General features: G+C 43.7%; 2 protein-coding genes across 5 annotated transcripts; both read left to right on the top strand.

Annotated features, from left to right (window-relative positions):
• The first annotated feature begins 28,875 nt into the window (after nucleotides 1–28,875).
• On the top strand, nucleotides 28,876–51,488 carry TTF1 (transcription termination factor 1). The gene is given in 12 exon segments (XM_014556940.2): nucleotides 28,876–28,928; nucleotides 33,293–34,303; nucleotides 35,979–36,205; nucleotides 37,629–37,720; nucleotides 37,722–37,815; nucleotides 38,586–38,664; nucleotides 40,941–41,071; nucleotides 42,932–43,166; nucleotides 45,615–45,704; nucleotides 46,932–46,997; nucleotides 50,340–50,425; nucleotides 51,203–51,488. Coding segments are annotated over 11 exon segments (2,286 nt in total). The 5' UTR covers nucleotides 28,876–28,928; nucleotides 33,293–33,299; the 3' UTR covers nucleotides 51,385–51,488.
• A 16,515-nt stretch (nucleotides 51,489–68,003) lies between these two features.
• On the top strand, nucleotides 68,004–133,663 carry SETX (senataxin). 4 transcript variants are annotated; one of them, XM_032478725.1, is made up of 26 exons: nucleotides 68,004–68,080; nucleotides 69,055–69,171; nucleotides 74,774–74,957; nucleotides 75,998–76,205; nucleotides 78,133–78,242; nucleotides 81,644–81,863; nucleotides 82,613–82,732; nucleotides 86,704–86,875; nucleotides 87,004–87,091; nucleotides 87,560–91,690; nucleotides 96,195–96,294; nucleotides 102,989–103,162; nucleotides 105,197–105,429; nucleotides 106,500–106,667; nucleotides 107,208–107,358; nucleotides 112,190–112,291; nucleotides 112,508–112,623; nucleotides 114,378–114,449; nucleotides 116,217–116,366; nucleotides 117,495–117,602; nucleotides 120,502–120,689; nucleotides 121,358–121,450; nucleotides 123,089–123,253; nucleotides 126,523–126,621; nucleotides 127,236–127,323; nucleotides 130,523–133,663. In XM_032478725.1, exons 3-26 carry the CDS (start codon nucleotides 74,781–74,783, stop codon nucleotides 131,267–131,269), a joined length of 7,980 nt encoding a protein of 2,659 aa, XP_032334616.1. In that variant the 5' UTR covers nucleotides 68,004–68,080; nucleotides 69,055–69,171; nucleotides 74,774–74,780; the 3' UTR covers nucleotides 131,270–133,663. The 4 variants fall into 4 exon arrangements, with proteins under 4 accessions (XP_032334616.1, XP_032334615.1, XP_032334613.1 ...); XM_032478724.1 differs by having other exon boundaries at nucleotides 68,011–68,131; XM_032478722.1 differs by having other exon boundaries at nucleotides 68,018–68,163.
• The last annotated feature ends 10,516 nt before the right edge of the window (nucleotides 133,664–144,179 follow it).

Genomic DNA, 144,179 nt, shown 5'->3' with positions numbered 1-144,179 from the left:
TTCAGGCATGTCCAGGAGCCCCACACCTAGAGCCTGGAGTCCTATTTTCAAGGGAATGCTCTGATTTGAGCCTCACAGACCAATATAAGTGACAATAACTGACATTTTGGTAACATAATAATCCAAAATGAGCACTGTTGCCTCGTGACATGTATGTCTAGATGGTCTGTTTTACATCAAACAGACACAGGCCTACTTTACATTGAAAGATTTCTTTTCAGTGAGTATAAATGCCCATCAACAAGTGACTGGATAAAGAAGTTGCGGTACAAACACACCACAGAATAACTCTCAGCCCTGGAAAGGAGAGAAATACTGATACACGCTACAATGTAGATGAACCTTGAAAACATGATGCCAAGCAAAAGCAGCCAGACACAAAAGGTCACATGTCGTATGATTCTTTTTACACAAAATGCCCAGAATGGGCAAACCCACACAGACGGAAGACAGATGAGTGGTTACTAGGGGAAGAGGGGAGAGAGAACGGGTCTGGAGTGTTCTTCTGGGGTGATGGAGAAGTTTTGAAACCAGAGAGGTGGTGGTTGCACAGCACTGTGAGGGCACTAGATGCTGCTGGATTGTATCCTTTGTTTATTTTCTTAAGTATTTGATTTTATTTTTATCTGGGGGAGGTAATTAGGTTTACTTGTTTATTTTGACAGAGGCCCTGGGAATTGAACCCAGGACCTCGTGCCTGTGCAGCACGCGCTCTACCCCTGAGCTAGACGCCTCCCCCCGCCGAATCGCACCCTTTAAATGGTTCGTTGTATGTGGAGTTCACCTCAATGAAGAAAATCCAAGCAGACAATAACCTGTAAGTTAAGATTACGAGGTGTGCAAAATGATGCAGCACAAAGTATAACACAGATTTTTTTTTTCTCATTTGGATATACTTTGCCAGTTGCAATCACAAGATCCAAATGCCACGCTGTCCAGGTAAGAATGGTTTCCTAATTTCTCTCCCTTGTGATTTCTTGTTCCACGTCTGGCTTCCTGGCTGGCTTCCCAAGGGAGGAGGGGGAGCTTTTTCTGTCTTATTCTTTGTATTCCTAGCACCTAAATTGGCTCTTGGTATGTAGTAAATGTCAAATAAATGTGCATTGAATAAGTGAGTGACACCAGCATCTGAGCTTCACTTAGCCTGGGTGAGGGGTGGAGGGTATCATGGGCCAGCTCTTCTCAACCTGGAACCCATCATCGGGGACCTTGTCAAAATGCAGATTCTGATTCATAGGTCTAGGGTGGGAGCTGAGATTCTGCATTTCCAAAAGTGCCCAAGGATACGGATGCTACTGGTCCACCAGCTCCTGGAGGAGCAAGGGCCCAGGCATGCCGGACCCCAAGCCTTTTCATGGAAGATCTCACCCAGCCTCCCTGAACACTTCCTGGTTACCCTGGGGAAGATGATTAAAGCAACTGGCAATTTTTTCCCATGATTCCAATGTAGGCTGTCATTCCAAGGAAAATACGTCCACTTCAATTCAGAACGCTTGGTGCTCAATGTTTTCTTACGTGTGGCAGGGGAGGGGGAGGGAAAGTCTGTGGCCCCCTCCCCAAAAGAAACACGCTGTTCTTCTGCCTTTGTGTTTCCGAGCATGTACACGCAGTTGGAATCACAGCTAATAAACAGGTCATCTTGTACTTCCAAAACAAAAACGTGCCGTGTTTCAGTAGAATAGCAACTGTACATTAAAAAGCTGTCAACTTCACTACAATTTCCCTGAACCTTGCACTGCAGAAAGATACCTTGTCACTCAGAGTCGAGTGCAGTTTCACTGAAATATCTCCTTGTCTGCGTAAATAATGAGCAGAATTGCATGAGCGTATCTGGCCCCAGCCTCCTCTCCCCACTACTCCCGAAGAAACATGCAAATAGATTTATGGGGTGAGCTTCTCAACACTTCACTTTGAAAACAAAGGCAGGTGGTCCCACCGACCCCAGTGCTGTGTATTTAGGATACAGAGGAGGGAGCTGGGGGTCCCGGGGCAAGGAGGAAAGGGTGATGGTGATGAAAACAGTGGTCTTTGCAGCTTCCAGTCAAGGAAGCCAAACTGCTATTCAACTGTTGTTTTGAGAACACACACAGGTTGCATCAGAAAGTGCTGTAGATGGGAGATATTTGCCGAAGAAGAATGACCCAGACCCCAGAAAGTGTCAGCCCACACAGCCTGCAGATTTCAAGACTCAGTTTCAAGAACAGCTCTGCTACCACCTGCCATTGATAGGATCTTCAAGTCCCTTCAACCCTGTGAGCATCAAGTTCTTTGACTCTCAAAGAACAGTGATACTAGTGATGGCCTCACAAGGTGGAAGCAAATGAGGTGATGAATGCAAAAGTACTTTAAACCCTCAAGTATGATCCAGTTGCTAATCATTATTGTCAGGAGCTTGTCAGTGGAAATCAACGTATGAGCTTTGGCACCAGCCCAACTGAGGTTCCGATCTTGGCTCCATCCCTCACCAGCAGTGTAACTTCAGGCAAGTTTCTTTACCTCTCTGAGCCTCGGTTTCCTCATCTGTTTACAGATGGGGATAACAATGGTATTTACCCTTGTGGGGTGATTGTAAGGATTTGATGCAAGAGTGCACGTTGGAACTACTGCCTGGCTGATAGAAAGAACTCAGGAAATATGGTATTGCTGCGGCTGCTGCTGACAGTGACTCCCCACTGACGATAATGACAGTGATGACAAGGAGGGTGATGATAATGGTGATGAAGATACTGATGATGGTGATGATGGTGATGATGGTGATGTTGGTGATGATGGTGATGATGGTGATGATGGTGATGATGATGATGATGATGATGGTGATGATGGTGATGATGGTGATGACAGTGAGATCCCCCATTCCTGAGTGGAGATCTAGATCACTGCATCCTAGGCTCAAGGAACAAGAGAGATGCTGGCTCTGGACATGGAGATTAGGACATATTACCCAGAGTGAGAGTTGGAACTCTAACAAAGACTGATTTATATGAGGATGAATTGGGGAGACTGAGCCAGACCATAAGAGTGGAATCTTTCAGCCAAGAGCTCAGAGGTGGAGGGAGGAAGAAGATGCTTCAGCTGCCTGGCTTGGCTTCATCAGGGGGCTTCCCGGAGCAGGGAAGCCAGAGCCAGTGATTTAAGCAGGTGAAGAAACGGGGAAACTGGCCCTGCATCCTCGTGCCACAGAAGCCCTTTGCTGGCTTAGCAATCTCCACCTGCATCCCCCCGGGTCTTTGGGACCTAGGGCTGGACCCAGTGCAGAATAAAACATTATATTCAACTTCTTCCTAAGTATTTATTTAAGATTATTGACTGTATCACCTCCACCCCACAAAACGAAGGGGAACTCAGAGATCCTCTTTTCCCTGAGATTCTACTGCACAGTGATGATTACCATCGCCTGAAAATATACACATGAGAGACTCTAAAAACCAGTGGTGTACAGAGCCAGTTTGTTCCAGATCACCAGAGCTGACTGTTAAATATTCAGGAATTTTGCAAGCCATTTGTTAAACACAGCCATTATTAAAATTAAATTAAATAAGCTTACAATTGAATAAGTTATATTAAAAACAAAGGCAATAAGTACTTAAAATTCTTCACTCCCAGTCGTTTTCCTACATCTTACCATTACCTATACTCTTGAGGTTTATTTGCATCGACTACATCCGTGTGGTGAAAATACTATATGCTCATTTACCACGCTCAGAGTAATCTTTCTAAAATGCAAATGTGATCATATCCCCCTTAGTGGCTTCCCCCTGCCCTCAGACAAGGTCCAGACCCCTGCCATGGCTTCCTAGTCTCCTTCCTCCAGACCCATCTCTTGCCACTCCTGCCTTGAATTTCAACCTGCAAATGCTGACAGTCTTTCTGTTCCTGGAGTACACTATGCCATCCTCCTCCTTCGGGTCTTTAACCCACGCTGTTACCTACACTCGAGAGGCAAGGAGGGCATGAACCGTTGCAAAATGGTGTGATAAGCACGCAAGGAGTGTGTAACCAGCTCAGGGAGTGCTCAGAATGCAGGTCCAGTCCTTGGGAAGACATTGATCAGAGAAATTTTCAGGATAACAGGACTTTCCATCTTTTTATGTATTTTGTGTTTTGAAAAAGTATTACATGCGCATGACACAAAATTCAGATGATACAAAGCACGTGAAATGAAGAGTAAGTCTCTTTCCCCTTCCTGTCTCCCAAGAATCTCCCTCGCCCCTGAGAGGCCACCTCCACAGGTGGACCTCATTTTATTGTGCTACACGGATCGTGCGCTTTTTTCATTAATTGAAGGTTTGTGGCAACTGTGCATCAATCACGTCTATGGGCACCATTTTTCTAACAGCACTTGCTTACTTCATGAGCTCACTTCCGTATCACATGTCGGTAATTCCTGCGACACTGCAAGCTTTTCCATTATTATTGTATTTGCTATAGCAATCTGTGATCAGTAATCTTTGATGTTACTATTGCAAAATGATTATGACTTGCTGAAGGCTCAGATGACGCTTAGCATTTTTTGTAACAAAGTATTTTTAAATTAATGTATGCACATTGTTTTTTTAGACAAAATGCTATTGCATTAACAGGTAACAGTTAATAGGTGACAGCATAGCTTTTATACGTACTGGGAAACCAAAACCTTCATGTGACTCAATTTATTGCAATACTCCCCTTCCCATGGTCTGGGACCAAACCTGCAATGTCTCCAAGGTATGACTGTATTATAATTTTTTCGGATTATCCTCATAACAGGAATTTTAAAATAAGGGTGAGGGGAGCCATCTAGAATATCCATCCCCTATATACAATTGTTACTACTTTTCATTTTTCAAGAGTTCCCTTCCAGGCCCTGTTCATTCATGGGCAAGGATAATTTTTGCAAAACTGTAACCAAACCAGATGTACAATATTGTATTCTGCTTCTCCAACTCCGCACTCATCATTCTATCTTGAGCATGTTCCCTATTGCCTGAACTCTTCATAATTATTGCTTTTAATTCCTATAGCACCAAATCTCCAACTTTAAATGTGGACTGGTGGAACTGTCATGACCAATATCCTTAAAAAGTTGGATTCTTTTCTGAATGCTCTTTTCATAAAAATCACTGTGCATATATTTTCATGTCATGCAAAAAGAAGTGGAGGTACAAATTCTTTCCTTTTTTTTTTTTTAAATGGAGGTACTGGGAATTGAACCCAGGACTTCATGCATGCTAAGCATGTACTCTACCACTGAACTATACCCAGCCCCCTCCCTGCAAATTCTTTCTTGAAGCAAGAGTGGGGAATGCTCATTTAATTGACTTGGATCAACTGTCCAACTCAACTTTTTTTGGCCCAACCCTAGTGCATTGAACGGTGGCCCCCCAAAAAGATAATGTCCCCAGAACTTGCAAACATGACCTTGTTTGGAAAGTGGGTCTTTGCAGATGTAATTCTGTTAAGGCTTTTGAGATGAGCTCATTCTGGATTATCTGTGTGGGTCCTAAATCCAATGAAAAGTGTCCTTACAAGAAAGACCAGGACAGAGAAGTTAGAAAACACTTGTCCAGATGGGCAAACAAGACATATACACATGTAACCAGAGCCTCCCCAGGTCTCACCCTCTTACAGGTAACTCGTTACGTCAGCAACTCCAACTGAAAGTTCAGTGGGACTTCATCTGTTGACAGAGTCTTGGGTTCAAGGCCCTTATGAGGCTCAATCACTTTTGCTGACCTTGGATTTTCCCATTGAAGTTCGCCTTTCTAAGCACTAAAAAAAAAAGAATAAAAAAAAAAAAAAAGACCAGGAAAAGACACACATTGAGGAGAAGGTCATGTGACCACAGAAGCAGAGGCTGGAGTGATTTGGTCACAAGCCAGGGAACACCTGGAGCCACCAGGAGCTGGAAGACACCTGGCAGGATTCTCAAGGCAACACCTTAATTTCAGGCTTTTGGTCTCCAGAACTGTGAGAGAATCTGTTTCTGTTGTTTCAGGCCATCCAGTGTGTGGGGCAGCTTGTTACGGCGGCCAGAGGAAATGCAGACCCCCGCCAAAGCCACAGCCAGACTGTCCCTCCTCGTCCCCGGCTTCTCCCGGGAATGAGCATCTGTGCTGAGGGACGGGCACCCCACGCCTCATGGTCTGCCCGTTGTGAAAATGCCCTCTGGCAACAAAACCTCAGGTTCAACAGCACAGAAATCCCACCGGATATAATCTATATCAAGGTGAACCCTTTCTTTTTTTCACTAGTCTAATGGCCAGCGGGGACCGATGAAGTCATTAGCTGAAATCACCAAGCATTTAAGGGGTTGAAATGAAGGAGGAGGGCCCCGGGGTGCCCTCAAAGTATTGAAGGATCAGGTCATGCTGGGCTCCATTAAATACCGTATTAATTGAATTCTTGCCGCCTTGGCGGAACCAAATGCTTGATAGGATCAGCGTTAAGTCTGTTTGAGCGCAGTGAACTTGTCTCACTAAACACCACTCGGTGTCCTTGAGGCCCCTCCAACTGCACTGGCCACCCACCCCAGGGGGCCAAGGCTTTCCTAAGCAAACTGGCCTCTTGGATTTGGGGGCTAATATGCTGAAAAGAGGTTCAGATTCCTTTCATTGTTATTTGGTTCAAAGTGAACATGGGCAAAGCCCTCTTCCCAGGATCTTGTCATTATTGACAACTGGCGAGAGAATTTCAGGCCACTTAAGACACACTCTGTGGCAGCTCACATCCCACAGAGCAGGGAGGAATCAGAAAGGGTCCTCCGGTAAATATCTAAAAAATTTCTCTCCCTGAGAACCCCAAGATGAGAGTTACAGCATAAAGTTAATAAATAAAACAAGTGGGCAATCTTGTGGCGACATTTTCATTAGCCCATTCTCTTCCTGTCTCATTAGCCTTCGTGGGGAGAGGAAGGATTGTTTTAATTAGCAGGGCTGAGAAGTCTTACTTGGGTTGCCTCCCCTCCCGCTGTTCCCAGGACGACCCTGTCGGCTTATAAATACAATACGAATCATTACAGCCCGCGATGCCACCTCAGAAGGCGACAGGAGAAAGAGACTCCACCCCAGTCCGTGTTAAGCAGTCTTGGGACAATGTTCTTTCACTAACGCATCCAAGCATCATTCAAGCGTAGTATTGGGCTTTATCAAACAGCTCAATATCCTCTCATGGAAAAGCTCTTTCTAGTTTGGGACCAGCCATGTGTTACTCTTTTCTTCCCTTTTGTGCCCCAGGCTGCCCAGGCAGAGCGCACATCTGACAGGATGGCCACGGTCGATGCGATCACGGTTCCAAGGTCCCCGAATGGATTTACTTGCTAAGTGTGCAGCATCAAGAGGCCGACCAGAAACGACCCCCCAAGCCCCTGACGGGTCATATACGTGTTCCCACTGCTCTTAGGTACTTGGTGGCTGGATAACACACGTGTTGATATTAATGGGGCCTCAGTGATACAAAGTTCCGCACTGTTTTTCTCTTCCATGAGGCCAAATTGCAGATTCACAGCTTTCAGCCACCTGTGCACATTGCTGTGTCTTCCTTCACAGAGAACGCTCTGTCTTTAAATCTTAAAATGAAAGTTGTCTTAAGTTTGAATTGAAAAGTAAATCTAGGCGCTCACAGAAATGCCAAGGTGACTGTGCACTAGGAAACAGTCTCCCAGCTACTCATTACACCGTTTATTGATTCGCTCATGCGACAAACATTTATTGAGCACCTACTTTATGCCGAGCGCTGCAGGCGCTGGGGAGAAAAAGATGAATGAGATCTGATTCCTGCCCACAAGGAACGAACCCACCACAACAGACACTATAAATACATATGCTAACAGCAATGACAGGGATACACACAGAGTATTATGGCGGCAAGGTCGGGGGGAGCACATGAAACATCCCAGAATGGGGCTAGGTTCACAAACGGCCTCCAGGGTGGGGGGACTCAAAGCTGAGTTTTAAATGCCGAGTGAGGAGTGGCCACGTGAGAATGGAAGGCTGGGGGTGTGTGCAGAGAAGCAGCACCTCGGGCAGGGGCAACAGCCTCCGGCAGGCAACCGGTCACCCCACCGTGGGTGTCCATCCTCATGGAGGTGATGAGGCAGGGACCACGCACCAAAGTGAAACCTCAGCAACAGGAGGACAGGTGACCAGCTGTGTGGAGCTTGTGCGCATTATCCCTCTTTCCCTGTCATTTCCAAGATTTCAAATTTATTCCAAAGAGTGGTGTATTTTTTTTTAAGAAGAACTCACAACCACTTAACTTGAGCATCTATTATGTGCCAGGCTCTGTATAAGATTCTTGGAATAGAAAAATAAGGAATGCTCCCTGTCCCCAAGGATTACAATACATTAAGGTGATCGCCACCATGAAATTGCATACAAAGAACACAAAGGCAGTACTCGTGTGATCGAGGGAGTCAGGGAAAGTGGCACAGAAGAGGTTGTATTTGGACTAGGATTTGGGGGATGAGAACGTATTTTTTTCCAGCCCAAGAAAAGAGTGAGGAATTTGTTCCAGGAAGAGAGAACAGTCTGTGCAAAGGCCCGGAGGCAGGAGAGGCCAGGGTATAGGTGGGAAGCAGCAGAGAGCTCAATATTCTCAGAGCATGAAGGTGGAGAATAACTCATGAGTTAGGCAAAGACCAGACCATGAAAATTTTTGCCAGACAAGACTCTAGATTCTATTGCATAGGAGATAGAGGGTCATTAAAGATGACAGGCTAACGGTGGAGCGCCTCAAGGGAAAAACAAACAAACAAAAAAACAGGGCCACCAGCGTATGTAACTCTTGTTTATTGCAGCGCCTTCCACAGCTTATCACCAAAGAAACCTTTAAACTGCCAATACATTCATTCATTCTCTCTTTCATTCTTTACACTCACGATGAAATTCAGAAAAAGAGAGTAAAGAAAACAATCCCTTTTTAAATCGCATCCAAAACAGTAAAATACTTAGGAATAAATCTGACCGAGGAGGTGAAAGACACACAGAGAACAACAAAACATAGATTAAGGAGATTAAAGGTGACTTACAGAAATGGAAAGCTATCCCATGCTCTTGGACTGGAAGAATCAACCTTGTTAAAATGGCCAGACTGCCCGAGGCAATCTACAGGTGCAACGCGATCCCTATCAAATTACCCAGGACGTTTTTTCACAGAACTAGAACAAAGAATCCTAAAATTTACATGGAATCACTCTTTCTTTCATATGCTCACTCATTCATCTATTCAAGAGACATTATAGAGTGCCCATGATGTGCCAAATGCTTGCTAAAAAACTTGAAATAAAGGAACGAAAAAGACACAGTCCTTGCCCTAGAGACACGCACAAGTTCACTGCAGGGAGCGAGACAGAAAGGGGAGATTTCAAAAGAGTTTAACGTGAAGGAGGCACGGAAGGTACTGGCAGACCAGTGAGTGCCTTCCAGGACAAGCTTCTTAAACTAAACCTTAAAGAATGTGTAGGAACAAGGCAGCTACACAGTGAACAGGCCAAGGGGAGAAGTGTCTGGGGAAGGTGAGAGCGCACCCAGGTGGGGCCAGGCAGCAGCTGGAGGCAGGGCTGCAACCTAAGGGAAGTGCAGACGGTGTGCAGAAACTTATCAGATCACCAGACCCTCCGTAAAAGCCAGACATTTACCTGCAAGGAACATTCAGACCAATGGCCTTCCTCCCAAACTCTTTGCACCCCCTTCTCCCTCATCCCCAGGCACTCATACACCAGCACATCACCAGGTCCTGCCCAAGTCTACCCCCAAATTTGCTCCAATTTGCCCTTTTGTCTCCATCTCCTCCACCCTCATTCAAGGATTGCATTACTTCATTAAGTCCCCTAATGTTTGTCCCTGCGGCCACCCTCGTGCTCCACAGTCCGTTCCCTACTCTGTGAAGGAGGGCCTTTCCAATGCCAATCTGACATGTCCGTCTGCCTCCAGTCCCGACTCCTGCTTCACAGTCTTCACTGGCTCCCCATGACTCTTGGGCCTGAAGTCAAACTCCTCAACTGGCCTCCAACAAGGCCCTGCATGACCCAGTCCCAGGCAGACGCAGTTTTCTGCCTCCTACAACTCTCTCCCATTCCCAGGCTCCAGCTGCTCCAGACTTATTTCAGTGCCTCGAATCTCCAAACTCTCTCCCACCACAGGCTCTTTGCGCTTGCTTTTCCAAGTGTCTCAGATGCCTTTGTCTTTCCCTGCTGTCTCCCTGCCATGCACGTGCGCGCATGCGTGCCCCCCCCCCCACACACACAGAGTATGCATTCCTCCCCTGGCTAATTAAAATCTCAGCTCAATTTTCACTTCCTCCAAGAGGTCTTCCCTGACACCCCAGCCAAGTGAAGCCTCTCAATTAGCTGCACCATGAACATCTTCATTCTTATCACGGCTGCAATCCTACATTTATTTGTGATTCTTTGGTTAATGTTCATCTCCTGATTAGACTGTAAGGTTCCACAAGGCCGATGACCACGTCAAATTCTGCTCACCAACATCTCTCTGATGCCTAGTCCAGGGCCTGGCACACAGGGTGGAAATTCAGTAAAGTATCTGCTGACTAAAACAATGGGTGGATGGATGACTAGACGGATGGAGAGATGGACGGACAGCTGGGTGGATGGATGACTAGCTCTGTGGGAGACATAAAGAAGCATGTTGTAGAGTCTGCTTGTAAGGAGCATCTTACAGGTGGCTAGTGATCCAAGTCAGTCACGCTTCAGGATTAAACACCAAGAACAAGGCAAAAGTGCCACAGAAGCCACAGGGTCACATGTGATCGATCGTCCCATGAGTGATCCACGCCACACTGGGGACGTGAACATAGAGCTCCAGGTGCTTGCGTGCCCACAGCCCCCACCGAGACAGCATCCCCTCAAGTTCAACACAAAGGATGCCGCCCTGCAGATTGCCTTGTTATCCTGACCACAACTTACGGACCTGAGACTAGGACCCGAGTCTAAAGCAGTCGCATGTTGAAGTCCTAACCCCTAGGACCTCAGGATGTGACTTGATTTGACCCACCATGTCATTGCAAAGGTAATTTGTTAAGACAAGGTGATAAGGGACCTAGAGTGGGCCCCTAATCCAGTATGACTGATGTCCTTGTAAAAAGGGGATATTTGGACATAGACATACACACAGGGAGAACGCCATGTGGCCGTGGAGACGGCCTCTCCAAGCCAAAGAATCAGGCCTGTAACAGATCCTTCCCTCAGAAGGAACCAGCTCTGTTGACACCTTGATCTCGGACTTCCAGCCTCCAGAACCTCCAGGCAATCAATTTCTGCTTTTAAGCCACCCAGGTTGTGGTCACTTGTTACTCCATCATCCCCAGCCAACTAAAGCAGAGGGCACGACCACTAGACCCAAGAATGACCAGCAAAGTCCTGACGGGGCGGTGGCATTCAGGCTGGGTACCACAGGGAAGGGCAAAGGGGCAGAGTGTTCACACAGGGAAGGAAGCAGTGAGCAGGCTGGAAGGCGAATCTCATCTCATCTCAGGAAAGAAAAACATTTCGCACCCAGATGGAAGAATCAGGGCTCCTTAGGCTGCGGGAAAGTCTGTGCTGAGCTGTTCAAATCTGGGGGAGGTTGGCGCACATGTGTCTTAAAATGTACTCTCCCCAGCCTGGAAATAACTCCACTGCAGACCCATCGTGCTGATAAATTCCTCATATTACTAGGCAGCATCTTCTTTATATTTAGATTAATAACCACGTAATGATCACCTTGGCTGATTTAGAGGATGTCATTTTAACAAATTATGGTTTAGATCCGTCTTCTCTTTCCCTCTCCCTCTGCCCTCCCCATATTATTCCTGAGGAAGAAACCAATTAATAGCAGCTTGACTGTTGTAATGCAGCCTGCTGAACAATGTTGCACTGTCTAATGGAGTTTTAATTTCCCCACGGTGAGTCAATATTTGCTGTAAGAAAGAAAAATGTCACCATAAACCACCGCCCCCAGATGAATTTGGTAGCACACAGGGTGAGAGAGACTTCTTTTTTAGGCAAACGGTGATGGAAAACGGATCTGGGGGTGGAGGGACTTCACTCTCCACAGATAGGGTTGCTTGTGGTTTTTGCTTCCTCCTTCAGACAATGGTGGCTAGTAAGTATTTTGCTTTGCAAATGCAGGTAACTGTCAGAGACCACCCCCCACCCCAGTTTAAAGGGTCTGAAACAAAGTCATTACAATATAGAAAAGGGACAATTTATTCCGGCCTCTTAATAACTTGTGGGCAGCAGAGAGAGGGGAACATACAGTGGGCATCCCTGTCTGAAGGCATTATGGGGCTTTTCTCATTCCCCCCGACTAGGGTTGCAGGTGGAAACCAAATCCCACTTAAAAAAAAAAAAAAGAAGTGTTAGACTTCTCAGGATCGTGGGAGGAAATGAAGTTCTGCAATCCCCTCTCTCGTAATAAGTCTGTCCAAAAATGATGCTGCTCGTTCTGTTGAAAGATAGTTTCATTTCCTCCTCAAGATTGGTATGAAAAATTTGCCCTGCCAAATGAACATTGTGTACGGAGCTTGTCACATCCTTTCTCCTGACACAAATAAAAGGTAACATTGGGTGGCGGCGTGTAAAACAGCTCTGACAAGGCAGCAAAGGGAGACAAAGAAAGATACATATTTTGATTCTCTCTGGTTCAGAAGCTGGCGGGGCGGGCGGCGGGGCGGGCTGCCGCGGAGTGGCTGGCCAGCTCGCGGGCGCGTCAGGTAGCAATCGAACAAGTCACTTTCATGTAGATTTCCAACGGTATAATGACCCTGTTTCCAATTAGCCAAAACATGACAAAAATCCCAACTTTTAGAAGTGGCGCAAACAGCCAGGGAGAAGCCGGAATGAGTGACAAGGCGCCTCATTCAGAAGTTCACGGGTGCCCCGCGCAGCTGTAATTATGAGTTCCAACACGGTGGGAAATGATTCCTAGTGTGTTGAAAAATAAATAAGGTAAATGATCACCCTTTCATTAGATCCGTACTCATATCATATAAGTACCCTTTTTTTTCCTATTAAAATTGTTGATTGAAGGCCGTTAGCTGTTTATCAGCTCAAAATTACATTTCTGCTCTCTTAGGGGCTGCCGCTGTTAAAAATCACACTCCGAGCCTAGTTAGTAACAAGAAAAGACTCCTAAAACTGCATTTTCGGGGGGGGGGGAGAAAAAACACGAGCAAGAAACCCAGATTGCACCTTCCCATCCCCAAAGGCATCACGCTTCTTTGTTCTGCTAAGAAAAATTAACCTCAATCTCAGCTCCGGGTCCCTAGATTGATTATCATAGTCATTTAAATACTGTAATCTCATTTTCAGCATTGGGATAAGGACGGGGGTGGGGAGAGGGAGGGAGAAGCCCGGGGAGCGGGGAGTGGGGAGCCAGGCGGGAAGGAAAAGAGAAAACAGAATAAATTATCTGACAAAGGGAAGCAGGCCTTTCGGCTCACAGAGCCTATTTCGGATCCTTCCACTTGATTGGAAAAGTTGATGAAGTTTAAATGAAGCAGAATTAGAACCTCAGGCCACTGAGTATTGACGGGGCTGCGCGAGAACGTGCAATTCAATAGCCCCGGTTGCAGCAGAAAACAAGGGAAAGGCCTAAATGGCATAATCTTCAATCGCATCTAACATCCACGCTGACGAGGCAGGGTAATGAGTTAGGCCAGATCGGGCCTGTTGGTTAAAGAAATTAATCCCTCCTGCCGCCCGCGAGCCGGGCTTTGAAGCCCATTGTGCGGGCCGTCCCGGGCTATCTAAATGCTAACTAACCGTGGGGGTGAGCAGGACTGTGCTTTTCATTGCTGGCGCTAATCTGGTAACAATTTGCTCTCTCTGATTAGGGAGGCGGGAGGGGACACTGCATGAGTGGGAGATGGGGGGGCGCCTTCTCTTTGAAAGGGTGGGGCCACTCTGGTCAGGCTTGATGGATGTTCGCCCCCAGCCGGCCGGGCTCCCTGGCCGGCAGATGCACAACTTTAGAAAAACCTCAACTCCAGGCTTCTGTGGGAAACCAACTATCCACGCTCCTTTTCTCCTTACGCCTTGTCTCTTCCTAAAACTATGCGTGCTGACACCAGAAGTGCAGACTTCACCTGGAGCCACCCTAACCTGATGCCCACATCCTCCCTGCCTGCCTTCTGCGCATCACGCTCCCTCCAGACTTCTCCTCCAGATGTACCCAAGCTCGCGGCATCCAATTTCTCACCTTGCCTAGTCATTTTCTACGTCCACCATGACCTTCTTCCTCCTCTCAGCCTGGCTGAGCCCTGCTTGGTCTTCTAGCAACATCACTGGACCACTCCAGGCCACGGGGCCCTCCTCCTAACTGTTCTGTACGTCTCATATATCAGAGTCACGCTGGCCCTATTGGTTTCAGCCTCGTGCAGCAACTGCTAGGTCTGTCTGCGTGCGTGTGCGTGTGTGTGTGTGTGTGTGTGTGTGGTGTGTGGAGTATGTGCCAAACTAGATTGTGAGCTCCTTGGGAACAGAAAGCACACTTCTGGAGGAAGATGACCTTCTAGGTAGATGTAGATGTGGATGATGGAGCTGTAGATGGACTGGGTTCTTCTCTCCCAGCAGGACAAAGGCGTCTCTGGGATGACAGTGTGGCCCAACACATGAGGACCATGATAAACTGTGGAACTGCCAAAGAGTGGGAACTCCCACTCTGCCTTCTACCCTCTGCAGGACCTTGGGCATGTAACTGAGTCTTTCTGAGGTCAACACTCCAACCTTGCCAACCTGAGGTCATACGTATAAAAGTCAGGCGCTTGGCAGGTACCCAACAATGGGAACTGCTGCTGTCACGAAGTTCTTTCGATTTACACAGTGGTCATGACCTCAGGCTGTGGCGTCACAGACCTGGTTCAAAGCCTGGCTCCTCCACACACATGCTGGACGACAGTGGGCAACTTGTGTGACCTCTCTAAGCCTCAGCTTCCCCATCTGTACAATGGGAATGGTGGGAATCCGGTCTCTTAGGATTGTTGCAAAGGTTTAAGAGAGCCGGTGCCCAAGAAGGGGCGGCACAGTGCCTGGCACACAGTGGGCTCCACGAAGGGTGTCAGCTGGCCCAGTGGGTCAACAGCCAGGAGCTCCCTGGAAACCCAGACTCCTGGCCTCAGCCTCCTGGTCCCCTCCGCAAGCATCCTGTGAGGTGGTCCTTGGAGGATCCGCCGCTGGAAGCATGCAGCTGCCTAAGGAAAGACGGAGCTTGCAGAAGCACCAGACGCTTTCCCTTTAGAAAGGGAGTTTCTGGAAGACTTGCTTAAACCTCTGAATTTGTGCCCACTGGGTGCCTACGGAGAGAGCACAACCCTGAGTGACAGTTTACAAGGGTTTTGGAGGCAGCTGTGAAGCCCTGCACTCGGTCCTAGGGGATCCCTCGGAATCACCCCAGCAGGTTCCCTCAAACAACTTGGTAAAAACTCAGAGCATGGCAGACTGGAAGCTTGTTTAACCTGCAAAAAGTAAACAGACCGCGGTCGATAACCCTAAACAGTCGCATTGCTTGTCCCGCCCATGATGCTCTGAACACGCGGCCTGGGAGGGGTCAGGAGGCACTTAGCATGTCTGCTCCAGCAGAGCAGGGCCCTTGGCAATTCTTGGGTGAACCCTCAGCATCCTGCAGCCGGCAGACACCCCTCTGTTGGCTGCTGTCCCTGTTGGTGCGGGGAGGGAGGGAGGGGCTGGCACTGCAGACCTGCTGTTGATTTCTGGGCGTGTCTCCCCCCCTCTGATCTCTGTCTTGTTTATTCTACTTGTTCCGGTCCCTGCAGGTCTCATGGCCTCACTCCCTGCCCAGCTCCTCTCACTTGCCTTCCCTGGTGCTTCACTGCAGCTTCTGAAGTTCCAAGGTCCTCCTTGCCTTGGAGGCCCAACACCTCTTGTTTTGTCTGGAACACTCTCGCCCATGGCCCACCCAAACACGACACACACACTCGACCACCAGCACCACTTAACTGACCGGCTCTACTCATCTCAGAAGGTCGGGCTGAGATGTCACGTCCTCAGGGTAGGACATCCATGGCCTCCTGGTGGACGCCTCTTGGCACCTCCGCCACCTCCGTGGGGTTATCCTATGCCTTGGTAAGAGGTAGTTGCCTGATTGCCTGTCTTCTCCAGGGCCCTGAGCTCCCCACAGGCAGGAACTAAGTCTCTGCTGTCCACAGAAGGACCCCCAGGCCCAGAGCACTGCCTGGTACCTAACAGCCCCTCCATAAACGTTTTGCAAATGGTCAAATGAGCAAATGAAAGGTGGGCTCTGGGAGGTTCTCAGGGGAAAAGCCACTCAGATGTGCAGAAACCGAGGCTTCCAGACATCCCAGAGTTTCACAGGAGATTTCAGAGTTAACAGGAGTGTGCAGGAGACTGTGAGCTCAGGGCTGTGGTCCGTGGCCGGTGTGACTGGTTCAGGAGGAGTATGGAGTGCCAAATGAATGAATGACACGTAGCCTGGAGGGGAACTGAGCACCCTCAAGTCTGGCCATCCAGTGCATTTCCCCCCATCCACCTCCCCCAAACATGCCACCCCTTTTCCTGGAAAGCTTTCTCCCTTCCCTGGTCAATAGGTGATTTACCCCGAAGCTAACAGAAGGTAAGTCTCAGGGCCCTTCCTTGCACACGGCCCCCTCCAAGGCCCTGGACTTGATTTCTGATGTCATTTATCACTTGGTACTGTTTTTTCAAGAGAGATCCCCAAACTGCATATGCTTCAGGTCACCAAAAAATCTCCACCTCTGCCCCCACCTCTCCTTACTAATCTTTGTGTCAAGATTCAACTCAAATGATTGGATAAAGATGTGGTGTGTGTACATATATATACATACAAACATGCAGACATACATACACACACACACACACATACACATAATGGAATACTACTCAGACATAAGAAAGAATGAAATAATGCCATTTGCAGCAACGTGGATGGATTTGGAGATTATCCTACTAAGTGAATTAAGTCAGAGAAAGAAAGACAAATATCATGATATCACATATGTGGAATCTAAAAGAATGACACAAATGAACTTATTTATAAACCAGAAACAGACTCACAGACCTAGAAAACAAACTTATGGTTACCAAAGGGGAAAGGGGAGTGGGGAGGGATAAACTAAGTTTTTGGGATTAACAATACAAACTACTATATACAAAATAGATCCATAACAAGGTCTTAGCGCCCGTGCTTAGGGGTAGAGCACAGGGAACTATAGTCAATATCTTGTAATAACCCAAAATGAAAATGAGCATATGTACATGTAAAACTGAGTCACTACGCTGCACACCAGAAACTAATGCAACATTGTAAATCAACTACACTTCAAGAAGAAGGAAAAAAAAAAGATTCTGCTCGAGCCATCCAGTCCATGAGACCTCCCCTCACCTGCCCCCACCCAGGCATAGCTGCCCTCAAGCACGGAGTAGGAATCCTACCCAGACGGTTGCCCCTGCATCTGTCCCATTTTGATGTTTGTTTTTATGCCTGTTTCTGTCTCCTAGACTGTAGGCTCTTCAAGAGCAAAGCCTCTCCCAGATTGGCTCACCCCTGTATCCCTGGCACCCCGCTCTGCGCCTGGGACACAGCAGGTGATGGAAAGTGTCTGTTAATTCAAGCAGCGTGTGCGTGGCTCGTACTGCCACTGCTTTCCCTGTAGTGCTCACAGAATCCTTGAGTTGTCTGTTCTTGTCCGTTTCAGATCTTTGCTCAGGCCAGTCCCTCTCCAGGTGCCTCCTCTTCTCCTGCTCATCTGGTGGAATCCAACCCATCCTATGGCCCTGGCCTGGGGCACAAGCTCCCTGAGCTGCCCCGGATGCTCCAACGCTGCTCCCGCCTCCCCTCCCAAATATGCCTCCCGGTACCTCTCCTTCCTCCTTTAATAACTTTTATTATTGATTTTAATGTGCAAAACCTGGTTCTCCCTTGACCGGGCCATAAACTCCTTGGAAATGAATTCTTAAACCTCTTGTGTTCCCACCCGTATCTTGCACATTATAGGTGTGCGATAAACATTTGCTCATTGACGGATGGGTTCATTAACAATCTCAGACACATACTAAAAAAAAACTTTTTTCAGCCAATCTCTCTGTTCTTAAAGATCTCCGGGAGACGGTGGGAACATCTGAACGCAGTTCCACTAACAGGGATGTGAAGGCGGCATTGCAACGCGGCACTACGGCCAAACGCACGTGTCCAGCAAAGCTGACCCCAAAAGCTGCCAGCAAATTTTCAAATTCCCTCCACTGCAATGCTATGGCCATAAGGTCACCCCTCTTGAGGTCTTCTGGGGCGCCCCCCGCCTTATGGGAGGCGGCGGATGGCTGGGGCTCCCCTGATGCAGTGACGCAGCTTGGACGCCGTGCTACTGGTCCCAAACGGCCAACCACCTGGCAGTGGTGTGGCCTTTCACTAACTAACGATGGACTTTGAAATCAAAGCACTTCTGAAGATCCACTCTCGTTCCTCTGGACAAACACAAAAGATTCTGATCCACACGAAGGAATTTATCTTGTTCACTTCTGGGTTCATGGTTCCCCCGCAATGAGTATTGTCTGGTTCCTACAAAGGATCAGAAGCCCCTCTCTGGGGATCATTGTGCATTTTCTAAGATGCTCTTGGTGGGCCATTCTCCCCCCGCGTGCTCCTCGTGGTGACCTTTCTGTTCACTGAGCCACGCTGGTCAGTCTCTTGACCGAACCCTGACGTGCCTTTAAATGACTGGGTGGGAAAAGACAGCTGTTTTCTTTATAAAGCACATTTGTTCGCGTCCGTGAAAGGCTGTACTTAGTGCCGCATCGAAAGCGTAAGGGCGAGGCTGGTCCACCGCGAGTTTAATTCCTCATGCACCCAATCCGGTCTGTTTTCAATCCTAAGTGAGTTCATGCTGAGGAAAACCAAACCAAACCAGGCCCTGGGAAGGCGGTGCGCCAGGGAAACAGAGCTCGGCCAGAGATCGCTCAACAAACCAGCCCCGATGCGAATTAGTTTATCTGATGAATTACTGAATTGTCCGGATTGCTGGAAATGCTTCTTAATTTTTGAGACTACAACGTGGCTGAGGCTGGAGACAGACAAGCCCTGACAGAAACCACCAAACAGACGGAACCTGTAATTAAGGGAAAAGAAACAGCTTCGAAAGGGAGGGTTTAAAATGGTCATAAAATATATGGGGTTGCGGAGGGGTGGAGGCGGGGACAGACCCAAACAACGATTGGAGAAGCAATTAAAACGAAACCGGCTCATTGCTACAATCTCTGTATTAGGTCTTCAGGAGACCCTGGACCGTGGGGCAACATCGTGAATTCTCCACGTGTTAATGTTTCCTGGTTCAGGGTCTCTCAGCCTCAGCACTACTGACACGGGGAGAGGTGATTCCTTTATCAGAGGGGGCGTCCTGTGCATCGCAGGACACTAGGCAGCCTCACTGGCATCTGCCCACTGGATGCTGGTAGCAGCCCCTTCCCGGTTATGAGAACCAGAAACATCTCCGGACATGGCTGGACGTCCTCCGCAGAGCAAAACTGCTCCCCACCCCAACCGAGAACAACTGGCCTAACTCTAGGACATCATAATCTCTTTCATAAAAACAGTGTCTCCTTGAAATCAGTCTTCATTACATCCTGGGCAGGTGGACAAGGCAGGTTTTAGCACCCATTCTTTACAAATGAGGAAACTGAGGCTCAGACATTAAGCCACTTGAAACCTCCAGAGAGCTAGAAACCGAACTGCTTCCACCCTCAGCCAGGGTGCACCAGCCCGCTCCCGGGCACGTGGCAGCAGGAAGCATGAGATGGGGCGGGTGACAGAGTCTTTCAGCAAGAGCGCAAAGGGGACAAAGAGGAAGCCCTCATCGCCCACTTATAAGTTCGGATTTAGGACATTCACTCAACACTGACTGATGAGAACAAGGCTGTTGGGAGACTGAGCGTCAGAAGCAGGATGATGGGAAATAGCAGAAGTGCCCACTGGGCCCTCCTGGGCCTGGCACCCCTGTGTTGTCTTGCTGACGGCTTACAACTCCCACATAGCCAGGTGCCGACTCTATGGGCCCATTTTACAGAGGGGAAATTGAGGCTCAGAGTAAGTAACCTCACACGTGGCACAGCAAAGAAGTGGCTGAGACCGAGGCCCCCCTTGGATCTGCCTGGCCGCGTGGCCTGACGTCTACACCGTCGTGCTGGACTCTCTCCCCGGTGAGATGGTCGCAGTGTGACGTCTTCCCTGGGCAACCAACTTACTGCTGTAACGTTTGTGATTGCGTGAAAACGCTGGGGCAGCCTGGGACTGTTTTCACAGTCCTCATGTACACTGGGCCAGGCTGCTTGAAGGGAGGCCCAGGGAGCAATTTCATCTGAAGTTGAATTGTTATCGATGACCAACAAATGCTCAAATCTTTTTTTTTTTTTTTTTTTTTAGCAAATACAAAAGTCAGATAAGAAGCACCTGACACTTACAATATATGCTGAAACCAACCAAGACGCAGTACGACTGTGACAGTGCCTCCTCCAGCCAGGGGTCCTGAGCGGGGAGTGGCGGCCCTGCAGGCGGGCCTGAGGTTCAGCAGAGCCTGTGCCCGGGGCAGCGGCCAGCGCTCCAAATACCGGCCTCCAGGACTGGACGCGCCCAGCCTAGAAGTCCAGCCAGATCTGAACGTTGTCACAGTGCTCCCCGCCTGTGACCCAAACACAGAACCAGCACCCCAAAAACGCATCAGCTCAAACAACAGCTGACAAGCCAGGTAGTCTCCAGGGTTAGCACTTCATGCAGAATAACTTGATTGAGTTTCCTTCTTATTACAGTTTTTAAACAGTTAAAGATGTATTTTCTCAAAAAGCAGTCTGAATCAGACATTTTATGAGAACTCTGGATGCTTCTGGAGACTGGTGAACAACTGGAAAAGTGCTGTGCTGTGAAATTTCGTCTGCAGGGCCAGCTGTAAATCAAGAAAACTTTGACTTTTGAATAAAGGGGAAATGGCCTAAATTATACAACAAGCAGCACTTGATCCTGGAAGATTCTGGAAGGTGCTGGAAGTAGCTGCTGACTCTTCAGCCAGGAAGCCAGGACTCGAGAGTTCTTCCAGGAGGAAAGGCCTTCCCACGCACTGCTCTGTGGGGTCAAGCTGCCTTCAGAGATCTTATCTGCACTTACTTTCGAAGCCAAAGCCTTCCTTTTCCAGCGGACAAAGAGGAAAGCGGGCTCCTCACGCAGAGCTGCCCCCCGCTGGTGGGGAGGAGTTTGGGGTGGGCGGTGGTGAAAAGTCTGGGGGAAGCAGCTCCACTTCTGAACCGGCCACAAGGCTGGGCATCAGGGCGTCACTGCGGCCCCTGCTCGCTCCCCGAAGGATGGGCCTGGGCACCGGGAAGCAGGAGGCTTTGATTTAAAAAGAAGAAAAAGTAGAAAAGAAGGACCAAAAGAGAGAGGCAGTCGCAGGGACAGAGGAGCCCACGGCTTCCCCTGGAAACATGAAAGCCGCCCACCGGCCAGCAGAGACTGGGTTGTTAGGACGGGCAGCCCGGTGTCCAGCCCCCTTCCTCGTGTATTGTTTTCTCCTATTTCGTTGCAAATTGGACAGAAAAGGATCTCAGCACATTCTCTTCAACACACAAGCCAAATGTAACATTTTTGCATTTTACTCGAACATAGTAAAAATACTGACCCGCACTGATGTGTTTGTACACCCGTGCGTTTGTCCGCCCACCTTCTCTGCGTTTGTCTCTGACCTCGCGTTGACGTTCACCGGCATGGATATTTATCAGAGATGATAGGCTCTGAGTGGGCACGCCTAATTTTGTAGAGTATTCCAGTTTGAACCCTTGGCTCTAAATAAGAGCTTCCTTGTGATGGCAACTGAAAAAGGCGCCAGCAGTGGTGCCGAGTCTTGTGAACTAGAACTCGAGTTGGGGTGAAAATCTATGAACGCTCCCCATCTAAGGAGGGCAGAATCCTTCGGCCCCAGAGGGCTGAGTTTTTCCCAATCTCCACTCCTGATAGGAATCTGCCCTTTCACCCTTCCAGGTCCAGATCCAGGTCTGTTCCTTTATGAAAGTCTCCCGAGCCCCTGCTCAGGGTTTCCTCTCCCCAAATCTGAATGCTTCTGGGTGGTAGCAAAAACTTGAAATTGACAGGGGGTGACCCATGACACGGCTTGTCTTATCTGTGTGTGTGTGTGCGCGCGCACGCACGTGCATGCACAACAATAAGAACTAACATTTCCTGAGAGCTTTCTTTAAAGCAGGGGCTGTGCTAAGCAATATATATGCCATATGTATGTGCATGCAATATATATATGCATATATGGTATATATACACGTACATACATCCGTCTCCCTAGCTAAACAGTTAACTCTGTGGGCAAGAGCTGATTCCAAACTTGTTTCTATGTCCCCAAGAGAGCTTAGGATGGTGCTGAGAATTTAGTAAACATTCAAGAACTATTTCTTGGCTATCCAGAAATGAGTCAAGTTCACATCAGAGGGGAGGTTGAGTGAAACGATAATGGAATCAGATTCACTGGTGAACATCTTTTGATTGCCTGCCCGACAGATATAACCAGTCTGGGTTGTCATTAATTAACTAGTTGTACATTGTAGCCAAAAAAGCATGGGGCTGGAAGTCAGGTGACATGAATCTCAACCCACGTCTGTGACCAGGTCAGGGTAGCACCTTGAGCAAGTGTCTTCCCGTCTCTGGGCCTTAATATCCTCAAAAAAGGAATTGGACTAGACGTCTGTGAGCCTCCTTCCAGCCCCAAGTGATGTGATTCCATGACTGTCTTCCAAGTGCATGTACTTCTTATTTGTGACATGACCCCCCACCAGAAAAACAAAGTCAGTAATAAATTATGGAAAAAATCGGGTGCCATGATCATTTGCACTTTCCAAGGATGCTCAGTTCAATAAATTCCACCTCTGTACATAGCCTGCCTCTCCAGGGCGACAGAAGATTCAAGGCTGTCAGTGGAGCAAACCAAGCAGTCTCTCCCTATAATTGTATTGACAGGGTATCAGCTGAGTTTCGATGGCAGGAAGGGTTCACCCTGACAGGTTCTGTGAAGGAGCCTTGAAGGCTATTGTAGCAGGATTCTATGTTGAGTCACCGAGTTCTGGGGAAATGAGAATCAAGCAGGGAGAGGCTTGGTTCTTTCTCTATTTAATTTTATTCTTCCCAGAGAGTCACATTTGAAGGAAAACTGGCTAACTGCCCACCGCTTTATACAATAGAATAGAAGCCCTTTCTCACGGAAAATATTTACATCTTCTTGTGGCCACATAAAACACGGGGCTGATTCAAAGTCAGCCCCACTCAATAGCCAGTTGGCTTGGTTTTAAATGAGGCGAAGAGTGATTGAGCAGTTGTAGATAAAACATCTGCTTGGATGTCTGAGTTTTTCACTTTTCACTTGGTTACTGTGGCATCTTGCAGACATGTTCTTGAATAACTGATGTGTGTACGCCCTGGTAAATTCCATGGGTGTGAAACAGCAGTGTTGTGTTTGTTCAGGCAGTGTGTCTGCACTTTAAATGAAAAAAAAATCCTGATCCTATTCGCTGGAGAAAACAATGTCACAACAGCCCCTCCAGTACGGGGGGAATAAATGACTGTTTCTAAGGCGTTATATTCTTCCAATATAGATGCAACCTTCAGATTCAGACTGAGACAAAACCAGAATATACTTCAGCTACAATCAGCCACTGCAGGCATCCCAGGCAGAGGGCACTCCCACCTCCGCTGCACACAACAAGAAAGTGCACAGAAACACGGGGGTCTGAACACCTGCGTCTGTGAAACCGACATGCCACAGGGAAGCAACCCACAGGCCATGTCTCAACAGAAACTTCAGCAACGTATTATTTTAAAAAAGATTTTTTAAGGGCTCCACTATCTTGAATATATTTAATCTTCTCCTTTTCTTGAAAGCTGAAAACGTCAAAGTTTTTTTTCCATAATTTACATTTTCTTTAAAATACAGGAAAGCTGTTTGGGGTGAAACATAGCTTCTATCCCCAGCTCGGCCAGACCCTTGCACGAAGAGCCCACTGCAGACAGCCTCAGCATCCCCAGTGCAAGGCGGGGTCTGGAGAAGGTCACAGTCAAGGTTCTTTCTCCCTCTCAGTGTTTCTGCAACTTTTACGTAGGTCAGCTTTTGCTGGAGAATCTGGTAGCAGTCAATATTGAAATGTGGACATAACCTTAACTACCGTTAGTACCTTATGGCCCGTCAAGAACCAGAGGGAGGAAAGTAAGAAGGAAAGGCCTGCGGTGCTCCTGATGGGACACAGGCTGGGCACAACCACCAGGGCGCCCCCTGCCGTTCGGATCCAGTCACCGCGGGCGTGGCAGCCCGGCTCTGCGGTCTGAAGACAGAGCCCCCGTCGTGGGTCAGTCCTCTCCTGCACATTTTCCAGCCCAAAGTTCAGGTTCAGGAATTAGGACTGGATTCATCTGCAAGCTGTTCAGCTAGTGCCACCCAGAGGCCAAATATTGTGTTTCTTGATATGCAGTACATAAAGGATAAGGGGGCGGGGGGCGGTTTACCTATACATGCATATTATACATGTTATACACATGTATATTGTACATACGCACGAGTGTATTTGTGTGCACACATATGTGGAAAATGTATGTGTGTGTACAATATGTGTTTATCTATGCATATACATATATATATACTGGTGGGCATCACACGCTACTAATTCACCATGGAGAATAACTCCATTATGTGTCCATTCTGTATTTAAGTAGGAAGGAGTTGGTCCACCAGTAACTGCTTGAATAAAAGCAATGATCAGAGGCAGGGAAGTTGATTCTCCTCTTGACTCCAGAGCGGTGAACCCCCCCCCCCCACACACACACACACACACTCTGGGCCATCCGTCCTCCGACAGCGGCTCTTCTCACCTAGAAATAAGGGAAAGACTTTGTTCCACTTTGGGGAGCCTAGGGAGGGGAGTGTATTAGACGGAAGGGTGCCGATTGTGAGAAGCCAGCTTCTCCCAGCTGCTGGCCCAGGAGCATAGTTCCGGGAAGGCAAGAGAGTCAACGTTTTCATAGGAGCCAATTAACGCAGCTAATTCTACCACGATGTTAAGAAAGCCTAGGTTCCCTGTACCAAAAACAAACAAACAAACAAACAAACAAACAAAACAACTAACAGCAACCCAAACCTGTGGGCTCTAAGCAGCTCCTGGCGTTCAGGTAAATAATTGTTACTGAATTCCGCGGGAATCGGCGGAACTGCGCGCATTTTTAGGAGCACACTGCCCTCCAGTGGCGAAAGATAGAATTGCTCCATGACCCGCTTCCCAAGTGCCAAATCTCAACTAGACTTTTCGTGGGGCTCCAGGAAGGCGCGTGGTGGCCTCGCCAGAGTTGGATGATCACCAATCCCCGAAAGGTGACTAACATGAGGGAGGGTGCAAATAAAAGGGGGGGGGCAATTTAGTTGGAAACCGCGGCTCCCTCACTTGTTGGTGCCTGTAGGCCACCTAAGGCAAAGATTCGTGGGGAGTTTTTTCATCCTCTGAGGGTCGTAATTCCGGGTAAGAGTACGCTTGGGTGGAAATCAACGTGTGAAGTGATGCTTCCACGAGAGATGCAGAATGCCTGCAGCTTGGTAGCAGCCCAGGCTGCATGGGGAGGGGGAGAGGCGGCCTACACCCTGAGAGGGCTGGCAGGTGGTAAGGATGGAGTCTGGGTGCCTCTACCTGTCTGCCACCCCGCGGGTTCACCCTGGGCGAATACATATGGAAACAGCAGCAGCCAACACAGAAGGCTTACCGCGCGTCAGACACCGTGCCAGGGGTCCCGCAGGGACGACCTTATTCAATCTTCCCAATCACTCCCATTTGGAGGATGAGGAAACAGGCTCAGCGAGGCGGTGCGGCCTGTCCGTGACCCCACGGGGGTCCAGATCTGTCTGGACCAGAGCGGGAGCTTCCAGAACTGCACTAGGACCGGGGCTGGGGCAGGACGGCTAAAAACCCCTGGCCGCCTGGGTGCCCAGTGAGGCGCCGACCGCAAAAGGGTGGTGGGCGTGAGGACGGCTCACCTTGACGATAAGCGGGTTCTGAAACATGGAATCTCGCACGACCCCCAGCCTCTCGTTCTCCATGCCCGGCCGGATGTCGGCCACGGTCAGGGGCCGCCGTGGGGGCGGGCAGATCTGGTTGACTGTGCGGCGCACCGGCTGCTTCTTCTTCTTCCATCGCGTGAGGTCCTGGCAGGAGCTCCTGGCCTCTGGCATCCTAGGGGTCGTGGGGAGCCGGGCCACGGGCTGGATCAGGCACGCTTTCCAGCTGGGGGTTCGGCGCGGAGCTGGGAGGACCCCACTACCAGTCCCAGGGCGCACCACCCGAATCTCGGGGTGGACCCCGGACGCCGGTCTTCCTCCGGAGCGAAGCGCACCCACCTCGAGCTGACCCCCCACCCCCGCCCCGCGTTGCAAGGAGCCCTGAGGATTATATAAGCCCCTCTGTCTCCTGAAAGCGTCTGCCGGGTGCCGCGCTGCGGACTGGAAAAGGAGAGAAAATTAAGACCACCCCTTGAGGAAGAATGGAACTGTCCGTCTCCATGGCGACAGGACGCCAACGGCGCCGGAACGGTGCGGATCTTCCACTTTCAGGAAACTTACTGGTCGCCACCCAACTGGACCTGTTTGGAGTTTTCTTAAACAGACCTGAGGGAAAAACCCCAAGAATCACCACTGGGGTGTTCTAAAAGCCACATGGCCCTAGAGAGACATTTACAGTTGACGTCCAAGTCAGAGACACCTTCCCTCCACTCACCCGACTCCATGCACCGCCCCTTCTCACTTCTCCCCACGCCGCACACATACACACACCCGGGGTAGAGCGCCTGCAGTTTCAGGATGAAATAGAAATCCGCATTCCAGACCTGTTACTGCTCATCCACTGGGTGATCTCAAATTAGCTGCCCTCTTGTGTCCTCAGTTTTTCTTCTGTGAAATGGGTAGGGAGGAGAGTCTAGAGTTGAATGAAATCAGTGGTACCCAACTTGGCGCAGCGGAATGGAGGGAAGTTGAAAACTACAGATTCACTGAATGAGAATATCTGGAAATGGGATCTGAGAACCTACATTATAAAAAATCTCCCTCCCCTTTGGATTTTTTTGCTTATTTTGAAAAAGCTCAAAGCTATGGAAACTTTTAAGAGTACAATGAAAACCTGTATCTTCACCTAGATTCACTGGTCCTTAGTATTTGCCACACTTAATTTCTCTCTAAGTGTATGTGCACGTTCACATTGCTGTATCATTTTGAAAATATCTGCAGACAGTATGAGATTTGACCCTAAATACATGTATCTGCCAAGAACAGGGACATTCTCGCACAGAACTACAAAGATATTGTCATGTCTATGGATTTTAACAATAATAGTGCCTGATATGCAGTCCATATGCAAAGTTGAGAGCCTGCACTTTTAAACAGCTTCCCAAGTGATTGGTGCAGCATTTTTGGAACTACTAGCCTGGCTGATCCCTAGCCTGCCTTCTAGTTTCAGCCTTATGAGGTCGTTCACCCAGCATTATCATCTTCATTAAACATGCAAATATCCACAAAGCTCTAGGTAATGAATTTACCACAGAGCAAGTTGCACAGACAACAAAACTGCACTTCAAGACCTTACGTGCCAACAGTGGACAACACCTGCACTACATTTCCAGAGCAAACCAGATAGACTTCCACCTGCTCATCCAGGCCTGGAGCAGATTTTGATGATGATGATGATGATGATGATGATGATGATGATGATGATGATGTGTGTGTGTGTTGTACGCTTATGGTTCCTCCAGTCTACTTGACCTCCAGACTTTCACCGAAATATAGGTTGTGCATTTTTTAATCAAAGCTGCTTGGAAGCTTACACAGAGGAAGTCAGGTGGTGCAGCAAGGGGCAGGATACTGGAGCAGCGGCAAGACCACAGGTTTGAATCCTAGCTAGGAGGGGAAGGGGGGCATAAGTTCCCTGGGACAAGTCACATGAAGCCGTAGTTTTCTCATCCACAAGACAAGGCTGATAATACCTAATGAAGATTCCTACAACAGGGGTTGTTATAGGATTAAATTAGGAATCTTGCTGGGATGGTTATGTTCACTATCCAATAAGGCTAAAAGTTTGAGTGGCATGTACACTGGCCTCGACCTAATGGCCTGGTTAAAGCTTTACTTTTAATCATAGGTACATTTTTTCAGGACTCAGTGGAAATGGGAGAATTGGAATCGATCTTCAAGGCTTCTCCCAGCTCTAACCTTCACCTAAGTTTAATGTGCATCAGACTCTACATCAGCTGAGCCCTGCCCACCCGGACTTCTCCTATCACTCTCCCCATCACTCACTGTGCTGCCGCTGCCCTGGCCTTCTTTAAGTTCCTCCGGCCACCAGTTCAGGGCCTCTGTATTTGCTCCCAGCCTGGAACACCCTTCCGTCTAGATTTTTGTTCACCTTCTTCATTTAGAACTCAACTCAAATGTCACCCATCAAAGAGACTTCCGTACTATCCATCCTCGCACTCACTGCCCCCAGTCACTATCCATCACATCACCCCGTTCTGTTTTCCCCACAGGATAATCTGAAATGATCTTGGTTGATGTGTTTGCTGTCTTCCGCAGGTTAACCCTCACCGTCTTGTTCACTCCTTGGACCTCCGCAAAGAAACAGTTGAATAAGTGGAGTGCGTGCATGATTAGCAAGAAAACGGAAGCGCTCTGTCCCCCTTTCTCTGTTTTAGCATCACGCTCTTACCAACCCCACTCCCCATTCCCCACGACCCCAAGAGTGAAAGGCGCAGGCGACGCCGCCAGGGTCGCGGTCAGGCGTCCGGCGCTCTGCTCCCGCAGCGGGACGCGGGAGGGGCCGGGCCGGAAGCGACGCACGACTACTTCCGCTTCCACGACCTCGCACTTCCGGGTTGGAAGAAAGGTGGCGGCGCTCTGGCGCGGTAGGTGAGAGCGTTTTTCAGTTGTTCTGACTTTTTTCCAGCGCGCGCTTATAAACCGAGTGGCGGTTGTCTTCCTCGCGCGGGAGACCCGCCTTTGGCCCAGGTCGCCAGGGAGGGGGTGGCGCCTGCTTCCCCGCAGCCGCTCAGGCCCTTCCACACGGGAGCCCAGGCAGGCTCCCCGCGCGGACCTCTCGGTAGTTCCTCCCTCCCAGCCCGGGACGCCTACCCCGGAGCAGAGCAGAGCTGGGTCTCTCCGGCACCAAAGTGGGCAGAGGCTCCGGGACCAGGCTTGGGCGCTCCCTGCAGGCCGGGGAGTAGTACGTTCCGAATAAGTGGGGGTAAAAGCATACCTAACTGTATCGAACGCGCGGGAACCATTTGCGAGCCAGGCGGACCAAAAGCGCCGGCCCTTAGGAGGCCGGTTATGACACGACGGAGCGAAGTGCAGCAGGGAAGCGGCTGGATGGTTGAGAAACACTGTATAACAAGGAGGCTGGACCCAGTCAAGGGATTAAGGAAAGTGATTTGCAAACTTAACCCTCTTAGAGCGCAGGAAGGTAACGCTGAAGAAAAGCATTCTTGGGAGAATGAGATGCTTTTGAAAAGTCCCTGGGAACGAAAAGCATCATGGTGTATTCTAGGAACGGAAACAAGGCAGGATGTCTGCAACTCAGAAATGAGAGGTGGAAAGGTAGGCATGGACCAGACTAGATCTTGAGGGGTATGGTAGGTCTGTAAGGATTGAGGACTTTATCTTAAGAATGTGAGAGAAACCATAAAAACTTTTTAGTGAGAAGTGACAATGTACTTCAGAGGTTGTGCTGAGTTCAGGAGACCAGAAGGAGAAGCTTACAAAGTGTTTACAAAAAAGAAAGAAAGGGGGAAAAAAAGAAACTGATTACAAGGAATGATCTTCTCTGTTCATTGTTGTTAAGAGATCCTGAAAGATGGTCCAGAAAAGCGTCTATTGAATTATGGGGCTTGAAGATCACAGACACTCTTACCGGAGCAGTCTAGGGAGGGGGAGTGGGGGTGGAAGCTGCAAAGAAGTGGGTTAAGAAGTTGGAAGTCAAGGAAACAGAAAGAAGAATTTCTCTCTTTAGAAATTTTCCCGTGAAGGAGGGGAAACGGAACAGCTCGATGGGACTTTAGGGTTAGGGGTTGGTGGCATCTTTGGGGGTTTTGTTTGTATGTTTGTTTTAAGTTAGAAGAATCTAAAGATTATTGGAGCATCACTGAAGGGAGCCAGTGCAGAAAGGAGAAGCTGAAGGTGTAGGAGAGAGACAGGTTACCTTATGGAGCAGGTGGAGGAGGCTGGGACTCCCACACACATGTGGAGGCAGTGGCCTTTGACAGGTGCAGAGACACAAGAGGGAAAGAGAAGGGGGCAGATGCAGGCAAACATGCTGAATTGGGGGGGGGGGCATCTTTCTCGGCTAATGTGTGTGAGAGAGTGAGGTCATAAGGAAGTTTATCTGCCGCGAGTGAGAATGCAGGATGGACTTGAGACATTCGTTGAGAGTCGAGGAGATTTGAAATGATTATTTCAAGAAGAGGGGGCAAGTGAGCTATCTGGAGCAGTGCTGTCCCCCAAGCCTCACGTGTCATTTCAAATGTGCTAGTAGCCACATTAAAAAAGAAAAAAAAACAACATTAAAAGGAAAGAGAATTAGAAATTCATTTACTTAACAATATCCAAACGGTTACTTCAACATGAAAGCAATATACAGAAATGAGGATTGAGATCTTTCTCTTTGTTCTCAGTCTTTGGGATGCAGTGTGCATTTTACAGTTAGAGGTGCACAGCAGCCTCGTGTGGCTGGCAGCTTTTTGTCGGACAGCGCAGAGCTAGTGGGACATGGTGCCATCGCTGGCCAGTGCTCAGGTCCCAGCTGTAGTCAGCAAGCAAGTGTTCTTAACAGTTCAAGGGCAGCCAAAGAGCAGGCATTCATTCTCAAAAAAAAAAAATTTTATTGAGCTCCTCCTATGAGCTAGGCACGCTGCTAGATGCCACGGCCACAGCGGGGGAGAAGACGGACAAAGCCTGCTAGACCCTCTCTGAATAGGGCAGCGACTTGCAGCATCACTCTGCCTATGGCTGAGGCCTCAGAGAGGCCCTAGGTGGGTTGCGGCCAGTGCAACAATGGTTCCTGGAAACGGACAGGTGACGCAGCAGTTAAGAAAGACAGACACAAGAGTTAAATCAAAGATGGGACTGGGGGACTCAAGTCCTCATGAATCAAGAGCCCTGAATGCCCTGTCTGCATCGTGTTTATTATGATTCTCTAGCAGGAAATAATCTAAGAATAGTTGTGAGGATTACTGAAGCCTAATAGCAATCACCAGGCGCCTAGCGCTCTAGACTAGTCATTAAAAAATAGTCATCATCCTGTCTCCTCCTGGCTTCCTTCTTCCGACTTGTGAATAGATCAGGTCTGGTCACAGATAACCTTTTTGACCTCCCTTTAGCAAACGGCAGGGTGTATGTGCTGGCGCAGGTTTCTGCTCATGTGAGCTCAGTTTTCTGAGATTAGCATCGTTTGCCTCCAGGAAGCATCTGGTTTCTGTTTAACAGCCTTAACCTGTCACGAGGGAATTTTGTACGGTCCTTGTTCTTTAGGAGGCATCACGTTGTTCCGTATTCCCACAAGATGGGTTTCGGCGAGCTTCTGGGTGACATCAGGGAGGAAGGCCTCAACCAAAGCTCTGGGTGCCGTATTGCCGGCGAGATCCTGGGACTGGGGGTTTGGCTTACCGGCGTAGCCCCGCACGTTCGTTCATAATCCGCTTCCCTCCAGCCGCACAGGTCTTACACTTCTTTACTCCCAGGAGAGATGAGGGTCCTTCTGTAGAAGCTGTGCTGAGCATTCAGGCTCGAAAGGCCACTGATAAAGACAGATCTCCAGGATCTGTTAAGTGGAAATAGCGAAATACAGATCGGAGTACATAGATGCTACCAGCTCCGTAAGAAAGGAGAGGAAGTAAAGATAGATTATTTTGATGTATGAACCACCTAAATGTATCAACTAGTCGAAGAGAAATGAAATCTTGACAGTTGAAACCCAGAAGCAGTACAGAGCAAGGAGTTTTCAGACGTTTGTAAAACTGCATTTTGAACCGTGTCTCTGTGAAGTCCACTTCTATTTCTGTACTTAAACCCCCTCCAGAATGCACGTGCTCTGTGTGAGTGTTGACACTGGAGCCTTGTTAAACTTGTTTCCAGCTTATCGCAGAGCTCTGACTTTTTCTTAGACACCAACAGGCCCCATTCAGCCTCTTTCTCCAAGAGGCGATCTCCTGACTTGAGGCCAGCGAGGCGCGATGCTCCCGCTGTGAACCCAGCTGGGCTAAGCGCTGCCAAGGAGAAAGAGTAGTGTTTGAGGGAGGGGCCAAGCCCAAGGGGCCAGGGGAAGGCTTCTTTCTTTGTTTTTGTTTTTTGAAAATAAATACTTACAGTAGACATATCCTTTCTGTCGTTTGTTTTGTTTTGTTTTTGTTTTTTAGGGGAGGAGGTAATGAGGCCTATGTATGTACTTTCTGTCACTTGCTTTTAAACACAAATGAAAGCAGTCTGCACCCTTGTTCTGCCCCTTGTTTTTTCCCTCCCCTTAACAGAGGCACTGGGGATTGAACCCAGGACCTCATGCACGCCAAGCACGTGCTCTGTCCCCCACCCCCAGCCCCCTGTACTCACTACTCCGATTACGAAATGAAAGATTACAGATAGAAGAGAAACTGGCTCCATACCTGATCCTAATCCCTGAATTTGCCAAGTGTAACCCCCATGCTGTATTCATAGTTATACTACACACATATCCATGCAGAAAAGATACATAAATTGTTTTGTGTGTTTGAAATGTAATGTACATGATTGCCATAATGTCTGTGTCCTCCTCAAGTAGGGGAAGCTTTCTTAAAGTGATGTTTAAGCCAAGCTCGGAAGGATGAGGATGAAGGGAGGGGAGGGAGGCAGCAGAGTGCGTTCCAGAAAGAGGGAGCCGTGTGCTTTAAGCCCTTGAGCCGACAAAAGGGTTTTGGCGTCTTTGGGAACCACAAAAAGGCACATGGGTGGAGCACAGAGTTGGAAAGGAAGCGCAAAAGGTGAGACCAAGGGGGAACAGGGGCCTGACCAGGCAGAGCACTGTTCTCAGTCAGCTGATTTTTTCCTATATCATAAAGGCAGTGGAATGGGACGAGTGAATTACAGCGAGCCTCCTATGCGTTTAGAGTAATACACAACTTATAGTTGTGCTGCAGGCTCGTCATTTGTCCTGCAGTTTCATTCTGTGCTTTTTTTTTTCCTCCTGAGGCTAACATTTAAAATGCTTTGCAAAAATAAACCATGTTGTTAAGTTTCCATGTAGGAACAAAATGGAAGGAGAATCAAGCAGATTGGAAACTCACACTCCAGTCTTTGACAAGAAGAAGACAAAGTGTCGTGTATATAAGGAAAGACATCAGAGGCATTGCCATGAAAGTTTCAGAGACTCCCCCCTGGCAAATGGACAGTCTTACGTAACTAAGAGGAAAAAAAAGAGAAAGGACCACCGGCATCTTGTTTCTTCTCCTTTGAAAAGATCAGAATTCTGTGATGAGACTGAAAAGGCCCCTTCTATCCCCAGAAAGAATAAAAAGAGAAAAAAAAGTGCCATGGATGTAGACAAGGAAACCAGTGTTGCGTACGTTGTGGTGGATAAAGAAAATATTGAGAACAGACCAAAGAAGGTTAGAAGGGATGTGGATGTCGTTTACGTTGATATAAGCAAGGGACGAAAGTCAGTGAAAGAGCCTGGAGCAGATGAACCACATTCCGTTCCTAAACCACGTAAAACTGAGTCAGAAAGACTGCGTGATAAAGTTCGGAAGAAAAAGCATAAAAAACGGCGTAGGAAAGCTGCATCCTGTGATGCTGTTGAGGAAGGCCCCGGTGCAGGTGTCCCTCTGCCTCCATCAGAACCCTGGGAGCAGGAAGCCCAGCCTTCCGTGGGCTGCGAAGGTGAAACTACGCATCTCACAGGACCTGCTCGTAAACACAAGTCTAAGAAAAGAAAGAGACACCGTTCAAATCGTGAGGAATTTGAGGCCTCGCCGGAGAGTGCTGAGACTGGGCACTCTGAGGGATCACAAGTGGTCGGCGAGGTCGGGACTGCAGAAAGTGGGAAGCAATCAAGCAGCATGAAGAAAAAGTCTAAGAAAAGGAAGCGAAGATCTGTTGAGAATGCTGCGGCGTCCGGAGGTGATTTTTCAGTGCTCGTGACGAGGTTTGAGGACACACCCTCTGATGCACTGGAAGATAATGGTACCTTGATGGAGGACAGTGCGAAACCCAGGCCACGAGAGGAGGGAACCCAGGCCTGTTTGGAAGAGGTGCAGAGGTAACGTGGGGGTGTCGGGGCTTCTGACGGTGTGCGTGTTGTGTGTGCATTCCGCCTGTGCCCTCTTTGTTCAGCACGTCCACAGTAAGTGGCAGAAATCACAGAGAGATAGGCCATCAGATGTACAGAAGGGTATGCCGAACTGAGTACCTTGGCAGGCACCTTCCTTCCTTCCTTCATGTATGAAACAGGCAGTTAGATTCGGTTTTCACTAAGAACTGTTCCAGCCCTGAAATTCTGTTTTCCCCCACTTTTGGTGATTTTTTTTTTTAAATTGAAGTGTAGTCAGTTTGCAATGTTGTGTCAATTTCTGGTGTGCACATGTTTCAGTTACACATGTACATACATGTATTCCTTTTCATGTTCTTTTTCATTATCAGTTACTGCAAGATATTGCATATAGTTAGTTCCCTGGGCTCTACAGTAGAAACTTGTTTATTTTATATACAGTAGTTAGTGTATGCAAATCTCAAACTCCCAATTTACCCCTTCCCACCTCCTTTCCCAACCCTGGTAACCATGTTTGTTCTCTATGTCTGTGAGTCTGTTTCTGTTTTGTAAATAAGTTCATTTGTGTCATTTCCAGCCCTGAAATTCTATGCATAAGCTTAAAAGGCATTTTAAGACCACCAAATTACCCTTGTCTGCATTCACATAGCTAGAAGAAGGGATTAGGTAGCTTAGAATGTTACGGTGCAGGAAAAAAAGCTGAATTAGGGTTCTCACTAATAAAAAAGAAGTAGATATCATTATTTGTATAATTATCATTTAAGTACACTGGTTGATGCATAAAAATGCAGGAATTTCTTTAAACCACTTTGTCTCAGTTCCTAGGACTTAAGACAGATTTTCTCCTCATGTGTACTCAGTGACTTATGTTTGCTAGATTGTCCTGGCTTAAAATAGTTTCACGTAGAAGTTAAATGGGAGAGGGGCCCACTCTTATCATCCCCTGGGCCATGTCACTGGGGACAGTTTTAGATCACTAATCATGAGGCAGAAATGTTCTAGAACTGTGGTTCTTCACTGGTATTGGGCTGTGGACCCTGTGAAAGCTATTGACCCTTTGCTCAAATGCAGAGTTGTTTTGTTTTGTTTTGTTTCTCAGTTTCCTGTCTGAGTGGTTAGCTGATACAGTTGAACATTGTATGAGCAGCTCTGGACATCGGGCAGAAAGTTTGGGATGAATGAGTGATAGATACAGAGGAAGCTATGTTTTCTTTGTACTTCAAATGGGAAAAAATGTGGCCATTGTTACCTGCAACAAAACAATTATAACTACGGCAACTCTGAGTGTTGACTTAACTAGTTAGTAACCATTATTATAAAGCTTAACTCGTTGGAAGCCTTGGGGAGAGGAATCTTGAGTGTCCATGGGGTTAGAAGAGGGCTTAGCTAATTAGGAAGTCAGTATCTGAAACAAAAAAGTCGAGGAAGAGTAGTAGAAAAAAATGATACCCAGTGGGAAGAGGGCGCAGGGCTGCACGTGTGCCTCTGGGGCGTGGCCAGGTTAGGAGAGCGACACTGAAGAGTTCAGGCATCACAGACGGAGTCAGTTCCAGGGTCTAGTTTTAATGTGGCTGCAGTCTAAGTGAGAGTCACTGTGAGAAAAGAATTTAAAAGCCATTAAAGCAAATGACCTGTCAATGATAATCAATCCAGTTTTTCTCCTTAGGTTAGAACCTACAAATGAAGAAGAAAGCAGTTTGAAATTGGCTAAAGATTCTGAAAGAAAGTATTTATTTGAAGATTTGAGAGGTTCTGGTGACCGCGACGTGGATTTGGACTCCGCTGTGAAGCAGCTCCAAGAGTTCATCCCTGACATCAGGGAGAGGGCTGCCACCACCATCAAGCGGATGTACCGGGACGACCTGGGCCGCTTTAAGGAGTTTAAAGCCCAGGGTGAGCTTGTGGACCTTCAGTATTTGTTGAACTTTTCTGTCTACATAACTAGTCCTGACTTTCCTGTGTGAATGATTCAGACTGATTTCCAAAAAGCATCCGCTAGCTACTTTCTGCTTGACCTCCTTCCAGAATTGTGGTCTGAGCTGTAAAATTGGCAAAATGCAATACACTGGTTCTCCTCTTTTTGGCCCAACTTCTGGTAGAGGAGGCGAGGAGGAATGGGGCTGAAGGAGCCAGGCGGTCCACGACCTAGAAGATCAGACCTGGAAGAAGGGCGGGAGGAGGCTCAGTGGCTGAGGGCCTGGGGAGGGTGCACATGCGAGATAAAACTAACATAAACAAACAAAACCCCTCATGTCAGCGTCATCCGCTTTGACAAGGGCCATTTCTCTTTCCCCAGGATGTTAATTCAGGGATGAGCTGGTTGGAGTGGGCATGGTCTCAAGCAAGACCCAGCTTGGTTTCCTTGATCTCACTGTGTTACAGGAACCTCCCAGAAAGCTTACTGGGTTTCAGAACAAACCACAAATGTCAGGCTGTGACCACCATGTGAGCAGTTTTTACTCACGTGTATCCGCTGTGTGAGGCCTGATGCCACTGGTCATGGAAAGAACTAAAAAGAGGGGCTTTATGGAATTAATCATGTTGATGAGATGAGTTTTTTTTAAATAGATTAAGCGAGAAAAACACAATTTATAGAGCAGTATGTGTAGGATTCCACTTTATTTCTGTATTTTGTGTTGAAATTTTTATGAGTATGCATTTTGTAAAAGATTTTTTAGATAAGTCTAAGTATAGGAAAATAGAGTGTATCGTGCAGTCAGTAATAATGACACTCGAGCGCTCTCAGTTATGATGAGGAACAGAACATGAAGTGCAGTGACATCGCCCCACCTCCCCCCAATATATATGCGTAGAGAAATAAGAGACTATACGTCCGTGTTCACGTTTGCGCCAGCCAGTGCACAGCCCTCCCGTGGTGGCAGGGCGGGGGGTGCGACAGAGGAGAGTGAAGAGGGCTTCTTTTAGATAACTTTTATATCAATACTGTTTGAACTTTAATGAACATAAATTACTGTTAATTTTTTTTAATGATTATTTTAAATGCTGGGAAGGTGGGGTGTAGCTCAATGGTAGAGCATATACTTAGCATGCATGAGGTCCTGGGTTCGATCCCCAGTACCTTCAGGTAAAAAAAAAAAGGGGGTGGGGAGAGATTGATGACACAAGAAAGGTCACATTGGAGTAGGATGATGAGGGAAAGCCTTTGGGAGGAGAGTGTGGTTTGAGCCAAACTCTACGGGAGAGCAGCTGTCAAAGACACGAGCAGGGGCCACGCTAAATGGCTAAAGACCCAACGTTGGTTCGCTTTCATTCATGGTTGACAGTTGCGTCCTTTTTCACCCACCCCCAACCCTAGGTGTCACCATTAAATTTGGCAAGTTTTCTGTGAAGGAAAATAAGCAGTTAGAGAAAAACGTGCAAGAATTTCTGTCCCTGACGGGAATCGATAACTGCAGACAAGCTGCTGTACGCAGACAGGTACCCAGAGGAGAAATCCACCATCACCAATTTGAAAAGGAAGCACTCGTTCAGACTGCACATCGGTAAGTCAGGCGGCAGGCACTCTGCGCCCCCGCAGGCTTCCCGCCCTGCTTGGAGTCCCCGTGGCCCGCGCGGCGCGTGCAGTGCGTGTGCGTGGTGTCTTCGCTGCCAGCGTGGCTTTCAGGCACTGGGGCTGTCCTGTCTCCCAAGAGTAGCGCCTCACAGTTTTCATGTAGCCGTATACATGCTTGGAGCAGGAACCCTCCTCCAGGAGGCATCCTTGGAAAGTTAGAAGGTCAGGAAGCAACGTCAGTTTCAACTGAAAAAAAAATCTCTCTCGAATTTAAAGAGGATAATTTCTTAGGTGTTCTGTGGAATGCGCCAAGGAAATCAGAACAGCAAGCAATGTGGGGGTTTCTCTTCTTGAGAGTGGGAAAGCGGGGACGAGTTTGTTCGCTTGGAAAGCTTTCTTATTTATCTCATGGAGACCCGCTGGCCTGTGTTCTCCACCTTAGCAGCCCTGCCTCCTAATTCAAATTATGTTAAAATCACTTTGCCTTGTAAGGGTCTCTTCCATGAATTTGGCAGACCCAAAGCCTGGAGCCTTACACACTAAGCGTCTAATTTTTGGAGTTCGCCAGGGAAACTGATGATTTTGTGTATCTGCTCCCCGAGACAGCTTTCTGTGGGACACAGGAAACCCCAGCCTTCCCACGGGGTCTGGGACAGCTCGTGCTATTGGAAGCGACTGTTCTGGGTTCCTTTCACCATCGGGACTGCACTTCACGCCATGCTCTGTGTGCACCTCTGAGTACCTTTCTCCTGCCTTTAGGGAAGGGCATTGCCCGGCCCTGGAAGCTGGTGTACTATCGAGCAAAGAAGATGTTCGATGTCAATAATTACAAAGGCAGGTAAGTAAACAAGCTTAGCAGCTTGAGCAGACCATTTCTCTGGTCTTGGTTGATACTGTAAAGCAAAATGTCCACAGGAACAGATTAGAAGCGCCAAAACCGTGACGATTTCTGTGTGCGGACCCAGAGTGTGTATCTGCTGTCAGGTGTATGTCTTCAAGGCTCCCTTCAGTTTCCACTTTGTTAATAAATCTTCTGTGATCTTTCCCTGTCGAGATCTGCAGCTTTTTCTTTCGTTTTAGCCCTCTGCATGCTCTGCCTCTTACTGTTGCTCATGAAGTTTTCTCTGCTAAGTTGTAAGCTCCCTGCAAACCCAGGCATTCCTTCTCACTTAGCCTAGTGCTTTGGGTTTTCAGAACCCAAAATATTCAAAGGTGGAGTTGAGCGCTGGTGTGAGGTCATTTCAGTGTGATTCAGTAGCATCGAGGCAGAGAGCTTCACGTAGTGACAACCATTCTCTCCTCCCTTTTATTCTAAATGAAATACCCAATTATAGTCTGTTTCCAACTTTCCAAATAAAGCGAATGTAGATTAAGTGTCGAGTATGGGTCAGCACTCTGCCCAGGGACCAGGGGAGGAGCAGGAAGGCATCGGGCCCTACCTGCAAGGACCCAGGCAGCAACCACGGGCTCAACTACTTGATCTCGCTCTGGGAGGCAGAGTGAGTGCCGCCAGCAGGGCCGGTTGAGTCCTCCTTAGCTACGTGGTTTTAAAGCAAGACGTACGTATTACCAGAACTTCCAACAGTGCTATGACCTTGGTTTCTTTTTTTAAATTTTAACCAAAAGAAACAAACCTTAAGTAGAGGAAAGGCCCCCTACATAGACTGAAACCTGCCCTCCCTTTTTCCCAAGCTCCAGTGTTAGACAGCCATGGACAGAACTTTTAGGAAATTCACTGAAGATGACATTGTAAATGGGACTTAAAAGATGCTTTTGGTAAATCAAGGAGGTGGCATGTTTTTCTACCCATCACATCAGTGCAGGAATAAAATTTTTAGAATAATGAGCGCCTGTCATTCTAATAAGAAAGTTCATTCATTTGTACCGTATTATTTGTGTTGTGATGACCATTTACCTTAGAATATTTTTCCAATTTAAGGAATTCCTAAGTGAAAAAAACTGCAGAAAGTCCAAAATCAAGGAATTATAAGGCTCTCAGGGGTTGGGGAGGTCAGTACCCCTGTTCCCTCATTTTTGTACATTCAATTTCCCTCTTCTGTCCTCTTTTCTGTTGCTTCAAGGATGCCTTTAAGTCGGTTTTTATTAATCTCAGAAAGGCCCTGATTGCTTTGAGTTGGAAACTGCTAGAAAGCTTGATTCTCAGCAGTGAAGGCCTACGCATTGGTGTTCACCATTCTCTGCATTTTAGATGAATTTCTGAGAACAGTGGGATCTCATCGTCCTGACGTGGTTGTGGGTCGCTGTTGTTAGAAGTGGTTTGCCTTTCACTAGGACTGCTTTTGTGTTGCGTTAGTAATAACAGAATCCGCCACCTCCCACCCCGCCACGTTAAGGAATTGCTTTTCCTTCACTTAAACGTTTAAGGTGCTTCATCTCAAAATCTACTTATACTGTAGTGCATTTTAGTTCTTTTCTTTAATATATTTGTTCTATGTGGGGTTCCTGTACCTTAGCTTCCTTAAAAAGTTACATATTTGTGCTAAGCCTCTGCCGTGTAGTTCTTGGACATCTGTCTGTCAAGCATTATGGATGCCGTAGTGTAGAAAACCGACAGGGTCCCTCCCCTGCTAGGACCTCCCCGCCAGAGCTGTGCTGTCCATCCCGGTGACTGCCAGCCTCGTGTGGCTTTTGACCGCTTGAAATGTGGTTAGTCCAAGCCAAAATCTACCAAGGAGTAAAACACACATCGGACTTAGAGGGTTTAGCGTGAAGAAGAGAATGTGAGGTATCTCATTTATGCTTTTAAATACTGATTACATGTTGAAATGGTTGTCTTTTTAATATATGAGGTCACATAAAATATATTGTTAAATAAATTCATGGAAACTAAATAAAACTAATTTTCACGGGACCACTAGAAAGTCTTAGGTGGCATACGTGGCTCATACGACATTTCTGTTAGACAGCGCTGGTCTAGAGGCAGAGGCAGATAAACAGGGGTGACGGGGCTCTGGTCCTCGCAGGGCTGTGCTGAGCCGGGTTTCTGACAGCCCACCCCATTCCATCTTTCCCAGCGCTGCGGCAGCCCGAGATGAGGATAGTTTTTAATCTTGTGGCTAATGCATAATTGTGATACGTTTCCCTTCCTCTTAGGTACAGCAAAGGGGATACCGAGAAGGTAAAGATATACCAGTCCCTCCACGGGAACGACTGGAAAAAGATTGGTGAGATGGTGTCTCGAAGCAGCCTCTCCGTGGCCCTGAAGTTCTCCCAGATCAGCAGTCGTAAGTCGTGCTCTCTGGTGCCCACCAGCGTGAATGAACCAGCCCAGCAGGCCTGCGTCAGCCCTCAGGGACCAGGACCCGGGCATCAGTGCAGGCCTGTCTTCCCAGAGAGTCGTCACTTTTAAGCCGTCCTCTGTTCTGATTCATTTCCTTATGTGTGTCGATGAAACCGTGCAGCCTTTATTCACCAGGCTGATTTCTAGCTCACCCCAGTTCAGTAGCTTTCAGCGTGATTATAACCCACAGGTGAACCGATACCCAAGGAAGCTGGTGGGGAAGAGACCCTGGGCCACCAAGGCTGGGAGGGAGGGCCTGGTAGGCAGGGACGTTTCCCACAGCCAGCATCGGGGATCTCCTGTCTCTTTTTCTCCTCTTTCATAAAAAATGTCCTTGGTTATATTCCCCACATTAAAAAATCCCCAGCTGCTTTGAGAAGACAGTCCTTTGTCGGTGTTAGGTCAGCACTGAGACTCACATGCGGGGTCCCCACGGGCAGAGCCATGCACGTGGCCGGCACACGGTAGACCCTGAGGTGAGTGGAGACCAGGCCTCTTGTGCCCCCAACTCCAGCCCGTGGTGCTGTGCAAAGACTCCGTGTGGCCAGTTTTTTCAGTTTCCAAAAAGTAAAGCAAAAATCTGGATTTGTCTGTGTGTGTGTGTGTGTGTGTGTGTGTGTGTGTGTGTGTATGTGTATGAATTCTAGATACCTTTTTTTACTTTGAGACTTGATTTTTTAAATATTCATCCAGATTGTTATTGGAGAAACAGTAACAGCAACCCTCTGTGTGCCAAACCAGAAATACTTGTAGCCTGCTGGTTTGCAGCCTCTCCCTTAGAGTGACTGTGAACATCTGGACAAGAGGACTGAAGCGTGGAAGCTTCTGACGCCCTACCCTGATGGTCAGCTTCAGAAATTGTCAGGCGCATCCATCACCACTGCGGTGACATCACAGTGGTTAATTTCACTCCAGGAACTCTTGGGGAGAGCTTTATGCATAAAGTCACTTGCTCAGTTTTTCCCCACTGAATGTTCGAGAACCTCACAATTTTACATGGGTGATATTACTCTCAGAAACGGGGAACGGCTTTTTGGAAGTTAAAGAAAAATAGATTACTCTAAGAAAGGATTTTTTTCCTTGGCATTAGTTCTTAAAAAGAATTTGTGGCCCCTTTAGTAATTTTAGTATTTTAATTTGCACATAGCCATTTGATAGTTTTTGTTGTGTAATTGAGATGGTGCCCATTGTCTTATGAAAAGTGCCTGATTTATCTTTAAGACTATTTTTCTAGAGCAGTTTTGGGTTCACAGTGAAAGTCAGAGGAAGGTACAGAGATATCCCCTATACCCGCTACCCCCACACATACACAGCCCCATTGGCAACATCCCCCACCAGAGTGGTCTGTCTGTTACAGTCCGTGAATCCACTTTGCACGTCCGGGGGGAAGGGTATAGCTCAAGTAGTAGAGCGCATGCTTAGCATGCACAAGGTCCTGGGTTCAATCCCCAGTATCTCCTCTAAAAAAAAAAGAGTCACATTTAGACACATCCTAACCCCTCCAGTTAGGGTTCCCTCTTAGTGTTGTACCTTCTGTGGGTTTGGACAGACATCTAATGGCATATCCATCACTGTCGGGTTTTTTAATTTATTTGTTTGGTTTTTGTTTTGGGGGTAGGTAATTAGGTTTATTTATTTATTTATTTTTAATGGAGTTACTGGGGAATGAACCTGGGACCTCATGCATGCTAAGTACGCACTCTACCACTGAGCTATATGCACCCCCCCGCACTGTTTTGTTTTTAATATTGTGTTTGGCAGCAAATAGATAAGCAACTTCAAGACCATCCTTTTCTGTCAATAGAAATAAATCATGGTGCTTGGAGTAAGACGGAAACCCAGAAACTAATCAAGGCTGTTGAAGAAGTGATTCTGAAAAAAATGTCTCCCCAAGAGCTAAGAGAGATGAACTCGAGACTCCAAGAGAATCCGGAAGGCCGCCTGTCCATCGTTCGGGAGAAGCTCTACAAAGGCATATCCTGGGTAGAAGTGGAGGCGAAAGTGGAGACCAGGAACTGGATGCAGTGTAAAAGTAAGTGGTAAGTCTGAGGCTTCTTACGCAAGTTTCAACGAGCTGCCTTCTCCCTCTGTCTCTCTCAGAGACTTCTAGAGAGTGGGTGGATTGGTGAGGTTACTAGGAATATGTGTAATTACCATGTGGAGAGCCTCACAGGTCAAAAAGGACCATCTCTAACCAAGCAAATTCAATAGCGCCGCCCCTTTACTTTTTCCTTCTAATTTAGCAGTTCCCCTGCCTTCACCCGGAGTGAGGCAGCCACGCTCTCCATCCCAGAGCTGCTTCAGGTACATCTGCCCCATAGAAGTGTTTTCAGTGCTGAGCTCACTGCGTGTTCTTTGCCTGCTATAGCTTTTCCTAGCCCTGGAGGTTCTCTGAGCTGGACATTCAGCTGCAACATGACTGCTTGAAGCAGTGGTTCTGCAGCCCACAACCCACGCCTCCTGCACAGAGGGGGCGTGGTCACCTTGACTCTAAGAGAAGAGCGAAACCCAGTGGGCGTACTGTATGTTAAAAGCAGACTCCTGCCCGTCCCCAGCCTAACTCTGGCCACCACAGGTGTGTTCTCCATCACTGCAGTTTTGTCTTTTCCGGAGTGCATGTAAATAAAATCAAACAGGACTCAAAAAAAGGGGCAAACTCCTGGATTATACTGTTTATTGTTTGAATACCTTAGAGTTTGCTGTAGAATATTTGTTTATTTTAATAGAAGACTACACTCAAGGAAATAAACTCTAAAGAACAGATAATTTTTGGGGGGGATATGTATTGTATGGAGGAACCAGAGCCCTTTCTACCCCTATATTTTTATTTTTTTTAATTCATTTATTATTTTTAATTGAAGTACAGTCAGTTTTTTTAATTGAAATATAGTCTGTTTACAATGTGTTAATTTCTGGTATACAGCATAGTGATTCATTTGTATGTATATATGTATATATATTCCTTTTTGTATTTTCATAATAGGCCATTAGAGGCATTGAATGTACTTACCTGTACTATACAGTAGGACCTTTTGTTTATTTTATATATAGTAGTTAGTATCAGCAAATCCCGAACTCCCAATTTATCCCTCCATACCCCCCTTCCGCTGTGGTAACCATAAGTTTGTTTCCTATTTCTGTGAATCGGTTTCTGTTTTGCAAATAAGTGCATTTGTGGCTTTTTTTGTTTGTTTAGATTCCATATATATGTGATATCATATGTGATATCTCTTTCCAGCTTAACTTCACTTAGTATGAAAATCTCCAGGTCCATCCATGTTGCTGCACGTGGCATTTTTATGGCTGAGTAGTATTCCATTGTATAAATATACCACAACTTCTTTATCCCATCATCTGTTGATGGACATTTAGGTTGCTTTGGGCATTTGGGCATCATTTCATTCTTCTTTATGACTGAATAATATTCCATCTTATATATTTACCACAACTTCTTTATCCATTCATCTGTCAATGGACATTTAGGTTGCTTCCATGTCTTGGCTGTTGTAAATAGTGCTGCTGTGAACATTAGGGTGGATGTATCTGTTTGAATTAGAGTTTCTTCCAGGTATATGCCCAGGAGTGTGATTGCTGGATCATATCTACCCCTGTATTTTGGACTTAAAAAAGGAAGACTCCTCAATTGGAGGACAGTGTTTTAAAAGCGAAATGATGAAGGGTAGCTATGCTTCAGAATCAACATAATTAAATAACATGCAAGGCTTCTTTTTTAATTTGAAGCAAAAAGTAGGGAACTTGAATGCTGAACACATACTTACTTCACGAAACATTGAAATGACATCAAGTGATACATTTTAAACCAGTGAACGTGGGTGGCTGTTAGTAAAGGTGGTGTCAGTTATCTGTGTGTGTGTCGTGTACCTCCCTTATCAAGAATGTAAATGTCACAGCTAATGATTTGGCGATCAGATTGTGACAAATTTCACTCTTCAAGAGAAGTACTTCAAAAATATTCTTAATTGGGTTGCCGCTCTCAGAACTTCAGACAGCCCTTTCCCTGAGCTGTGAGCTTTGGGCCTTGGAGGAATCATTGAATCATTTATCACTTTACTAAATTTGCCTTATTTGGTGTTCCAGCAGCTCTCGTGGTAATGAGAGCAATGTCTCACTGTTTTATAAACAATCAAGAGTAAATTGAATTTACTCAGTGTCCTTTAGTACCTGCTAACAGGTTTATTCTTTTTCTTCCCGTTTTTAAACTGTTTATTATGGAAATTTGATAACACACACAAACTTGAATTCCTTGTATCCATTATCCAATTTCAATAACCATCAAACTTTTTATCACTTTATTTATCCTTTTCTGCTTTTAAAAAATAGGTATATTCTTGGTAGTGGTGAATGTTACCATGATGAATTGCAAAAGTTAGAAAGTGTTTCTGAATAAGGACAGTTTAAATGAGAGAAACAGCAGGCATTTTGGTGTTTACTCCCTTAAAGTAAACTGTGTTTTCCTTCTGATGTAGGACAGAAATTCTAACCAAGAGGATGACAAATGGCCGGGACATATACCGGGGAGTTAATGGCCTGCAGGCCAAGATCAATCTTATTGAAAGGTATGGAAATAGAAGGTGACTCTGCTTCACTCGTTTTCCCCTCTAGCCGGAGCAGCCGGTAGACAGCAGCATCTGCAGTGGGATTGCTGCGGTTCGGACCCCGCCGCCGCACGTCCTGCGTGCGTGACCTTGGGTGTTTCCTACCTTTCTGGGTCTTGCTTTTCTCACCTTAAATAAGGATGATGATAATGGTCCCACCTCTTAGTGTTACTGGGAGAAGAGGTGAAATAATGCATGTAAAACACACCGTGCACGCAATAAAGTTACGTTAGTCTTTAAAGCTTTCGTGTAGACATGAGTTATTTCTGTCCATTGGAAAGTGGAGGGAGATAATTCCGGCCGAGCCCTGCTGCTCTCCAGCACGTGTTAGCTGGCGTCACTGCCGCTTGGTCTTTGGTTTTGCCTTTGAGTCCCTGGTCCATGCAGAGTCCTCCGCCCCTGGTGGAAGGGGAGACATGGGCCTGATTTACAAAGCCTGCAAGTCTAGTGGACGTGGGCTGGCATCAAATGAGGAGCTGCAGAGAGCAGGAGAAACCTTGGAAGTGGGCCACCCCGTCCCGTTTCACTCTTCCTGCCCTCAGCTCTGACCCTGCTCTTCCTCCGTCGCTGTGCTTCCTCCTTCTCCACGCTGGTCAGCCTGGGGATGTCTCCGCCTTTTTTCCTTTCCCAGAGAGACAGCAGAGACTAGCAGAGCCAAGGAGGGCATCTTCAGTCAGGCGGGCCTGGGTCCCCATGTTGGTACCGCCTGCCTATTAGTCATGAGACCTTAAGCCAGTGACTCGGGCCCTCAGCCCCATTTCCTGGTCTGTGGAATGGACATACTCCCCCGCCTTCATCAGGTGGTGTTGAGGGTAAATGGATTAGTGGGTACAAAGGTCTGGACCCAGTGTCCGTCACTTACTGAGTCCTGAGGAGACCCATGCACAGCTCCTGTGTCTCTGCACTGAAGGGTGAAGCTGTGTGTTGCACTTTGAGAAAGCAGCAGGGTCTGGTGGGAGATGCAGAGGCTCAGGAGGAGAAAAGGTGGCTTTTTGGTCTGTAGCTCACTTACTCCATGACCTTGGGCTAACCTTGGGTTAGCATGCCAGTGTCATTGGGCCCGTGTGATACAGGGCCTGGAATGGGGTGCACACGCTGAGGCCTTCCATCTCTTAATAGTCTGTGCATCCGTGAAGTCCCATCATGCTGATTTTTGCTTGGAAACTTAATTTTTATTTTTTCTCATAGGCTGTATGAAATAAATGTGGAAGACGTTAATGAAATAGACTGGGAAGACCTTGCTAGTGCCATAGGGTAAGACCATTTGTTTACTATTAAGCTAATGAAAAGATAATTTTAAGGAGCAGGACTGAAATTTGTGCTGCCTATGGAACTCACCTATAAACTGTACTTACGTACCTAAGTATTGGGAACCCCCACTTTAAGTACTGGGCCAGGTAAATCAGTCAAGCCCTCCACCCTCCACCCCCCACCCCACACCCCACCCGCAAGACACCACAGAAGAATGAATGACATGTGTGCAGAGTCTCTTAAAAGCTTCAAGGAGCTCACCGGTTACAGCTGGTGCAGAGAGCCCACGTCCCCTTCGCCCATAATCAGCCTTTTACCATTTGCCACGTTGGCTTTATGTCCTCAGCAAGGATTTATGCTGCATAACCTCAGCGTAATTATCGCACTGAGCCATGCGACACTGATACGATACTATTTTCTAAAACCCAGTCCACTTTCAGACTTCACCAGTTGTCCCAAGTAATGTCCTTCCGAGCATTTCCCCCTGATTTAAGATCCAGTCCAGCATCTGTCTCTTTAGTATCTTCTGTTCTGCAAAGTTCTTTTACCTTTGTCTTTTTAAATTTTTTTAAAAATTAAAAAAAATTGAAGTATAGTTGATTTCAGTGTTGCAGGTGTGCAGCACAGTGATTCAGTTAAACATAAATATATACATATTCTTTTCCAGATTCTTTTCTATTATAGGTCACTGCAAGATATTGAGTATAGTTCCCTGTGCCATATAGTAGGACCTTGTTTGTCTGTTTTATATATAGTAGCGTGTATCTGTTAATGCCTTTGTCTTTGTTGACGTTGAAATTGTGGGAGAATTCAGGCTGGTCATCCTGTAGAGTGGCCCTCAATTGGGGTGTTTGTCAGATGTTCCCTCCCGGTGAGATTCGGGTTCTGTGTTTCTGGCAGGACGCCGGCACAGCCAGGCAGTGTCTCCGTCACCTCGTCACATCCCGCCATGAGGCACGTGGTTCTGACTTCGATGCCCTGGCTCTGGCGGCGTCTGCCCCGTTTCCCGACTCTAGTCAAGTAACAGCTCTCCTCTCGGTGCCAAGGCATGGCTCTGGGGAGGTGTTTTGAGACCATATAAAGATCCGGTTCCTCTTCAGGCTTCCCTCAGTAATTTCGGTGTTGACTTGCATTTGTTGCCTGAGTGGGGAGCTGTCTGCTGTCACTGGGGCCGCCTCAGCTTAGTCCTGGCATTTTCCAGTCAGCTCTCGCTGAGGGAGGGAGGCCAGCACCCCCAGTACCTGAGTTTCCCCGGCTGGGTGAGGAGAGCCAGCTTCCCGGGCACCGTCCCCCTGAGCAGAGCACGGGGATGAGCATCGTGGGCTCCGGGGCTGGTGGACTTTGGGAAGCGGGGGTGTTGAGGGGCTGTTCAGCCTTTAGTTCTGGAGGGTGGACAGCAGTGCAGGGCTGTGGTGGCCCTGCTCCTTCTCTGAAGTGTGGCTACTTGTGTGAAGTTGTCAACATCACACAATTAAACCCATTAGGAGGGGTTTAAACTGGTTCTGGTGCTTAGTTATTTATGCCTCACGATTATGAACAAAGAACAATCTGTTTTTTGGTTTTTTTTTTTAACTTGGAGAATTGGAATCTTTGAATGACAAGCCCTGTCAGGAGTCAAGAGACGCGTGCCCAATGTTCCAAACCTTTTCCTTTTCTAGCTCGTCTCAGGGGTGGGGCACCTGCTCTTCAGTATTGTGGGGCCCTGAGCAGAGAGGGTGTCAGGTGTTTTGAAGGTTGGAGGTCCTGCTGTGCACGCCACCAGCTCCCATCCTGAGAAGTATTCACATTGACAGCTGCTGGTATCAAACCACTTTCTGCAAATCTGACTTTGCCAATAAATGTTTGTGTGTTTTGTGACATTGCCTCAGATCACATTTCTTAAATTAGAATGGGGTTTTAATGATTTTAAGTAAAGTTATATACTTAAATAGTGATCTAGTTAAGATTTATAAATCTCACAGCTGTAAAATCGACATTTTGGCATCTCGTCAAATACTGTTTGAAATAGTACACGCTCAAAGGTTTAATAATGTATTAAAACAGTGAAAAAAATTAAATTGAAAGTTCAATCTCCTCAGATTCTTGAGCCTTCCTTGTGAATTATTTAGGCAGGATTTAAAGAAAGCATCTCCACCTAATGAGATGTAACATCTACCTAGTTTGAAAACGTCCAGACCAATTATTGTTACTTCTTGAAGTCTGAGCTTTGATCAAGAACAACCCAGGCTCAGGGCATTGTAGGACGGGGGAGGCACAGATGCCCTAGAACTTGGGCTTTGCCGTCACAGGGGCCGGGCGTTGAGTCCTCGGACCCTGCGCATTGTTGAGCCATCCTCGGGCAGGTTCTTCCCTAACTTGTCTCTGAGCCGTGGTTTCCTCGTCTACTACACGGTTTAAAAGGACCGTAACGAGGATTAGAGGAGACAGGACACGGCTTGTGGTGCACATTCAGCGGGTGGTTGCAGCAGCGCAGAGGCTGAGAGCCCGACCGTCTTTTCCATGCGTGGCAGAGAAAGTTACTCACACTAGTCCTGTAACAACGAGATGAGTTAAGTATTGAAACAAATACATCACGCTTTGATGGTTTAAGAAAAAAAGGTGCCCAGGAAGTGAAGGTAGTGATGTTCCCTTTAGAAAGCAGCCTAACACTTGATTGTTTCTGTCCTGCTTACTGTCAGTGGAAAATGTATTTGAGTCACCAGAGCATCCCCCTTTCTGAAGAAAAAGCTTTGCAAGATAACAAATCGTACCTCTGCCTTTGAATTGTGACAAGTATGTAGTTATCCAAAGTGCAGTGGCTGAGAGTGCAGGGTTTGAAGTGGACCCAGCTGACGTCCCAGGCCTGCCTCTTACTAACTGTCAGATCTTGGACAACTTTTCCATGCTTCAGTTTCCCCATCTCTGAAATGAGGGATAAGAGTCGGGGCTCCCTCGTAGAGTGGTCGTGAGGATTGTTTGTTGCTCCGAGGGAGGGCTCAGGGCGGGGCCAAGGACGCAGGAAGGAAGCATCAGCCCGCATGAGCTGGTGTTAAACCTTATCTTCCCGACGGGTCGCTTCAATTATTCTAATTTAAACAGAAACCGTCTTGTACTGCTGTTTTTCTTCTGTGTTGTGTGTGTGTTTGTGTGTGTGTGTGTGTGTGAGTGTGTGTGAGCGTGCACTTAACCAAATGAACAGTAGCTTTTCACCTGTGTCTTCTTTTTATCACACATTCATAGATGTGAGAATTTCACTTTTGGATGAAGAAAGCTACTTACGTCTGGTCCACACCTTATCGTGCACAGGACTAAAGTGATTCATTTTGAAACTGCCACTAACTGTTTTACATCTTTTCCTTCCTAAAGGGACGTTCCTCCGTCTTACGTTCAAACTAAATTTTATAAGCTGAAAGCTACCTATGTTCCCTTTTGGCAGAAGAAGACTTTTCCAGGTCAGTGTTTTCAGTATTTCAGTACTTAAGAACACAGCGTGGGTCCACACACTGATAGTATGACCTTGGGCAAGTGACTTGATTTCCAGGAGCCTCAGATTCCTTGAATGTAAATGGTGAAAAATGGGCAAATTATAGCCCCTCCACGACAGGACGTTCCAAAGTGCTAACTGAGTTAGCAAACTTGTAAAATGTGGTCACCAGGGTGCTGGGTGCTTAGTAACTGCGAGTCCTCCTGGACCGCACACAGCGCACACACACGTGCACACACTCACACCGTGTGCCTGTGCACACACTGCTCCACAGAAGCCTCGGAGATGCCGGTTCCTTCTCTGCAGCCATGTGGGTGGTGTAGATGTGTGATTCCCGAACTTGGACCATCAGAGTCACATGGGGAATGTGTTAAAAATACACATCCCTGGGTCTCACCCAGACATAGTGGATCCTGATCTCTAGGCTGGGCCCCGAGGCTGGGTGTTCTCTGACAGGCTTCCCGGAGAGTCGCCAGCGGCCTCGCCGGCACCACTGTCTCAGGCGACACTCTGTCCCAGAGCACGTGATGAAACACTTCCTGCACTCAGCAGACGTCACTTCCTGAGTTTGAATCCTGGCTTTCTGAGAGAGGACTGAATGAGCAAATATAAGCGAGTCGACCGAAGCCGGGTCCCGCACACAGCAGTGCAGTAGCAGTGCGTTATCATCACTGATGCCCTCTGGCCTTTGACCTTGGGAAGAGGCTTTGTCAGGTCATTTCTAAATTCAGTTTTTTTTCTTTAGAGATCATAGACTACCTTTATGAGACTAGTCTACCTTTGCTTAAAGAAAAGTTAGAGAAGAAGATGGAGAAAAAAGGGATCGAAATCCAGACTCCGGCAGCCCCCAAGCAAGTCTTCCTGTTCAGAGACATCTTCTATTGTGATGATGACAGCGAGGGAGAAGACGGAGATGAAAAAAGTTAAGCCGGTGATAGTGCCTCCTGTCCATTTTTCTAGGTTTGCTTGTATTTGTATATGTGTCAGTAAAGCTATTTTCAGTGTCTCAGTAAAGCTATTTTCAGTGTCAATGTTTATTTAAAAAGTTGCAACGGCCAAAGGAAGGGTTGGAAAATGATAACTTATGTGGTGGAGCATTAAACATTGATTAGCGTTTTGTATTCAAGTTTGAGTGTGAAAATAAAGGGAGCGTGTGGGTTGGTTTAATGTTTCTGTACCATTATATTGAAAATAATTGCAACTAGTGGCTTTTCTAGAACAACAATATCCCGTGTCCCTCTACTTGTGACAGAGGGTGGTTGCGTCCTATGAACGTTTCATGGTGGGGGGAGGGTACAGCTCAGTGGTAGAGCGCGTGCTTAGCAGGCATGAGTTCCTGGGCTCAATTAAAAAAAGAAAAAGAACCCCTAAACATTTCATGATGTGGATTAAGCTGTATGCACTCTGAGCAAAACAGCGAATGTGAACAGTTTTAATAACGCATGCCATTTTGCTTTGTGTTTTTCACTTGTCTCTATGTGCGTTCTCAGACTGTGTAAGGGATTAGCTAAGTGTTAGAGGGAAGTTGTGTTCCCTCAGGCTGGTTTCAGTTCCTGTACGCCTGTCACGGTGTGCGTCTCTCCTCTTCCTGAGTCTGATGCTGGTGTTTAAAGATAGGTCTTTTTCGTACAAGATGCCCTTTCAAAGCCAGTTACTGCTTCATCTGGTGTTCAACTGGAAAAAACAAACCAGCAATCTCTTCCATTCCTTCCAGAAACACTGACTGTTAGACGTACAAGAAGATGCTGTGTGGGTCTCAGGCACAACTCACGCCTAATAGAATTTGAAAGACAACTTTAACTTTGGGCTGTTCCATGAATCAGGAAAGGAAAACCACTCTAGTTATTTCAAATGGAGAATTTAATATAGGGATTTAGGTTGCAGAACAGTTGACAGAATGAAGGAGCAGAGGGGGGAAGGTTGAATTACCCAGTGATGGGGAACTGCTGCAGTCCCACATGGCCCGGGGAACACACAGCTATGTCCCCTTGGAATGCAACAGCTTCTGCCTCCCTCCGACCTTCTGGCCTCTCACGAGTGCCTCCCCCGAATGCCTCCCACGGGCAGCCCCTTAGCAGACCCCTGCTGGCAAAGGAAATAAGGTTTCTAGGCTCTTAGCCTCATGTGCACAGGGTCTGAGAGCATAGGAAGGAAGGTGTGGGTGAAGCCTCCCACACAGTGATGTCAGCGTCTGTGCCAGGGTGCCACACCCGTCTCCTGCATGTTCCCTCTGCCATCATCAATGTAACACCATGATGTGTGGTGTTGATTAATTCATCCACAAAGCTAGACATTTTCCCAAACCTGCCATAATTGGAGAGGGAAGGATACAGAGAAACAAGTTTAGGGGGCCTTAGCCGCCAGCATATCCCAGCACCCATCACAGTGTTATGCAAATAACAGACCCTCAAAAAATAGTTAGCAAGTGAGTATTTTCTTTTTAACAAGCCTTTAGTCCCCTCCTGTCTGTCAAACAGCAATCTCCGTGCTGATGGGAATACAGATTTTATGTTCCTTTTGGAGGACAATCTGGGAAAATACACCAAAGCCTTAAGAATGTACATATTCTGTGATCAAGCAATTTAACCCCTAGGACCTAAAGAAATAATAGAACCAGGGTATAAGAATGGCACATTTATAGTATGAAACATAGAAAAAATATGAATGTTCTTTAATAGGAAATCTGCTATATTATGGTATATTTTTAGAATGGAATATTATGCAGTAATTAAAAATGAGAAGACAGATTTGGTTAACATAAAAAGAGGTAAACAATATTATCAACTAAAATACATATTGTATTTCCTGCAGAAGAGTACATATATTTTCTTAAGTTTGTAATAGTAAAAAAAAAAAAAAAAGAAGTTAAGGAAATTGTGTAAATACAAATACATTAAAAAGTTATGGGAGGAATTAAACCCAAAGTGTGGACGGTGGTTCTCTCTGGGCAGTGGGATTGTTAGTTTATAGGTTAGAATTCTCGATACGGGATCGCCAGGAGATCAGACCAGACAGACCGAAGGAGTCTGGGACCTCTCAAGACCAAAAGTCCAGAGGATGAGGCTGGATCCAGCTACTTGGAGCCCTCAAATGTGCTTTCTTGCTGATTCTCAGCTCTCCCTTCTCCAGAGTCCACTTCATCTTCCGCCCCAAGGGATGCCTTCACAGAGCCACATGTATAGCATCCTGGGCCCATTCAGGAAAGAAAAAAGGTCTTTTCCAATAGCTCTTGCTTAAATCCTAGGTTTTGCTCCCAGTGCCCAGATTAGAGCTTGTACCCAACTCTGAGCCATCACTGTAGCCAGGAAAAATGGGATTGTCTCCAACCAGTCTGGGCTCATCTCTGGAGCTGGGATTCAGCTCCATGTGCCTTCAGTGGCTGAAAGGGTAAACACCCCAGTGGAAAACGGAGTCCCATTAGAGGTGAGTGGACTCGGAGGAAGCAACCCAGATGTGTGTGTGACTGTGGGTAAATTACTCTGCGGTGCATTTTACCCGATACACTTGGGCACTTCATAAGAGTTTAATTTTTGAATTTTTTTCTTGCCCCTATCTCCGTGCCCCTCCCCTAAAAAAAATCTTACCTCTGCCAAACACCCTTTTTACATATACAAATCCAGGAATTTGGAAGAAAAAGAAGGGGAAGGTAGACAATACGTCAAACACAGATCCAGGAGAAGACAAGGTCGTAAGGGAAGCCATGAGTTTGGTTGGGTGTGTAGACTCTGTGGTACTGACAGGGCCCACTGAGAAGACCCCAGACTACAGCGTGGAGGGAACAGACAGGAGAAGAAAAAAGCCACACCGGAGAGATGGGCTTGTGGGTGAGCTCTGTGAAGATGAGAGTTGGAGCCGAGAGAGGGACCACCCCAGTTGAGGGGGGGGGGAGGCAGGAGAGGAAACCTGTACTTGGGGGGAGATGGAAGAGGAAGACTAGACTCAGAAAGTGGACGAAGGTAGAGAGAGAAAGGCCTATCTCACAAGAAACAAGACCCGGGAACAAAAAAAAGTGGCTCTTAAACAGTCTTGACTGCGCCGTCTGAGTCTTAGCTCGGTTCTCAGTCATTTAGCACTTTTCAACGAGCACGCCTTTCAGCTGTCTGTCTTAGTTTGTAGACTTCAGGACCCAACAGAGAGGCCCAAGACTCCGCAGCACCGAGGAGGCAGAAAGATGAGCGTCGTAACCAAGACCACGACAGCTATTCTTCTCAGAACGTGACTTTCAGTTCAACAAGCATCACTGCCCACGCGCAGTGAGCCAGGTACCGTTAGGAGCTGAAGATGCAAGAGTGAGCAAGGCAGACTCGGTGCCTGTTTCCTAGGCAGCTGTTCTGAGCGCCATTTCCAGTTCATCTCCTGAAATACACACCACAGTTAGAATTCTTCAAACTCGTCAACCAGTCCACTGATCCATCCACCCACGCCTAGCCTGTCTACACTGTCACCAAGTCCATTATCACAGTTCCTCTCTTCTAACACCCTTGGGTTACTTCCCTGCTTAAGATCCCAGGCCTGGGTGAGCCCTTCCATCTGCCGCCTACCTGCACCTGAGGAGCTGAATATTCTTAGAAGAAAATCACACTGAGCTGGCTGGTTTCACTTGAACGATCGTACCCAAACGGGCACGCGATGTTACCAAAGGACCCTCCTTTGATTCTCCAGTAGGCTTGCTGTTCTCTTACCCACATCAGCTGTTTCATGCGTTCAACCATCCCGTGCCTCTCTTCTGCCCTTTTCATGATTCACTGAGAAACTGAAGCCATCCTACATCAGTTCCCTCTTCCCTCCACTTATACTCATTCTTCTGCTACAAGCTCAGTCCCTACACTTGAGCCCTGCAGCCTGTCCCCTTGTGATATCTCAGACACATTGGTCCTTTGCTGATCCTTTAAATTGTCCGTCTCGCCTATTCTGGCCGGTTATCACCATATAAACCAGCTGTAGTATTAGCCAGCTTTGATTCTGTGTATGTAGAATCAATTAGCACCCCTTCCACAGCCCTCAGCTTCTAAATGTTCGTGTTCCTCGGGGCTGCTCTAGGCTCTTCACATCTTCCTGATGCCTTGAAAAAACATCTACATGCTGATGGCTCCCACACGTGCAGTGATAGGTCAGATTCTCCCCCAAACTCCAGGCTGAAAAATTAATCTGCCCACATGCCATAACATTCAAGCATCTTACATCTCAAGTTTGACTCATTACAAACAGCATTTTAGTCGCCCACACACCTCAAAGTCTGTCACCCGCCCCCAGGCTTTCTCTCTCTGCCCGTGGTGTCACTGTTCACTGTCACTCAAATCAGAAACCCAGGAGTCATCCGTCCATGCCACGTGCGTCCTTTCCCCCAAGATCCACATCCAGTCCGTTAGCAAACCCCATCAATTCTGCCTCCACTCACTCACCTGGCATCTGCTTCCACCCCCATCTACCTTGATCTCAGACACCGTCCTCTTTGTATGAACTATACTGACCTCCCTGTTTCCACGATTGGTCTGTCTCCAGGCTGCAGCTGCAAAATTGGTCGTATCGCCACCCTGTTCAGAACCTTTGAAATGGTTTCTCACTGCACTTTAGGATGATACTCAAACTATGTCATAGTGTCTCAAAGGGTCTGCACAATCTGCCATTGCTTCTCTCTCCAAGCCCCTCTCTGCCCTTGTTCCCCTCACACCACAAAAAAAAAAAGGAAACCCATCAGTAGATTTATGACGTTAATGAAGAATAAAAACCGTACGTATGTGCTGGAGTGGGTGGTAATAGCTCAGTGGTAGAACACATGCTTAGCATGTGTGACATCCTGGGTTCAATCCCCAGAGCTTCTATTTAAAAAAAAAAAACGGGCCAGGGTATAGGGATATAGCTCAGTGGTGGAGCATGTGCTTGGTGTGCACGAGATCCTGGGTTCAATCCCCAGTGCCTCCATTAAGGGAAAAAAAGAAGAGAAAACTCTATTTGGGGCCAAAAAAAAGGAAATTGCATTTGTCAAACTCCAGATACATCCAATAAGAATAGAAGGCAACTTCCTCAACCTGATCAAGGTAATCTACCAAAACCTGCATGCGGCAAGCATTATTTTTAAAGGTGAGACATTGAAATGATTCCCTTTGAGGTCAAGAAGGAGAAGGATGCCTGCTCTTCACAGTTCTCAGCATTAGCCAGCGAGGGCCGTCAAGGAAGGAACAGAGGTAGAAGCTACATGGATTGGAAACGAAAATCTAAAACTGCCATTGTCCACAGAGGATTCGATTGTGGATGTAGGAAATCCAAAGGAATCTACAGAGGATGTACTGGAATCAATACATTAATTAAGTGAAGTTACTAGAGACAAGATTAATACGTAAAAATCAATCTTATGTATCGGTGGCAAACAAAATTCAAAATTTTATATAAATATTATATTTCTATGCTGCCATAACAAATGACCACAAATTTAGTGGCTTGAACCACACAAATTACTATATTACAGTCCTGTAGGTCAGAAGTCGTATGGGTGTCACAAGGCTGAGAGCAAGGTGTCAACAGGGCTACATGCTTGTCTGGAGGCCCTAGGAGAGAGTCCGGCTCCTGCTCCTCTGGCTTGTTGGAAGAATTCAGTTCTTCATGGCTGCAGAGCTGTCTTCTTGCTGGCTGTAAGCCGAAGGCCATTCCCAGCTTCTAGAGGCTATTGCGGCGTTCCTTGGCTTGAGGCCTCCTTCCTCCACCTTCAAAGCCAGCATGGCGGTCAAGTCCTCATGGCGCGTCTCCTGGACTCTCTCTTCTACCTCAGTCTTGAGCTTTAAGAGCTCGTGACTAGACTGGGCCCACACGGATGATCTTCCTATTTTAAGGTTGGCTGATGAGCAGCCTCATTCCATCTGCGAACCCCAAGTCCCTTTTGCCATGTGCCAAAACATAGGCACTGTAACACAGCATAACACAGATTCTGGGGCTTAGCATATGGACATTTTGGGGGACCGTTATTCTGCCTGCTCCCGTCACCGTTAATAATAACATAAAAAACGAAGATATTCCTAGGAATGAATCTAGGCAAAAAACTATAAAATAATATCGGGGGAAAAAATTAGAGATTGTTCAATCTCCCTAAGGTAGACTTTTAAAGCTTTTCATGCATTTGAACTCTACCTGGTTTTGGATCAACCCCATGATAAAGAAGAGCTGTATTTTACATAAACTCAATTGCATTGCTGCTTTAAACTCAAACGGCTCACAGGAGGGAAGTTGCTTTAAGTGGAGAAGTTATGTACTTTTAAAAGCCATATGAATCTGTATAAACTATCTTGAAATATTATAAAGCCACCATTAAAACCCATAATGTTTTAATTTGGTAATTAAATTATATTTTTAGAATGAAAGTTATCATGAGAATAATATGTGACTTCAAGAAAAGTAAGATTAAAAAAAAAAAGTATGATTTTATTGTATTAAAGACCACTCTCTTGATTTGGCAAAATACTGTTAAATTGGTAAAGTTACTACTTCCTTTGTGTTTGTACCTCCGTAAGTCCTTATGATTTGGTGTGCCGTGCTGTGGGCCAGATAAGTTAACTGAAAAAAAATAAAGTCATTATCTGAGCTTTGCAGCACTCATTCCTTAAACAAAGAAATGGCTGCTCTCATCCTTCAGCATTTCACATTTGCCGTAACTTAAAAACCTGCCGTGTGTCAAAACCATGCTTCTGTAATTGCTAAAGCAAGATATGTCCTGCTGTTTGAATAGAATTACCTTTTGAAATAACTGTGACCAGGAGGCATCTTTTTTACACGAAGAGCTGTACATGATTTGAAATTACTCAAATGATGTCTTGATTAGAAGCAAAAATCCCAGGTACTAAATGCTTGGGGGTGGGGGAAGAAGAAAAAAAGATTGATTTAAATGAATCATTAAGAATTTCACTATAGTTTGTATTTATAAGAAATCCTTATTTTGGATGCCAGAGAGCAGGTGCAATTTGGGAAACAATCTAGTGAATGTATTTTGTTAGATGTTTTGTAGCAAATAATTATCACCCCCACTGTACCAGTCACCTAAGGCTACCATGCTAGTGTGTCACAGCCCGAGGGCCTTAAGCAACAGAAACTTATTTTCTCACAGTTCTGAAGCCTAGAATTTCAAGATGAAGGTGCCCGCGGGGTTGGTTTCTGGTGAGAACGCCTTCCTTGTCTTGCACACGGTGCTTTCTCACTGCGTCCTCACACGGGCTTTCCTCTGGGTGTGTGTGCCCCCCACTGTCTTTTCCTCTTTGTATAAGGACAGCAGTCTATTGGATTAGGGACCCACACTTATGACCTCATTTAATCTTAATAATCTCCTTAAAGCTCCATCTCCAAACAGTCACATTGGAGACTAAGATTTCAATATGGGAATTTGGGGGAGGAGGGGTACACAGCTCAGTTCATAACAACCACTAAATAATACCTTTGATACTTACAGTTGTTACATATGGAGTATTTTGTTAATGAGAGTTTACACTGTCTTTATTTTACAATACTTAATATAAGTGATTAATCTAGTCACTTATAATATATGTACATAAATAAACCATAGAAATTATATATTGAACTGACTTTAAATTAGCATATTTTTAACTTAAAATATTATTTACCTTAAGATTTAGGACTTTACTTATAGAAGGTTAAATTCAAAAAAGTGTCTGATTATTTTTTGTAACAAGAGATGGTTCTCAGGATTTCAAAATTGTAGAATAGATAGACAAGATTATACTATATAGCACAGGGAAATATATACAAAATCTTGTGGTAGCTCACAGAGAAAAAAATGTGACAATGAATATATATATATGTTCACGTATAACTGAAAAATTGTGCTCTACACTGGAATTTGACACAACATTGTAAAATGATTATAAATCAATAAAAAAATGTTAAAAAAAAAAAAAGAGATGGTTTTCACAACTGAAATAACATTTTAGGTAAATAAAGCATTGGTAATTACTGACATTTGATTTTTTTTAAAGCTAAGAATATAACTACTTTAAATAGTACTTGTTCTAAAAAAAGGTATAATGCCCTAATGATAAAATATTTCTAAACAAAACAAATGTATAAAAAATATATATTATTGACAGAAATTTTAAAAGACAATAAGTGGGGCGATATATTCATTGATAGGAACCTTCCCTCAGTTGTAAAGATGTTAATTCTCCCCAAATTGATCTCCAGACTCTACACAACGAAACAAAAATTATCAGTAGGGTTTGTTATGAAATTAGATGATCAATGTTTGATGAGTAAATGAATGGATTGTTGGACGCAGAGGTAAACCTACTCTGAAGCTGCCCTAACTTAAGCTCCAGGGACCACCCTTTCTCAGGCCCTGTAATGTCTTTACAAGGTAAAATATTCTTATTCAAAAGTATGTTTTAACTGAAATTGATCTAGATTTCTGTTTCTTCCCAATCACACTTTAAGGCAGGTGGCATTGGAAGGGCTGTGGGCATTTTGGGGATCTGTTTTAGGGAAACTTCATATAGAAATACTTATTTTTAACCTGAGTTTGAAAGGATGTTTTGTAATGTTTCAATAACATGATTGAGAATTTGTGAGTTCAGGGTTTGGAGAAAAATGAAGGGCGTTATTTCTAGCAGTTTTTTGATGCTTGCTTTGGACTTTCTATATACAGAATCATATCATCTGTGTATAGAGATAGTTTTACGTCTTCCTTTCCAATATGCGTGCATTTTGCTACTTTTTCTTGCCTAATTACTCTGGCTAGAACTTCCAGTGATTTGATCAACAGTGGCAAAAGCAGGCCTTCTTTTCTTGTTCCTCATGTAAATGAGAAGGAAAGTTTCTGGTCTTTCACCGCTGAGTGTAGTGCTAGCTGAGGTTTTTCATGTATGCCCTTTATCAGAAGTTCCCTTCTTTTCCTAGTTTTCTGAGTGTATTTATTATGAAAAGGGGTTGGATTTTGAGAAAGAAGGTATTTTTCTGCAACAGTTGAGATGATCATGTGGTTTTAGCCCTTCGTTCTATTGATGTGGGGTACTACATTGATCTTTGTGTGTTGAACGACCCTTGCAGTTGCTGAGACAAGTCCCATTTGGCCATGGTGTGTAATCTTTTGAATACGGTGCTGAGTTTGGTTGGCTAGTATTGTGTTGAGGATTTTTCACTCTATATTCATAAAGGATATTGATCTGTAGTCTTCTTTTCTTTGCAACGTCTTTGGCTGGCTTCGATACCAGGGTAAAGCTGGTTATTGGCGTTAGCTGCATAGAATGAGTTAGGATGTGTTCCTTCGTCTTTTATTTTTTGAAGACTTCGAGAAATATTGGTGTTAATTCTTTAAATGTTTGGTAGAATTCATCAGTGAAGCCACCTCTCCCCGGGTTTTCCTTTCTTAGGAGGCTTGTGATTACTGATTCAGGCCTTTAATTGTTATGGGTCTCCCAGACTTCCTATTTCTTTTTGATTCAGTTTTGATGGTTTGTGTTTTTCTAGGAATTTTCTCATTGTGTCTAGGTTATGCTGGTGCACAACTATTCTTAGTCCTCTCATAGACCTTTTTTTATTCCTGTGAGAACAATATTAATGTCTCCACTTCTTTCATTTCTGAGTTTATCATTTGGTACCCCCCCCTCCTCTTTTGGTCAGCCTAGCCAAAAGTTGCCAATTTTGGTAATCTTTTTAAAGAACCACCTTATGTTTTTTGTTAATTATCTCCTACTTTTCATTTATCTGAACCCTTATCTTTATTATTTCCTTCTTTTGCTAACTTTGGTTCTCCTTAGTCTTCTTTTTCTAGATTTTCAAAGTGTAAGTTGATTTGAGATCTTTTTTACAACTCTAAGTTTCCCTCTAAACACTGAGAACCAATAAATCAGTAACTGGCAAAGATGCCAAGGATGGCAATCTTTTCAAAATATGGTGCTGAGATGACTGGAAAAAAAAGTAGAATGAAGACTCCTTTTTCATCACATACATATAGAAAAAAATATTTAAAACTCTGGAACAAAATATAAGATAACATTTTATAAACTCTTAGGATACAAAAATCACTAACTATTAAAGAAGCAATTGATAAGTTAGACTTCATCAAAATTGAAAACTTCTACTCTGCTAAGGATACTGTTAAGAAAGCAAAAATGCAAGCCACAAAGCAGGAGAAACTATTGGCAACAAATGCTCATAATAGAGTCCTCATAGGTAAAGAAGTCTTACAACTTAATAAAGACAAGCAATCCAATTAAAAATGGCCAAAGGAGACTGCTTTCAGGTTCCAGTTCTGCAGTAAGGACCTTGGAAGTAGCCACTTAATGCTTACAAGTAAAAAGGTGAACTGACTGAAAAATTCTTACTTCTTCTAGGATCTATAAGAGAGGGGAAGACACAGGGCAACACGCCACCTCAAAGACTGGAGAGGCAGACAGGCAAGTATGGAGAACAACTTACCTGAGCAGAGACCCACAAATGGAAACTGCCAGGGGAACCAGCGCTGAGTAAGGAAACCTGAACTACAGTTGAGGAATTGCTGGAGACTCAGTGTGGACAACTCTGGGAGTTAAAAACTCCAGCGACACTGACTCATGGAGGGTGGGAGCACAATTTTATGAGATTTACCTCCAGGAGTTCAATAGGGTTCTCACAGTAAATATTGGAGAAAAATTCTTTTGTTCTTCCAGTAGGGGGATGAGAAAAGAAACCATTTTGAAATACACTAGACCTTTATGTCCTTATCAAGACCTGCCCTCAGGAGAAACTAGCTAACTAGAACCTAAGCTGCTAAGGGTATTATCAGAGCCTAACTGACCTGGGGAAAGAAAACAGCCAGACCCAGTCAGTTCCAGTGAACCGGGGGAAGGGAGAGACCAACTCCAGCCCATTCTAGCCATCCTCTCCAACCTAAAAGGGGAGAAAAATGAAAGTTCCAGTCCAGTGCTAGTAAATGACTAAAAGACTGAGACCTAATCACAGGACAATAGAACACTTTCCTTCCCACCACACCTCACCACCCTGTTATTAACGCTTATTTACAACAGTTCTTTTTACATGACACGTCATGTCCCACCATCAAGAAAAAATTACAAGGCATACCACAAGGTAAAAACACAATTTGAAGAGACAGAGCAAGCATTGGAATTAGACATAGGAGGGATGTTGGAATGGTCAGAGCATGAATGTGAAACAATTATGATTACTGTGATAATGGCTCTAATGGACAAAGTAGACAGCATGCAAGAACAGATAAGCAATTTAAGCAAAAAGATACAAATCCTTAGAAAGAACCAAAAAGAAATGCTAGAGATTAAAAACACTGTAACAGAAATAAATGCTTCTGACAGGCTTACTAGTAGACGAGACATGGCTGAGAAAAGAACCTGAGCCTGAGGATATAACAGGACAAACTACCAAAGCTAGAAAGCAAAGAGGACAAACACTGAAAAAACAAACCAAAACAAAACAAATTATCCAAGGACTGTGGGACAACTGCAAAAGGTGTAACATATGTGTTAATAGGAATGCCAGAAGAAGATAGAAAAAAAACCAGACGAAATATTTGAAACAAAAATGATTGGGAATTTTCCCAAGTTAATGTCAGACACCAAATCACAAGTCCAGGAAGCTCAGACACCACCAAGTAAGGTAAGTGCCCCAGAACTACAATTAGGCACAGCATTTTCAAATTGTAGAAAAACAAAAAAAAAGGGAAAGAAGCCAAAGGAAACCCTTAAGTAGCTACATCCTACTTAACGGGGAGACTCAAAGCTTTCCCGCTAAGATCAGGTACAAGGCAGATGCCCCCTCTCATGACTTCCTTTTCAGCATCATTCTGGAAGTCCTTGCTTAAAGCTTTAAGGCAAGAAAGGGGGGAAATGTATACATAATGGGAGGAAAGAAATAAAACAGACTTTATTGGCAGATGACATAATCATCTATTTAGAAAATGCAAAATATTTGAGAAAAAAAAAACAAACCCTGGAACTAATAAGTGATCATTATTAGGTTGCAAGGATGTTGGTTAATATACAAAACTGAATTGCTTTCCTATAGATCAGCAAAGAAAAAGTGGCATCTGAATTAAAAACACAATAGCATTTACACTGTGTTGGCATCATAGTATCAACATATGCAGAGAGAGCTGATGGCTATTCTGAAAGTTTATTAAACTACACAGGCTTATAAAGCAAAAGAGAACAATATGGAAAATGTTTAACTATGGTATGACATTTTATGACTCCCTAGACACACAGATTGTTTTAAGGTCAGGATCTTAAGATCCTTTGATATTTTTGATAGATTACGCTTGCTCATCATGGAGCCAGTGAGCCTTACATCTTATCAGGGCGGAACATATAGGAAAATAGCTGTTTGACGACATTCTTTCTGACTCAGGCGGCTGTGGTTGCCCCCCTCTGGGGATCCTACCTGTCATTGGCTAACCAGCCTTCTCACCTCTGAGTCTGCAGCCTTTTATAACTTGTTTACCATTCCAGCCCAAGGCTCGTTCCTTTGTTCACACAATCGGGGAGCTACACATTGGCACCAAAATGAAATACTTAGGTATAAATCTAATGAAATATGCACAAGATCTATATGAGGAAAACTACAAAAGTCTGATGAAAGATATCAAAGAAGAATGAAAAAAATGGAGAGATATTCCATGCTTATGGATAGAAAGACTCAATATTATCAAAATGTCAATTTGTCTCAACTTGATCTATGGACTTAATGCAATTCCAACAAAATCCCAGCAAGTTATTATGTGGCTGTTGACAAACTGATTCTAAAGTTTACATGGAGAGCAAAAGACCTAGACTAGCCAACTCAACGTTCAAGGAGAAGAACCAAGTCTGAGGACTGATGCTATGTGACTTCAAGACCTCTTATAAACGTAATCCAGACAGTGTGGTATTGGTGAAGGAAGAGACAAGAAGATCTATGGAACAGAACAGAGAGCCACCCTCAGCCACGGGTGAGACTGGGAGGGTTGAATAGGCAGAGCACAGAGGATTTTTAGGGCAGTGAAAGTACTCTGATATTATAAGGACCGATACATGCCATACATTTGTCCAAACCAATAGAATGTACAAATCAAGAGTGAACCCTAATGTAAACTATGGACTCTAGGTGATAATGACATGTCAGCGTAGGTTCATCAGTTGTAACAAAGGTACTGCACTGGTGGGGTATATTGAGAATGGGGGTTGCTGTGCATGGGGGTGGGGTACAGCAAGTGGCTATATTGGAAGTCTCTGTACCTTCCTCTCGATTTTGCTGTGAACCTAACGCTGCTCTGAAAAAATAAACTCCTTTTTAACAAAATGTTTAAAGCACCCATGCAGACAATTCACAAAAAAAAGATAACTCATTCCCAATCTACATATGAAAAGATGTTCTACATCATGAGCTATCAGGGAAATACAAATGAGGCACACTGTTCACCCACTGGGATGACTGAAATGTCAAAGAGTCACGACAAGCATAGTGTTGACAAGGTAGTGGAGCAAATGTAAGTCTTACACTTTGTTTATGGTAATTTAAGATGGTAAAATCACTTTGGAAAATGGAATGTTAAGTTCTCATAATGTTAAAGACATACCTACCCTGCAATCCAGCAGTTCTACTGCAATTTTATCCACATTAAACAAAATATATGTCCATTAAAAGTCTTGTACAATAATGTTCATTTCAGCTTTATTTGTAATAATGGAAAACTGAAACCACACAATATCCATCAGTAGGTGAATTAAAAAAACCAAATTGTGGTATATTCATTTAATGATAATCTTACTCTGCAATAAAGAATGAGTTGCCAATTCATTCAACAATATTTGTCAACTTCACACACTTTATGTTGAACAAAAGACAGTCAAAAGAGTACATAATGTATAATTCCATTGATACAGAGTTCTAAAATATTCTAAATGAATCTAAGCTGATAGATCTGCTGAATCAGATAAATGGTTCCACTGAGTGAGTGGGAAGAAAGGGCTATCCCGTCAAGTGGCCCAAGAGCACTTTTCTGGCATGAAGAAAATGGTTTATATTGATTAGAGATGGTTACATGAAACAATGGACTTCTAAAAATCCTCAACGATACACTTAAAATGAGTATTTTACTGTGTATAATTGTATATAAACTATATAAAGTTGATTAAAAAAACGAATGAGGCAAAAGTGAAGGTTAATGATGATGCAATCAATAGAAATTATTATAACAAAAATTCAGTATTTCATTAATAACAGATCCATCTCAAATAGAAATAATGAGTAATATGTTCTCAGATTGCTGATAATCCAAATAATGATGAGTAATGAGTCAAATGACCCAACTGGAAAAAGTACTGAAATTTTGACATGAAATACTGGCATATAAAATTCACAATATGTAGCTAAAAATCAGAAAATCTATGACAACCTAGTAGTAACGTATAACCGATTCTAAGTATTTAGGTTCAATCACCACACCAGAAACTTTATGTGCTCTGAATCCCTACAGATTATAGGTGAAAAAAAGCTTCATAGAAATTTTTTTTAACTTGACAGTCCTAAATATTTATGACATTATCAAATGAAATCATTAGTTTGGAAGAAACTTTTATAAACAATTTCATCATTCTTACCAGAAAAAAGACTGAATTATCTTTGTGTTCTCTGTATAGAAAATGATCTTCAACCTCCTTGTTGAGGTGAAGTGTATTAAGCCCAAATATGTAACTTTTATTGGGTTGTGTTTGCAGCTTAAATATATTTTAATGAAATTTTTTATATGTGTGGGTTTTGTCCATTTAAAAATTTGGAATTTGCACTATTCATCCCAAATAAATATTAACGATACCCCTCAAATTGTGTAAACTTTAGACTCTGCAACTTCTGAGAGTACCTTGAAATCAATGAATCTCTGAGTGTAAATAGCAATTTGTGGGAAAATTCATTCAGTCTAATTTCATAAGTTTAAAAACATGTATAACTTAATATATTTACAGATTAAATACAAATATGGTAAAATTACTAGGAAAGGCCCACAGTGGGCTCAGGGGCACAGTGAAATTATGATTTTCGTGGGCCCTAAGCACTTTGTGCCTTCATGGGTACTTTCCTCCTTAAAAATATCAGAAATGATATTTTATGACTGTTGATATAAAGAGCAATAAACGGTAAATGTTAAAACATTTTTCTGTATAACTGAATAAGTAAGAAACTAACACATCGTAAATCAACTAAACTTCAAAGGAAGTTTTTTCCATCAACCTAAAATTTCACTTTTTTTTTTGATTTTATAAAAAGTTAAAAACACTTTGGGGTGTCCCTGGCCCAAACTACTATGTGTAATGGAGAAGTCCCCCTGTTCAGTAATCAGGGTGATATTCCGCTTCCTACACCGTGGTGAGTAGCTTATTTTATAAATGTTCTTTAAGAGCTACTTTAATAAAAATGTATGTAGTCAGCTCTGCAAGGATATACATGAAAATGGTTATCTCAGGGAAAGAGAAATTCAGCTAATTTTTACTATGTTTGTCTACCTGTCTTTCAAAAAAAGTTTTTTTCAATAGCCATCCAGATTCCTATCTTTCAAAAGTGTTCATATTATTTTTAAAACAATACATACACAACTGATAACGCAGTATAGCTTGAAACGGTTTTTTAACTTTCTTATTCAATCAGTGTTTCTGAACATGGCCGACATTTTTCACAGGGCAGAGAAAACTCCAGAAACGAGGAGAGTAACGGTCGCGGCCACGTGCCCAAGCTTCGCAGGCTGGGTTTGCGGAATTTCCATAACGGCCCGTCACGCGGCCCCGGGCCACGCCCCTTCACTGGAACGTTCTCTCCCGCGCCTCTCCCCGCCTCCCGCGGTCTCCCGGCTCATTCTTCGGTTAAGGTTCTCCTAGGTGAGGTTGTCGTGGCTGGCCCGTCAGCGCCGGGCCCACCTCGGCGTCCTCTCGTTTAGCGCCTTGGTCAAGACTAGTGATTGTTTTACTTTTCTGCTTCCTCCGTTAGAGTGTCAGCTAGCGGTAAGTCCTCACAGTCAGTCAGTAGTAAGCGTTAAAAAGAAAAAAAGGGTAGGCTTTCCAGAGGTCGTTCTGTCAGTCTGTGTTGTTTGTCCTCGTCCAGTGCTTACTGTACTCTTCTCCGTCATACAGTTTGGATGTGTTTCCCCCAACTAGGTGTTGATTACATGTTATTGACTTTTAGGTCTCTAAAGGAAATCCAGAGAGAAAAAAACCCCTTCGCGACCCGTAACACCTCCTGCTGAAACACCTGAGGCGTTGGAAAGAAGAAAAAGGACTGAAGGGAAAAGGCAGCAGGGTGAGCGTCTTAAGTCGTCTAGACCGCGACGTCGGGGCGCGGCCGCTCCCCGGAGAAACCCTGGTCTAGGCTACGGTCACCCGTTGGCTGCAAACTTTCGCCCCGCTCCTTAACCCGCATAGACTCTCCTGATTGGCGGGCCCCGCAGCCCGGAAGTGACACCAGCGCCCGGCTTCCCGGCCTCCCGGCGGAGCCTGGGCGCGTCTCTCCCCACGCCCCGCCCCTCCGGCCACCAAAACAAGCGAGCTGCACAGGGGGCGGGGCCTGCGAACGGCCGACGCCGCGCAGGGGGCGGGGCCTGGGCTCCCGGCGACCTCGAGTTGGGCGGCCGGACGCGGACGGAGGTTCCCAGGTGCGCGCCCGCACTTCCGCCCTCGGCAGACTGTTGAGCCGAGGCATGGAGGTGGGCTGGCGGCCGGCGCGAGGCCGAGCGGGGTGAGGAGAGCGGTGGGTTGAGGCCACAGGACCCGCGGGCGTAAGCGCTTGCGCGGCCGGTGCGCGCGGGGCGGCGTGGAGTAACGGCTGCGGCGCGTGAGGCCCGGGCGGATGGGGGAGGGGCGGCGCAAGCTCGCTGGCTTCTCAGGAGAGTTGCGGCGCCCGAGGCGGGAGCATCCCCGAGGCGCCCGGTGGTGCCGCCCTGTCTTGCCTCCTGTTCCCCGGGACCCCAGTTCCTCCGTCCGCGTCCTCTACCCTGCGGTCTCGTGTGAGCTGTTTTTGGCCCGGACACTACGTAGTTTCCGTGGGAGTGACTCGGGGGTCTCGCTGTAGCAAGTCTGTCTGCTGGACGCCCCCTCCTTCCTCCTGCTCCAGGGCTCGTCCCTTTGGAGAGTGTGGCTCTCCCGCTTGGCCACCTGAGTCCTCCCTGCCCCACCTGAAGGCGATGGAGGGCTGACAGCCCCCAGAGGGGCTCTGAGCGCCATCCCCACTCTCCAGGAGCGAGAATGTGCCAGAGACTGGAACTTCGGGCCCGTGAAACCTGGCAGGAGGCTGGAAGGGAGACGAACCCCACGGTTTGCAGAGATGAGTTAGTTACTGTCCCAGAGCTGAACTTACCTGCATTCGCTAATGGGCGTTTTTGAGTGCCTCGCTGGCCCCACCGTGGAGCCGAGGTCTCCCGAGGAACTGCTCCCCCTGTGGAGTCAGATTCGTACTTGCACTGTCTCCTCTATTACGGGTAGATCCATGGGCGAGTTGTCTGATCTCTCTGAGCTTGAGCTTTTTCATCAAATAGTTGCATTTGGTTCTACTCTACAAAGATTGTTGTGAAACTCAGATAAGATGGTATAAAACCCACTTCCTTAGTTTTGTTTTGTTTTGCTTTTTCAGAAATGTTCTTTGGGGGCCAGAGTCTGGGTATCTATGAGTGCAGATCCTCACCCATTCTCAAATAAGCCCAGGAATCTCGACTGAGAGGATTACTTCTCTTAAGGCCGTTACCCTCAGGTAATTATGTTCTGACACAAGCATTTAAAACATTTTTTCAGTCACTTAGTATGTGCCAAGCACTGAAGTAAAAAAGACAACACAAAACAGATCCTTGCCCCCTGACAGAGCAGGTAGGTGGGATACATAAGTAACCTCCTCAGCCCAACATGGTAAGCACGATTATGGAAATGTGTACAAAGTCCTGAGGGGACAGAGAAGAACGTTGTCAAAGACAGGCTGGAAGGGAGAGGATGAGTCAGACAAGGCCCCCAGATGATGATGCTCAGGGATGCATTACACGTAGGTAGTTCTCAAATCTGGCTTTTTATCAGAATCACTAGAGTTCTTTTAAAATGAATCTGAATTTCATCAATAGTATCTCAGCATCCCCCCGCCTGCCGCCCCCCATCCCCCCAAGTTCCTTAGGTAAGTCTGAAGTGCATTCAGGGCTGAGAACCAGGCAGAGGTATGTAGGGTGGGTGTTCAAGGCACAAGAGCTTCCGTAAAGGCAGGTAATGAGACACCAGGAAGCATTCTGGGACGAGCAAGTGAGAGGGAATGCACAAGGTGATGCTGAAGCCAGGTCATGGAGGGCCTTGTGTGGTGAATTCAAAATTTTTAATTTTATCCCCCAAATGTAGAGTTATTTGTGCTTTCAAAGTCCAGCTTTTGCTTTGGCCTTTGGCAGCATTTTGGAGGAAAAATTGGTGGTGGATCAAACAAGAGGCAGGTCATTTAGTTTCTTCTGTAATTCCGACAAGTAATGAAAAGGAATTAAACAAAGGCGGTGGCAGTCTCACTGAGAGTGTAGAAGTAACTAATTGGTAGACTCTGGAACTCATAGACATGGGGGCTAAGGAAGGAGAGTGGAGGATAAGTCACAGGTTACTGGTTTGAAAACTGAAGGGATGGTCATGCCATGGATATAGAGAATACAGGCCAGATAACAGCTTTAAGAGAAGGACTTTGTTCTGTTTTGGTCCTGCTTGCTTTGAGGCACCGGTCAAGTGAGTAGAGATTCACTGTATGCAGTTGGATTCTGAGTACAGTTGGCCCTCCATATTTTTGGGTTTTGCATCTCCAGATACAGAGGGCTGACTGTTCATTGTACTGTTCTGTTTTATGTAAGGCACTTGAGCATCTGCAGATTTTAATATCCATGGGGGGCTCCTGGAAGCAGTCCTCCGCAGATACTGAGAGACAGCTGTATATCTTTGTGGAATGCTAGGCTTATTTTTCATTTATTGAGTAGCTGAAACGAAGTTAAGCATTGTATTGAGTTGTGCCTACAGTCTCTAGGGGAAGCTTCAATTTAGGTAGTAGCTGAAACAGTGGTTTGAATTAAGACATCAAGAAAGAGGACATTGAATAAAGAGGTTAGAGTCTTGAGGACAAGGTTTGGAAGTTTTGATAGTAAGAGGTGGGGGAAAAGGAAGATGATCATGAAGGGGATTGAATAGAGGAAGTGAAAGGAAAGTGGTATCTTAGCCAAGGAATACGTGGTTAGCATTTTCATATGCTTTAGAGGAGCCGAGTAAAGGATCTGTTGGATTTGGTGGTATTAGGAACTTTTTGAAAACGTGCAGTGAAATGTAAGGTGGAAGCCAGAATTCAAAGGAGTTGAAGTGAATATAAATTACTTTTTCAAGAAGTTTAGCTAGGCAGGGTAGAAGAAACAGATTGTTATTTGAAGTTTCTGGCTAGCTATTATTGAGAAATGATACCCCCTGGGTAAGTCTGTGGAAAGTTACAGTTCTATCTCTGGTGAAGAAGCATTCTGTGTTATTGACAAATCAGCTTTTTTTTTTTTTAGCATTCTTTTTTTTTTTAACATTTTTTATTGATTTATAATCATTTTGCAGTGTTGTATCAAATTGACAAATCAGCTCTTGATTTGATGCATGGGAGCAGCTTTTATGTCTGTCCTGCAGCCCCATCAATGATTCCATAGTGATTCCAAACAGTTAAAAACAGTGATGAAATTAACAGAACTGCTCTCTAGAAGAACTAAGTTGTGCAAAAATGTGTAGGATTCAGGATCATCTACCAGCAGTTTTCCCTTAAAAATTGCAATATAACCTATTCAGATTTTTTGGCAGGGGAGGTAATTAGGTTTATTTGTAGATATAGATATTTTATTCTCCATTTTTTTATTGAAGCATAGTCATTTTACAATGTTGTGTCAATTTCTGGTGTATATATTTTTTAATAGAGGTACTGGGGATTGAACCCAGGTCCTCATGCATGCTAAGCACACGCTTTACCACTGAGCTATACCTTCTTTCCTTCCCCACCACTCTCATTCTGATTTTGGGGGCTTAGCTGTTGGGCCAGTGAAGATTTTATTTTGTTTTTTTGTGGGGAAAGATAATTAGGTTTCTTTATTTAATGGAGGTACTGGGTATTGAACCCCAGACCTTGTGCATGCTAAACATGCACTCTGCCACTTAAGCTATACCCTCCCCCTCTGAAGATTTTAGATTTGGGGACATAACCACACCCATTTATGGCCTTTTGAGAGGAGCTGTGGAAACATGTTTCTGTTATGCATCGGCCTTATAGCACCATTCTCTCTGCATTATAAATTCCATGGCACTTAACTGATAAATGGCAGTAACTCCCATCTACTTGGAGAAAATTTAGTTCCGGATTTTGGCATGTGGAGGTGGGCCAGCTCTCTGGGTGAAATAAAGAGCAGACTCCATAATTTTCTTATTAGGAGGTTTCTTTTGCTAACTGCTCTTCTGTTAATAATTATTTTAAAGTGTACACCAGTTTATTTGTACTTTTCAGTACCTTAATTTTTTCAGAACTTCAGTTAACTGCACTATAATCTGCCCAAATCAAGCTTGAAACAGTTGATGTTTGAGAAACCCATAAGTTTCATTTTCTGTTCTTGAGTCATCTAGAAAGTGAAACTTACTGAATTGAATTAGATCACCGGAAACTTCTAACTTCATAGTATTATAGTATTGGCTGTTCAGATATAAGAAATTCTTCTTTGAATGAAATAATTTATGTCCTGCAGAAACATAGTGTCCGTTATATTACTTGGTATTCCCTAGTTTGCAGCATCCTTCAAAAAATGTAATTGAGTTAGAATTAGTGTCAGGAAAGAGCAGGACCCTCCAGTTGAACTAGCATGTTACTTTTCATTTTTTCCCAAATGAAGACTGTGATTTAATCATGTCATCTTTTGCTCTGCTTTTCAAAAAGAAGCTCCTAATTTAGGATTTAGTGAAATGAAATTTCTTCCAAATAACTTTTGATTTCCCTCTCTTTTTTAATCTCCTTTTAAAATGTCCTTTTCTGTGTGTACTTTAATGTTGAAAGCTGCCCTAAGTTCTTTTTTAGAAGCATGAAGGAAGTATACAACTTATATTTAATGAATTTTAAAATCGATTCACAAGACAAATACATGTTTTTGATGACACAGAGATTATAAATTCTGTCAAGATGTGATCCATTTCCCATTAGCAGAGCCTATGCACTTTGAATTTTAGAGTGATACGCATTGAGAAACTTCACACTGCCAAGTTTCTGTACCTAAGTATTCAACGACTTGAGTCATGTTTCTTACCCTTTTATTATCCCTTCTCCCTCTCTGAAAGGAGACTTTTTAGACATTTCTTTCCTATGAGTTTCCCTTGAATTTTAATACCACTAGTGTATTATATACCTCTTTATGTACTTTATATATGTCTGTGCTTTATGCATAAAAAGAGTAGGACTTTTTTATGTCTCACTAGCGAGTTTGGTGTCCCTCCCAATAAGAGTGCACAGGTTAGGTTCACCCAGTTATGATGTGAACTTCGTGGGGTTTACATTTGGGTTTGTAACTTTTTTCCCATTAGTCTGATACTTTACATTTGTAGGATAATTAAGGTCAAGTTTTTAAGGTCAGGCTTTTGGGGTAATTTCCTGGCCCAATTCCCAGTAAAACAAAACATTTTCATATGATAGAACACTTGGTTCTATTCCCTTTGGGTGTGGTTTTCTTCCTTGTCAAAGACTGGCTAATACCTGTTTGGATAATTCCTTAGGCTTGTCTTGCGGTTTTTCTTATGAATGGACTGGGGTTACGGGTTTGGGGGAAGCATACAACAGAACTGAAGTTCTTTCCTCTTCATGGTATGCCAGGGATTACCAGCACGACTTGCTCCTGGCGATGTTAACCTTGATCGCTTGCTTACCATTGTTTTGGCCAGGGGTTTCCACTGTAAGTGTGACCTTTACATACTGTCTTCTTTGGAGTGCTTATCAAGTCCACTCCTCGCTTAAGATGGGATGGGGTTAAGCTCCACTTCCTGGAATGGGGAGTATCTGTATCACTTTGGAATTCTTCTTTGGGCAGATTTGTCCTTTCCCCCACATTTGTTTATTCAGTCACTTGTATCAGTATAGAGTCATGTATATTTACTTTATACTGTGGTTTATAATCCAGTATTACATTATTTTGTTATTTGTTTCAGCTTTGGCCACTGAGAGCTCTTCTGGTGTCTTGAGCACTTTTTTTCTGTCACCATAAGATGTCGCAGACTCACTTTTATTTTCCCTGCCTCAGCCTCTTACTTGTTTATTTCAAAGCAAACATTTGCTATTTGTTTAGCCACAATGCATTGCTTACTGACAATGCGCTATTTACTTTTATATGCATTTAGTTATTTATAAGAACATAGCATCTTAGCTTTTATTGCACCTCATTAGGGTTGGAGATCTCTTTGGATTTTGGCCTCCACCTTATTTGCTAATCCTCTGTTTCATGCATCTGCAGTCTGATAAACTTGCCTTAACGTGTATCTTCCTTAAAACTGTTGACCCATTGGGCTCTTGGGATTTCACTTTGTTTCCTGGTAAACTTGCTACTTTGCTCTCTTTGAGACTGCTAGGATCTGGGAAATTTATTTCATCTTAACCCTTTCACTTGAGTTTGGGTGGCGGAGGCTCCAATAGGATTGTAAAACAAAAATTGGAGTTAGTCAGAAAACTGCGTGTGTCACACTTACTAGCAATAGATTGTCAACGTTTGTAGTTATTACAGTTCATACTGCATCAATGAGCAGTGAATTATGAGCAGCAGTTCATACATACGTGCAAATTCATGTATATACACTTTCTAACCAAGAGAAAATTCATCTATGAATTTCTATTATTGGTATGGACTAATATTTATAGATTTTTAGGTTTCCAGGGATTTCTGGAGCATGGCTTCAGGAAATATGAAAAGTTTCCAGAGCTTTTCACTTGACTCCAGTCCATTATTAGAGCACTCCAAAATCTGTACTTTGAAAACATTGATAATACATATTTTTCATCAATACTGCATAGTTTTGAGTCTTCTTTATAGCACAACTGAACATTGCCTAATGATGTTTATCACTAACTGCTCTCATTTCACTATTTTTCATGTGTCACAGATAAAGATTTTAGGAGTAGGCTCAGGTTGAGTTTAGTCAGTGATTGATAAACTGGCCAGCAGAATGGATGTGGTCAAGACACATTTTAAGTTGAAGACAGGATCGTTACTAGAAAGTGTATCCATTTGTCACACAGAATAGGCCTGAAGGGTTGTGTTGTTCTTTTTTCTCAAGTCTTTCAGTGTCTTCTTTTCTGGATGTAGGTACAGAATGAGCACATGTTGTTGGTGTACGCCTGGTGGTGTTTCCACCATTGACTTCCTACAGCGCTATGCATCCAGGATCCACTCGAGTGAATTTCAGACAGCCAACGAAGACCTCTGCTACTGCTTAGAGTGTGTGGCTGAATATCACAAAGCAAGGGACGAATTGCCACACTTACATGAGGTAATTGACATTAGATGGGCAGTTTTCTAGAGCTTGATAATTAGGAAAAGAATAAATTTGAACTCTGTTGGAAGCATTTGGGGAACTGATGATGTGATTTAACTTTGAAGGCCGATATACTAGTACCTGACTCATTGCCTGGTGTGTGGTAGGTACTGAGTAAATGCTTATTGACTGATGGAATTGAAATACAAAGCAGAATTTTATAATCCTCCTCTTTTAGTCATTTTGATACAAAACAATTTTATGAAATGAAGTGATGTATGGGGGTTTTTTGATTCATGCTTTTATATCATTGTGTTTGACAGTGTTATTCTGAAGTATCTGAATGGCTTGAGTTATTTTTTCATGTGACTAATAGTTTTTTTTTCCCCTTCTCTTTTCGTTTCTTAGCAGGTAAATGTTATAAACCAGTTAGAGTAAGTATATTTTTTAGTCACAGCAACCAAAGTGAAACACATAATTTTAAGTACGTGGGTTTGAATATTTGGTTTATTACATTTATCTGCTGAAAAATGGAACACAGATCATAGAGATAAGTATAATAATACAGAAATTTGAGGAGAGGGGATGATTCGTTATGAACCTGTTGAGAAAACTTTTACAAAGTTACCCTGCTTCCAAGTTTTACAGAGTTTTCTAGCTGACTGATGTCTTTATGCTGAAGCTGATGTTTTCAGGTGGGTACCTATGGCTGGAACACAGAAGGGAAGACATGGAACACCTAGCTCTTGCCTTGACAAAGACGCTCCAGCTTCTCATTTCCTTTTTAATAGAGTGTAGTTGATAGAGATAGTGACATATTTTATAGTAAAACTCCGCAAGAGCATCTCAGGCTCTGTGTGCTCATGTTCATGTATCATACAGACCGTTTTTATGTTTAGTGGCTGTTTTCTTCAAAGCTAATATATGATGTTTAATACTTCTTTAAACTTCTGAATTTTTATACTTAGGAAGAGGCTTTCTAGAAAGATCATCGCATCCAGTATACTTTGTTGTTAAAGATATAAAGCACACTGCCCATTTTTCTTTCCCTGTAGATTTTATGGGAATTAGAAACCTTACGTCTCATAAACCACTTCGAAAAATCCATGACGGCAGAAATGGGAGACGACGATGTGTACATAGTAGACAACAATGGGGAGGCACAGCTGTTCGACTTCACTGGCCAAGACTTTGAAAATAAGCTGCGAGTTCCTCTTCTCGAAATACTGAAGTATCCTTATCTACTTTTACATGAGCGTGTTAGTGAGTATCTTGGGTATTCCACAGTTACATCAGCTTTATTATTTTAAGAATTGTAAGAATTTTGGTTTATCTGTATTGAAAATCTGTTTGTTAAACATATAATTAGGATACTTATTATTTTTCCCCAACATTTTATTATGAAAGTTTCCAAACATACAGAAAAGTGAATTACACAGTGAGTACCGTATACACACCACGTAGATTCTGCAGTTACTAACATCCTGCTGTATTTGCTTTATCACATGTTCATCTAAATTCAGTTAACTTTCATCTTTGTAATTGCCTGTAGCAGAGTTTCTCAGCCTTGACACTGTTGACATTTTGGACTGGATGGTTCTTTGTCGTGGGTGCTGTGCTGTCCGTTGTAGGATGGTTAGCGGCGTCCCTGGCCGCTCTCCGCTAGATGACAGTAGTTCTTGCTCTCCCCACTACCCAAGTTGTGACAACCAAACATGTCTCTAGATATCACAAAATGTTTCTTGGGAGTTGGGGAGCAGGGCCGGGGAGAGGCAGAATTCATTGCCCCTGGTTGAGAACCATTGGTCTGTAGTAATTTTTGCTAATCACAGTGGCATAGCAGATTATGGCTACCTAGAGTTTGGTCATTCATATTTGCATTTCTTAATATGAATCTTAGGGACGTTTTCCTGGTCTATCAAATCTAACAAAATAACAGCACCTTTATGGCACCTACTATATCTAGTCCATGTTCAGATTTTCCCAGTAGTGACAAAATGTGGTTTTTGGCTGGTTTATTTAAATTAGGGTCTGATCAGGGACCATACATTGATTGCATGTGATTCATATTTTGTGCATCTCTTTTAATCCAGAGTAGTCTACTCTTAAACACATGTACATACACTTTTTTTGTCATAACTTTGGCTTGCTGGGACCAGATGGGTGTACTATAGAATAATGAACTTCCTGGAGTTTTCTCATTGCTTTCTTGTCATGTTGTTCAGCTTGTTTCTCTGTCCTCCGTATTTTCAGTAAGCTGAAAAGTAAACCTAAAGGTTTATTTGGTAAATCGGTTCTTTATAAATAAATTCAAAATAGATTTTTAAATTCTAACAAGTCATTTTTTAAACATTTACTAAAGAATACTATATCCGGAAAAGTTTATAAGCTTGATGATTTTTCATACACTAGATGCACTTGTGTAGTCAGCACCCAGATTAAGAAACAAACATCATCAGCGCCCCAGGAACTCTCCTTTTACTTTTCCAGTCGTTATTCCTCCTCCGCAAAGCTAACCACTGTCACTACAGTATTCTTTGAAGCTTGACGAGCTAAAGTTGATTCATCTGATAGGGTAAATGTGTGAGTCTATTCAGCACACTTTTGAAAGAATAGTGAAGAACCTTCCATAAGACAACAGGGATTGGAATAGTGCTGGCACAGGGAGACTAATGGAACAGTAGAGCGTCCGGAAGTAAAACAGGTATATTAGGGGAATGTGGTGGTTGTTGATGGGAGCATTTCAAGCTAGTGGAGAAAATGGGTTACTCAATAATTGACAGTAGGACAAAATAGCCATTTGGGGGAAAAGCTGATTTTATCACTCAAGTACCAGATAAAGGCCACATGGGTCAAAACGTAGAATGCTAATGCAATTGGACCCGTAATCATACTTCCAAGAAGATACCTTGTGGAGATAATTACGTCTAGTGTGAAAAAAATAGACGTATGTGCTAGTAAAGTCAGAGTAATTCATAGAACACGCTGTAGTCAGCTGATCAGGCTTTCAGGTAGGTTAAGTATTGTTCTTATATATTTATAGCATTTTTATGATTCAGTTAAAACAACCACCACAAAAGAACAACTTTTCATTTACTTACAGAGCAGCTGAAGGAGCCAGATTTAGGGAATCTTGGTAAGTTGGTAATATTCATGTTTTATGTTTATTGCCTTATTTTTTTCTCTTTAGACGAATTATGTGTTGAAGCACTTTGCCGAATGGAACAAGCTAATTGCTCCTTTCAGGTTTTTGACAAACATCCAGGGATCTATTTGTTTTTGGTCCATCCCAATGAAATGGTGAGTGTTAGGCAATGGGAGGGTATATTTTATTTTTGCATATACAGATAACTACAATAGAGGGTTTTGGTGTGTATTTTGTTTAAAATATTTGCCCGAATTACTGACTTGCCGTTTTAAAATGACTGCAGTCGAGGAGAGGGTGCTGCGGGGTGGAAGGAGCGGAGACTTAGGAGGGTAGGGAGCCCTTGCGGAAGGGGTGCTTCCGTGTAAGGGACAGGTGCAGGAGTTACTTGATCTCCTTTCCGTGTCCTGGCCTGAACTAATGAAGAGGGACCGTTCTCTCTTGCCTTCCTTGCTTGCCTGCCCTACCCCAAGCATGTGGAAATACCACTTAAATACCACTTGATACAATTATCTTGCTAATAAAGGAGATTTTTAAAAGGCGGCAGGGTTGGGAGGGTGGCAGTGGAGACGAGGAAATTCAGTTCCTAAGTGCTAGAGAAGAAGAGAGACGTAAGAATCAGAACAGTGGGTAGAAGAGAGGCAGAGAGCAACGCCCGAGTTCTAGAGCCTGACGTTGAGCTTCACGCTGAGGCTTGAGGTTTACCACCCTTTGGCAAGGCGGCGTGTGCTGTAGGTCCTGTGCACATTGGCCTCTGGAGCCAAGTTACACCATGAAGACAACAGCTGTGAAGGGCTGCTCTGCCAATATAAGGCCAGAAGAGAGGCTTTTTTTTTTTTTTAAGTGGCTAAGAGTGGTAATGGGGTTTCCAGGCAAAATGGTGGTGAATTTCAGTTTCCTCTGTGCTAGACCCATAACAATGATAGTAGAAAGTTCAAAAGAGGAATTTATAAAGGTACAACACACCCCTTAGTTTGGAACAGAAACAAAAGAGTGACAAATGGTGGCAGCCCATAGGCCTGGGTGGCCGTGGGTAGCTGGGGGTTGAGTTCGTGCAGGGTGATGGGCATTACGAGTGTGCACCAGGCAAGGGTAGGACCAGAGGCAAGGCCTGTGCTTAAAATAAGGGTGAGGCTTTCCTGCCTGTGAAAGAAGATGGGCAGAGTACAGCTCTCTGGGACTGGCTTTTTCAAAGCTGCAGACGTACCAGTAGAGGAAGCTGGTCCAGCCGCGCAACCAGGGCCTGGGCCAAGCACTTGCAGGCGTGGTGGCTGAGTCTGCGGGGCCAGGAATGGCTGTTCATTGTCTGTGCCTGTTTTATGGATGAGGAAGCTGAGTCCAGGCGTCAATGCACAGTTACACGGGCTGATGGGTGGCAGCTGGGATTTGTACGTAGGCAGCCTAGCTGCAGAGTCCGTATGCTTTTTTATCTTTTTTGCTTTTGTTTTTTCTGTTCTGTGTGCTTTCTAAAAAGTTTTTATTTGAAGATACTTTCAAACTTTCAGAAAATTCTCAAGAATAAAAGTAGAAAACAGCTATAGTTCCTTTACCTGTCATCCCCAATTATTCACAGTTCCCGCCATTTGCTTTTTCATTTCAATTAACTACATAGCTTTTCTGTTTCCAAACCATTTGAGAGTAGATTGCATATATCATGGCCCTTTACCTCTCAATACTTCAGCCTAAATTTCTTAAGAAACAGTACATTCTCACAATATTAAAAACTTCGGTGAATTTAATACTGACATAGTAAGTTCTGTTTTCCAGTTGTGACCCAGTATACTGCATGGCACTTCCCCACCATGCTCCAGCATGCAGACCAGGATCAGGATTTACATGTAGTTACATTGGTTTAGTCTCCCTTAATCTGAAACATTTCCTCAGCCTTTCTTTGTCTTTTATGACAATTACATTTCTAAAGAATAGTCATTTCTTCCCCACCCCATTTAAAAAAAAACTGAATGCTTTTTTTCATTTTGGATTTGTCTGATGTTTGCTCGTGGTTAGCTTCAGGCTGTATGTTCCCACCTGGAGTACCGCATACGTGATGTTATGTCCTTCTCGGTGTCACGCACAGAGGTGTGCCGTGTCATTTTGCCTCTCATGGTGATGTCAATTTTGATCACTAGTTGAGGTGCTGTCCAGTTTTTTCACCGTTTAATGTCTGTTTCTTAGATGCTTTAAGATCGCATAAATACCCTGCTTCTCAACAAAATTTTCTCCTAAATTTAACATCACCTGATGGTTCTTCCCTGAGCCAGTTTTTCTAAGATTGCAAAATAATTTTACAACCCCAGCCTCTTCCATGTTTACCACTCAGCGCTTGACATTCCTTATACTATAATCAAGGGACGTTTTCCCTTCTCCTGTTTATTTATTATCATTCTAGATGCACTGATTGCTTTTTTCGATAACTTTAAATTCATTACTTATGTTGCCATAGAGCCCATTCTTCTGTCTATTAATTGTTTTTCAAACTTTTCTGCCCATAACCTAAGTTAGAGTTTTTCATTGAGTACACACATACATATGTGTACGTGACATAAACATTTCACAAAACTGTTCTTACTCTTACTGTGAGAGATGCACACTGATACTTTTTCTGTTCCATTTTCTTAAGCTTATTAAGGTTGTAATTGCTAAATTTAATTTGTAGCCCACAAGAAATTTAACATCACTTCTCTTCGCTATATGGCCATTTAGAGGTGACCTTTGATTTCTTTTTAGGTTTCTCTTCATTTTTTATTTCTTTTTTCTAGCTTTCTATTATGGAAAATTACAAACATACAAAAGTATATTGGCATAATGAACCCCCATATATCCATGACTAGCCTCATCTATTATCAGTGCATGGTCAATATTCTAGCTCCCTTCGGTTTAGTTAGCACAATTCTTAGCAGAGCATTTCATCCAAAAAATACTTCAGTATATGTCTTTTAAAAGATGAGGACTTTACAGAAAAAACCAATTACGTCAACACACAGTAATAAATCTTAATTTCATATTTCTAGTCAATGTATAAATGGAAATGATTATCTCATAAATGCTTTGTTAGGGTTAGTTTGTTCAGATCAGGATCAAACAAAGTTCACATATTGCATTACAGTTGACCCTTGAACAACATGGTTTTGAACTCTGAGTCCACTCCTATGCAGGTTCTTTTTAATAGTATATAGTACTACACGACCAAGGTTGGTTTAATCCATGATGCAGAACCTCGGATATGGAGGGCCACCAGCTATATTATATTTGAGTTTTCAACTATGAGGAGGGTCGGTGCCCCTAACCCCTCCATGTGTGGTTCAAAGGTCAACTATAAATAGTATTGCATGTCTTTTATGTTTTTTAGGGGGGAGGTAATTAGGTTTATTTATTATTTTTTAATGGAGGTACTGGGGATTGAACCCAGGACCCTGTGCGTACTAAGCACACACTGTTAAGCTATACCCTCCTTCAATGTCTTTTAAAATCTATAGAAAACCCTGTTATAAGTAGATTCTTGCTATATGTAGACAGTTGTTCATTGAATGAAGTAATAAATGTGTTACACTTTTAGGTTCGGCGTTGGGCTATCCTGACTGCAAGAAACTTGGGGAAAGTGGACAGAGATGATTATTATGACTTACAGGAGGTTTTGACTTGCCTTTTTAAAGTCATTGAGTTGGGGCTTTTAGAAAGTCCAGACATTTATACTTCTTCTGTCCTTGAGAAGGGTAAACTGATTCTTCTGCCCTCACACATGTATGATACTACCAACTACAAAAACTATTGGTTAGGTGAGTATTATTCATAGACAAATACAGTTACTACTTTCCAGTAGTTCTTACGGCTATCCTGCAAAGGAAGTTGTCTCATTTGGTAATCTACAAAATTGCTCAGTGAAGGATTTCATAGTTCCCCATTCCTGTTCTGTCATTAAATTGACTAACTACATCTTGGTTTTAAATCATCTGTAATCATCTGTAAGAGGTACATTTTCAAGTATGGCAAGTAGATCTTTTATTTAAGGCAATATTAGATGTAACAAAATATTAGCATAGCAGCTCACTTTAACAGGGTTTGATCTATTTAAAAAAATAGGTTTAATATCTCTTTTCTCATCTGTAAAGGGTTTCTTGGCAGAAAGAGGTACTAGCTTTGGTTTTCAACAATTTCTATAGTAACTAAAATAGTTCTGCCTTCCTTCATTGATTCTAAGTCTTGTGTCATATTTGGCAGTGATAGGTATCTGAAATATGGTGATCTTAAAATTTAAGGGGTCTCAGATTTTATGAGATCAAATTGTGTGGTAGTCATCTTAGAAATTGTTTTCTAACCAGCTTCATGCCATTTTCCATTTTAATTCAGTCTAAAGTTCTGTTCTTGGGAGTAGTTATGTGTGAGTGTCTCAGACTTCAGTGTTTGAAGAACTGGATACTATCTTGTTCCATCTTACTGCCTTGTTATTCTTTTGCCAACGAAACCAGAGAAGGCATTAGAACAGTGTTATTTAACCAATTCAAGAAAACTCTACATAATCTTACAGGTATTTGCATGTTGCTGACCATTCTCGAGGAGCAAGCCATGGATTCACTGTTGTTGGGTTCAGACAAACAAAATGATTTTATGCAGTCGATACTTCACACCATGGAAAGGCAATCAGATGGTAATAACCTTTATTTGCTGAATACTGTTATGATGATGCACTTTGAAAATACTAGTGTCACTGCAAGAATTTGAATGCATGATGTGAAGAAGAATGAACATTTTATGGTTTAGGTCACAGATTCAATTCTTTTTTAAAATTGAAGTATAGTTAATTTACAGTGTTTCAGGTGGATAGCAAAGTGATTCAGTTATATATATCTATTTTTCAGGTTCTTTTCCATTATTGGTTATTACAAGATATTGAATATAGCCCCCTGTGCTAAATAGTAGGTCCTTTTTGTTTATTTATTTTATATATAGTGGTATGTATGTGTTAATCCCAAACTTCTGATTTATCCCTTCCTCTCCACCCTCCTTCCCCTCCCTTGCTTGGCTTTCAGTCTTGGTAACTGTAAGTTTGTTTTTTATGTCTGTGTGTCTATTTCTGGTTTGTAAGTAAGTTCATTTGTATCACTGTTTTTAGATTCCACATATAAGAAATACAGTATTCGTCTTTCTCTGTTTGACTTCACTTAGTATAATAATCTCTAGGTCCATCTATAGTGCTGCAAATGACATTTTGTCATTCTTTTTATGGCTTAGTAATATTCCATTGTGTGTTTTTTGTGTGTGTGTCTGTTTGTGTGTATGTGTAATATACACCGTATCTTCTCTATCCATTCATCTGTGGATGGACATTTAGGTTGCTTCCATGTCTTGGCTATTGTAAATAGTGCTGCGATGAACATTGGGGTGCCTGTATCTTTTCAAGTTAGAGTTTTCTCTGTTGGATATATGCCCAGGAATGGGATTGCAAGATCATATGGTAACTCTATTTTTAATTTTTTAAGGAACCTCCATAGTGTTCTCCATAGTGGCTGCACCAGTTTACATCAACAGCATAGGAGGGTCCTATTTTCTCCACATCCTCTGGCATTTATTATTTGCAGGCTTTTTAACAATGGCCATTCTGACCAGTGTGATGTAATACCTTATTGTAGTTTTGATTTGCATTTCTTTAATAATTAGTGATGTTGAGCATCTTTTCATGTGCCTTTTGGCCATCTATATATCTTCTTTGGAGAAATGTCTGTATTTAAGTCTTCTGCTTATTTTCGATTGAGTTATTTGTTTTTTCTGATATTAAGCTGTATGAGCTGTTTGTATATTTTGGGAATTAATCCCTTGTCAGTAACATCATTTGCAGTTACTTTCTCCAAGCCTGTAGGTTGTCTTCATTTTATGGTTTCCTTCACTGTGCAAACGTTTTTTTAAGTTTAAATTAGGTCCCATTTGTTTGTTTTTGTTTCTGTTACTCTAGGAGACAGATCCAAAAAAATATTGCTGCAAATTATGTCAAAGAGTGTTCTGCTTATGTTTTCCTCTAGGAGTTTTATGGTATCTGGTCTTACATGTAGATCTTAATTCATTTTAACTTAATTTTTGTATATGATTTAGAGAATGTCTTAGTTTCATTCTTTTACATGTAGCTGTCCAGTTTATCCAGCACCATTTACTGAAGAGACTGTGTTTCTTCCATTATATATTCTTGACTCCTTTGTCATAGATTAATTGACCATAAGTGTGTAGGTTTCTTTCTGGGTTTCTCTCCTGTTCCATTGATCTGTATGTTTTTATGCCAGGACCATACTGTTTTGCTTACTGTAGCTTTGTAGTGTAGTCTGAAGTCAGGGAGCATGAGTCCCTCAGCTCCGTTCTTCTTTCTCAAAATTGTTTTGGCTGTTTGAGGTCTTTTGTATTTCCATAAAAATTTAAAAAAAAATTTGTTCTAGTTCTGTGAAAAATGCCATTGGTAATTTGATAGGGATTGCACTGAAGCAGATTCAGAATTTTAAATTGGAAAGGACCTTTAAAGTTTAACTCAACAGCTTACTTTCATGAAAGATGAGACTAAAGCCCTGGGAAGTTAATTTACTTTTTCATGTTGAAATACCCATAGTTAGTAGAATCAAGGCTAGAACCTAAAGGAGGTAAATTTTTAATGACATGGTAATTAAAATTGTGGAGAAAGCCTTCTCTGTCCCACTTTCTCCCTTTTGCCTGATTTTTTATTTCATTCTGGTTCTCTAGGGTTCCACTGTGCAACAAGGTGGCTGCCAGCCAAATTTGGCTAAATTTAAGTTAATGAAATTAAAATAAAATACCTAATTTTTCAGTACCACAAGCTGTACTTCAAGAGCTCAGGAGCTGCATGTGCACGGTGGCTACTGTATCGAACAGTGCAGACCTAGAACATTTCCATCATCACAGAAGGCTCCCTTGGGCAGCACTGCACAGATAGGCTAGAAAATAGGGTCTAAAATTGTCATGTTTGTTATTAGAGCCCAGTTGTGTTTTGCTAGTGGTTTTATCAGGCTGATTAGGGAGAATCTGTACTAGTGTTTCTAACCTTTCCTTCTTTATGAAAGAATGAATAAAGACCAAGCATGCCAAATTCTATGAAAACATAATAAATTTTTTTACCCATATTCATTTCTCTTTAGGCAACTGCAGTGGGGATATAAATTCCTTTGTGGGAGATTCTAAAAGAAATATGTAAATGTTCTTTTTTGATCCACATATATTTTCTTGCTAGCTTATTTCTGATTAAGGTTATTACTGATTTATTTACTAGCATTTATTATGGAAATTATTCGTTTCTTTCCCTGTGCTTTGCACATGTATTTCTGTCCTCTTTGTTATTTAGCTCCCCTAACCACCTTCAGAATGTGAATTGCCTCCTTAAGGAATCTTTCATAATTGTTTTCACCTGATGACTTTTTTTTTCTTTGAGAGCTTCCTAGACAGAACTGTGTCAGCTGCAGTAGAGGATAAAAAAGAATATGAGAAGTACAACACAAATGACTTATGATTTTTTTTTTAAAGTAGAGTCTAAGAGCCCTGAGGGGGAAAAAAGCAGAACGTTCTAGGGTTATCAGTAATCGAGAGAGTTAGCTCACTTGCCTAAGAAGAGTACTGTAGAACATTAGATGGGTGGGGAATGTTGGCTGTCGGGGGAGGTATTTGAGCTGGACTTCAGGAGGGATAGGATTTTTGATAGGTGGTGCTAATAGTGAAGGCATTCTGGTTCTTGTTTGGAAAAAGCTTGCTATCTTTTTTTTGCTGTAGATAGTATGTCTTTATGTGAGTGTGAAAAAATCTGGAAAGAAACAATAGAGTAAGATCTTGTAAGTGCTTGACTGAGGACTTGGAATTTTCTTAGACAACATTAAGGAGCAATTGAAGGTCTTTGAGGAGGGCAGTTTTTGCCACTGGATATTTGATAGAGAAGAGGGAAAGGACTAGAGGTAAGAGCTTGTGAGTAATGAGATTCTTGCCAGTTGGATGAAATGAAGATAACCACAAGGCCATGTTGAGATACAGCGAGTTGGAGGGTGTGTATCACTGCTTATCCAGCAGCTAAGGGATTCGGTTCTTTACATCAGCCAGGTCACACACACAACTCAGGATCACGTGAAACCAGAATTTCCTGCATCATGGTAGCTATAGATACTAAGTTTTTCTTTCTCTCTTTTTTCCTCTGCTTTTTTTTCTGTTATTTTTTGGAGGATGGGCGTATAAAGTTCTAGATGAAGCAGAGTAGGAATGATTATTTCAAGTGTGGCAAACAGGATGAGAAAGTTGGCTTTATCTAGACTATCTTGGGGGGTAGCGTAGCTCAAGCACTTGCTTAGCATGCATGAGGTCCTAAATTCAATCTCTAGTTATCTCCATTATAAAAAAAAAGATTATCTCAGTTTGTTCTACACAAAAAGATTTCTCATAGAGGTGTATTGCTTTAAAAAAAGATGGAAAAACAATTTAAAAATTTGCCAGCTTTCTGAACCTTATAGTTGACAGCTCTTAACTTTAAATTACTTGCTGCTTTGCTTTCAGTTTTGTTGCTACCCAGGTAAAGAATGTTTAATTCTCAATATATACCTTTTTCTAATTGTTTTGTGATTTGGCAATTATTCCATTGTATTTCAGATGACAGTGTGGATCCTTTCTGGCCAGCTTTACACTGTTTCATGGTGATTCTGGATCGCCTTGGATCTAAGGTCTGGGGTCAACTTATTGATCCTATTGAGGCATTTCAAACCATCATCAACAATACGAGCTACAATAAAGAGATCCAAAATATACGGAACAGCTCTGTGAGGTTGGTTCAGTTCGTGTGTCAGGATTTCAGACAGTCTGGATGAGGAAATCTGTTGTAACTGATGTAACAACAGGGTTTTTTTTCTTTTTTTCCCCTTCATTTCAGTAATTTCTATTTATTCTTTTAAGGGCCAAGTTAGAACCAGAGTCGTATTTTGATGATATGGTGACTTGCAGCCAGATTGTGTACAATTATAATCCTGAAAAGACCAAAAAGGTATAAAACATTTTGAGAATTCAGACGATAATTGTATTGCATTTGTATTGTATAGACAGTGTTTCACATAATTAGTTCAGTTGCCAATTTTATGATACGTAGTTATTCTGAATCAACTGTTACATAAAATCTTTCTGATTGAACAGTAGTGCCTGGGGTAAAAATGGACTCTAATGGCACTTAGGAAGGGTGGAATGTTTATGGCATTGGGAGAGACAAGTTCCATGACTAGAAACCAAAACCAGCTAACTCTGGAAAGAAGGTCAGAGTTTATGGAGATGTTATAAATTTACCTTTTCATGAAACCTTAACCTCAAAATTGAGCTGTGTTTTCAGTTTCTAGGGGGTATGTATATGTACACCAAAACAGGAAAATTGAGCAGCATATTGTCTTGTTTACAACTTGTGTGTTAATCCTGTCACGAGTGGTGCTTGTTTATCTGAATGTCAGTATTTCTTTCATTTTAGGATTCGGGATGGAGATCAGCCATTTGCACAGATTATTGTCCTAACATGTATGAAGAAATGGAAACATTAGCCAGTGTGCTTCAGTCAGATATTGGTCAAGACATGCGTGTTCATAACAGCACATTTCTGTGGTTCATCCCTTTTGTTCAGTCCCTCATGGATCTGAAGGATTTGGGTGTGGCTTACATAGTGGAGGTTATTCATCATCTGCATTCTGAAGTCAAAGATGTCCTCAACCAACCAGATGCCATGTGTGACAAAGTCACTGAGTTTTTTCTTCTGATTTTGATATCAGTGATTGAACTTCATAGGAATAAAAAATGTTTGCATTTGCTGTGGGTTAGTTCCCAGCAGTGGGTGGAAGCCGTTGTAAAGTGTGCCAAGCTTCCCACCTGTGCGTTTGCACGGAGTTCTGAGAAGTCATCTGGAAATTGCTCCAAAGGAATGGGAATGATATCGTCTTTGTCATTGCATTCAGTGCCATCCAACTCTGTGCAGCTGGCTTGTGTGCAGCTGATTAGAAGTCTCCTTAAAGAAGGTTATCAGCTTGGGCAGCAAACTCTGTGTAAGCGATTCTGGGATAAGCTCAACTTATTCCTGCGAGGAAATTTATCTTTAGGTTGGCAGTTGACCAGTCAGGAAACCCACGAGTTACAGGCTTGTTTAAAGCAAATTATCAGAAACATCAAATTCAAAGTGCCTCAGAGTAGCACTTTCGTGGGTCTGAGTCCTCTGTGTGAAACCCCTTTCGTATCTTGTGAGGAAGAAAGTGAGCTGTTAGGGAAGAAACCTAAAAAGGACATGAACAGCCCAACACTTTCTAAACAGCCATTGAAAGCTGAGATGCATCACCTGCAAGCAAGTATTTTGAGCAAAGCAAATAATGAGCAAAACCACATAAAAGATCTGAAACTAGACCACCTCTCAGCTGAGCCTTGCTTAAAGCAGAGAAGTAAAAATATCACTGAACGAGCTCAAGACCAAATGAAAATAAGTACAGGGAAGTGTAAGTCTGTAAAAGAGAATGCCTCATGTACACCGCAGCATTGTACCTCAAGAAATGGTCCAGAAAGGGTATTTGACAGAGGAATAATAAAGTTGACTGATTCTAGCACTGATTCTCTGGAAAAGGTGTCCACATCAAATGAGGATTTCTCTTTAAAGGATGATACTCTTGGCAAAACCTCAAAAACAAAAACTAAGACACAGAAAGATGAAATCTGTGCTAAGTTATCACATGTAATAAAAAAGCCACACCAGAAAAGTTCCGTGGTCAGCAGTGCTGTCAGTTTAGAGGAAAACCTGCCTGTATCTAGCATTGAGAGTTTCTATTCAAGGAAGGATCTAGGTCAGAAAGGAGATGGCTTCATGCACAACCTCTCTTTGGACGCTAATGGTATTCTGGACGAGAAAAATGGAGAACAAAAGTCTCAAAACAGTTTATTGCTGAAAAAGAAACAAATAAAGAAAGAAGAGTTGGATACCCCTGAAAACAGCTGTCAAATACAGGAGTGTCATGTTGGTAATAAGAATTTGTTTGCAGAAATGCCCAATACTATTGTGAAGAAAACACCTTTTAAAGATCCTGTGACTGTACTTGAAACAAGAGGTAAGGAAATTAGCAAGTGTACCGACCAGGTTTCTTCTGCTTTGAGAGAACAGGCCCCTAGCATCAGTCCTAAGTCTGACATCTTAACAGATTCTCAGGTAGACAGAGACCTCCACAACTTATCTCTAATAGCTCAAGCCAGTGTTACTAAGTTCCCATCAGATTTGACCCCAAAAAGTTCATCCCAGCTACAAAGAAAAGTAAAAGATGATAAAAGATGTTTCACAGCTAACCGAAATAACGGGAAAACCTGCCGTGAGCATGTTATTGTTATCTCAGATTCTGATGATGATGATGATGATGATGATGAAAGAACTCTGGGTTTTGAGAAACTCATTAAACAGGATGAACTGTGCGTTGGGAAGGCCTGTCCAGAGCAGCATACTTCAGTAGCTGATACGAATGTGAAACAGAAGGTGATCAAGGAAGAAAAGACAAAGTCCCTGTTGGAGTTTGAGGAATCTGATTCTCAGTTTTTTGAGTTTGAAAGTCCATTTGAAATGTTTTCAGTTTGGCAAGATCAGAAACCAGACAACAACAGTTCAGTTCAAGAGGATGAAAAAAATTCATGCTTGACTCGTATAGGTGATACCACAAATGACTGGGGTTATGATACAGATTATGTGTCTGGAGAGGTCATTAAAAAAGTAACAGAGGGTGTTGAGGAACAAGCAGAACCACAGAGGAGTAGTATTTCTGTTGAGGAGTTTTGTGAAATTGAGGTAAAAAAACCCAAGAGAAAACGATATGAAAAACCTGTGGCTGAAGATCATCTAAGGCCTTCTTCTGTCAGAAGTAAGGACCAGTCTGATCTTAACGAGGGAGAGCTAACTGAAGATGATGTAAAAAGTGCAGATGTAAGGACCACAGCTCCCAGTTCAAGTATTCAGAGACCCACCGCGGCGTCCCTAAAGAAGTCCCCTCCAAAGCTTCGCACTTGCTCCAAACCTGTTCGGAAAGTCCCACTTTCTAAAACTCCTAGGAAGACACATTCCGATACCAGAAAAGGGCAGAATAAAAGTTCAAGTTACATAAGCTGTCGAACAACTCCTGCTGTTGTGCCACCAAAGAAGTTTCGCCAGTGTCCGGAACCAGCTTCAACAGTTGAGAAACTTGGTCTGAAAAAGGCTCCTCGTAGGGCATTTGAGTTGTCTCAGCGATCTTTAGACTCTATATCTCGGTTACGTGACTATGGCAAAACTGTTGGAGTAGTCGATACCCGGAAAAAGGCTAAATTAATTTCTCCTCAAACTCTGTCTGTCAGAAATAATAAGAAATTGCTGACGAGTCAAGACCTTCAGTTGCGAAGGCAGATGAGACCCAAATTGCAACAAAATAGACAAAGACTCCTTGACTGTGAAAGTACAGTTACTCCAAGAGCAGGACCGCACGCAGCACAGGATTCTGACACATTTGTACCGGAGTCCGATAGGTCAGATTATAGTCATAAAGGGGGATCTGAGGTAGCTGCTAACAATAGTGAAAAACAGTTAAAATGTGTGTCTTCTGAAACAGAACCCACAAAAGCAAAACACGTTTCTCAGGTAACTGATGATCCTTGTCTCTTGAACCAGTGCAGTTCTGTAGTGTGGAATGGAAGAATACCAACGAGTGAAGTCATTGTCTCTACTTCAGAGGACCCTTTAGGTGGAGGTGACCTAACAGTACATCGTTTAGAGGTGGCATCTTTGAAAGAGGGAGAGCCTGAATCCAACAGTGATATAGAGGGAGATGATATATTTCTAACACAGCGTGATCCTGAAGATATGGATTTATGTTCACAAATGGAGAAAGAGAATGATAACCTCATTGAAGTAGTTCATGGAAAAGACACAGTTCAGGTAGAAGAAGTTTCCACCAGTCGGCCTCAGTTGGAATCTGTGAGTAGCACAAAATGTAAGTATAAAGATTGTGTTGAAACTCTGAAAAACCAGGGTGAATACTGCTCGAAACACTCAGAAGCTAAAGCAGCAGATGAAGATGTATTTCGTAAACCTGCCTTGCCTCTCTCTGCGTCTAAACCTTCCAGACCCTCCACTGCTAAGATTTTTAGCTCAAGTAGTACTTCACGAATTGCTCATCTTTCCAAGTCTTTGGAGAATACCTCAGCACTTCCACCAGCTCTAAAAAAGTCAACTGGGATACAGTCTGTTTTGAAAGTACCACAGCCGACTTCTCTGGTGTCTCAGAAGCCAATGGGTGAAGTGAAGAGTGCATGCAACATCCTTCATCCTCAGACTCCAAATAATTCCAGCAGGCAAGGTTACAAAGTTCCACTTGGTGAAAGCAAATCTTTTCCGGTCTCCTCTCCAGTAAACATCCTGTCATCACAGTCCGTCTCTGACACCTTCGTTAAAGAGGTCTTAAAATGGAAGTACGACATGTTCGTGAACTTTGATCAGTATGGGCCCCCGTCAAGTCTTTGTCAGTCCATCGCAAGACGTGTGCCTGTCAGATTCCAAGACTGTGGAGATTATTTTAATGTTTTTTTCCCTTTGATGATATTGAATACTTTTGAAACAGTAAGTATGTGCTTTAATTGTATACATGTAGACTTTGAAATTGCCTTTCTTTACCGTGCCAAGTAATAGTACAGCTAAAATAACTGACCTTGTTTTGACTTAGATGTAGCTTGTAGATTTCATGCTGAACAGACTCTGTGCCAGACCGGGTTCTAGATGCTGGTGGTACAGAGGAAACGCTTGGTTGACCTCTGCCCTCCTGGAGCTTACAGACACAGTTCAGAGTGCTAATGTGCCAAGTCCAGAGGTAGCACAGGAGGAAGTGTTTTCTGGGGCAAAGGTAAGGGAGAACATCTCAGAGGAGACAGTCTCCCATCTGCATTTATTTTTTTGAAAAGGAATGTAGACCTTTACTGAAGTTTCCTTGAGGAGGTAGCAGAGAGTGAATTACATCGATTGACACAAAGCAATAAATCCAGATTTCTCTGTTCACATCTGCCTTCCCAGCTTCTTACACCTCATAGCAGCTGCTCTCTCCCTGTAGCTGCCTCCCTTACCCCAACACATCCCATTCTGGGTCTTCTCTCTCCCTCCCTCTGACTAGGATTGCTAAATAAAATACAGGATTCCTGGTGAAATTTGAACCTCAGAAAAACAGCTAGCCATCCTTATAGTGAAAACACCCAGCTGCACTTTGGTATTCTCAAAGCAGGTAGATTTTTACTTCTTCCAAATTCTTTGTAAAAAAAAGACCAAAGTATGTATGTAGTAAAACTCTTAAAAACAAAACCAGGAGCACTCAGGTGAACACTTGCGCGTTCACTCACGGGACAGATACTTCGGTGCCTGATACTTGCCAAGCGCTATCACAGGCCTGGGAGGGCAAGGGGTGAACGAGACGACAGGGCCTCTGTCTTCTGGGAGTGGTCATTTCAGATGAGGATAAAAGGCTCTAGCGTGATCTAGAATGACCTAGAACAAAAGGGAGAGGGCACTATAGATTGAAAGGTCAGACAGCCTCAGGGAGCACTGGTGTTCACACTGAGAATGGAAGGGGTGGGTCACGGGAAGTACGTTCCAGGCAGAGGGAGTGCAAAGACACTGAGGGGAGATCAGGCTTAGGATGTAGAAGCGTTGCACGGAGAGGCCAGTCTGTATCAATGTATGCCCCAGATTCCAGCCAGTGTCTTTTTTTTTTTTTTTCAGCCATTGTCTTGAGACTTGTTTCACTAGAGTTGGGAAAGCATTAGAAACAACTAATTGATAGAGAGTCTTCAGTCTCTCTCCATAACAACACAGTGAAATATTTAGTATTACAAGAATTATTTTCTTACCTTACAAAAATTGTTAGCTCAGTGAATAGTTGATACAGTTAAATAAGCCAGGGAAAATACAGAAATTTTCTTCATTTTGAAGCTAATTTTTTTCTTCAGCCTTTACTATTTCTGGAAAGCAATAAACCATTTGAAAGTCATTCATAGTTCTTAAATTTAGGACATTTTTTTCTGATTTTATTTTTCCCTGAGTTAAGAGGTATTTATATGTTCCTCTTTAAGGTCTCCTTCTTCACGACATTTTTGTAGCCCTAATCCTTTCAAAGCAGAATGAACACAAGTTTCATTTGTATGTGCACAGAGTTTAAAATGGTCAAATCCTGATGGAAGGCCCATTATAAAAAAAACAGCACACACCATCACCTCCTCAAGTAGTCATGTTTGATTCTTGATGGATCCTCTTGTTATTTGCTTCCATATTTCTAAATAACATGCCACGATTTTGACTTCTCAATTTTTCAGTTTTAGGCATTTTCTGTTAGTTTCCCACTACAGAAAGTACCCTCTCTTCCCAGCCCTACCTTCACACACCCGCTTCCCCATTTCCCCATCCTGACTGTGGAGCTGTCTTGTAATTTTTAGGTCAGTATTTGTTGTTGTCTGACTATGCAAGAGGCATCCACAGCTTAGTCATGTGGTGTGCTAGAACTACTTTTGCTTTCCTTACCAACTCTTTGCTTTCTCTGAATTTATTATTTTATTTACTTAATTTTCTATATACTTACTGCTAAACTAGCTTCAGACTCTCTTTTAGATTTTAAATCTGACCATGTAAACTGCCTTGTGTCAAACTACTGCTTGCTTTTGATTAGTGTTAACATGGTTTATCTTCATTCTGTTACTTAGTTTACAATGTCTTTATATATAAAGTGAGTTTCTCGTAGACAACATATAGTTAGGTCTTGTGTTTTGATCCACTCTTCCAATCCGAATTGGTGTATTTAGACCATTGATATTTAATGTGATTATTGATAGAGGTGGATTAATTTCTACCATATTTGTTACTATTTTCTATTTGTTACCCTTGTTCTTTGTTTCTATTTTTGTCTTCCATGCTTTTTCTGCTGTTGTGGTTTTAATTGAGCATTTTATGTAATTCTGTTTTCTGTCTATCATTAGCATATCAGTATATATATTTTTTTATTAGTGATTGCCTTAGAGCTTGCAGTATATATTTAAAACTAATCTAAGTTTACTTTTAGATAATGCCTTATGGATATTGTGACTACTTAATAATAACAAAATATTCCTAATTCTTCTTGTCTGTCATGTCACTGCTGTCATTCATTTCCCTTGCATAGGCATAGATGAGCATGTATGTACACACGCGGAAGCATCCATAGTTGAATATATTGTTGCTGTTATTTTGAATAAACTATTATCTGTTAGCTCAAATTACGAATAAGAAACATAAAAAATTTAATTTTACCTTCTCTTATTCATTCTCCAATGTTCTTGTCTTGTTTAAGCAGATTAGAGCTTCTGACCTATGTCATTTTCCTTCTCTCTGAAGATCTTATAATACCTCTTGCAGGATAGGTCCAGTGGTAACAAGTTCTCTCAAATTTTGTCTGAGAAACTATTTATTCTTCACTTTTAAAGGATAATTTTGCAGGATTCAGAATTCTAGATTGGTAGGTTTTTTTCTCTCTTACAGTCTAAATATTTTTCCCTCTCCTCTCTTCTTGCTTGCATTGTTTCTGAGGAGAAGTCAGGTGTAATTCTTACCTTTTCTATAGGCAAGGTGTTTTTTTACCACTGGCTTCTTTCGAGATTTTTTCTTTATCTTTGATATTTCATATTCCTGAGGTTTGAATATGACATGGCTAGGTATCGTTTTTGACATTTATTCTGCTTGGTCTCTGAACTTCCTGGATCTGTGATTTGGTGTCTGACATTAATTTTGGAATGAGTCATGATTGCTTCAAATACTGCTTCTTTCCCTCTCTCTTCCTCTCTTGTGGTGTCCCCATTACATGTGTGTTCCACCTTTTCTCATTGTCACATAGTTCCTGGAATATTCTGTTATTTTTTCCCCAGTTTTTTGTTTCTTTGGTTTTCAGCTTTCGTAGTTTATGTTGCTGTGTATCCTCCAGCTCAGAGATCTTCTCCTCAACCATCAGAGGCATCTTTCATTTGTGTTACAGTGTTTTTGATTTCTAGCAGTTCTTCTTGATTCCTCCTTAGAATTGACATCTCTTTGATTACATTATCCATCTATTATTTCATAGTCTACTTTTTCCATTAAACTCTTAGCGTATTAATTACAGGTTTTTTTTTTTTTTTAATTCCATCAGATAATTCCAGTATTCCTGCCATATCTGACTGGTTCTGATGATTGTTCAGTCTCTCCAAACTGTGATTTTTGCCTTTGAGTGTGCCTTGTCGTTTTCTGTTGCAAGGTGGACATGATCTACTGAGTAAAAGGAGCAGCAGTAAATGGGTCTTTAGTAATATGGTAGTGAGGTATGGGGGAAGGGGAAGCATTCCAGTCCTCGGTGTTGGTCTTTTAGTGAGCGCTTGCCTCTGGACAATGGACTTGACACACACTTCTTAGTTTCCCCCACCTCCTTGGGGGAGACAGGATGGCTCAAACTGCTGGACTTGATTATCTTCCCTCAAGTCGGTTGGGCTGTGATAAATCCCCAGCAGGTTTGGCTCTGGTAAAATAGTTGCTTTGTAGACCAAGCCTTGTTAAGGTCAGAATGCGCGGGTGTATTTCAAAGTGGTTTCTTCCCCTCAGTCCCTAACCACCCCCTTGCTGGAAGCACACAGGGAATTTTCTCCAGTATTCACTGTGAGGGCCTGGTAGAGCTCCTAGATGTAAAACTCACGAGAGTGCGGGGTCCCCCTTGGGCCTGGGTCCCCCTCGAGTTTTTAACATTCAGAGTTGTCCATACTGAGCCTCGTGTAGTTTGTCAGTTACAGTTCAGTTTTTCCTGTCCTGGCACGGAGGTTTCTACTGAAGAGTTTCTGCTCCTAAGTTATGAGGGTAGGTTGTGATTGTCTGCATCCCCTGTCTGTCTCTGCTTGTGGTTGAGATGGAGCAGCGACTTCTGAGTTCCTTACATGCCAAGCTGGAAACCGGAAGTCCCACATTTTTAATGTTTCTGTCACCTGGGATTCTAGGTTCTGGATTTTACTGTTGCTTACTTTGGAAAATGTTGCTGTTTAGCATTGGTTTTTCAGATGATTTTGCTTTCTTAATTTGCTTTTTTGGCTTTGTGTAGGTGGCACAGGAATGGATCAGCTCTCCCAATAAAGAGAAATTCCATCAGTTGCAATTACGAAAATTTCCTGCTGATTATAAAAAATACTGGGAGTTTGTGGGTGAGTCCTTTCTTATGTAACTTGGAATATATCATATAATAAGTGGAGATTTCTATCTGAGGAAACATAATGATTGTTGGAATTTTCTGGGACATAGATTTCCTAATTTGTAACCTCTTATAAAGAATATGTTTAAAGTCTTAATTAATGAGGATAATTAACAGGATGGTTATGAGTATAAAATTCATGATTTTAATCATTATGCGATTAGAACACTGCAGGCCGAAGTGTCCGTGGAAGCTGGGCCTGGGAGAGAGAGGGCCCGGGAGGGAACGTGACTGGCGGGGGCGGATGGGCAGGGGTGTCACCATGATAGTGTTCATAGATTTTGAGTAAATCTTCCTGCCATCTGTCTTCTCATTGCATGATTGGTCTGAAACACATACCACATTTATGTATTAGTTATAAATAAGCCAAATATTCAGAACCCTTTGAAATAAAAAGTATAAGTTCTCTTTTTGCCCTCCCCCCAATCTGTCCTACTCCATAGAGTCAGTCAAGAAAGAAAGCATGTGTCTGTTTTTGGGGGGAAGTATTATAATGCTCATTGTAGAACATTCAGGTAATATCAGCAATAGTAAAATAAACATGACCCACAACTCCCATCATTCAGAGATGATCCTGTGAGCACAGTCATGGCTGTCTCCCTGCTAGACTTCCTACTTATCTATGGGAATTGTGTGAGGGGGGAGGGCAGGGTCATTTTAACTATTCTTGTGACTTTTTCATTCATTTATTCAGCAAATATTTATTAACTTTATACTACCTGATAGTGATTCTAGAGCTAGGTTTGTAGCTGTGATGAAAACAAAATTCTGCCTTCATGAAGCTTACATCTTAACTTACTTTCATTTACTCTATTATCAGTGTCATTTCAGAGATAATTAAAAGATAACAGTACTTTTAGTAATTGTAGTTATTCCCTTGTAAGCATACTCCATAGTTCTATTTAACCAGTAACTTCTAGTTAGACCCGTACATTATAGTTTTTCACTGTTAACAATCACTGAATAAATCCGTTTGCTACGTCAAACAGTACGTGCTTTGTAAGACTTCCGATTCATATTGCCTCTGCCTACTTTTAGAATACATTTTCACATCTAGCATAAGGATGTAAGAATGTGTCTCTCTTCTTCTTTGTTACTTTAAACTTTTTCCTCAGTTTTGTGTGAAAAATGTATCTCATTTGACATTTCCAGTTTTTGTCCCCAAACCTTCCCTGTCTCTTGTGTTCCAGGCTGGGGGGTGGCTGACTGCTCATCTGTGCGCGCCCCTTGTCCTTTTGTGTTCTATTCAATTCACATGCAGTTTGTGAGGCACAGACAGTTTTTATCTTCATGTTCAAAAATACCAGATTTATTTCTTTACCGTTTAGATTTTGGTTTTAGATATTAGATAAATACTTTCATTTTTTTCTTGTAGTAGGCTTTTATTTCTCTTTAGCTGATTTACCTGCCATTTATCTTGATCATATGATGGAATCACACGGTGTTCTCGGGTCTGCCGTCTTTCATCTCACATGTTTGTGTAATTCATCCGTTTTGTGTGCACCTTTGGTATTGTTTTCATTGCTGTGAATAGATTATCATTTTACTGTTGCTGAACGTTTTTTCCAGCAGTTTTGGTCCGTGTGTCAGGAGCCGCCCCAGGCTCAGTGGTCCACTAGGAGGACTCACAAGAATTAACATATTCATGCTCATGGCTATGACAGACAGCAGCAAAGGGTATAAGCAAAATTCACACAGGGAGAAAGCGCATGGGGTGGCCTGAAGCAAACCAGCAGAAACTTCCAAGAGTGCTTTCTCAGAGGAGTCACGCAGGACACACTCAATTTTCCCAGTAGTGAGTGGTGACACCACATGTGAAATGTTACCTGCCAGGGAAGCTTAGAGACTCACTGCCTAGGACACCCTCTGCCTGGCCTAAATCCGTGACTTTCAGAAGTAAAGTGGGTGTTTGACGTAAATCATACTCTGTTTGAAGACAGTTTAGGTACAGCAAATGGTGAGACCCGCCCTGGAAGCCAGGTTCCCAGACGCCCAGGGCCAGCCTTCCAGCCTTGTAAGCAGGCCTTCCTTAGAATACCCTCAGGCCTGCTGTGTTAATTAACTCTTAGACACAGCATTTTATGAAGAATGTTACTATGATCACTCATGTGTCTCTTAGTGTTTTTGTGAGGGCATTTTTGTTGAGAATGTCCTACAGTGGATTTCAGAGTCGCAGGGTATGCGTAAGTTCAGCTTGAGTAGGTAATGCCAAGCCAGTTATGTGCAGTTATGCACCCCTGCCGGTGTGCGAAGTCACGTTGTCCCTGCCTTCGCCACATGTTTGTCTTGACCGTGGTGTTAATTTTAACCATTCTGGCGTGTGTGAGTATTGATGGCCTTTTGTGACTTTATTTTGTAATAGCCTTGTTATCAGTGAGGATGGGCGCCTTTTCATGTATTTAGTAGATGCTTCAGTGAACTCTTCGGGGAAGCGGCTCTTGTTCATTTTCTGTTAGTTGTTTTTTTCTTGCTGATTTGTAGGGAGTTCTTTAAATATTCTGGGTATAAACCATTCTCCTACTTTGGTTTGCGTTATGACTCTCTTAGTGATGTCTTAAAAATTCTTATTTTATTCTTGTTTAGAATTTCTTATTTTTAACATAACAAATGCACCCTTTTTTTATGGTTGGTGCTCTGTGTCTCATTTAAGAAACTTCTCTGCTGTAGATCATAAATATATTATCAACATGTAAAACAGGTGTCAGCAAACTACAGCTTGCAGATCTGCCCCATATTCTGTTTTTATACTGCCCTAGAGTAAGGTTTTTACATTTTTTTAAAGGCTTTGGAAAAAAAGATGATGAATATGCAGCAGACACCATATGTGGCCTGCAGAGAAAAATCTGGCTCTTAACAGGAAGTTTGCCAACCCCTTTTCTAGAGTTCACTGCTTTGTCAACCTGGAATTGATTTTGTGCCCAAGTGAGACGTGGAGGTCATGTTTCGTTTTTTTCCTGATGGAGATGTAGTTATCCCAGTGCTGCGTACTGAAAAGATTATCCTTTTTCCATGCTCTGCACTGGCATGTTTATTGTAAATCTAGTGGCCATTGAATACAGTGGTCTTTTTCCGGGCTCCTTTTTCCTTCACTGGATTTTTTGCCTACCTTTATGCCCATATCACATGGTTTACTTACTTAGTCTGGCTTTATAATGAATTTTAATTAACGGGTCATCTTAACTTTGTTTTGCCTTAAAGAGCAGCTTAGCTGTTCTTGTTCCTTTGCATTCCCGTGTAAATTTTAAAGAAAAAAAATGTGGAACTTTGTTAAGAATTGACGTCTCTCTAATACTGAGTTTCTAATTCATGAATAAGATGTATTTCTTCAGTTATTTAGGTTTACTTTCAGTGGTGTTTTATAGTTTATGGAGAGGTTTTACAGATCATCATTGGTTAGATTTTTTAAAATGTGTTTGTAATTATGTGACTATCTCTAAAAGATATGGATGTAAAAATTCATAATAAATATTGCTAAAGTATTAACCATGATTCCTTAATATTAGATAGCTAGTCAGTGTTCAGATTTTCAGTTTCCTCATAAATAAAGTGTTTATTTCTTATTCAGTTAAGATCCAAATTAGGTCCACTCATTGACATTGGTTGATAATGTCTTTTTCAAGTGTAATTATTTCATTCATGTTTTTCCCCCTTTGTAATGAATTTATTGTATTTGAAGAAATTGAGTTGTTGATCCTGTGGAGTTACGGTCTATGTCTTGCCGATTGCGTCCCCCTGATGGTGTTTAGTATGTTTTTCTGTCCTCTATTTCTTGTAAATTGTTAGTTGGATCTAGAGGCTTAATCAGATTCATTTGATTTAATATTTTTGGCAGAACTATTTCATAGGTGGGGTGGGATGTTCCTTTATCAGGAGGTACTTGATCTCTGATTTCTCTTTTTTGTAATATTTATAGCTACTGATGCTTAATGCCTAGATAAGTTAATTTATTAAAGGATACAAAATGGTATTTTTATTTGATCATTTTTTCACTTACTAGCTATTCTCTATAAAGAGAAAGTTCTCTATTTTATTTGATTACTTAGTGGTATACTTTTATAAAGAAAGGTAGAATAAGGTCTTGACTCTTGACCAGTTTTCAAAATAATGAGTTAATTTACTGCAAGCACTGGTGTTGACCAGTGACCCTTTTAAAAAATTTTTCGTTATAAACACATGGACTTAAATATGCTTCCATTTCAGTCCTTTGTAATTGGCTTCTTCAGGTTGGCTCCTGAACCCTTTAGACAGGACCCTTCTAGTCTTTGAGAACTTTCTTGCCATCTCATGTAACCGATATCATTCATATTTTTTATCCCATATCTGAACTTGAAATTTTCTAAGTAGCCTTAGTATCTTTTGGTAGAAAGTGTTATTTTAGGATCAATATGGGCATGTTATATGCTATTAACAAGTAATACATGTAAATGTAAGATACAGAAAGGTTGAAAAAAAAAGCTTGGAGAAAGATACTCATTCAAACCCAACTAAAAGAAAACTTGTTTTGCTCTGTTAATATTAGACTAAATAGACTTTAAGGCAGAAAAGTATTATTTGAGATAAAAAGGGAGTATTTCACAATGTTAAGTTCAATTAACAGAAGATATGACGAATTTGAGTGCATGTATGTGCACCTAATAAAATATATAAAGAAAAAACTAATAGAACTGCAGTATGCTTTTTACATATACGTGAGATTTTTGAACCGTTAAATCAACAGAGGTGACTATAAAAAGCAAACCATAAAATGAAATACATCCACAGTACCTCCGTTATAAATAAATAAATAAACTTAATTACCTCCCCCCACCAAAAAAAAAAAAAACAAGAAATGCAGTAACAACAAATGAGCCTAATTATATACTAACTATTAACTTTCTTTTGATTTGGCTGAATACTCTAAAATTTTCTTTCCATTTTTAAAGTTTTCAGTTTTTCTTCTCTTTCAGTTTGGAAATTATACCCCAATTTATAGCTCTTTTGCTATTAAGTATTTAGTTAAAACTTATAATGTTCATGCTTGATTTATCAGAAGTGCATAGTTTTAATAGATATTTTAATTGTCTCTGTAGATAAGGAAAAAAATCTTTAAAAAAAAAAAAAACTTTAACTCTGTTAATCCCCATCCCAATAGTATATTATTGTTGTTATGTATTTTAATTCTATATTTTAACCTGTGTAAAACATTCTGTATGTATAGGTTCTGCATCCTTGGATTCAACCGTGGATTAAAGATATTTGGGAAAAAAATTCCAGAAAAACTTGAATTTGCTGTGCATCAACATCTGTTTACATACCACTTCTGTTGGACTTACAAGTCTGCACATAGCATTGCGTTGTGTTAGGTATTATAGGTGATCTAGAGACGTTAAAGTATGCAGGAGGGTGTGCCTGAGCCATAGGACATACTGTGCCATTTTATGTAAGACACTTGAGCATCTCAGGATTTTGGTGTCCGACGGGGGACCCAGTTCCCCACAGATACCAAGGGACGGCTATACTCAGTCGTGCCCTGTGCAGCCCTTTGTTTGTTTGTTTGTTGATTCTACCAGTTCATGTATTTGTTCTCTCCTTGTGCTTTGCATAATGTGTTGGTCATTGTCTCTGGAAGGTTATGTAAAAATAATCTTGAGGCCTAGCATGATGCTGTCTTCTTCCAGAGAGGCTTTTCCTTTGCTCTGCCAGGATTCTGGGAGCAGTAGCAATGTGGGATCATCTTAATCCTGTTTAAAGGACTGAGCTTTCCTGAAGTACTCAGGTGAAGTGAAGCTGGTCTGCAGCCCATGCAAAGGCCAGTTTACTCCTGCTTCTTCCTCGGGTGTCGTCCTTCCGGTCCCAGCCTGAAGCAGGGGGGCTACCAGGTGCCCACTCTCTGCAGGCCCTGGATGCCAACATTTGTGTTTTTTTTCTGTGTGCAAGGCCATCCCAGGTACGGCTCAGACTCCTGACTGCTACTCCCTGAATAGTTCAGATGTTTCTAGGGAAAACACTGGGCTGACCCCTGTGGATTTCCTCACTGTTCTGGTTCTCAATATAGTGATTTTTCATTGTTGTATTTGTTCTCTGATGCCTTCAAATAAGTATTTCTTACACGATGCATTTAAAAAAAATTTTTTTTGACTCTGTGGTTCAGTCTACCTAGTCCCCATACTTCATGCTTTAAATTTAGTTCAACACGCTGTTGCCGGATTTAGCTGCTTGTACTAAACTTTTTAATTTTAGTGATTGGCCTGTTTTCCCAGCCCCATTTGTTTTACTACTGTCCTTTTCCCCTTGTTTGAAATATCACCAATAGGCTAAGAATTCTTATATATACTTGTATCCGTTTCTGGAATTTCTCTTGGGATTTTGAAAGTAGGGAACAAAAATGAATGTTTCTTGATTAAAACCTAAGATAAACTTCAAGGACAGGAAATTTATTAGCTACTTTTGAATATTATGGTTTCATCTGTTTTTAAGAATAATTTTGTAATACCATATAATCAGTATTTGAAGGTGTTGACTGGCTTGGACTGCCATTTTGAAGTAATACAAAGTCCACTAGTGCTGTACACTTGCTTGACTTCATACGAGTTTCATATCCTTTCAGTAGGTAATCTTAAGTAAAACAGTTCTGTTAGAATTAATGCTGGTTTCTTATTGTTTTATAGTTTATCTTGAGGAATGTGAACTAGCTAAACAGCTTCATCCAAAGGAAAATGATTTGGTGTTCTTGGTTCCCGAAAGACTAAATGAAGAGAAGAAGGATCTACAGAGAAACTTTGTGCTGGATCCCCATGAATATCACTGTGGTTATGTTCATAAATTTCGCCGCACTTCAGTCAGTAAGTAAATAATGAGCGGGCGAAGGGACATCTGTCAGAAGCTCATCTTGTAATTTCCCTCTAAGTTAGGCTTTACTGGCCACGTGTTTGCTGGACATTTACCAGTTGTATATTTACTCTGGGTTTAACAGACCTGTATTTGCTGTACATTTATTTACCAGACCTGTATTTGCTCAGTTGATTACTTGCCATTCAGGGTCCTTTTTTAGTTTTTCTGGACTCAGCTGGAAAAGGCCCAGTATTTATTGCATTAGACTTATAATTTAAAAGCTTTCTTTTGTTATGTCTTCTCCTTCTAGTAAATTCCTTCATCTGTCAGTGTGTTTGTTACAAAACAGACAATGTGCAACCTGTTTGTTAAATCACATTCCAACCTTGGTTTTGTGGCTAATTGTTTCTGAGAAGGCCAAACTTACAACTCACTGTAAGGCAGCTGGAGGGGTTCGCTGTCTCCATCACTCCCATCCATTGCGTTGTGGGGGCTTCTCTCCCTAAGGTAACATAACAGAAGTTTTAGCTTGAACTTAAGGAGCACCACCTGTGCCCTACCTGGGCACATTTGTCATCTTTTCCCAAAGCCCTGCAAAATAGTAAAAATTACTCATTCCCTGCTCATTGGGAAGTCAGAGCTCAGGGATGTTAAGTAACTTATCCAGGGTCATCCTCAGTATTAAAAGATAGGTACATAATTGAAACCTGATTTTGTTTGGCTGCAAAGTCCACGTTCTTTGTTATATTCCAAGCTGCCTTTTTGACATTGCTGCTTTCTTAGTCTCTATTATATGAAGACAATATGATTTCATTATTCCTTTACCTTTTTGTGTTTTATCTTAAAAATTACAACAAAGCCCCTTAGAGCTCAGCATTGTGCTGCCTCATAACTGATGTGCCATATTTACTAACATAGGTGTGATCAGGGCGCAGGGCTTTGTGTAGAATGCGTTTAGAGGAGTAGCAAACGAGGATATGTGCCTTAATCTGTGCTTTAGACTCTTTCAAGTGGTTAATTTGCCAAATTTCTGTTTCTAAGGTAGCATCCTTCCCTGAACCCTTCTTGCATCCCACTCTCTGACGTCTCCATTTGGAGATAGATTAACCATTTCAAACCTACACCAAAAGGAATGCTTGATTTTCTGCCTGACATCTGCAGTTCCTTCAATTTTCCCATCTCAGTTAGCAGGGCTTCCAATCTTCCAGTTGCTCAGCCAAAAAACTTCAGCATCATCCACCTAATTCACCAGGAAATCGTCTTGACTCTTCCTTTGCAGTATATCCAAGATCCAGGCCCCACTTCTACTATTATGTCCTGGCGCACACTTCCACTAACTTTTGCCTGGATCCTACAGTGGCCTCTTAAGTGGTCTGTCTTTGCTTTTCCCATTGCGGTTTATTCTGTAGTCTGCAGTATGTGATTCTCTTAGTGTGTAACTTAGAGCATGTCTCTTCCCTCCACAGAATTGTCTCAGGTAGTGTTCAGAGTCCCTACTGGTCTACATAGTCCCATAAAGTGTGGCCCCACTCTACTCTGTCTTCTAGCTCGTTTCTCCCTACTTTTCCTTCCAGCCATTCTAGCCTTCTCCCTGTTCCTAAAATACTCTAGTCACATCTCTGCCTCGTGGTCTTTGCAGTTGCTGATTCTCCGCCTGTAACACACTTTCCCCAGGTCACGGCGTGGCTCACTCCCCTGTGTCAAGCATCGGCTCTGGTATTATCTTGATCAGGAAGGCCTTCCCTGACTGTCCTGCCCGCGGTAGTCCTCCCTCACATCCTGCATCCCTTTCTTGCCCCCTCTCTGCTGTCTTCATAGCACTTACATCCCCTGACACAGTCATTCATGTATCTGTCTCCCTCTGCAAAAAAATGACAGAAACATTGCCTGGCTCTTAGGAGGCATTCAGTAGATACTTGTTGAGTAAATTATTGATTTAGTATATAAAGTAACATGTTACAAAATACCAATTCTGAATAACCTGTTTAACTGGACACTGTTACTCACTGGTGACTGAAATGGCTTTTTCTCCTTCTTGGTAATAGTGCGTAATGGGAAGTCTGAGTGTTCCGTTTCCATCCAGACTCAAGATAACTTACCAGTCAGTTTAAGTGAATTCGTGAAATGTATTGTAATTAGCTCTCTAGTAACGACACAAAGGAAGTTGAAAGCCATGTCTTTGCTGAGTGGTCGGAACCAACTGGCCAGAGCCGTTCTGAATCCAAACCCCATGGACTTCTGTACAAAAGATTTACTAACTACAACATCTGAGAGAATTGTGAGTAATGATCATCTAATAACAGGAAAAGTTGGAACATTTCATGTCAGAATGTTGAAGCATCATGTTGTCTTTATCTATTACATGTTCCCTCATGTCTGCAACAAAGACATAGTCACCTTGTGTGCCCAGTGACATTGTTTAGTGCTTAGGTTTTTGATATTTCAAAGTATGTCTTTGTGTTGGGTTAGTCAGCTTTAGGAAAAAGGTAGAGTACGATAAGGAATTGAAAATATGATTGAAGAACAACATTAAAATGTTTGAGCATGCTACTTAAGTTTTTGTTTAGGTAATTACAGTTCAGGAGTAGGAGTTGATTTAGCGGAATTAATTTTGATTTTGAATGATCAATGGAAAATTGACTGGTATTGTCGCAGGTATGAAGATGAAGTTGTCATTTTGTGTGAACTCATATTTCTCATTGTAAGAGTTGTGTGTAAGATCCAGGAAGTTAACACAGAGTTAACACAGAGACAGGCACAAGGAAAGTAGTGCTTTTTGGACATCTGCTGTGTGTTAGGGTTTTCATGTGAGTTATTTCACCCAATTCTCACCCTTTTTAGGAATCCTAGACTTAATATATGACAAACACTGAAGCTCAGAGTTAGGAATTTAGAGATCTAGCTTGTGAATGAAACTGAGGTATAGACTCAGATCTGACCCAAAATCTATCTTCCTTCTACTATATCAGCTGTGTTAGTAAGAAAGAAAGTCTTGGAATGTTTTTTCTTTTACTGCGCAAGAAGAGAATTGACTAAAATGGGAAGAAACAGGAATAAATAGAAGAAAACTACGTAACAGTTTGTGATCATCTCTATAAGAATGTCAAATAAAAATACAGTTGTATTTGTAGGTGAACCGGAGCCTACAGACACTCATAATAAGTAACTTTATTTCCAGTAGTGAAAGTGGTTCTTAGATTAAAGGTCATTTTGGGGTCTGGACTGATCATAACCAGAGCTTCTGTCTGATAAAGATAAGGTGAAATTCAAACAGATGTTTTCCATTATCTCCCTCTCCTGCACCGCTGCAGGAGGAACAACTCATTCTCACTAATGTCTTTTGTATAGATCGCCTACTTAAGAGATTTCAACGAAGACCAAAAGAAAGCAATAGAAACTGCGTATGCCATGGTGAGACACTCCCCATCGGTTGCCAAGATCTGTCTGATTCATGGACCGCCTGGCACAGGAAAATCAAAAACCATTGTCGGCCTCCTGTACCGCTTGCTGACAGAGGTAGAGTCCGTGTGAGGGCATCAGTGCTGTCACTGAGTACTTCCTTTTGCTTCACTTGAATTAACTAACATTTACATGAGTACGAAAGTGCCTTTTCTCCTTCAATTTTGTGTATCTTTCTGATGTTGTGTGGAATTGTATCAGATAAAAGGGCGGCACAGGTGGAGAAGGTTATCAAATAAAAAGAGCAGAAAACGTTGTCTTGTGTGAAACTAATCCTAAGGGCTAGGATGGTGGTCTCCTGGCTTTATTGGAGGTCACGTCTAACACCAGGAAACCATCTTCATCTACATTTTGGTTGGATTGAGTGTTGAGTAAAATAAGTGGGTAGTAAGATAAGACTGAGGGAAGTTACGGTAACGTTCTATGCTAGAGTAATTTTCTAGTATCAGTTGAAGATACGGGCGCTTTTATTTACTTTTAACTATTTGTAAGGGGAACTTTGAATATACATGGAAGTAGCGGGTATAGCACTGCAGAATAGTGCTCACCAGTGTTTGTTTGTTTGTTTGTTTGTTTGGTGGCAAATTGTGGGACCAGAGGAGGGGACACTCAGATGAAAACTCCAATGCCAAGATCAAACAAAACCGTGTCCTTGTGTGCGCGCCTTCCAATGCAGCTGTTGATGAACTCATGAAAAAAATCATCCTCGAATTCAAAGAAAAATGTAAAGACAAGAAGAATCCTTTGGGTATGATACTAACATGGGCTTTTAATTTGTTTTTGCTTTTGTTTGCAGTGTTTAGCATGGGCAGCTTTGAATGACAAAGTGCAGGCCAATTCTGGTGGCCATTTCCACTTAAGGCTATGGACCACGTGTACTCACTGATTCGCTCAGCGAACATTACTGAGCATTTATTCTGTGCCAGGCACTGCATAAGTACTGAGGTTTCGACAGTGAAACCTTCAAAGCGTCAGCCTGATGAGGAAGTGGGTGGGCAGTTAAGTGCAAGGGTGCGAGCTGCATAACAGGGGTGAAGTGTGGGCTCTCTGCAACACCTAGAGCAGCCCTTGATTCCGTCGTGTGGTGGCCAGGCGAGGCTTTACAGAGGAAATGATGTCTGCGATGAAGCTTGAGGAACGAGTTAGGAGTCAGCCATTGCACGTGGGGTGGGGGCGGGGGAGCTCTAGTAGACGTTACTATAAACAAAAAGGAGCAGAAGCAAGAGAACCTCAGTTCAGTGTAACTAGAATTAGAACAAGCTCCATGAAGGCAGAGTTTTTTTAAATTTGTCCACTGCAGTAACCCCAGTGCTTAAAACAGTGCCTGGCACTCGGCTGGGCTGAGTAGATACTTAGTGACTCAAAAGCGGGAGCAGTCGTGGCTTATGGTTGCTGAGCGCTCCTTGTGTGTCAGTCATCTCAGAGTGATCCTGTGAGCCCGGTAACAACTGCCCTCACTGTCTGCGTTTTATAGGAGGACAAACTGAAGAGTTGAGGTGGAAAACATACATAGGGATAACTTTTTTCAGTACAGTTGACAGACGGTGAAACGCATTACCACGGGTGATTTCGGGTGCTCGAGTGAAGATGTGAGAGAATTTCTGTGTACTTAACGTTAGCACTCACTCTCACGCCTCCCGTTCTGAGTGGTGTGGTTGCAGCTCTGTATTAGACGATTCTTCCAAGCACGTATGTCTTGTCTTCCGTAACCATGTTCTGTTTTCCTTGAGCATACTTTAGTTAGGATTGGATTGGGCTGCAAATAATAGAGATTCCAAATAGTGGCTTAAATATGGTAGACGCTTCTTTCTTTCTTACTCAGAACCCAGAGATGGGCAGCTGAGGCATGGGACTGGTATGATGACTCTGCTTCAGAGAGTCTTCAGAGACTGGGGTCCTTTCATCTTGTTTCTCCACCACGTGTGACCTCTGTTCCTTAGTGCACCTCATGGTCAGAAATGGCTGCTCCAGCTCCAGTAATCACATGCATTGAGTATAAGTAAAAGACGAAGAAAGGGGCAAAGGGACTAGCCATACTTTAAGAAAAGTTTCTAGACCCTGCCAGAAACACCTCTGCTTATTTCCTTTTGGCCAGAACTTACTCCCATGGCCACACCCACTGGTGTGAGAGGCTGGGACATGTCACCTTTCTTCTGAGGGATCACACACGTTTGTCCTTTTACTACATGTGCTTTACCTGCATATAAAATTCATTTGCTGTTGAAACTTACATTATCAACCTGCAACTTTTTTACTCACCGTGTTTGTGAGATTTATGATTTTATGTATCGCTATATATTGATATAGTCTTTCATATTAACTGCTATAAGGTATTTAATTGTATGAGTGCACAGTTTGCTCCTTATCTATTGATAGAATTTTTTTTCCTGTTTTTTGTTATTTCAAACTGTATTGCAGTGAGCGTTCCTACACTTGTGCATGTTTCTCCACTGCGGGTGTGAAAACATTCACTACGCTGAATAAATGAATTGTGTGTTGCAGACAGTTAAAGGGAGCGCACTGAAGTCAGGGTTCTCACTCGTGTCTATTGTGTGTTCGTGCAGCCTTCTAGGGCAGTGCTTTTCAAACTATGGCTTGTGACCTGTTAGTGGATTGTCAGATCAGTTTAGGGACACCAGAACCAGCACAGTTAAACAAGGTAAAGTAGAACAGAAGAGAACAGAAAAGATCAGAGTCTGGGTAGTGTGAGGGGTTAGTACTGTTTTGTGAAACCTGTTTTACTGGGGAGGTGTGTGAGTGTACTGGCTTTCAATGTGAAGAATACTTCAACTATAGTTCAAGGTCAGAAGAGTTTATAAAGACACTGGTCTGTATACCTGGAAGTGAAAATGTTGGGTTGAAGGATTTGTGCATCCTCAGTTTTCTAGATAGTGCCAAATTCTTCTTGAAAGTGGTTGTATCAAATTGCACGCCCAAGAACAGTCTTTGTGGGGGGGGGTGCAGTATTCACTCCCCCCCTCTGACTGAAGGAGGGGGATAAGTGCTTCTGCAGGTGTGTGTTGACCACACGACAAGGCCAGGACTTGGACTGGGCCAGCAAGCGTCCAGGTTGGAGTTTTATTTTAGTTTTTTGGTTAGAAAACAGTGTCTGACAGTAAAGAGAGCTTTTTTCTTCTTTTTCAGTACTTTTAGTTGTTTTTTTTTTCCGGGGGGGGTAATTATGTTTGTTTGTTTGTTTATCTATTTTTAGAGGAGGCACTGGGGATTGAACCCAGGACCCTGTGCATGCCGAGCATGCGCTCTACCACTTGAGCTATACCCTCCCCCTTCAGTACTTTTATTTCCACCTCTTTTCACTACTTCCAGTGGTCCTGGGTGTCCTTTAAAAGGAAATGCCTCAGACATCTAACCGTTAAGTTTGATGTTTGTTTTTGGAGTTTGGTGTGTCCCCTTTATCGGGTTAAAGAAGTTCCCTTCTCATTAAGAGTTTTTTAATGAATTGGTATTGAATTTTATTGCATGCATTTTTTTATCCGTTGAAATGGTAATGAAGCTAGTTTTTAACCTGTTAAAGGTGATAAATTACAGTGCTTTTCTAATGTTACAATATCTTTGATTCCTAGAATAAGGTCACCTTGGTTGTGTATAATTTTTTTTTTAACACATTGCTGGATTGCTGATGTTTTATGCAGGATTTTTAAAATGAATATTCATAAATGAGGCCAGCCTGTAATTTTTCTTTGTCATATCTTTGTTTGGTTTTAGTATTGAAGTTATGCAGACTTTAAAAATGAAGTTATTCAGATATTTATTTGGAATATTTTGTATGAGACAGAATACCTGTTCTTGGAAGGGTAATTTGTTTTTAGTGTTGTTTTGTTTGGGGAGTTTTTGTTTTGGTGGGGTTTTTTTCTTTTTTTGTCTGTTTTTTTGACAGATGGCTAAGTTTCTATCTGCTGTCTAAATGTAGTTATTCTTGGTCTGTTCAAGGTTTCTAGACTTGAGTGAGTTTTGCTAATTCGTATTTTTCAAGAAGAATTTTCACTTTATCTTAGGTTTTCAAATACACTGGTATAAAGTTCATTATTCCCATTTTAAAAATCTCAGCTATTTTGGTTGAGTCACCTTTGTCATTCTCTGTATTACATGTTTAGTCTCTAAATCCACATGTGGCATGGGCCCACGGTGAGGGAGTCTAGAAGAAAATTACTTCTTTCCCAGCTAAGCCCAGGCCAAGGTCGAGCCCCGTCTTTTCCACCCCTCCACTCCTTCCAGGCCCCTTTGCTTTCTAATCCAGGTCTAATCCAGGTCCCCATTATAAAATTTCTGTATCTTTCTTGGATGGTAGCTTTGCCACTGTAGACATTTGTCAAACTATGGAACTAAAAATTTTTTAATCTGTGCATTTTATTATGTATAAATTGAAGAACAGCTAAGCACCTAGACAGTGAGCAGCCATCACCCCCTTCCCTCAGGGGAGGCCACAGCATTTCAGGGGCTTTCAGCACTGGTTTTCAGCTTTCTCTTTGTTTTTGGCCCCTAGGAATTTCTCGTACATTCTTAGGAGCTCACCCTGCAATTTAAAGGATGTCTGTTTTAATTTCTGGAGCAGTTTTAGGTGTTTATAGTGAGTGAGTTTCCAAATAATCTCATGTACCTCCTGGTAGAAACACAAGTTAGCAGTTTTGAAACTTTCAAGTAAATGTTGGCCAGAGAAGATGGCTTCAGATTTAGAAAAATGAGCTGAACTAGGAACAAAAACATGTGTAGACAACTGTATAGTAAGTCATTTATTCATTCATTTGTTCAACACATATTTATTGTACTTCTTACCTGCCAGCTGCTGGACTAGGCAGTGACCAAAACAAAACCCTGTTCGTAAGGGACTTGGATTCAGGGGAGGAGGTAGACAGTAGCAAGCATGTGATGTGTCAGGCTGGGGTACGTCTGCGTGATGACTGTAGTCTAATTCAGCGATGCAGTGAGAGGTTTTTAGATTAAGTAATATTAGCTGAAATTTGCTAATCTAAAATTAAAATGTGTTTAGTAAACCAGTTAAATGATGTTGACAGTTTTGGAATTGCCATACTCCAGAATTTCCAGCATCTAATGTCCCTTAGATCCTGGAGTGGCATTATGATGTAGAGCAGAGATTCAGAAACTTGGTTCTGAGTATTCTGCAGAAAAGGATGTGATGGTCAAGATTCAGTTTTAGAAATCCACACGTATATTAATAAATAAAAGTCTTTATTTTTGAAATAACCTATGGTAAAGAAATCTGTTTTATTTTAACCCTCCATTTCCCAGATAAATTTTACTATGGAGTGTTGTATAGAACATAGTTTGAGAAACAATAGAATCTCAACTCTGCAACGTACTGTTTATGCAACCTCACTAGCTTTTATTAGGTAGAAATAAGTCCTTGCTTTATAACGTTGTTCTGAATAATATCTAAAATAATGTGTAGGAAGCCTCTAGTATAGTTTCAGGTGTCTGGTTGATTAATAGTTCATGTTAGCAGCCTTCTCTGATACTTAATATACTTGCTTAGAAATAGATATTATGTGCAGAGATTGGCAGTGTTCTTATTAATGTCTAAGTGTGACTTTTATCAACAGGAAACTGTGGAGATATAAATTTAGTACGTCTGGGTCCAGAGAAGTCTATTAATAATGAGGTCCTAAAATTCAGTTTGGACAGCCAAGTTAACCACCGAATGAGTAAGTACTGAGTCAGGTACCTGCTAATGTTACCTCTGTTTTCTTACGTGTGGTCGAAAATGGCCTGGGCATTAAAGGTAATTTGGAGACCCTAGAAACAATCTAGGAGACCCTCGAAACTAGCTTTGGAAACTAGTGTTTCTTCTCACTGTGTGTGCACGTGTGTGTGTGTTGAAATTAGCATATCATTCATTTCCCCCCCCCCTTTTGTTTTAGAAAAAGAATTACCTTCCCATGTTCAGGAGATGCACAGAAGGAAGGAATATCTAGACCGTCAGCTGGATGAGCTTTCCCGCCGGCGTGCGTTGTGCCGAGGGGGGCGGGAAGTACAGGTATCTAAATGCTTCTTGGTCAGTGTTTTTAAATAACTCATAGATAAAGTAGTTGATGAGTATTTGATACCATTCTTTCATTGTGGAATAGCATAATTTGTGTATAAAAATGTATGCAAAAATTGTGTCTTACATCAGGAGTTACAAACTTTTCTTGAAAAGGACAAGATGGTAAGTATCTTAGACTTTGCAGGCTATGTGGAGTCTGTTTCAACCACTCAGCTCTCCTCTTGAAGCGTGAAAACAGTGATTCATAATCTGTAAACAGGGGTGTGGCTGTGTTCCGATAAAACTTTATGAAAACAGATGAGTTGAGTTTAGCCCGCAGGCTCAGTTGGCTGTTGCTTGCCTTATCTGAAAGCCATACTAATTTTGTTAGGTATCTTTCAGTTGCAAGTTAAAAACCCAATTCAACTTAAGTTGTACCAAAAGGAAATTAACTGGTTCATGTACCTGGGGAATCTGGAAGTGGATTAATTTTTCAGCATGGCTGGATCCAGAGGCTCAAATGATGTCATTTCTCCACCCCTTGATTTTTCCCGTGAGTCATCCATTTTTTCTCCTGCGTCCACCATCCCAGCTTAGAAAAACTGTCTGAAGAGGTCTCTCTCCCAGTATCCATGCATCAGTTTTAACAAAGGACTCTGATTAGTCCCTGGAGGATGCAAGCAGGTCTAATCCCTATTTTTAAGGGAATGAGTGCTGTGATTTACCAGGCCTGTATTAAATGCCTATTCCTGTGGCCAGAGGAATGACTGGGGAGCAATTGATAACCTCATTTGACCTCCTAGATGAGTGGAGGGTTGGATGCTAAGCAGACAGACAGAGCATACCTGCAGTACATGGGACAGAACTGAATCTTTACAGAGTGTTAAGAATGTGTCAACAAAAGGTTCATGCTGTACAGTGCAGGGAACTGTATTCAATATCTTGTAGTACCTTATGGTGAAAAAGAATATGAAAATCAATATGTTTGTGTGAGGTGATACCTCATTGTGGTTTTGATTTGCATTTCTCTTAATTAGCGATACTGAGCATCTTATGTGCCTATTGGCCTTCTGTATGTCTTCATTGGAGAAATGTCTGTTTAGGTCTTCTGCCTAGTTTTTGATTGGGTTGTTTGTGGGGGTTTTTTGTTGTTGTTGTTACTGAGTTGTATTCACAGGTCTTGAAGGAAGTACAAGGCATGCCTTATGACAGGGAGGCCAGACAGAGTGCGGACAGAGAGAGGCAGGACCTGGGCGCACGCCTTTGTTAGAGCCCATGGGTGGAGTGCTTTAGGGTTCCCGGGCTGAGGCTGGATTGGTCAGCTTTAACCAAAAGAGCAGGAGTTTGGTGAGCTGCTTGGAGGGCCTTATCTAAGGAAGGTCTTTTCTAAGGGGCATGTAAGGGGAAGGCGTGAAAGGCAGGGGAGACTAGATCACAAGAGCATGCATTTGCTTGTGACTCTGCGTGCTGCTGTCTGGGGCCTAACTGAGCTTGAAGAGGCTGGCGTCATTTTAAGGTCTCCGCAGGCCGCTCGTCCAGAGTGGCTGCCAGGGCAGTGACAGCATGGAGCGGCTTGGCTGAGCGCTGACGTGCGGCAGCACAGGAGCGTCACATCAGGACTTCACTGGTACAGAGAGAGGCACCGGCTGAGTAAGCTTTTCGTTAATAAAGTATAGGCACACCCTTTAGAAATGCGAGGCAGTCTGTTGGAAAGCATTTTAAAATGCTTAGTTTGATTCTAATGATGGCATTCTGATTTTTTCCAGAGGCAAGAATTAGATGAAAAAATTGTCGAAGTTTCAAAAGAAAGGCAGGAACTTGCTTCTAAAATTAAAGAGGTAAGTAGTTAACCTGTAACATTTTCCCTGTTCTTCTTTTCTTTTTCTTTCTTTCCTTTTTTTTTTTTAATTATGAACTGGTTCAGACAACCTATGGTCTTTTCTCAATTACATTTTAAAATTTTTTATTATGAAAAATTTCAAACATATACAAAAGTGGAGAAAATGGTGTAATTACAGATATGTTTAAACAGGTTTTTTTTTAAGCCTGATAGTGAATTCTTATTACTGCCTGAGATTTCTAAGAAAGAGGTGATTATAAAATTTTCCTTTTCTAGGTCTGGCTGAATGTTTCTAAAACTCCTGTCTACTGAACTGCTCTGCTTCTCCCCTCCCCGCACAATTGTGTTATTTATCTTCAGATTAATAATTAATGAAACTAGGTTTGTAGGTTTTCTCTGTTAAAAAGAAAAAGAAAACACTTGTCTGAATTCAAGTAGGATTTGGCACAAGAAAATACAAGTACCTTGCTCTCAATTTTTGGGTGAAATCATGAACTCTTTTTTTCTTGTTTTTTATCATAAGAATCCTTCTATAATATGTATAACTTTTTCCCCAGTATTCTTTGGATATAAAAATGTCAACTGAGATTTAGAGTGGTGATGCTAGGATGAGCCAGGTGTATACCCTCACCACCAGAATGCAGCCCTAATAAAATGAATCCAGAGTCAGGGAGAGGGGTTGATATCCACTGGTAATGGTATTTGTATTTTTGCCCTGAGATTTTTTCTCTTGAGCACATTATTAGCCTTCTCTGTGTGGCTGAATAAACATAGTTAAATTTAATGCATATTTTCATTAGCAGTTTGTTTATTTAAATTAAAAATTACATGGGAAGCTTTTTATTGAAATTTTAAACTGAGCCCAAAATTAATTTTCCTAAATTCAAGCACAGTGTCCGTGTCTACAGGTATTGTGAGTTTTGCTGCTCACCACATTGTTCTGTGGGCCATTCAGTTAGTTGTCCTTGGCAGTTTCACTCATTAGATGGCTGACGGGGAGTACGTGACAGTGCTTCAGCGTGTCAGCACTGGAAGACTGCAGGCACCACCCTCTTCCTAAAGCTCACGTACAGCCTCGGAGTCCGTGGTTGAATATCTCATGTGTTCAGGGATATTTCACTGCTACTTTTCAGGAGCAGGAATAGGCAAACCAGATCTCTGATGAGAAAACTAGTTTATTAATTTGAACACTAAACGGTATACATTGTGAGGTGTCATTCACGCTGTCAGTCTCCATCACAGTTTATGCTACTACATGTGTAGACCAGGGTGGTTTTTCTTACTGTGGGAGTAGAATGCTCATCAGTTTCACAGGCATTTTTGTTAGTACTAGCCTTATTTAAAAAAAAAGAACATTGTTACGTACTTAAAAACTCAGGAAAAGGTGTGTTGAAGCTTAGTTCTGATCCTGGTTTCATGCAGGTGAGTGCTTCATAACTCAGTAGAATTATTTAATCTCATTCTGATACCTTCCCACATAAGAATTGTAATCTACTTTGACCAAATTAAATCTTGAATGAATTTTTCTAAATGTGCTTAAATCATGTTCTAAGATTAGACTCCACTGCAAAGCACAGTGTTCTTTCTGGTGACTTCTGATTATCTTGAATGCTTCTGCTGTTTTCTAGATTTGAGGTTCCCCCCAGCATTTATTAGATACAATTCTGTCACATAATAAATAGTGGGTGTTTTATAATGAAAAATAGGCCTGTTGTAGTCAAGAGTGTATATACAACTGAATGTTGATTAACTTCTATTTTGTTAGGTTCAAGGACGCCCACAGAAAACACAGAGCATCATCATTTTGGAGTCCCACATCATCTGCTGCACGCTGAGTACGAGCGGTGGTTTACTGCTCGAGTCTGCTTTTCGTGGCCAAGGGGGTGTCCCCTTCAGTTGTGTCATTGTCGATGAGGTCAGTGAGCAGTCGGCCTGGTGCTGTAAAGAGTAAGTCTTAGGCGAAGAGTGGCGGCCGGGGTGTTGACAGCGTGGTCTTTCTGCATCTGGTTTTCCCTGCCGTTGCATGCGTATCCTCTTACGTTGAAATACGCTTCTGCTGACCCGCCACGGTAAAAACTGCTTTTCCAGCATTAGGATTATGGACTCAAGGTGTCCCTCCCAAGGATTATCATGCTCCTGCTTGAAATATCTCTGGTTACCTTTTTAGGCATTTTTTTTCTTTTGATTAAAGACAGATTAATTTAGGGAGATACATACTGCATAAAGTGTAGGCTTTTCAAAGGGCAAGAAGAAGGCAAGGAAAGAGGCGTGGAAGTTGGGTGCTCAGATTAAAGTAAAAGTGGGTGCACAGTCCTGAGACAGAGTGCGGGCCATCTCTGAAGAGGAGGGAGCGAAAAAGGCTTGAAGCATTTTTAATATAACTTTGGACAGCTCTGAGCCACCATATTTTCATCCTTTATTCCTAGTTTATTCACTGAGCAAACATGTACTGGTTATTTACTGTTTGCCAGAACATAGGGCCCAGAAGACAAAAGAGACGGAAAATGAGGTACAGAGAACCAACCCACCCAGGAGATCTAAGCTCCAGGATTCACCAAAATGAAGGAACAGCAAAGGTGGAAGTGATGAAATAATTGAAGGAAATGTCATTGAACTGAGAAGAAGCTTGAGTCTTACAGTTGAAGAGGCCTAGAGAGGAGCAAGGAAGAAGGCAGGGGGTGGGGGCTGGGACACACCCAGACACGCACTCCCCTCAGGCACGTGCCCACCCAGCAGGAGGAAGGAGTGCAGACCTGGGACGCTGCGAGGCCTGCTGGCTTAGGGCTGGTTCCCAAGTGGTAGTGGCACCCGAGTGGTGGCTGACTCCAGAACGTAGGTGTGAATTTTTTTCAGTGTTTAGAATATTTTTGTTGTTTGTTTTACTTTCTAACTAAAGAAAATCCTTATTTTTGATATTTGGTGCAGAAGGAGAACGTGTGGCACTTTTCCTGAATGATTAGAATTCTTATGTATTAGACTCTACATGGATAAATAAATAGCAGATAATTAAGAATATGCCTCCATCCTATACTTTGTTACCCAGGCTGGGCAGTCTTGTGAAGTTGAAACGCTTACTCCACTAATCCATCGTTGCAACAAGCTTATCCTTGTAGGAGATCCTAAGCAGCTCCCTCCCACAGTCATCTCTATGGTAAGTTTTTTCATATTCAGATTGCTTTACTGTGGAAGGGGCTTTTTTTGGATTTTGAGAGGATAGGCGTCTTTCTTGGATCATCATCTCTCACTTGCAGGGGAAGACAGGGAATGGCTGAGAATAGAGAGCCACTGTTTGGAGCCTTAATAGTGAAAGTCTCTGGAAATGTTCCTTTGTTGATAATTGTGCTTTTGTGTGTGTGTGACAGGAGCAGAGTACATGTTAGAGAGCAGAAGTCTAGGAAGACGGCGTTCCACACACAGTGGGCTGTTCCTTTGACAGAGGCGGCGTGCAGCTCTTCTAAGGGCTGTACCTGAATTATTTTAATAACATAAACTCCAAAACATTAATAAAAGAAAAACTTTAAAAGCAGGGAGAAGAATCTCAACTTTCTGATTTATATTTAAATATGTGCAAATTTGAGGAAAACATTGTAAAGAGAAATGATTTTTAGAATAAGATTTCCAATTTTAGAATTCTGTATCCTAGAGTGCAAGAAAGTGTGTCCCTCACTCCTCTGAAAGGGATGGGAAAGGAAGAGAGACTGTGAGCTCTGCTGCTGGGGTGGTGAGCACGGAGACTGTGGTCCACTCCACTGCACTTTTTTAATCTCACTAAAGATGGCCTCTAGAAACACACGGCAGAATGAGGATTCAGATATTTTGGGTAATCTCCATAGGTCTAGACCATGGTTTTAAAATTTAATAAAACTTGAACATTTTACTAATACAGGTTGTTTGTACAAATATATAGAGTAGTGGCTGCATGAACGATCCCAGAGGACAGATCATTTTCACAGCATTTCTGTTCAGTGATGGAATGAACGCATGTTGTTTTTGTTACTGTTTTTGACTTTGGAATCACTGGAAAATGACAGTGCAGCTCTTTGCCGTCTAAGCACGCATTCGTGGCCATGAGGGCGTAGCCTGGGGGCCCCTCCATCTCTGGGTGAAAACTTGTCCAGAGGGAAGGGCTGCTGCAGGTGACTCTGCTCACAGAGAATCAGGAGGGGCCAGCTCTGTACTGCCTTCCTTGAATAACACAGTGTTTAAAAAGTTTCCTGATTTGACTTCTTGAAGGGCCCAGCATGTAGTGAAAATGATTTGTTGACGGGCCTTAACTTTACTGCCTACTTGGTGATTGATTAAGAACAGCAGAAATGAGAAAAATCCATTTGGGTTTTTTTTTTTTTAATTGCAAAAAATGGTACAGTTTTATTGGGGAAATTTCAGAAGAGAATTCCGAAGTTAAATTTCATGCCTTTCAAACCACCTATTTCCAGGGATAATTACAGTGAACAGTTTAGTGAGTATTTGAACAGTTTGTGGACATGTGTGTGCTCACTTTTTTTCAGTCTGTGTTTATTGAATGTCAGCATAATTCAGGCACTGTTTTAAGATCTGGGGTATGACAGTGATGAAAACAGACAAAAATCCCTGCCTTCACAAAGTTGACGTTCTGTTGGGTAACAGACAGTAAATAAGTTATTAAAAGATAGTTTGTCAGGGGGATCGGTGTAGCTCCATCATAGGGCACATGCTTAGCATGCACTAGGTATCCTGGGTTCAATCCCCGGTACCTCCATTAAATAAGTAAATAAATAATGCCTCCATGAAACAGACAAATTACCCCCCCAAAATACAATTAAAGACAGTATGCATATCAGGTATGTATACATTTGTGTATAGATAGGGTGTGACCTTGTTTAAAGGTGGCAGAATCAGTCTGTGCCAGATTGCCTTTTGTCCGATCAATGAATAGATCAGGAATATTCTTCCATGTCAGAACATAAAAATCTCCATCGTTTTGTAAGATGGACCCAGTTTTTTTCTGGAAGATGCCTTACCTCATATAAGCCGTTTTATTTTTCTCCAAGTGTGGAGAAAATGAGGTTTTGGCTAACTTGAATAGATAAACTTTCAGGAGTATAGATGAAATTGCCAAATGTCTACTAATAATATTTATTCTGTTTCGTTACACAAACCTATTTAAAATCACGTATATAAATACCATAAGAAGTAATGCCTTGTTTTCCCCACTCTGATAATTTATGAAACAAGTTAAAACTTTGCACATAAATCTTTTTTTTTTTGCACATAAATCTTAAATGCTCATGTCTTCATTATCACTCATGAAGATTCCATCATCTTAGTGGGTTTTCTTGAGCATATTTTTGCTTCTAGATTATACAAGATACAGTACTTTCTGAATCTTGATGTGATGTTGACATTGAAAAGCATATCCCAAGGCACAACTGATAACATTAAGACGATTTCCTTCGTCAATTAAGTCACTTTTTCAGATTGTAGGTTGTGACCCTTTATTGGATTTATAAAATCAGCTTAGTAAGTTGTCTATCTCCTCCACTAGAATGTAAGTTCTGTGACACTTTATCTTGTTCACTTTAGCAGTCTCAGCACTGCAAATTTTAGATGATCGATTTATATTGGAAGGATGGATGAAGAAATTGGTCTCTAAAAGGCTCATTTACCATAAGATTCATTACTGGTTGTGAGAACGTGTCCCAGAAGTAATTGTTGAAATCTGCATTACAATTCTTTGCTTCTTTTATCATTGGTTCTTTCAGGTGACCTCTGTTAGCACCAAAATAGCTACAGTTGTGGTGACTCACAAGATCACATCTTCATAAGCAGTTTGTGGGTTTTCTAAATAAAGAGAAAATGCCTCAACTTTTCTATTGACATCTTCATGGCTTTTCAGGGCTGGAGTCAGAATCACCATCTTTCTCTGAACCTTTGGTTGTTGGTAGTGACACCTTGTACATTTTAGATGTACCTTTCCCCTGTGCTAGTTTTAGAGCTCAGTAATCATCTTCATAATAAGTGGGAAAAGTACAAATGAGCTCTTGGAGAGTATGCTTTCTTTCCTCTCTCAGAAGGCACAGGAGTATGGCTATGACCAGTCGATGATGGCCCGCTTCTACAAGCTGCTGGAGGAGAGCGTGGAGCACAACATGGTGGGCAGGCTGCCCGTGCTGCAGCTGACCGTTCAGTACAGGATGCATCCAGACATATGTCTCTTCCCGTCTAATTATGTTTATAACAGAAACTTGAAGACAAACAGGTGGGTTCTAGTCCTTGCATTCTAGCTTGTTTTATTTGTAAGTTTAGCTGCTTTAGGAAGAACAGCTCTTATACTATATTCTTAAGTCTTGTTATGAAAAACATAAAGGTTTAATAATTTTAATTATAATAGTATGTTGACTGCAGCAAATGCAGATAAACAAAAAAGAAGGGGAGAAAAACCAACCCCTATTTACTTATATTACCCAGAAATAATCACTGGTAACGTTTTGAAAGTGCCGAATCCTGATCCCTAGACCAGCAGAGAACTAACTGTTGACATTTTAGTACCTCTCCTTCTAGTCCTTGTATGACGCGTGTCTTTTCTCACTTTTTCTCTTTTTGGGAAAAAAAATTTCATCATTCTCCACGTAGTGTTTTATAGCTTGCATTGTCCATTTATTGTAGTATGAGTAATTTTCTGTTTTTCTGAATAATTGTTATATTTTAATTACATAGATCATTCCCCCTAGGGCTAGAATAGAAATAAAATTCATTATATTCTTTTCACTAAAATACATTATTTAAATATATTTAAATTTTATTTATAAATAAAGTCCTTCTTGTCCTCTTACTTTCCCTAACTCTCTCAACAACAACAAAAAAATGATAATTAAAAAAATTTTCTTCCTGTAACTTGTATTCTAAATGGTGGTTACTTTTTTGTAGACTGACAGAGACCAATCGGTGTTCGTCAGACTGGCCATTTCAGCCCTACCTCGTGTTTGATGTTGGGGATGGTTCAGAAAGACGGGATAATGAGTATGTTCTTTTTTTTCTTCAGTTCCCACCGATGGCCCCAGAATTTTTATATTATTTTTATTCATACTTACATTCAAAAATGTTCCATACAAATCTCTCTGCCTAGTGCTGGAGCACAGTCATTTTTCTTTTAGTGGGGTTGATATATAGCCTTACCTTTTTAATAGCAAATTGCTGATATCTTTCTATATTTCAGCGTTTTGATTTTCTCAACTGTATAATGGGGATCATTATTACCTAACATGTTGTAAGCACTTGAGTAGATAAATGCTATGATCACAGCTGTGAGTAAAACAGACGTGCCCCAGTGCAAGGCAACTGTGGTCTGATGGGGGACAGATGTTAACCAGGTCATCCCCGTGGTAACTAAGTTTTCCAGTGAGGTGAAGTATTGTGAAGGACGAGTACAGGTACAGGTGAATTAAGGTGTGAGACGGGGTGGGCAGTACTTTAAGCATATGGGGTTGCGAATAAGGTGGATGACAGCCAAGGGGAGTGGTGGTTGCTACTTAGGAAACACTGCTTCTGAGGAGCCTGGGCTTCTGTGAGAGAACAAAGGACTAATAGTCTCGAGGCCGAATTTGTTAGTACAGATACGAATGCCACCTCTATCATGAAGTGTGAAGAAATAAAATTCCACCTCTGTGTCATGAGAGAGCTACAGAGCAGGTGGTGTCCTCAGTGAGAATCACATTAGTTCGTAGGACGGAGGGAGGGAGCATTCAGTGAGGAAGTGAGAAGTGCAGAGAAGCAGTTGGTTAAGGGTTTGGTGGGGTCTGTTAGAATGGATCAGAGGGCTGAGAGATCAGCCTCATGAGTATTATGGGGATGGACAGTCACAAAAGAAATGTTGCCCTGAGAGGGGACCAAGGAAAGATTTCAGGTGTGGAAAAGGGAGCGAGCTGACCGGGTTGTCAGTACAGTAAGTCTTGACATTAGGAGAGTGAGTATTTAAGGCTCTTAAAGTGAGACAGACAAGGTGGCCTCAGGAATAAAGGTCCAGGTGCAGGGCATCCCCTAGGCTGCACGCATGGTAACGAGGGGACACGCAGTTTGAGAGATGAGTTGGGAGTGTAGGATGAGGCCAGCAGGGGCAGAGAGGACGTGAGGCTGCTGTAGGGCCCTGTGTTGTTCATCTCAGGGGTCGGGGGGGTCGGAGGAGGGTGCTGTGTCACATTGAGTCTGTGGATTACATCCTCTCTGTCATGTGGAACATAATCTGCACAGCCGGTGGTGGGGAATGAAGGAAGATAACATAACTGAAGCACTTCCCTCAGTGTCTGGAAGATAGTAAATCCTTACTATTAGCTATTTACTAGTCACATCTTCACTGTAAATTCTTTTGTTCTTACTGTGGCTATCCCTGTTTTAACAAAGAAATTGGTGCCTAACATCAACTTGACTCCAAACTCTTTTCTCTCATATAACTTCATGTTTCACTGGGCGGTTATGTTAATATTATTCATATGTGTAATATTAATGGTCATTATAACAGCCTCTTTGAGTCAGTGCTGACTGAATAAAGATGAAAGTTACCTATCTACCCTTTACTGTAATGGAAAAACAAAGTGGAGCTTAAGTTAGCAATTGGACTGCTATTAGTTTTGATTTATTGTATTTTTTTTCCATCTTATTTAGCTCATATGTAAATGTTCAAGAAATAAAACTGGTAATGGAACTAATTAAACTTATTAAAGACAAAAGAAGGGATGTTACTTTCCGAAACATTGGCATAATAACCCATTACAAGGCCCAGAAGACGATGATTCAGAAGGATTTGGACAAAGAGTTTGATAGAAAAGGGTGAGGCATCTATATTTTTACAGATATTTCCAGTTTTTCTGTTGATTTTCTGAAGAAGAAAGAGGGGATAGAAGGAAAGAAGAAAAGGAAACTTAACTCTGGGGAGTGGCCTTAGACCATGGTGGTATATAACAAGGAGACTGGGACACTGGCGTCCATAGACTTGTGCTGGGAAAGCAGTGTGGTTACACTTGTAAGCCTGTAGACGGAGTACCTCCCACCAGTTGGAATGTCATCACCGTTATACTTGATAATGGAATTGACTGAGAAGCTCTAGGCCTTTCCTGTTAGTTGGATGGCTTGTTAATCTGAATTCTAATTCTACCGAGACTCATATAGTCACATTTTCACTAAATTATTTAACTGTTTTAGTGCCTTCATGTACAGGGTGAAGGTCATATTTTTATCTCCCTTTTACCTCAGTAGTAAAATTAAAAATTAAATATTGGATATCCATTAACTCAAAAGTTTCTTCACCTAGAAACACACAAACTCAAAATTGACTCTAGGGGAAAATTTTTTTGAAAAGACCTATAAAATGTAAAGAGATGGAGTTAGTAATCACTTTCCAACAGAGAAAAACCCACCAGGCTTCACTGGTGAATTTTGTCAAACATTAAAATAAGAATTAACACCAGTCCTTCTCAAATGCTTCAAAGAATAGAAAGGAAGACTTTCTAACTCATATTATGAGGCCATTATTACCCTGATACCAAAGCCATGAAGACATCACCGAAAAAGAAAACTGCAGACCAGTATCCCTTATGAATACAGATGCAAAAAGTCTCAACAAAATCATGGCAGCTGAACTCACCAGCATACTGTAAGGATTATACACCACAATCCAGTGGAGTTTATCTCATGAATGCAAGGGGGGCTCAACATATGAAAACCAATCGATGAGATACACCATATTGATAGAGTAAAGGGGGAAACCCTATGTGATCATCTGAATAAATGTGGAAAAAACATTTGACTGAATGCAACAACCTTTCATGATAAAAATACTCAACAAACTAGAATAGAAAAGAACTGCCTCAGCCTAATTAAAAAAACATCTATGAAAACTCATGGCTAAAACATCATGCTTGATGGAGAGATGGAACGCTTTCCCCTACGACCAGGAAGGATGCCTGATCTCACTACTTCTATGCCACGTTGTATTAGAGATCCTAGGCAGAGCAATTAAGCAAGGAAAAGAAAGAAGAGGCATCCATACTGGAAAAGAAGTAAAACTGTCTCTTCACAGATGGCATAATCTTATGTACAGAAAACTTTAAAATTGCACAAACTACTAGTCCTTATAAACAAGTTCCGCAAAGTTGTAGGATCCAAGATCGATATACAAAAATCAGTTGTATCTCTATACACTAGCTATGAGAAATTCTGAAAAGGAAATTAAAGAACAATTCCATTTATAGTAGCGTCATAAAGACCAACATACTTAGGAATTCATATAACCAGAGAAGTGTAAGATTGTACACTGAGAAGTGTAGCACGTTGTTGAAAGAAGTTAAAGAACACCTAAATAAACGGAAAGACATTCCATGTGCATGGATTAGAAGACTTAATATTGTTAAGAAGTCAGTCCTCTCCAAGTTGAGCTACAGACTCCTTGTTATCTCTATCAAAATTCCAACTTCTTTTTTTACAGAGATGGAGAAGCGTACTCTAAAGTTCACATGAAAGTGCAAGAAACTGTAAATAGCTTGACAGAGCAGTGTTGGAGACTCACACTTTCCTATTTCAAAATGTACACAAGGCTAGTTATCAACACTGTAGTTCTGTCATAAGGATAGACATATAGACCAATCAAATATAATTTGAGATTCCGGAAATAAACCCATACATTTATGTTCAATTGATTTTCAACAAGAGTACCAAGACCATTCAGTGGGGAAAGAATAGTTTTTTCAATAAATGGTGCTGGAACAACTGGATATCCACTTGCAAAAGAATGAATTTTGACCCCATGTATACAATAATTAACTCAAAATGGGTTAGAGCCTTGAATCTAAGAGGTAAAATGATAAAACCTGTAAGGAAACAAAGGTGTAAATCTGTGTGACCTCAGATTCTTAGATGTGATCCCCGAGCACAAGTAACCAGAGAAAAAATAAATTGACCTTCATAAAAATTAGAAAGTTAATGTGTCAGAGGACACTATGAAAAGAGTGAAAAAAGAGCCAAGAGGATGGGAGAAAATACTTGCAAATTATACATCTGTTAAGGGTCATATTCAGACTATATAAAGAAGTCAGACAACTCAATAATAAAAAGATAATCTGATGTTTTAAATGAGCAAAGAATGTGAATAGCATTCCTCAAAAGAAGATAAATAAGGAACAGGCACAGGAGAGATGTTCCACATCATTTGTCTTTAGTGAAATCCAGATCAAAACCACAGTGAGATGCCACTTCACACCCACCAGGATGGCTAGCATGAAAAAAAGACAGGCAATAACAAGTTTTGGCAAGAATGTGGAGAAATTGGAACACTTACACATTGCTGGTGAGAATGTAAAGTGGTAAATCACTGTAGAAAACAGGTTGGCAATTCTTCAAAAAGTTAAACATGGAATTTACTGTGTGACCCAGCAGTTCCATTTCTAAGTAAATACCTGATAGAATTGAGAAAATGTATACACAAAACCTTGTTCATGAATGTTCATAAGCAACATTATTCATGATAGTCAAGAAGTGGAAGCAACCCAAATGTGTCCAACAATTGTATGAAGGTAAATTGTGGTGCACCTTTACAATCAAAGATTCAGTCATGAAAGGAATCAAATAATCAGTTATGGAAGGAATGAAGTTCTGTTACATGCTACAGCGTGGACAAACCTTGAAAACATTATGCTAAATAAGAAGCCAAACCCAAAAGGTCAAGTATTTTATAATTCCATTTATATGAAATTTCCAGTGCAGAAAAATCCATAGAGACAGAAAGCAGATTAGTGGTTTCCAGGGCCTGGGGAGAGGGGGAAATTGAGACTGGTGACCGATAGACACAGGGTTTCTCTTTCGGATAAAGGGACATGTTCTGAAATTAGCGGTGATGGCTGCACAACATAGTGAAGGTACTTAAACTCACCAAACAGTGTACTTTACAATGGTGAACATTGTGTCATGTAAATTACACTTCATATAATGAAGAAGATACAGATTTTTAAAAGATGCCCTTAAATCATTTCTAAAAAGTAGTACTGCATAAATGTGGATATTTAATAGTTTTTTTTTTCAGTGACTATGTTTTCCTTCATAAATAGGCCAGCGGAAGTCGATACCGTGGATGCGTTCCAGGGTCGTCAGAAAGACTGTGTTATTGTTACCTGTGTCAGAGCAAATGCCATGCAGGGCTCAATTGGGTGGGTAACTGCCATTATTGGTTTTTTGCTTGTCTGTAACCCAGAGATAGATCTGTTTTTAATCACTGTTAGAGAAAACAATCATTTGCTTTATTTTCTTCTATAAAAAATTGCGTAATATCATGAAGGGTTTTTTTAAGTTGTGAAGTTGATCCACTGTTAGGTCTGCTTCTCTTGGTACCTGTTTGTTAACCCAAGTCATAGAGTGAATGTTTTTTCACTTGTTAAGAGTGAAATAGATTATTGAATCCAGTATGCTTTGCAGGGGCAGGTTCCTCTCCATAGTACGTGTCATAATTGGTATACTGTCGTATTTCTAGGATTTTTTTAAGGTTAAAAATCACACTGTTTAAATTTCTAATATCTCATCCAAGGCAAAATAGGAAATTGACAGACAGTTGCATCACTTTGAAGGAAAGCACTGGGCATCTTGTTTGTTTCCTGTCTGAGTGGGAATTGCTTCTGTGCCAGGCACCCTGTGTTGGGAAAGGGAGTATGACTTTAAAGTAGAAAGAACCCAAGAAAAACTGTCTAAAATATCGCCTCTGTCTCATCTACACTGACATGCCAAGTCATCCTGTAGAAAGAAGTAACTTTCTTTTCCTGTTCCCTAGATTCCTGGCAAGTTTGCAGAGATTGAATGTCACCATCACACGAGCCAAGTACAGCCTTTTCATCCTCGGACATTTGAGGACCCTGATGGTACGTACATCCTGGAGACCCAGGGAACTCGAAAGTGTGCCCGTCACTACTGATACTGGGTTGAGGTTTTGTTTTTATTTTTCATCCAAATGGAAATGATTTCAGGGTTACAAACAGAATGAGCCTCTTCCCGCTGGTGGTTCCGTCCTCCAGCAGCTGCTTCCTGCAGCTGAGCGGCTCACCCTTTCTCAACCCGCGGCCCACGGGTCCACAGCAGGCTGTCCAGATGACCTTCAAAAAATTGTATCTACAGTATAGGGTTGTCAAGGTATGTAAGTTCCTACGCGGTAAGTGCTAGAAGACTGGTTAGCGCTTAGTGGGCACTCGGCAAACGCGGCTGTTCGCCCAGCTTGATGCCAGAGAGAGGGCTTTGCGGGGGAAGGCGTGGATCTTCACTTCTGTCTGGCACCTAGAGCAGCGCCGCTTGCTCTGTTTCCCTTGAGAGGTGATGGCATCGGAGCCCCCCCACGGGTGCAGGCGCTCCTGTGGCCGGGGCTGCGTCTTCAGTGGGCAGGCGGCACAGCTTGGTGGCAGCACAGCTGGAGAGAGCCTGCGTGTGCTGCTGGTCTCACTGCTGACTCACTCACTCAGTTTTTCTGGTTCTCTATTTAACAGTGATTGGTTTATCTTAGGAGACTTTTCCCCCTATTCTGGTTAGTTCCACCAGAGGGCATTCAAATACAGTCTTTCTCATTCACCTGTTCTGTAGGTCTGTGGTCTTCAACTTTTGTTGTTCGTGTACCCTCTTGAAAGATTTCCTGAAAGCCATATATCCCGTTTTTAAGTTGACATTGAAAAATTTTTATTATAAACTTAAGTATTGATAAAGATGTTGTTCCTAATATATTATAAGTATTGACATTTTAAAATAAAGTTATGAAAAATAAATTTATCACATCACTCTTAAATGTATCCAGTGGAGCAGAGAGCAGTGTTCTTTCTGCTCTTTAAAATTGAATTGCTGTTTACACTGTTCAGGGTAATATTCAGTGGATAATTAATATGTTTTTATAATTAAAAGCTTTTTTGTTAATATCATTATTACATTTCTCTACCACAAATATTTACATATAAATTGCAAGTTTAAAACATTGTTTTTCATAACTATTTGGAGAAATTGCATAAAGGATGCATGGAACCTTTGTACTTTTCTTGTAACTTCCTGTGAATCCTGAGTGTTAAAAAAAAATCTTCTCAGTTGAATAATCTATGAACAGTCATTATTTTTGCACAGATGAATTTTGATAATGTTCAAACCTGAAAAGTAAAATGTTATTAGTGCTGTATCTCTTAATGATGCCCTGATGACAGGAGCCTTCATGGGCACCCCTGGTTTTACCGCCCCCTTTATTTGACACCCAGGAGATTTCACATGCCCCAGTGGTGCACCCCGTGGTCAGATTTGGGATGGCTAAGAGTTGTTGGGATTGTGAAGGGTGGAGCAGAAGGGCAGGAAGGTCCCAGGGGGACGTAGGAAATGGGTTGGGAAGCTGATTCTCAGAAAACGTTCTCACATCCCTGAGAAAGCCTTTGTGAGCCCCAGAGTCTCACCTGCACAGATCTGAGGACCGCTGACCTCTGGCTGCAGCACAGACTCGTCTTCACTCTAGGAAGCCAGTGCTACCGAAAGAGACAGAGTAGAATGGACAACTCCCAACTTACCACTTGGGCTTTCCAGTCCAACTTAACGTTTGTTGTCCCTGAGCCTTCCCCCTGTTTTTGGTTCTCCAGCCCAGTTTCCATTATGGAAACAGAGTCAATGATTAAGGCACCTGGTTTCTGCTGAGAAACCAGGACTAACGGCCCTTTCTCAGGTTGTCCCTGCGATCTTAGGGTCGGACTAACAGCAGGTTTAGTGCAGTAGTCGCTTCCAAACTAGCAGCAAGGCCATCAGCTTTACACCTGTGGTCCAGCCACCGGATAGGACCTGGGAGTCCTGCAGGAGAAGGAGCCCTGAGCCCAGAGCCTGGTGGCGCCTCCGTGTGCCTGTCAAGTGCGTGCGGTCACGGTGCCGCACGCTGTGTTTCCACAGCTCCCTTTAAACCTTACAAAGACCCTGTGAGGTCAGCATTGCTGCCCTAGTTTAAACACATCCAAGAAGCCATTAGCTGTAGTATGCACCGTTATTTTATGTACTGCTGTTTACCTATGATAGTTTATTTTCACTTAGAATTTTTGTCTTACATTTATTGAAAGAACTCTTTTAGACTTGTTTAGACAGGTGTTTATCATGCCAGTCTTGTTCATACCTAGGGATACAAACAAAACAAGCAGGTTAAGCTATTCCTAACGATATTTCCCCTTCAGAATCTGACACTCCTTACTCGTTTTCCCGTCCCTGGTCACACATGTCCTTGTTCACACACATCCCGGTCCCCTGGGCAGTCAGAAGCGTTTCCTAAGAGTGCCCCACTGTGGTCTCAGGGGCTCTTTTCCAACCTCTGATCTCCATTCCCCAAGTTTTAATGCTAGCACTTCCTTGTCTTATCAGAAGATGTCTGTGGAAAGGTTTTTAGGCAAGAGCCAAGACTCATTCTTTTTTAAAATGGTTTATTGACTAAAAGTCAAAGGGTTGTAGTTACCTACCCGTGAATTCCTCCAGGAATGGAAACTGCTGCATGGCCTAGAGGCACTGCAAATCCAGGAATGACAAAATATGAAAACAGCGTGCATTTTGGATTCAATTAAGTAAAATACTATTCCTATTTTACAGATGAAGAAACAGGCTCAGAGAGGTCAGGTGACTTGACCAAAGTCACACAGCAAGTAAATGCTATGTATGCGGCCTCACTGCTGTACCCTCACCCACCTTTACGAATAGTGCAGGAGCCCACCTGAGGGTAGCTGTCCATTCTTCTCTTTCCTTCAATTGTCATCTTTTTTTGTCCCCCATGCATACTTTTTTCTTTCTAAAAAGGCCAAGTTCTGATTACCGTGTAGCATGAGTAACAGTGGTCAAAACGGAGAAAGCTTGTTCTTAGAGGGGGTGCTCAGGGTTCTTTTCTAGCAAAGTGGCTTTATCACTCTTATTTGATCTTGCTTTTCTGTTCAGCCGTGTCTCACCAGTAATGGATTCTTGAGAATTTGTTCATGAAAGTGTACTCACGTTTATTCAGAAATGAAAGCTGGAACCTCTGCTTCCCACGCATAGGAGTGTTTCTTTGGGATGTAATTGTTTCCCCCTTCTCTTTGTTTCAAGGAAAATCAGCATTGGAACCACCTGATTCAGGATGCGCAGAAGCGGGGTGCCATTATTAAGACTTGCGACAAAAACTATAGACATGATGCAATGAAGATCCTGAAACTCAAGCCCGTGCTGCAGAGAAGCCTGACTCACCCTCCTGCCATCTCCCCAGAGGCATCCAGACCCCAGGGTGGCTTGCCCAGCAGCAAGCTAGACAGTGAGTTTGCCAAGACATCTTTTACTTCTTCCGTATACCTCTCACCCTCTGACTCCAAAGAAGCCACTGTTACTGTTACTGCAAAGGACCCTGAAAGGCCATCTATTCAGGACCGGCTTCGGGACCCACGACTGCTGAGGCGGTTTGGCTTGATCCCTGAAGCCAAAGAGCAGTGTCTCGGAGAGCCGCAGCCCCCCAGCCCCCAGCCTCCTGGAGCAGCGCCTCCCTCGGGAGAGCCGGGCTCCCCTGGCAGCCACCAGGGTCCAGCTGGTACAGGGCAGCAGTCCGCCGCCAAAGGGGCCACTCCGAGCAACCACAGACCTCACACGCAGTGCGACCCTCCAGCTGCTAGTGCTGACGCTCCCACGAGTAAAAGAAAATTTGACCAGGAAGGGGGGCTCAGCCACAGAAGAGAGACCAGGGCTTTCAGTGAAGGGGCTCAGGAGAGGTGTGGCTCTGGGAGCCATCACCCAAAGAGGAACTCGGGCTTGGACGAGAGGGGACTGGAGGAGGACAGTAGCTTGAAGAGAAGGAGGCTGCTGTAGTAAAGCCGGATGACGGGGACTGCAGCCACGAGCGTTGCTGCTAATGGGCTGTCCAGTTCCGACACTTTTTTTCCTTAAAGGAGTTTGTGTGCTGTTGGAAAACATGGAGAACGTGCCCTAACACGTGTGCCTCTTGGTCATCTCCAGTGCTTCATGTCAGCTGCAAAAGTTTTCAGAGGGTGTTTGTGTATCGGTGGTAATGTCCTTGAAGTTGGAGACTTGAAGCGTTGATCTCTTGTTCTTCCATAGAAAAGGAGGTCAGACTGGAGTGAATGTTGTAAAAGTTGAAATGTATATTTGTATAGCAAATAACAAAAATCCTTTTAAAATTTAATCTGGTAGACCGCTTTTCTTTCCCCTGCTTAAAATGTTAATCATTTTCAACAGAACAAACCTTATATTTAAAAAAGAAAAAAGATAGGAGGGCAGGTTCTTTCAACCATTGTTGTGGCAAAACATCTCTTTAACAGCCCGAGTAGTTTGGAGCGAGCTGAGTTAGTGCCAGTGGGTCACGTGTCTCTAGTTCTACTTTAAAAACACCTGGAGTCTCCTAGGGGAGCCTTGGAGGGGCAAAGTTACGTTAGGTGAAGTCCCACGGGTGTCCATTTTCAGACGAGGCACCTTGGCACAGGAATTACATTTCTGTGATGAGGTCAGCTGCTCGTTTTAGTAAGCATATAGTTCTCCAGCTAACATTAGTGTTCTTTTGGAATAGAAATGAAAGAATAATTCTTGAAATATCATTCAAATACCCCCAACATATTGTGAGTTTCCTGTAACTAGTGGATTACAAAGCCAGTGGGTGCCAAGTGCTGGATTGGTGCTGGGTGGCTCTGTAAGAACCAGCTCAGGTGGCTGGTGAGAGCTTGCTGATTGCCGAGAGAACCCACCGAAGTAGTTTTGGGTGGAGCCTTGAAAGCTGGATGTTAAACATCTTCCCAAGGATTCTGGTCACCAGGCAGCTTGGGAACCAGGAAGACAGGCCAGATGTAATATTTTATGCAGGAGAGAAACATCCTTTTAGAAGAGAAGGATGAAAGAGGAGGGCAGATGCCTGGAGTTCAGAACCAGGAGGAGAGTTGACAGATTTTCTTTGATTTTTGGAAACCATCTTAATTGGTGAAAATACACTGTTGTTGTAGACTCTGGTTAAAGAGGTTTGTACTTCTGCAACAGGACAGTGGCCGTGGTGAGTAGGGATTTAGAAGACTTGGACAAGGGCAGGGCTGCCTCATTGCTAAGTCCAGTTTTCCAAGCACGCACACGATGAACTGGAAGCCTCCCAGGCACGAGGATGTGCGTTAGTAAGGGACAGCTGTCAGAACTAGTGCTTTGCAGTGAGTGCTTCCCAACCCTGAGCTCATCTGGGGAGGAAAACAAATCCCTAAAAATGTGCACTATTTGAAACATTTCTGTCACCTGCTTTATAAGCAAAAAGGGCTTGTGTTAATCAGAAATTCAGGCTCAGGCGGTCTCCTCCCTCGTGACACCGGCCCCTCCCCCTGGGAGTGGAACACCGCGTTCTGTCCCCACAGGCAGCCCCTGCTCCGTGTTCATGGGCCTGGAGCTCATCCTTGGCCGTTCCGGGGCGGGGGGAGCCCCACTCTGAGTCAAGGGCTTCCCTAAGTTTCCTGCCTGGGCTTTGGCGAGAAATCTCATTGTTACTCTAAGTTCACTTCCCTGCTGTCTTGGTAAAATGCTTGATTTAGCAGATACTTGTAGTGGTGACAATTCATAGACAGAGTAAAAACTGTACGTTGTTGACAAGCAGCTGGGGTCAGGGCTGCTCCCCTTGCTCGTACGACACACGGATTAAGACATGCGCCCCCCCCCGCCCGTCCCCGTGCGCACTTGGCCGCCACATCTGAACGACATCGCGTCCAGTTAAGTTTGATTCCTGTTCTCACCCGCTGGTTCTCCACTCACCTCCTGGGATGACGCGGAAATCAGTAGACGGTGTAATCCCTTCTAGTGCGCACGCCCGGGTCCTGACACTGCAGTTGAAACTGTCTGTGGTTCCAGTCAGGATACGTACGTGCATTAAGTGTTCCACGTGCCCAGCGTGGCCCGCCTGCACGTGGCTGTCCCGGCCGTGCTGTTGGCTGGCGGTTCATCTCACTGCAGGTGAAAAACACGGCCGATGGTTTCATCCTCGCCATGTCGTTATAAGAAAAGTGCCCTGTGTTCTTTCAAAATGAGTTCTTTCAACATGAATTTATGCTACTTAATAACTTGTTTTGCTTCTCTGTATATAATTTGCCTTGGGTTTACTGTGCACGACTTACTTAGTTCTGTTTTCATGTATTACCAGGAGCAAATCTGATAAGTACGTGTGAATAGCCTCCTGTAAATGAGTTTTATAACAAAGTTGTACTAAACTATTTTCTGAAGTTAGTTGTGCAGATGGGTAATTTTTTGCTGTAGCTTTGACTCTCTCTGTGCTCTGAGTTCCTAGCCAGGACTTGGCAAACAAATCCGGTTGTCTTTGTTAAAACCTTAATTTTAAGAGAAAATAGCGGAATTAAAAGTGGAAACAAGAAATCTGACATGGGTTAGGAGTTATATATTATTAAATGGAGGTTCAAGATACTTCCCAGATAATCCGTTTAGTCTGCCATTTGATTTGTTTCATGCTGAAAGTATTTGGGTGGGGATTTGTTTTATTCGGATTTCTTATCCAACCCGCATCCCCAACTCCCTTTGCTTCTCAAGCTCTCTTTGGAATCTTGCCCATAAGGTTCTGAGGTACTTTGTGGCCAGCTGTGATGTCTGTTACACGTTGAAGTTTGGTCCAGCAGAGATGCATGCTCACCTTTAAGGCTGAGATTGGAGTGGGGGTGAGAGAGGAGGGAGGAATGAACAGTGACCCCCGAAGGGCGCCCCCGGGGACACTGATGGAGGCGCAGTACCACATAGATGGCCAAGTCAGGGGTAATTGCTGAGGGTTACAGAAGTAGAACGCGTTTCATAAAAGCAGTAACTTCGGGGAGCAGAGTCAGACCTGGCCACGCTGCCTCTTGGAAGGTGCTTGCCCTCAGCCCCCGTGTCCCACGCCAGCAGACGTGTGCACACACAGCCTCACGGGAGCGCCTTGCTCTTTCCGGTGAATGCAGACTGCCCGTGAGGGCAAAATGACGTATGTGGGAGTTAACGGGGCATCAGTTTGCCAAACGACCTGATGAGGGATGAGTGCTCCGGGACCTCCATTTCATTTGTGGACATTGCTGCAGCAGCTGTAGCAATGCTTTTTAAAGTCGGTCCTGACCAACACACACGCAATCGCCACCACCTCCTGGGTTTCGCCATTCATTGTTTGAGGAATAAATAATTCAGGGAGGAAACTAAAATTTAGCATCAGCTTAAATGGAATTTATAGTGTTGTGCAGCACCATTAAGGCAGTTTCTGTATGCAAGGGGTCCCTCCATAACTCTTAAGAGGACCTGAGTTATTGTCACCCTGTCCTGTACAGAAGGTATGTGCCAAGTCAAATGGCGTAAATGGTACCCAGAGATGGGCAGTGCTCGGAGCCACGGGAGCAGGCTTGGTGCCGGCTTTCCTCGCAGCTCAGGCTCAGCTGACACTGTCACCTTTGTTCTGAAGCAGCCTTGCTACAAATAGAATTCATAGTTTTCAACCTGAAAGGTGCACTTTGGAGTCACCTGGGGAACTTTGGAAAAATTGCCACTCCTGGGCGCTACCCTAGAATTTCTGATTTAATGGATCTGGGCAAGTACTTGGCTGCCTTTTTAAAATTTAAACTTAAGCTTAAATGCTCTCTTAAGTGATTCTGTTGGGCAGCCAGCCTTGAGGCCTGGCCCCTAAGGGTCAGGAGGAAAGAGGAGCAGCCCTGGGGCTCATCGGGGTTGCATCTGCTGTCCTCAGTACCTTGTCTGCTGCAGGCACCTTGGACAGGGTGAGACCTGCCACCAGAAGCCATGTGGGCATCTGTGTTTTTGTTCAGGAAGGGGTTCCCGAGGGCAGAGCAGCGGGGCTGGGCAGGAGAGCTGGAAACAGCGCTAGTGACTCCTGATGCCGGCAGTGGGGACAAGGAGGCAGAGGGCTGCCTGTGGAGTCTAAGAAGATCAAAAGTGAATCAGGACACGCGGGACCTCATGCCGGGCTGGCCACGGAGCCACAGACACAGGCCCGGGCAGGGAGTCGGCGTCCACGGGAACGAGGCGGGGGGTCAGCCTTGGCTCTGCCTTTGCCCTGCGCTGTGGACAATTCACAGCCTCTGGGGGCTTCACTTTGTTTACCCAGAAACCATAGTTGGAGTTTGAGTTCTCTGCTGGTTCTTTTCCCCAGTTAGTTCTAAAATTTCAGACCAATCCCTGAAGTTCTGGAGAGGAAGAGGCTAAAAATCGTGGTGGATTTCTGTCTTAGCCTGTGTGAGCTGCTGTAACACAATCTCAGAGGCTGGGTGGCTTAGAAACAGCAATTTATTTCTCACAGGTTCGGAGGCTGGAAGTCCACGATCGTGGCTCTGGCTGATTCGGCGTCTCCCCACTGTGCCCTCACGTGGTGGAAGGGGCGAGGGGGCTTTCTTGGGCTCCAGCTCGTTCGCGTGCACCTTCCTTTCCCGCCCGCCTGCCTGGCACTTCAGGCTTCAGCATCAGACGTGCAGATGTCTGATTAACTGCTCCCACAGCTGCGTAAACCCAAGTCCTTGCGGCCAGTACCTTATTTTTTATATAGTGGTTCTGCTTCTTTAATTGAACCCTCCCAGACACGGAATATACTGTTCCCTCTGCGTGGTCACATACCTAGGGAGCCCCTCCTACGGTGAATAGGGCTGGCCTGTGTACCCAGTTGGATGTCAGAGGAATGATGATGTGTGACCAGATCACTTGTTCTGGGCGAGGCCCAGGCAAGGTCCCCACAGGGAGAAGCTGAGACCTCCTGCCAACAGCCGGCCACACCAACGTGGGCAGTGAGTGCACTGTCTTGGAAGTGGGTCCTCCAGCCCCAATCAAGCCTCCGATGGCGCAGCCCCAGCCGACGCCTTCACTGCAACCCTTAGAGAATCCCAGAATCAGAACCGTTGAGCTAAACTGCGTTGGAAGTCCTGACCCGCGGAACCCAGGTGAACTAAACAGTAGGGTCCCCGGACCCCCGCCCCCAGTCAGTGGTTTTCAGCCAAGCGGAGTGAGATCCCGAGAGGGCGTACAGAGCATTGTCCTGTGCACAGTAAGCAGACAGCCCGGCTTGGGGAGGCAGAGAAGGCTGGGAGCTTGAGGGTGGCCTAGAAGTTGGCATTCCAGAAGCCTCGATGCAGAGCGTGATGAAGTCAGGGGCTGGCAGTGAGCCTGAGGGACTGGCAGGGGAGGGCCAGGTCCAGGGGTCCTGTTAGGCTGCGAGCGGTCAGGTCTAGTCCTAGAGACAATTGGGAGCCCTCAAGGTTTTCAAGGGAGAGGAAGGGGAGGCTGAGACTAGAAGCAGGAGCCGTCCTGGGGGCTGAGGTCACAGCCACAAGTACAGCTGATGAGTCCGCGCTGCTGGGACTTGAGAAGCGGCCGTCGAGCCCCTGGGCTCCCCCGATTCTGAGCTCCTCAGCTCCACGCTCTCGGAGCCCACAGCTTCCATCACAGGGCTTGGCCCAGAATCACCCAGACACGCGGTTGGGCAAGGAGCCCGCAGACGGTGCCCATATTTGCCCCGTCTTGGTGGGGAATGTTGTGAAAGGTTCTATTACATTTACAGTTCCTTGGGTTCTGTGATCATGTTAGATTCTTATAGCAACAAATAAAGCAAAAACTAACTTTCCCAGGTCTTCAATCCACACATCTGACATCAAAGAACTCTGCGCTGTAGCAGAATTCTGCTCAACCAGGCTTCCCTCTAGAAGCAGCAGCAAGAGAAGAGAGATTTTAAAGTAACAACAGGGGTTCCCCCCATACTGTCACCGTTCAGGCCACAGGGACATCTTATCCTGGTTCCTCTGGTCAGAGGGATGGGTTTTCTATGAGGATTTTGGGAATTCACAGCAGGTAGTCATGCAGCTCCGACTGGGTCAGACCTTGGGGTAGGGCTGGGAGCAAAAGCAGCAAACCCCTGAGGATAAGCAGGGGTCACCCCACAGTCCCCGCTCACGGGGACCTCCCTTCCAGCCCCCCAGGACTCTGCGAAACATTGCTGCATCTTCCTTATCAAATACCCCCTGGGTCACTGATCAGGCCCTAAAATAGTTGGTTCTGATCTTTTCCAGCCTGTGCCGTGAAAAGGAAGGCGTGCGGACGTCAGGCTTCCTTTTTAAAGTGCATTTGTAAATTAAATCTTTACCTTTTTTTGCAAACCCTTCAAAGGCCACCTCTTCTAGGATTTAAACCGCTCAAGTAAATCTAACTCATTAAACTCTTAAACACAGTGAGTCTCAAGTTCTTTTTAAAATCCCATTTAGTAAATTGCCCTTAAACTTTTCCATTGAATCCTAAGCGGAGTTCTTCAGTGGGTTTCAAACTGAAACAAAACTAACCTGACAGATGAATAGCCAAATTCTCTTGAATGTTAGAAACCCCTTAACTATCCGATACACTGTATGTAACAAATATAATTTGATACAAAAGCATTAGAACCAGGGTTTTAAGTTACTACATCATCTCAAGTTTAATTTTTAATCTCCCCAAAGTTAGGAAGAAGCCAGTGATGGAAGTTTTTCTCTTTCCAATTGAATGAAGGTTCACATCCCAAGCAAGTTGAAGCTGCAAAACAGCTAGATTTGTGACCTCGGGATGGGCTATGTCCAAAGTGATGCTCAGACCACAGATTGGCCCAGACCCAGCTCTTAGAACTTTTGTAAAATAGATTCTATCCATCAGTGTCTATACAAGACCGATGTAAAATGAAAGACTGATAATAACCCACTGTGTACCCACAGCCCCATTTTGAGAAATAGGACACGGCTGATGCCGGGGAAGACCTCCCCCAGCTTCTTCCAGCTCCCCTCCCTCCCTCTTCCACCTGGTTGTAACTGCCGTCCTGAAGTCTACAGCTTCTGAAAGGTTTCCTTGTTTATAATCCACTCCAGAATTATCTTCACTTAATTTTGAACTTTCTGTAGACACATCTTCGGTGGGTATTCTGTGACACTTCCCCCCTCATCCTTAAGTTCCCGAGACGCCACCAGCTGTCACCCACTCCTTTTGGGTGGAGTATCATGTTCCATTTTCAAGAATATGCCACAGTCTGTCCATTCTAGTCTGAGGGACTTCAGGGTTGTCACTTTTTTTCCCATCACGTACCTCTGGTGCACAAGCCAAAGGGTTTTCCCAGGCAGTGCTCAGATGTTTGTCACACAGGGACACAGAGGACAGGAAGGCATTCCATGGACTTAACGACTGTGACGTCAGGACATGGTGCCCCTTCCCCAGTAACTGAGCATGAGCACTGCATGCCAGGTGGGCCTGCCAGGTGCCACAAGTGTGACTGGAGCCCGGCCCTCGGTCTGCACCGTAATCTCCACATCCCACCAGAAGCCCCCTTGATCCCAGGGGCAAGCCCTTGTGGGTTCCATTCTTGGCAACTGGACACCCCATGTCCTGCAATCTACTCTCAGGTGATCTTGGGGTACCGTGACCCATCCTGCAGTGCTGGAGATGGCGTAACTTCCCGGCACAGTCTTTTACAACCAACACCAGGGGGTGGTTAGTGACGGCTCCTCCCTAGGGCAGAAGGACAGACCCAGATACAAGCAGGTCCTGGCTGGTGGGAAATGCGCACTGTGTCATGGGGAGGGGGGAGTTACAGTTTTGTTCTATGTGGGTGTATATATGTGTGTGTGTGTGTATGTGTGCTATGCGCGTATATGTGTAAATATCTGTATATACGTGTCTGTATGTAGACAGGCAGGCACACATACTGGTTTTTTTTTAAATAGGAAAAATATAAAAAGACATTCACCAAAATGTGAATAGGGGTTATATAGTTTTTTTTTTAATAGACTTTATTTTTTAGAGCAGTTTTAGATTCTTAGCACTATTGAGCAGAAGGTACAGACGTTTCCCATATACCCCTTCCCCCATCCCCACCTGCTGGTGCCCGTTACAATCCATGAGCCCACCCCTGTGCGTCAGTGTCACCCCGAGTCCACAGCTGACATTAGGGCTCACTCGGGGTTGTGCGCGCCGTGGGGTTTGACAAACATGTCATGACGTGTATCCGCCCTCAAAGCATCACAGAGCACTTTCACTGCCCTGAAGGCCCTCTGCGCTCCGCCTATTCTGAGGAGTAACTCAAGGTATCCGTTCTTCTGTTTTTCCCTTTGTTGCACAGTGTGCGTGAATTACTTGCACAATAAGAATCATTTTATTTTAAAGACGACACACTGCTTCTTCAGTTATTCTCTTTGTAAAAAGGCGTTGCCCAGAGCCTGCGGAAAAGCTGTGCCAGCAAATCTTCATCGTGTCTCGTGGCGACCAGTCTCTGAGGTGGGCCCAGGGGACGGCCCAGATCAGGGCAGGCCCTGGGGACTGTGTCCAGCAACGTGGTGTCCCCACGAGCCCTCGATAGGTGTGCACACCGTCTCTGGGGCTCAGCGTAACCTCCTCTTCCCCATGGGGGCGTCCCCTGCTCCCACAAGGTCTCCTGGCCTTCCCATCCTGCACCCCCAGAGCCAGGGGACACAGTGGGGGCTCAGGAAAGAGTTTATTGACTAAATGACCAGAGGGCAGCTGCTCTGGGAGGGACCTCCAGTTGTCTTCCCCACCCAGGGTCCACCCCACCCAGGAGCTGTGCCCGGGACTCCCACCGCGTCCCTGTGGTACTCACAGTGCCAGGTGCGCCCCAGGCCAGGAGAGGGTGGAGCTTGCCATCTGGGCAGCTGCTGGCCTTGTGGTACGAGGTGTTCGGGCTCACCCCAGACTTTCTCTGTCCAGCCGTGGAATCAGACTTCACTCTGAGAAGCCCTGTTTCCTCTTAGGGAAGAAGGGTGTTTAGAAACCAAGATCCAGGTCCCAGGTTTCCACTCCCCACAGGCCACCAGTACCGGCTCCTCTGCTAAAAGCTCTTCCCAGAACTGAGGTCCTAAGGGTAGCAGGGTGCTCACTGGCCAAGCAGATCAGGGCCTCCCCAAGGCCCACCTCCTGCGTCTCGGTGGGGTGATGGGAGACGGCTTCTCAGCACTCCACAAAGATGCCCGGGCATGTGACCCCATCCTCCGCTGGACACAGCAGGGGATGAGGATGGGCTGAGGTGACTGGAGGAGAGACAGGCACTCACTGCGCCTGGGCCGGTGCTGGGCATCAGGGGGCAGCAAGAGGTGTCTGCCTGGTTCGCTGTGCCCTGGGGCCAGCATGTGGAGGGACTAGGGAATGAGGGACGGAGGGAAGGGAGACCGAGTGATACGGCACCCACATGGCAGGTGTTTGGGGATAGGAGGACGGAGGACATGGATAATAACAGCTGACACTGGTTCCCTACTTCGGGCCAGCATGACATGTGTCAACTGGTTTAATCCTGACAAAAGCCCTATGATGTAGGTACTGTTTTTAACATCCCCATTTCACAGATGAGGAGACTGAGGCACAGAGAGACTGAACTTGCCCCAGGTCATCCAGGTGGTGGAGGACAGCTTCAAACCCCTGTGGTCGGACTCCGGAACCCCTCAAGGCAGTCCCTTCTGCCTTTGGAAGCAGCCTGCCCATCCTGGGCACTGGGTCAGCTGTGACTTGTCCAGGGCGGGACAGGCTCCAGTGCCTTTAGTGTCAGGGGCAGCTCGCTGCTCTGGGATCTCTGGGGACTCAAGGCCCCGTCCTAGCTGCTCCTGACCAGAACTCTGGGCCCACCAGTTCAGTCAGGAAAGGGGATGTCCGTCTGGAAGCCATCTGGAACTCTGCCACAGGTGAGCCCACTTGTCTCCAGCCTCAGCCCACCCTTGCAGGACCACAAGGTCTTCAGAGCCTCTGGGATCCCAGGCAAGGGGGTTCTAGGGACTTGACCAGACCCCACTGCATGGGAGGGGTGTGTGGGCGGGGCAGTGGGAGGGCAAAAGTGTAGAGTTTTGAATTTCCTTTTTATTTTAAAAGACCTCCTTTGATAGGATATATTGCTAAATTTTGTAAAGCAGGCTAAAGATAGATGTGCATGAGATGAAGCCATCATTGCTAAAATAAATTAAATAATGGAAAAAGTGGCAGCTGTGTGGCTCCAGTGTATTTATAAGCTTGGGCTTCTGTGCAGGAGAGACTGGATTTGCATCTGGACTTTGCCTCTTCCTGGCTTTGTGACCCTAAGGGACTTGCCCACCCTCTCTGGGCTGGATAGTCATGGTTTCTTTGTGCCCTTTGTCTGGTTGGGGAAAGACAGCCCATCTCCCTTGATGGGGTGGGAAAGGCTGGACAGGAAGACATGGGCACATGTAGGGGCCGGATGGGGAGGCCAGCAGGAGGCAGGTCTGGGCCAGGGGTGGTTCCTGAGGCAGCACCGGGGGCCCATGGAGACAGCAGCAGAGGCTCTCTGGCCAGGATGGATTCATGGTGTCCCCATCCCCACCCAGTGCATCTGGCTCCTCTGTTGTGTCTGGGGGGGATCCTGTGACCCTGCAAATCGTCTCCTTTTCTTCCTAAATCACGGGGAGTTGTCTTTGTGTGCTGTGCCCAAAGTCTCTGTCCAGGACGCTTTTGGAGCCTCGGTGTTCTTCGCTGTAAAAAGTCTCTATTATGGGAGCCCAGCTCTCAACTTCATCACTGGATGCTTGAAATAAGAGCTATCCAGCCTCAGCACAGTGCTTAGCATCGTCCTAGCAAACGCTGGGCAAACTGTCTGCGTGGGGTTTTGTTTTATGGAAAAATACTAGAAATGCACATCAGAAAATATTAATAGTTATTAGCTCTGGGTGGAGGATGGTGGGTGATTTTAATTTTGAAATTATTAATATTGCACATTTTGGTATTTTCTAACTTCCCTCCAGTCGTGATTTGTGTTTTAAAAAGGAAAAAAAAAACAATTAAAGCTTTTCTTCCTGAGGCCTTTACCCTTAACTCCTTCTGCCTGAGATGTGCAGGGGGTACTCTTGGGAGTTGGGGGGACAGTGGCCCAGCTGGAGGCACAGGGCTGGGGGCAGGGGTATGGGCCTCAGGGTGAGCCCCCGCTCAGCCCTGCCCGCCCAGGCCTGCGGGAGATGCCCGGCTGCTCCCCAGGCGCCCCTGTAATGCATGGCAACCAGACAGGAAACGCAGACTCAGCAGGCCGGCCTACTTAGAGGGGGCAGGTGGGGGCAGGGGGCGAGGCATTTCCCCGACAGCAAAGCCATTTGGATGACGCCAGGCTCCCTAGGGCTCCTAGCTGGGGGAGGGGGCGGGCAGGAGACGGAGCAGCTGCAGACCCGCGCTGGGCGGACGCCCCTGCCTGGGCTGCCCTCTGGAGTCACTACGTCCTGAACTTACTTCTGCACCTGCTGCTTCTCCAGTGTGGCTTCAAGCAAGTTACCTCCAGTCTCTGAGCGTCGACCTCCCTCTCTGTTACCTGGGGAGGACGGTCCCTTCTGCTGAGGACAGTCATTCTCAACCCGGGGCAGTTTTGCCCCCAGTCTGCGATGCCCAGAGGCACTTTTGGTTGTTGCTAGTGGGAAGGGAGCGTCCCTGGCATCTAGGCCAGGGGGAAATGCTAAACACCCACCACCCCCACCCCAGCCCACAGGAACTATCCAGCCCCAAACGTTGATGGCGCTGAGGATGAGAAATGCCCCCCACCCCGTCTTAGGGGGAAGGGGACGCGGAAGTGTAATGGGGCACGCACAGCGCCTGCGCACAGGGCTGCTGCCCTCCAGCCTGTGAAGTGGGCTCTTCACCGCTCAGAATCGGACATGAAACCACGAGCTCCGGGCCGGGGGCGCACCGTTGAGAAGAGGCCGGGCTGCGACCCTGGGCTCCGCGAACCTCGTTTTCTCCTTCTCCCCGCTGCCTGGAAAATGTCAGAGCTTTCCAAATGGCCACTGGCAACTTCCCCTCCACCCTCCGGCGGAGGTCGGGGCCGAGCCGCATCCTGGGGGACTGGGGCTGCCACTCTGATCTCTGACGCGCTCCACCTCCCTGGCCATTGCTCCCACTAGTCCCCAGGATGCTGACACAGCGCCAGCTGAGAGAGGTCAGAGCAGGCAGAGCGCTGCCCACTGAGGCCCCCTTCCTCCCAGACCCTTCAGGAGCCTTCCTGGGGACACATCCAGGGTGACACAAATGCGTGTGTGCAGCAGAAGCAATTGGTGCCTGGCCCGGAGCCTGTCTGTGGGAATCCCCCCCTCCACTAGGTGATGCTGGTTAACAGCTCACAACCTCCCACCTTCTGTCCTGGGGGCGCTTGTACTGTAGCCTCGGAATCCAGCCTAAAGCCGGAGGCATGAGACTGCCCCCTTGCCTCAAGAGGTGATGGATGCTCAGAGTCCCACTGGGTGGACCAGGCTGAGGCTGGAATCCTCATTGGGGTCCCCATCCTCCCCCAATCCTAATTCTTTTACTCCCTGACACATGTTTCCTAATAGCACACCCTCCGGAAACCCACGCACTGAACCCCTGTCTCAAGCTCTGCTTCTGTCAGACCTCAGTCTGTGTGTGTGTTTGGGGCTGAATTGATGTAGTTCCTTTATATTTCAATATCGCAATGATTAGGAGGAAGGCATCACTGCTTACAGATCACAGCCACCAGGTGCTGTTTCTCTAGAGGTAGATTTTGGTCAGCCTGCCCTGTGCTCCCTTTGAAGGTAGAGGTATTTTCTGTCCTGGGAAGAGGTGACTTGAGACAGAGAAGGCCCTGGACCCCTTGGCCTAATGCCCCTGTGACCTGTGGTCATGTCCTGGGCAGGATTACATCCTGGGGGCTGCGGCTGAGGGAGGGGTCTCTTAGTCTCTCTGGCCTCAGTGGACTGGGGGGAGGGGGCAGGTATGGGTGGGGAGGACCCATAACTTAGGAATTGGTGAGTCT

This window comes from Camelus ferus, chromosome 4 (assembly GCF_009834535.1).
Source record: "Camelus ferus isolate YT-003-E chromosome 4, BCGSAC_Cfer_1.0, whole genome shotgun sequence".
NCBI lineage: Eukaryota > Metazoa > Chordata > Mammalia > Artiodactyla > Camelidae > Camelus > Camelus ferus.
The sequence above is the reverse complement of the archived record's forward strand: the minus strand, read 5'-3'. Positions and strand labels throughout refer to the sequence as shown.

Bases quoted from the DNA above. Each gene is read 5' to 3' on its own strand.
- SETX (XM_032478725.1), top strand. From the start codon at position 74,781: ATGAGCACATGTTGTTGGTGTACGCCTGGTGGTGTTTCCACCATTGAC. The intron at 76,206-78,132 runs GTGAGTATCTTG...TTTTCTCTTTAG, and splicing joins ACTTTTACATGAGCGTGTTA to ACGAATTATGTGTTGAAGCA. The intron at 114,450-116,216 runs GTAAGTAGTTAA...CTATTTTGTTAG, and splicing joins TTGCTTCTAAAATTAAAGAG to GTTCAAGGACGCCCACAGAA.